At 37.4% G+C, this 105,820-nt stretch overlaps 1 protein-coding gene across 2 annotated transcripts; it reads right to left on the bottom strand.

Annotated features, from left to right (window-relative positions):
- Positions 1-7,139: 7,139 nt before the first annotated feature.
- LOC585064 (ataxin-1) lies at positions 7,140-40,427 on the bottom strand. Of its 2 annotated transcripts, XM_030975906.1 has the most exons (6): positions 40,314-40,427; positions 35,214-35,280; positions 28,066-29,395; positions 25,793-26,336; positions 14,011-14,447; positions 7,140-13,342 (listed from the first exon to the last, which is right to left on the bottom strand). In XM_030975906.1, the coding sequence occupies exons 3-6, from the start codon at positions 29,221-29,223 to the stop codon at positions 12,704-12,706; spliced, it is 2,778 nt and encodes a 925-aa protein (XP_030831766.1). In that variant the 5' UTR covers positions 29,224-29,395; positions 35,214-35,280; positions 40,314-40,427; the 3' UTR covers positions 7,140-12,703. The 2 variants fall into 2 exon arrangements, with proteins under 2 accessions (XP_030831766.1, XP_789998.3); XM_784905.5 differs by lacking the exon at positions 35,214-35,280.
- Positions 40,428-105,820: the final 65,393 nt, after the last annotated feature.

The raw sequence follows: 105,820 nt of genomic DNA, 5'->3' as shown, positions 1-105,820 counted from the left end.
AAAATTATGGTTAAAGACAAAGACAATCACATCTTATCTTTTGGATCTAGAATTGAAGTCTTCCTATCAACCAAAGATTGGTCGAGTACATTCCACTCTTGCAAGCCCCCTCCATCAAAGTGACCCTCCTCCCTCCATCTTTTCACTTACAAAAATGTTCATTCATTTTTTTAGAAACACAGCAGAAACATTCACATATTACATTTGTTGGTCTCTAAATATAAGACCACTCTCCCATTCTCTATATCCTCTCTCTCTCTCACACTCACTCTCAATCGTTTTCATCTGAATCGAAGAATATAATATATATCATATAGAAAATATATTTACATTGAATTCCGACCATATCTCCATTTTTGCTCTCACTATGTACTATGTTCAACTATACAAATCTCTATAATACACCCTCTATATCTTTCAAAAAGTGGAAACTAGAAAAAGAAAAAAGAAAGAAAAGGAAATACAAATCATTAAAAAAATCTAACATTCCTCCTGATATAAAATGATATGAATGATATGAAAAAATGAGGATTGTTTTCTCCAAAAAGGAAAAGGTTTGACTTCTATTGCTATCTAGTAACACCTGAGCTTAGGCCATGCAGTAGGTCCATGCTTAGACCAAGTCTTCCAGTATTTTCGCGCACTACAATTATCAGTGATAGAGCTAGAACTATAACCGCCATTCAGGAACCAGGACATTGTTTAACAAAAGTAAATGCCCTTTTGGATGCTGTTTCACAAAACCATCATAAGTACAAGTTGGCCCTCATCATCCCATCGATTCAGATGTATTAACATTAACATGCATTGCAGTGTCGGCGAACTTGTACTTGAAGTTTTAGTGAAACAGTACCCATAAGGGCATTAACTCTGTGTCTAAGTCTATGACATAATGCCCTTCTGGCTCTCAGCAGACTTTACCATACCTTGTGAGCTTTGATAAATATACTACAATCAAACAGAACTAGGCACATCCTAAAGTACATGTTCAATTCGTAGCAGGCTCAACCATGTCAGGCATGCATTTTTTGCGCCGAGAGTCAGAATGGCTTCAACTCTTTTACGTTTACATAGCATTCATGCCCTTCCGAGCTTTGATAAATACACTACAACCGAACAGAACTAGGCACATCCTACAGAACACATTCAATTTGTAGTAGGCTTAACCATGTCAGGCTTGCATTTTGTGAGCTGAGAGTCAAAAGGACGTTAACTCATTTCCTTTTAAATAGCATTCATGCCCTTCAGAGCTTTGATAAATATACCGGTACTACAATCAAACAGAACTAGGCACATCCTACAGTACATGTTCAATTTGTAGCAGGCTCAGCCCGGCATTTTGTAAGCTGAGAGCCAAAAGGCCATTAACTCACTTACTTTTACATAGAACTAATGACTGTCTGAGCTTTGATAAATACACTACAAGCGAACAGAACTAGGCACATCCTACAGAACATGTTCAATTTGTAGCATGCTCAACCATGTCAGGCTGGCATTGTATGAGCTGAGTGCCAAAAGGCTGTTAACTCACTTACTTTAACATAGCATTAATGCCCTTCCGAGCTTTGATGAATACACTACAACCGAACAGAACTCGGCACATCCTACAGAACATGTTCAATTCGTAGCAGGCTCAACCATGTCAGGCCGGCATTGTATGAGCTGAGAGCCAAAAGGCTGTTAACTCACTTACTTTTACATAGCACTAATGCCTGTCTGAGCTTTGATAAACACACTACAAGCGAACAGAACTAGGCACATCCTACAGAACATGTTCAATTTGTAGCAGGCTTAACCGTGTCAGGCATGCATTTTTTGCGCCGAGAGTCAGAATGGCGTTAACTCTTTTACGTTTACATAGCATTCATGATCTTCTGAGCTTTGATAAATACACTACGACCGAACAGAACTAGGCACATCCTACAGAACATGTTCAATTCATAGCACGCTCAACCATGTCAGGCTTGCATTTTGTGAGCTGAGTGCCAAAAGGCTGTTAACTCACTTACTAACCGAACAGAACTAGGCACATCCTACAGAACATGTTCAATTTGTAGCATGCTCAACCATGTCAGGCTTGCATTTTGTGAGCTGAGTGTCAAAAGGCTGTTAACTCACTAACTTTAACATAGCATTAATACCCTTCTGGCCCTTATTCATGTTACTATCACATACATGCCTTAGATCAGAGTCTTAAGATGAGTTATTAAACAATTTTACTTTATCAACTGCAGCAACTAGAATTTTAAACATGATTGGACTTCTCTCTGATTCAAATATTTCAATAGTTGATGTGATGTTGATGCCTACGTTATACCTTACATTCTGTAAGTTTCTCAACTTCATTGACAACCATGTCTGATGTTAGCTTACAGATGCTATGAGACATTTTGAATCTTGATGAATTATGAGCAAGAAATTGATTGCCTGACTGATGATGCACAACAATTGATCACTGTATAAACCCAACGTTTAAAAAACTTTACAGGCCACCATACCAGAAAAGTATTTTGTATTCCTCTCAAACATAGAAATTAATGAACTATCACTGAAATGACAACTCCCATCTTGGGTCATGATGGCAGAGACTAAATGGACGACATAATTTTGACACCAGGTGCATTGCAGAAACTCTGCAGGATAAAAAGGAAAGAAATTTGACAGAAAAAAATATAACTGGCAGCATTTCAGTGCATTTCTTTCCACGATTCATGGCCAAGCGCAGATGTTTTGTAACGTCACATTCAATTCATGTAAACATGACTTCAAACGGCTTCCTTGCCAAATAGACTTTGACAAGTCAAAACTCAACCTGGCACCTCTCGCAGTTGGCAGCAAGGAGGTATTAAACCGCAACACCTCTAATTTGCATAATTTCCTGCCAATAAAAAGGACAGGAAATCCTCTCTCTTCTCCGACAAGAGCTGTCATTTTAGTGATACACCTACAAATATAACTTCATCTGAATTCCTCTGCTTGGAGTGATGTAACCAAATAACATGGCACAGTTGTGTCTTAAAGACCATCCAACACCTTCAATCTAACTGTGACAAGACTTTGGACAAAATTTATGCAAATAAAAAAAGTATTAGAGAAGTAAAGATAAGCCTCATGTGTGACAACTTCTTGATTGAGATGCTAGTTTACATTTATAAACCAAAATTGTAGTTTTGTAACTTTTTTGTCTGAGAAATTAAGAGTCGGTTCTAAATCAGTTAATATCGGACTAAAGATAATCACACATCTGTATTCAGATTTACAGCTGACTGGGCCTTTTCCAGGACACCAAGTCTTACAATACCCACATTTGTTATGTCTTAATTAAAGAACATCAATAAGGTGCATTGAGAAAAAAAAATCATTATGAAATGTTGACAATTGGAAATTGGAAAAAAATTATCCCCCAAAAATGCAATTTCCCCAAAATCTTGTCATAGTTAGCATGGAAGGCATCGGGTAGTCTGTGTATAAAATACATCCTGATTAAACATTATTCAATCTTTAACCTTTACCCAACTACAAATACGACTACAAGTTCTAAAGAGGTAGTATCTTGTTGCTACTATTACTTTTCTTCCTCCACGATAGAAATAACAGCATTTTTAGCTTTCACAATCACATTTACTGGAACAACAGACATGGCACATCATAAGTAAACCTTGAATCACAACCAGAAAAAAAAGTATATCCAAAACACATTTTTACCCTTTTTTGTAAATATCTAGGCAAGATGAAAAAAGACCATATAATGGTATCTAAACTTTTCTTTAAAGATAAAAGAAAGAAAAAATCTCATTCATCAATTTTCTTTGCTTCCAGAAAGATTCAGGAATTTTCAAATAAGTTTACTCAGCTAAAAATGGTATTGATATAATCTATTAAAATTTAATCTAGAAGCTTTGGAAACAATGCATGTAAAACATGAATAAATTCATTTCTGGAAGATAATACAAGCAAAAGATATAACCCGATTCCTGAAAAAGGTATGGTGAAGAAGAAAATAAATCAATGTAATACCAATGAAGACAGAAAGTAACACATATACCCTTCTAGACTGATTGATTCAAAGAAAACTAGCATATTAGAAGAGAAATAGCTATTTCACTATAAAAGGATTCAAAGAAGGTTCAAAGAAAGCCAAATCTATAACTTGATTCTCCAATTACTTTCCGAAAAGATCTAGAAGATATAATTTAAATGTATATGAGCCAGAATATTACTAGACATTCACCTAATCGTTATGGCTTAAATCTAATTACTGTTTTTTAATCATTGCAATCATATCTCTTGTCTCAATGCCTGCATTAAAGAATATCATCATGATTAAACTAGACTTGAAGTTACGTTATATTAACAAATATCACCTCAACTGCACAAAGCATGAAAACAGCACAACAGTATACAGTTCATCAGAAAGTCAAAATCAGAAACGGCAAAAAACAAGTACTTGGATGAAGAAAAAAAAAAGCATATAAATACATCATTTTTTTAAAAGCACAAGCTCAATAAGACAGCTTTTCACAACCTCACATTTTAAAAATGAGCTTCACATGTAAAAGGGCACAAGTCCGCATTTCAATGACGATCATCTTTGCATGATACAACGTACATACAACCCTCTAGCTCTGAATATCGCAGGCATATGCACTCTCCCCCTCCTTCCCCCAAATCACAACACAAACCACTTCCTCTCATCTGCACTTTATCACACAATATGTCACTAACATCACCTTATACCCACCCTAAATCTACCCCATGAAAATGAAGTTATATCCAATTTTACACAAAAGTACAAGAACACCTAGATAATTACAATATGACAGAAGATGTAGAAAGAAACATCTGAAATCTGAAACATTCTTTGATCAAACTGCAGCAATATCGGAACTCTTGAAATGGCACTGTCAGTGGAAGCATCATCTTTTCACAGAATGTACTAGAAAAAAAATATTGTTATCGTCTTCTCAGATCCATAAAGACATTAGCTCATATTATCTTGTACAGAGTTAATGCCCTTCTGGCTCCAAATTGAGGCTTTATTATCTGTTCAGAGTTAAAAGGGCATTAAATGATATTTTTTAGCATAAATTCGTTGTGTGCTCTTAACCAACAATATGACCACACACTTCATATTCTGTTACATCATACAGATGATGAAAGCTACAAAGCTCTATGCAACGGATATGAGTTAACGTCCTTCTGCATGGCACTCAATAGATGGATACCCTTTCCAATAAATAAGTAAATTTATTTCACATACCCATACTTCACTACACTTGTTTTGGCAGTCCCATAAGTTGACTGAGATGACTGTTGCCTGATGTTGCCTGACATTGCAACAACTACAGACATCGAGTTTTGACTACTGGGACCCTGAAATTCCCTATACCATGAATCTTGGAAAGAGGCCTCCCAAATAAAGAATCTCATATTTGAAATATCTGTCCATGAAAATGTTAGGTTATTCAAAAGCAATTATATCCACAAGATTTCTTTTTAGCGCAATTATGGCTAAAAGTTCTCAGAAATGTAAACTCATTTGTCTAAATTACCCTTTCAAAATTTGAATCTCTGGCAATTATTTAAATGACTAACAAAATTTCTCAGGGCCTTTCTGTAAAATCCATACAGAAATGGTTTTCTGCATCATCCAAAACAAAATAATAAAAGTAGAAATTTGTATTGTTAATGACATTTTGAAACATCTGTTCAGCATTACTGGGTAGTAATACAACTGTATTATTGGCAACTTAAAACTGTAGCGCAAATTATTTCATTCTCATTTCCAAGTTCATGTATATGTATATACCTTTGCCTTTGATACCCACTTTTAAGCTTCTTACAGCAATCTAGACGGTGCTTTTCTGTGATTTTTTTTCTAGTACATTCGGATCACATTCCAGTACAAACACGTACTGATATACATATCTCTTCTCTTGCATTGATAATTGATAAAATCACACCTTTGTATTTTGAAATTACAAGACATCAAAAGTAGCTAATACTAGTCACGTACATGATTATCAATAATTTTTGTTAAAATTCATTACAACTACTTATTGTGATTATTACGTGAAGCACATCTCCTTAATCCTCTCAGAATAATATGGTCAATTTGTCATGAGATAGTCTATAGTCCCACATGTAAGCTGTCTTGTAGGGAAAGGGGCAAAATTTACAGGTTCCAAGAAGAACACATTGTGTTGTTTACGTTTTGTAGCACATGTTTGGCGAAATGAAATCCAAAGAACGAATTGTCCGTTCAGAGCCAGAACGGCATTGGCTCCTTGTCGTAGACCCCGTTCTCACTCACTTTGAAAGTGGTCTTAGTTAGACCGCTCCAGAGGAACGGGTCTTGAGGAACGGTTTGCGAGCGTTCACACTCCGAGCAGTTTTTTATGGCTCAAACCACTCCATGAGTCAAAGTGGTCTTGTTGCTATGGCAGCTCAGTTCAGCAGCTCAATTTTTTTCGCGCGCGGAATACCAACCGTATGTACCGTACTACATGTTTCGCACGGAACGTCACTAGCTCACTTCCGCTCAAAGTACGCTTCCGTTCACATTGCACGTTCCTCAAGACCACGTCCGGAGGTGGTCTTCTGGAGCGGTCCAGAAGTCCACTTCCTGGACCACTTTGACCGTTCTCACTCACCTAAGAACCGCTCCTGAGGAACGGGTCTAAGTTAGACCGCTCCAACGAAGTGAATGAGAACGGGGTCATAGTATACAAGGTAACGCCCCTCTGGCTCCAAACAGACAAAATATACTCGGCCCCCTGATATCAAATGAGAGTCTATTCATTGGGAGTGTTTTTACACTTTTTTCCCCTACCACTCTCTATCCAGTGGAATATAATTACGAGGGAAACAAACTCTCTTTCAAGATAATTTGGAGGAGCCAGACCATTTACGATGTCTGCTTGAAAAACAAGGAAGTCATTTCACCGAGTCCTTTCCGATGAATATGTATTTACCATGATGAGAGGCTTACAGAACTTAATCCGTATAAAAAATAAAAAATAAAAAGTTCAGGAAATTCACCAAGGAGAGGAATAAATAGGGGCACATCCCCTGTACAACATGTTTCCACAGGGATACAAACTACTGATAAAACCTATGTCTTTCCTTTTCTTTTTTCAATGTATGCACATGTATAGAAATATGCCACAAAACATTTATGTTGTCACCAGTACACAGTTTATGGGACCTATATCCAGAGGTGAAACATTCATTTTTCCCGGTTTCTGAACTTTTTTTTTATTTTGGAAAGAAAGATAAATTCAAGTTTTATAAGGTCTCCTGTGAAAACACGCGGATTAAGTTACAAGCATAAACAGCTTCTCTGATAATCAACCATAAAATAATCATTCCAAATCTTGTCTTGAACTGACACTTTAAAAGCATGCATTCACATTCGCATTCACATTTTCTACTTCATTATTTGTCCTACTTCTTTCCAAGCAGTCTCCACAAATCATTTCCCTATGCTTGAAAGCACACGTTGCTCCTGTTAAACTGTTACCAGGGCAACCACAAACATTACATTTCTCAGCATCCCCTTTTTTAATATAACAATAGACAACCATTGATTTTTTTTTAAAATACACAAATGCACACACATGCAATGTCGATATAGTATTTACACACATAATTTTACAGTTTGTACTAGCAATATATTCATAAGTTTATATTTATATAATATAAGCATTATATATATAGTCACAGTGTTACTCATAAAACATGCAAACACAGGAATACCAGGTTTGTGTTCTCTTATTTACAGTGCAAGAACTCTCTCTCTCTCTATCAACAAGTTTAAACCAGGGTCGCGTCTTATGAAGAGTTACGATCGATCCATATCAATCGCAAGCCCTCTCAACAATCGCAAGTTTGTAGTCCCCTATCTCTTTCATATGTACATATTTGCGATTTATTTAAATCGCAAATAAGTTGCTATTAATCGCAACTGTTATAAAACGGGGCCCAGAACAATTTGTCGTATAAAGCATCTAATCATTAACCGGCATTACCTGATGTCTATACCTACTCTGTGAGTAGCAATATCCCTAACATTTTTCAACACAATCATAATTTTGATAATATTCTATATATATGTACACATTACATTGTTTTACCCAAACAACATTTCCATTTGTAAGTTTTGACAAAACCATAATTTTCTAGATGGCAGATCCTTAGGATAAGCTCTTTATCCTACGCCTTTAACTTTGTGCCAGATACATATTCAAATGCAAGAAGAAGAAAAATCATATTCTAAAAGAATAGCCATAGATATTATAGAAATTTGAAATAAATACCATCATAGACTCCACCACAACTTAAAGAGTGATTCTTAATGTACAATATACATTGACATCCACTTTCATAAAAGCATAACATGTATCACAAAACTCCATTTAGGCTTTTTTTTCGTACAACTTTCAACAATAATGCTCCAAAACAGAGGTTGTCCCTCCAGAAACGAAACATTTTTTGTGTAGTTCATATTCATTTCTGAAACAGTTCATTGGTAGAAAATGAGATATCTTATAGTGCTGATGAGATATATAGTATAAGTAGGAAAACAGTCTTTTTTTCAGATAAAAACTCCATTTTGCATATCATAATCACACACTTGCCCCTTAGTTAAGTCATCACACTTTTTATTGAAAACACCACATCGCCCGAGCTGAGGTAACTGTCGTAAGTTTGAACAGCAAGAGGCCAATAAGGTCACTTCTCAATTTTTTCCGAACCCGTCATCGACATCGATTATTCATTCTTTTTTTTTTTTATCCAACAAAACATTCACGATTAGATTCTGATATGGCCTGGACCCAACACTAGCAGCGTTTGTTCGAGCTTTCCGCGTCGCTTGAGATATCTGATCTCCAATTGTCTTTTTAACAACAGAACAGAGCAAGGGAAACGTGAATAGATAGAGCTAATTTGACGATTATTGACAGAAGGAACACAAGCCCTAATTTTTCTACATGTGTACCTGTGCCTTCATACGGTGCTAAAGTCACCATGATGAAAAATGTTGTTTGGTTTCTCAGAAAGGTGGTCTGCATTGGCAAACAGCCTGAAGGTCCTATCAGAGGGACCTTGGTAATAGATTAGCTAGTGTAATTATGTACTGCTAAAGCAAACCAATTAAGTGTTTAGAACAACAAAGGATCATCTAATGGTAGTCCAAAGACCACTACTACCCTACCCTTTCAGTAACCCATTGCTTTATACCAGTTTGCAACGGAAATGCATTCCATATACACCTCTATCTATTCCTACAGCCTGAAATTTGTTTCCACAACTACATACCAGAGTATTTCCATATTACTCCTCTCTGTCACACCCCTCCAATAAACTCCTGAGCCCACAGGCAAGCCTTCCTTCCCGCACCACTAGCTGGAGATAAAAATATTACTTCTGTATTACCCCCAAATTGACTTTTGTAAAAGTAGCTATCATCGTAGGGAGGAAAATGTAAATAGCTTTAAGGTGGTATTGGTACAAAGTCACAGTTTCACAGATTTTTTTCGAGGGGGAGAGACTGGTTTGGCAATAAGGGAGGGGCGTTTCTGAAAACAGTTTAAACACCTGGTACATTGGAACTAACAACTAGTCCCAGAGGTGTTTCCCCATGTCTGTTTTGAAGCCAATTATCCCTACTCCCAGGCCAATTGGGCGTACATATCTGGCATGAAAAAGAAAAAAAATCCATATTGTATATTTTGGATCAGACCCAAAATTATTTCTTTTTATAGTATGGGAGTAAAGTCAAAGGAGAGAATGATAGGCTGTTAGCAAAACCTGGTATGAATCTTTAAGATTTTAGATATTGGACAAAATAAAAGATATATGGTACCAGTTTCCTTTGTTGCCACTGTTGTCAATATCATCTTCATTTCTTATATCCCCATTATAATCAATTATCTATGTTTATGAACAGAAATAGCAAGTGCCTTCTTTCATTAAGTTTTGTTGGCACAGTTAAATACTTTTCCTGCAGAAATGTTTACACTACATGGCAAATAAATCAGAATTTTAGCCGCTCTGCTTTAAACTAAAAACCCTGCTTAAAATCTCTGTAACTGTAAATGGACCAAAAAACAAACAAAATTTAATGTTGGGGATAGGGTGGGTTAGCATATGAAAATAAAGTTTGTTACCCCCATGTGTTGCATAAAATGCAATAAAAGGAAGGGCGATTTATATACCATATGGAAGTTTCCAATGCCTCCTCCTCCTTTATCTGTCACTCTATCTCCCTCCTCACAAGTCATTATATATATCTAGCAACGATTTCCTACTGGTGTTGGGTCCAGGTTTGTGTTTAATAAAAATGAGTAATATACATAATAAACTGATATATTGATATCATTTGATTGATTGTTTTCTGCTGTTCATCGTCTCCCACTCGTCTAAGATGTAATACACAATCACGCCTGAAGCTCAGTATAAAAATCCTCTCATTTACAATCTCCAATACATCTGTATTAAAACACTTTGCATAAGTGACCCTGGGCCTAGAAAATATACCCCAGTAAGGCGTCAGGATCACACACATCTGTCGTTCGACTTGCATCTCATTATCAATTCTTTGGAAGAATTAGATAAACATTCGTAAAAAGTCATCCTTCCTGTGCATGTATGCTTCTCCTTCATTGAAAAAATGCACAAGAAGGATGAATTTTCAACTTGACTTTTGCCAATACGTTCTACATTCCTGAATCTGTTATTGTAGAATATAGAATACAGCCTAACAATAATTGTATTTGAAATGTTTTAATTTACTTATGCAGCATTGCGTGAGTATTAATTTTCCCGTCTCATACGTTACAAGTTCCTTTACGTTTGTTTTTTCGATTGATGAATCCTCGGTTAGTTTCCCATGTGTCACATTTTATTCTTTTCTTTCTTGGTGATGTTCCTACTTCTCCCTCCAGTTACATAACTCTCAAAAACTTGGGCTCAAAGAGATGGGCTATCGATATAAAGATCATTCCAGAAATTCAAAAATTTGAGGATGAAGAGAAAAAGTTATTTAAAAATCTGCCGATCCAGTACTTGTAAGATATATCAAATGAATATGAATAAATTTTTCTTCATGATTTTCCTTCTTACAAAACTTTTGAAATGCTATTTCTATTGTGCTGATAGACTTTTCCCCACCAACATCTATCTCTTTGATATTTTGTTTAAAATTTCAACAAGATGCCATAAAATGGAAAAAGTATATTCTAGATTGTACCTTTTCGCTTTTTTACATCTTTTTCCATGTACATGTATGACAAAAGAAGGGCATGTAAATTGACAAATTAGAAAAAGCTCCATTTCTTATTTGACTTGTGAAAGAGAAAAATTTGAGGAAAGAAGTCTTTTTCATACGAGTCCTCGAGTCTCATTACCTCTCATAGAATAATTCAATCATTTCATCTCTCTATGTAAATCGCTTTCTTTGAAGAAAAAAATTAAATTCCATGTTTTGTAAAGATGTCATATTGTTTGGTGTAAATGAAATTTTGATTATTCACCTTTCTTCCAACTAAACACCAATAACGGTACTAAGAAAGGGCTTTTTCCATTGCATGTTTGTCACTATTTTGTGCTTAGTGTATTGTCTAAGCAAAACTCTAAATTTAGCCCATTTGAGATAGTACCATTATAGCTTCATACACATTTTCAAATGGGTAAGATTTTTGTGTAACCAGTTTCCAACTTCAAAACTAAGATGAGGAATGAACCGACGGATAGATATTTTCTGCTTGGGCTATCGAATGGCCAACATTATTTGTTAGCCCGAGCCCATAAGGCAAGTGCTTGACTGTTTAAGGAACCCTGCATTGTACAAAAGAATACATCCTTGAAAATAGAAACCCAGTATGGAATGAATTATAAAAGACACTACATGAAGCTACTTTCCGATTCGTATAAAACATTGTTTGTATAAACCCAACTTTACATCCACGTCATTCTTCACTTCCCTTCCACTTTTCGACCAGCTTGGGTTCTCCGACCAAAGGAAAAGTGGTACAGGAAGATACTGAAAACCTCAAAAATACACAAAAAACTTGGAATGAACTCTTGTCAATCACACATTCTGTTACATGTAAACACACCAAATATTGGAGTCACATCCATGCTTCCCTATTCCAGCCACCTCACTCTTGCACATATTTCCCCCAACTTGAAAAAAAAAAGCTTGTTGAACTCCTTGACCGAAGGATGCCTCTGATGCCATCGTTTCCATGTAGATGCTTGCAGATACCCCTGTTGACATGGTGATGATGATGATGATGATGATGCTGTAAAGCCCCGCCCCTTTGTGAAGATAAGATGGGATAATGGAATGACGTCTCACCATCGAGGTATCTTTCCTGATGAAGCCGTTAAAATGTTGAACAGCTATCTATTGAAGAAACCTGCTGACAGACAGGGAAAGATTGGAATGAACAGAAACCAGGACACTTTCTAGAGCATTTAACATTTAACCATCACCTTGCCTACCACCTGCTGCTGTGGACACTAGTTATTCCTGGAGCTCTGCATCTGGGTAAGCTTTGGATGACGGATGACACAATCTCACAGCATCTGCTCTTGCTGCCTGACCTTGACAGCAATCTGTACTAGCCTCTTGTGTTAAGCCGACTTGGTTGCAAGCAGAAACTCAAGGAATGAAATGACAGTTCCTACAAAGTGTCTACTGCGGCTGTTGCTGCTGCACTTTCCCTAAGGTTTCTGGTGCCACAGGATGCTGCTGACCATGATGCTTCTCCGCTGCTGCTGCCGCTGCTGCTGCAGCTGCTGCTTCTTGGTTGGCCTTGATAGGGTCCGACCACCGCCTCTTGGGTGGTCGCATCAGCTTCATATGGGGCATCTCTAAGGGCTTGTCAGGGACGATGTTGGAGTTCTTGTCGATACCATGATCAGGGACCTCGTAGGGACCCCCACCAGGGTGGACTTGGTGTTCCATCTGCTGCTGTTGACCGGGAGAGGGAGAGGAGTGACTGCTGCCACTGGGTGTGAGGCCTTGCACAGGAGGAGGTGCATGGTGGTGATGGTCTCCAGGCTTCTGGAGCTTCTCTTCCATCCGCCTACGCTTCATCTCAGGACTGGACATGCCCTGGACCTGCATCCTGGCGTGATGCTTCTCTGCCTCTGAGTCCTCTTTAAGTCCCTGCTTACCATTCTCTATGACAGTCAATGATACGCACACATCTCCAACCGCAAGGGTGTGGCATTGCAAGCCGTAGCATTTTAGTGATAGCTCTGGCCTGACTGAAGACCAGCCTTGACCGAAAACAAAAAATGGGTGCTCGTAGGGTGCTTCCACAGTTACCTACAAGTAACAAGAGATAAAATATTGAACCACTTCATATCAAACTTTACACATTAATACAATTTTAACAATCAGTAACCCCTCATATTGATAAAAAACATTTTGATTTTAACAGTATTCCCTAGTCTAATGAACCAAAGTTTTATAAATTTGCAATAGTCCCAAACATTTTGTAAAGAATGCTTATTACATGGTGAAACTAGTCAGTATCAGGTTTTGAGATGTACATGTAAATACTTATCTAGTGCATCCTGGCTCATGAATGCTTTGAAAATTAAATCTACAAGTAATTTGCAACTAATTGTGACTGCTAATGTGAAAGGACCCAAAGAACTAAGTCCTATGCCAGGTATTTGATGATTGATGATTAAGGCCTTAAGATCTAAGGGAATTGATGCACCACTTCAATTTCAAACACAAGAACTTTCCGTTCCACAAGAAACTGCTCTATCCACAGATTCTCTATTGCAGTGTACCTCAGGGATGCCAGTCAAAATTGATTATAGGGCTTTAAAATCACTTAGAATGAGCTATTTTGTACACAAAAAAAAACCTAAACTATGGTCTGAAAATAACACGCCAGGGCCTGAATTAAGGCTATTGCCTGAAAACTGGCATCCCCGGTACCTAGCTTTTGATGCCGTCGGGAATTTTCCAAATGAACCTACCTGAGCTTTGTGTTCACCAACCAGGAAGCCAATGAGCGCCAGACCCCGGTGCGGCTCCTCGTCTATCCTCAGAACCGTACTGGAGTCAATCTTGAGGCCCTCGGTGCTCCCGGCACTCTGCACAAAGTCATCTGTGGTCAGGTCCTCCACCCGCTTCAGCACCGAGTTAGCCAGCTGGATGATGGAACCGCGGGTGAAGTAAGATGGCAGGGTGTTCGTGGGTTGGTGAAGGGGAGGAGGACCTGAAACGGGGGAAGCAGTGGGTGCGGGGTTACCCCCCTTGGGGTGGCGCTGATGGTGGTGGTGATGAGGGTGGTGGTGGTGGTGGGGGTGGTGGGGATGCAGCTGATGGGGAGAGGGGTGGTGCTGGGTGCTAGGGGAAGTCCTAGTGGTCTCTGCGTGCCCGGGAGGATGGTGGTGATGAACATCAGTAGCTCCTGGTATAAATGAAAATAATATAGAGACCAGATTCTTGTATTAAACCCGATGGGAAATATCAGATAATTTAGTAATCAAGAGCTACAGTCGAAAGCAATAACATTTAAGTAGTAACTTGTGCAACATGTCCAAAACCATTAACCATGCCTTTCTCCAAACTTGGCTTACGTACAAGCAGTTCAAAATAGATACAAAGAACAGCAGATCATGAAATGTTGTCATCATTATCTGACTAATATTGTTAAAGCTTTGAGGGAGTTACCTCTTACAAGATACCCATTGACTACAATTGGTCAAATATTAACTACAATGGCAGATTCATTCAACAGCCAAATAAATCAAGTGTCCATGGAAGTTACCATTAAAGGTAATACAAAGTTTTGGTATGGGGTCATGATTTTTGTTCAAATGAACATATTGGAAGCATATGCGATCCTAATTTTATCAAAATCTACCGGGAGCACCGGTAAATTTTGATATTTCATTTTTCTCGAAAGCAGAAGTGTTTTAGGGGCTAAATTTTCTGGTGCTTATAATACATCCACAGGGATATTCAATTATTTGAAAATTGTAAAGAATAATTATCCACCAAATTTTCAAAATTTCCCAAAACTTTGTATTACCTTTAATGGTAAAGTATTATCAATGGTTTTTTGTTTTTTGCAACGGGGCCCTGGATTAAATGACTAACCAATATCACCACTTACAAAAATTATGAAAAAATGAAAAGAAAAATACCATGTAGCATGTGAAAAGATTACACATAGAGTCATATTCATCTTGTATCCATATGATCGTATCACACTGAATTTACAATATATGCGTATTTTATTTCCGGGTACATTGATATGCAGTGAGATGGTATCATCTGCCAAAAGCACTTAAATTGAGATTTTCAACAATGAAAAAGAGAGGAAAATGTCTAACTATGACTATTTCATGCCCGTCCATTTTGATTGTAAATCACTAATGTCTGTTTTTTAGAATACAAAGTATGTAGATTCACTGACATTTCTACAAGTACCTTAATATACATGTACATGGTCAGTACCTGAATTTAGATTGTTGGCTACGTAGTACTAGTAGGCCTGCAATCAATGTATTGCTAATGTACATTACCAAATAAATGGAGAGAGAGAGAGAGAGAGAGAGAAAGAAAAAAGAAAGAAAAAGAGAGACATAGAGAGAGAGAGAGAGAGATAGAGAGAGACAGAGACAGAGACAGAGACAAATACAGAATCAGAGAGAGATAGAAATGCAAAAAAATGCAAAGAGGATTATTTTTCGGAGTACAATACATGTATGTCATGATGACAAATAATGAAACAGAAAAGGTCACTTTTGCTTCATTCAAACTACATTAGGGGATGAACAAATTGGCTTCAAACCCTTTCTCATCTAATCAAGACAAATACTAACATTAATACAGAATAAGCAGCCCTCACATGAAGACTGACTTCGAGAAAGAAAGAGTAAAAGAGAGAGAGACAGAGAGACAGAGAGAGACAGAGAAAGAGAGAAAGAGAGATAGATAGATAGAGGGGGTGGGGGAGGGTGAGGGGCCAATTAATTCATCAATGTCAAAATATTGTCTAAACTTGAAATGTGTTAATTGAACGGTAAACACTTACATATCTGAGGTGAATTCTACTCTGTGAACACACGCTAAACATCATTACTGTAAATTGTATTTCTTTTGTACCTGACAACCACGAAACCTACAGCTCTAAGTCCTAAATGAGAGACTTTGTAACTGAGGATCACTGCTTTAATTTTTAATGGGCACTCGTGCATGGTATTGAACCCGGATCTTCCTGGTTACAGAATCACAGGGTTATTATGCCTCCTTTATGAGACTAAAGCATTTTAAAAAACCTCTTTACATGTTGACAATAATGGCTCATTGCTTGAATAAATTGGAAAAGATACAGAGTACTTGTAAGGCCCTTATAACTCAATATTGATATTTCGCCCGCATTTGAGATAAAAAATCTGAAAATAATTCATTATTTTGAAAAATTCCATAAAAAAATTGTTTGTTAAATATAAAAAATTATGAATATATTAACATCAAGAGATCTTGCAAATATTAAATAGTGAAATAGTTGAAATAGTGCCTTATTATGAGCTGAGAAAATGTGACGGGAAACTCGCAATTCAGTTTCTTTGGCCTAATCTCAATAAAAAACATCTTTGGAATATTCAACATTTATCTCTACACTACGGTACTCCTATGAAGTGAAACACTGAACAAAACCAACCAACCGCAGCATCCTGCTGCGTGGGAATTAACCAAAAGTATCGGACTGACCTCGTCATTCTTAACAATTCAATTCAATTCAATTCAATTCTGGTTTATTGTAAATAAAAACATACTGAATAAAAAGTCCAGAGACTCATACACTTCATTTTACAAATTATAAATACATACAAGAATAAAAGAAATCAATATTTTTAGTAATCTTTATATTAATTACTGATTCTAATGAACTAAACACAACTAATATCAAATAATCGTGAAATAATACATGATGTAATTATGCGGTTATCACATTTAAATAGTAAAATATAGTGTCACCATTTTCTAAATGTCATATTCAATTTTGTCATACACTTTCAAATTAATAAGTAATCTTTTTTACTAGTTAACATTTCTTTTAGAAAAATATTTCTATATAGATGATTATCCAATCAAACACGATATTTCATAATTTTTCTTTACAGTATTCATACCAAGAGACACATGAAACAAACAAAACCGCAGCCTCCTGCTGCGTGGGAATTAACCAACAGTTTCGGACTGACCTCGTGATTCTGAACGATCAAAACACGATACCATTCACAACATCCTTTTTCTTTGAAATAAGAAAGAAAGAAAAAGTCCCGCTCACTCATAAAAAATTGTTGGCACGACTATTCTTTCAATTAAAGTACTACACCCTGTAGTTACTAATTATGTTGAACAATACTTTTATACAGTGGTATTACACAAAGCAATCATGGTTTCTGTCTTTGGGAGGTCCTAGGATGTTTAAGTAACCTTGGACATCTTTCAATTAAAAACTTTAAGCAGAGGTGTCATGGTCTAGTGGATAGGTTGCCAGACTTTTAATCACATGGTTCACAGTTCAAGTCTGGCTGCTGCACTAATACCTTTTGGGGAGATATTAATCTACATTTGACACTCTCAACCCAGGTGTAGTAATTGGTTACCCCTTACCCGGTCTAAGAAATTCCTTGAAACTTGAGCACCTTATCATGGTAGCTTGGCTAATGTCAGGGTAATAATATGACTGCAAAGTCAGAACAGTATCAATACTGATCAGGCTATACCCTGGGTAAACAAGACATATTATAACTATAATTATTATTGCTATAAAAGTATCTGAACCTTACATAAATCTATTGTAACATTTATGAAAAACATAAAAGATTATTGCAATGTAAAATGATTCATATAGCATGTTAAATGTGTAATTTACCTCTTTGATTTTGTATGTTTTCCTAGAAACAAATGCCGTGATTAAACTTAATCATAAACTTCTTTGCACACAATTCATTTGGGGAAAAAGTATTTGCCACTGTAAAGTTCAATGGATTTTGTGTCATGGCAATAAACTTACGGTATATAACTACCCGGTAGTACTTTTGAATCCCTGCATGTCTATTTCCAATCCCTTTCTAATTGCCTCAGTAACTTCTATCTCACATCTCCCCCTCTCCCTCCCTCTCTCTCCCTCTCCCTCTCTCTCTCTCTCTCTGTCTCTCTTCTCCTCTCTCTCTCTTCTCTTTATCTCTCTCTTTTTTCCCCTCTCTCTCTCTCTCTCTTTAATTGCCTTTATTGGGCCGTATTCAATTCAGTTTGTGGATTAAGCTTGTATTTTACTTGGCTCAGAAATATGTCTTTTAAACTAGTATTTAGATCACATCCGAGCAAGCCTACTTTAAGGTTAAATACTTAGTGATAAGCATTGTGACGTCACATTGTCAATCTAAAATAATGAGCAATTAATGTGCCGCAATAAGTAAAATTGTGAACGGCTCCATGATGAAGGCGTATGAAAACTGTGTCTGCCAATCAAGGCCTAAAAAAAAAGGTTCAAGTCTGTTAGGGAGATGTCTTAAACTCAGGGTGAAAAAACTTAGCCAGAAGCTTTTACTGAATACCAAAGTTGGTTAATTATTTTACCCAAGCCAAAAACTGAGTAAAATACAAATAGCGGTATTTCTGACATGAGTATTTAAATGAATACCGGCCCGAGCATACACCTTTCATATTAATCCCATTGAGCCCTTAAAAAAAGGTTCAAGTCTGTTTATAATAGGGAGATGTCTTAAACTTAGGTTAAAAAAACTAAGCCAGAAGCTTTAACTGAATACCAAAGTTGGTTAAGTATTTCACCTACCATAAGCCAAAAACTGGGTAAAATACAAAAAGCGTTATTTCTGACATGAGTATTTACCGAGCGTATATACCTTTCATATTAATCACATTGAGCCCCCCCCCCCTCTCCCCCACCCCCCTCATTCCAGATCCCAGCACATCTTTAACATGTTCAATACTAAAGGTCAATTCAATATCATCCCATCATTCTATTTTGATCAAAACATACAAGTACAAGCTAGCAACTGGAGAGCTTTTCCGGTACCAGTAGAATTGGCTGAAAGGAGTAAACTTAGCCTGCCTCTCATACAAATCCTAAGGTCTCGGTATCACAGTAGTGTGCAATAAGGCAATGGTCTGTTATTTTTGTAACAGGCAATATCCATTAAAAGCTTGTAGTCTACTACAAAAATAAACCTGACACTGGGTTTAGGTTTGTGTTCGAATCAGGGTTTAACAAAAGAAGTTAGTCTATGGTCTAAGTTTTCTTTTCGTTAAACATGATTTAAGGCCCCGGACAGGGTTTACCTAAATAGCACTATACAAACATGGGTTCCACAAGTAAAAAGTTGAAATTTTCAAACTGACATGTACTGCTGTTTCTTTTGCACAGTATACAATTTATCCATAGATGTTCAAATAATTTCTGCTGAATATTCAAAAATTTGCAAAAAGTAATTTCATGCAAACTAGAAATGCTGTTATCCTATAAATCAATGTATTAAATATACTGGAAAGGATGTGATAATTTGTTTTAAAATCTGATAGCTAACATGTACATGTACAACGGTACAATGCTCAAGACACAAAAAGACACCTTTTTGGACTTCAATTCATGCTTCTTTCCTCCAACGTTTCTGTGAACGCAAGTCCACTTAGGATATGACATGGATCCAACCAAAGAAACTTTATGCATCTCTTGGGTAACAGGCAATTCCTGTCATCTTTACTTGACGCTGACAAAAACTCATTAACAGGAGGGCTTTACGAAGAATCAGCATTTTCGAGGCACGAATCTGTCCACTGGCATTTCAGAGATAACTTTATCAATGTTTATACACCACAAACTGACCTGGGAAATTTATCCTTGTTTCTTTATTGCGACGGTCACGTAAAAGTCCTTGGAGTGTTCAAAGTAGGATTCTCTCAATCCCTTATAAACTCTAATGCATCGGAAACAATATTGAAAAGGATTTGGGCAGCATAGAGTCTGCTGGAATAATAAAATAGGCAATTGGTTTGGGATCTCGCTATCAAACAAGACTTCACTTAAAGTTAGGAATAATAACTAGAATGACATATCCGGGATACCCCATCATTTTTATTGCTCTAATAAAACACCAAAGCTACTGTCTTTCAGAAGTTTATTCATTGGGTAATTACATCATCATCCCCATTCAAAATCTTCAATCAGCAAAATTTAGAATTTCAAGATTTGCTGGCAAATCCCCCAAATCGACGACTGTTTTTTCCTTGTTGGAAAATTGTCAGCAGAATTTGGTTTGTCAACTGCCTAGTGCCTAGACAATCTCAGGTAGTGGTGAATTACCTTGTTAAGCGTTTTCATCTACAAAACATCTTAACCAGTTGAGTACCAAGTCTGAGATAAGGAAGAATAAAATCATTAATCTGAATAATAAAAATAATTTTCATTAATGATAACATCAATAATAATAATAATAATAATAATAATAATAATAATAATAATAATAACTATAACATAATACTACTACTACTACTACTACTACTACTAACAATAATGATGATACAAATAAAACAATAATGATAATAGTACCAGTAATATAATAAACAATTTAATAACGAATATGAATGCCTTGTATTGGAAATGTAAGAATCCACAATACACTATGTTTATATGACTGATTATGGTCGATATCCCACACCATAGCATACTGAGAGAGATAGTTGTGACGGGCACACAGAGCTCCAAATAATTCGCTCCCATAGAGCTTGTACAAGTATGTGGAGGGAACTTTGAACGTGTATGTCGGCTAAGAGTGTCACAATTATCTCTTTCAAGTCCTACACTAACCAAATCTTTAACTTCAACCTCATACCAAAATGTAGACCCGTAAACATTTTACCTAAGCCTAACCCTAATCCTAACACTAACCCTTACTCTAACATTAACTTAAGTCAATCACAACCTGAATGCTAACCCTCTATCTATGACGAAATAAAGCCTAAAGCAATATTTCGGAGCATCAGCAGTACAACACTCCTTTAAATGTGTATGAACTCTGCAGCACCTCATTCTACAATTAAAAGGATTTGTTGGTGCTGATTCTGCTAAAATATTCATAAGTAACTGGCATGGGATTTCCCACTCCTGCAGCTTTCCACAAAATGTTATAAATTATTGAACTATTTCTGATAAATCTCCTTTACACACTTTCTCCTCGTACAATCTTCTTTCAAGATTCCATTCATCACGTGATGATTATAAGATTTGTTTTTCAAGAAACAGGGCGATTAATCTTAGTCATACATGTACTAGTAAGGCGATTGTGTTTGGACCTGAATAATTTAGTTATACTTCGTAAAAAACATTCAGAAGTTTCTCCATTTACAATCCTGTTAAATACTCTTCAGAAATATCTTTTTCTTTTTAAAGACATTAGAAGTCACTTTATCATAGGATATCATTATCTATTCCCATTGATACATGTATGAAAATACTTTTTTGCAAGTGCAACATTCAACATACTCATTCATGTACAATGTAGTTCTCCTCTGAGCTACAATGTAATACAGTCAAATTAAGGCTACCTGTCTATTAAAGGTACTATGTCCCATTTGCAGGCCAAAAACTGAAAAAGTTAAATTCCAACTGCATTTGAAAGATAACACTAATTAAGAACTTCCTTAAAAAGGTGGGGCTTGAAAATGTCTTCAAGTGGGAAAATAACGACTATTAGTTGTCAAATCGACTTTAGGGCTATAGAGCCCAAAAGTAATAGTCTTGATTTTCAGACAATTGTACCGAATGGTCATACGTTTTATGCTGCGCAAAGATTCAATCAGTTTAATCTTGGCCATCACAAGAAGTGGGTTATTGATGTAGACAAATGCTCATGTACCCTTTACAACTCTTTTCATGTATGTTATTACCAAAGAAGAAAAAAAGCCAGTCAGTCACTCAACAGTGTCTGACAGTGAAGTCTAGCAAGTAAACAGGTTTCCTTGCATAATTTGAATATGAGGACACTGCTAACATTTAAATTTCACAGATAGGACATACATGACATATTCATAATTCCTGCAAAGTTCTACAGAATTTGATGTTGGCTGCAAAAGGGACATAGTACCTTTAAATAGTGGTCACCTACATGTACATTGCCTCGATCTAGGAGGGAACATGTGGTGCAAAACCTGTCTAGAAAGGTCACCTGTGCATTGTGGCCATATCTTTGTGTTTCCTTTGGGTGGCCTTACTAGACAGGTTTGGTTTGTAGTACAGCAGAAGGCCATCAAACATAAAATTGCTCAAAATGGAAAATGTTGCATTATTATCATCAGGATGTACCGGTATATAACGATGGAATATGGCATACTGGTACTTGAACATATCAAATTTAAATTGTATACACATTGCCTTTATACTGTAAGCAATGAATAGTTGTAATGCATGTATAGTGTAAACCCTTCAATAACATTTATAAAATGTCTTTATTAAAATGAAATATCAAAATACCTTGACAAACATGATAAATGTATGCAATAGTAATGCAGGATACCATAGAATATCACATATACACTTAAAGTGTAAATATAATAAGAATGCAAAACTACATTCGTGTATTATACTGTCCACTGCTTCTTCAGCTACTAGATTTCGGTCACTGCAACACTGTTGCGTCTATTTTGAAACTATTACATCATCTCTTTCCGAGCAATGCGAGCTACGACAGATGACAGATTCATGGCTGTATGTTTAATGCTGAACCGTAACTAGATGATAGATGCAGGTACATTACAGCAGATGAGTCAGTCAGAATAAATGTAGAGGTGTCATAGCCGAGTGGTTTAAAGGCCAAGTCCACTCCAAAAATAACTTACTTATAATAGAAGCAGAAAAATCATACAAACCAATCAAAAAAGTTTGACCAAATCGGATAACTAATAAAAAAGATATGAATTTTTTATGACATGAAGAACTTGCTTTTCAAGTTGACGTTTTTCTGTTTCTATTGAAAGTGATTTTTTTCTGGAGTGGACTTGGCCTTTAAGCATGTGACTTGAAATGCAAAGGTCACTAATGTCCTTCGGCAAGGCATTAATCTACATTTGCCACTCCATACCCAAGAGAGAAATGGGGATCTGGTAGGACAACTTTTGTATCAGTAATTGCCATATATGCACTAAACGGTGACCTCACGGTAAGGAATACTCCCAGAGAGTGGAGATGGTGTACATTGTGCATGAATAAATCTGATGACCGGGGTAATAAGATCTGTAAACTGCTTAAAGATGGTATTTTGTATAAAAGCGCTATATAAATCCAGATTTTTAAAATCCCATCTGTTCTTCAAACTGTTGAGAGCCAGAAGTATGCTCAGTCTGTGTAAAAGTACCTGGTTAAAGGTTTAAAGACCTTTCTTGTGATACAATCTATTTCAGGTGGCAGCATCAACTGTCAGAATAAGATGATACTAATTTGGACCAAATGAAATAAAGCTCCAATGAGTATCTTGATCAATTGGTGAATGCTACAGCATACAGGGTAGTTTACCAAAGGTCAAAACAATTGACAGCCTATGAGACTAACAATTTGATCATGTGAAACTCCTTCTTTTCCAGAGAATTTACGAGACCTACACGAGAGCACAAGACTGAATTAAATTTGTGGTCTAAGAAGAACAGCTTCCAACTATCTTCGCTTTGTGTAATTTCAGTCCTGTGAACCTTACGTCAACTTGGATGTCTGTTGGTGACCGTCATGAATCATTGTTGATTGTGAGACATACGGAAGGATGATACAGGGAGAGCTTGATGAGCCACACAAGGAGATCACCATGACCAGGGCTTCATACTAACTTTTTTTCCTGGAGTCCAGATTGACATTTATACAGTCAAACCTGCTTTAGTGACCACCTGTCTACAAAGACCACCGGTCTATAAAGGCCACATTTGTTGTTTCCCTTCAAAATGGTTTCTCATTGAATCATGTACTATAGGAACCTGTCTACAAAGACCACCTGTCTACAAAGGCCACTTTTTATGTTTCCCTTGGGTGGTCTCTATAGACAGGTTTGACAGTACATGCATTGGCCCTTGTTGTAACTTTTGAAAAATTATGTTTGGGTGTATGAGGGAGGGGGGTGTGCACTAGACCACAAATCAATAACACTAACAAATGAATGTCCCATTACCCAGAGGGAAAACCCCTATATTCATGTCTCTTTATTTCTTATATGACTAACAATGTGAAAGGATCATGTGACCTGTTAGCTCACCTGTCACTGGAAAGGTGATAGTACTCAACAGGTTGTGATGTATGTAATCAGCATTATTCCTCACCTTCTTTCCATATAACAAATATTTTGTTTCCATTTAAACCTCAAGAAAGAGTTGTGATTTATTGTTTCACATTGCTATTGTAGGTATTAAATTGAATAACATATCCCCGATTCTACATCTAATGTACATGTAAATCAAGGCTTTATTTGATCTATTTATATTTTTCCCAGGTACACTACAAGCTTCCCATATCCTGATGACTAGCAATTAAATGACCCCCCCCCCCCCCCCTCTTACAAAAAATAAACCCTGGACAACTAATGTACATATACATAATATATTCCTTAGGAAAATTAAACCATGGACAATCATATCTATCCCCTCAACAGCCACACTGTACCTTACCTATAGATTAAAATGACAGTTATGAAATCATAAACACACGTACATGTATGTATCTTGAATCGTTAAAGAAAGAAGAAAAAAAAACACTTAATAGTGCATGTATGATTAAAGAGCACCAAACACACCATACTACAATGAAGCTACTAGGAATATGACAAACTACAAACATCATCAGGGATTGATTGCAATATCCCAGCACAATACATTAATTGCCCAATACGACCAGCTGTATTAGTCATTGACAGACAGTGCAACGGTCCCAAGATACATACCACAGGTATACTCAACAGGTCACATACAATATGTCCATGTACGTCACCAAGTGAGACATCACGGTTAGAACAGAACAATAACCCCCATGTAGGACATTTAATCTGGTGATTTAATGGGACATCCACGCAAGCAACAACGGCACCAGGCCAGCCACCGACCGAATATTGGCAGACTCCCAATAAACCTAGCTTCCCCTCCTGGGCTGCCCTCTGCCAAGTCATGTGGCAATGTGCAAGTATTGACTAGATGGAACTGGTCGCCGGCCAACAACTCTGAGCTGGCTGGCGAGTCAGGCAGCGCCGCTCCTGGGAATTTCGCAAGCCAACATGCAAGCCAAATTTTGTCAGATTTTGGCATGTGCATTTTGGGTCACGAGCTAAATGTATGTTAATTATGCTACTAGTACAAGGCTATCTTCAGTACATTCTTATCCATAATATCCAAAAACATGTCTTGCCTACATAACATTCACTGAATATCTTCTGACAGTAATATGAACATGTCATGGCACGTACCCTTGTACAAGAAACCGTCAAGCGACCCCAATAAACTTTAAAAAAAGTTAAGTTCTAATTTTAGGATAAGTGCCTATCATTCTAAGCTAATATAGGCCTCTAATTTGTTGTTATTATACAAAGGTATTGCACCTACCTAGTACATGTACAATGTAGATGTTTTAAAAACAAACTCACAAGTGCTTGAGTTTTATAGAAGACATAAATGGTTGATAAAGTTAGTATTAAAATGGAGATTGCAATAAGGTTAGCATTTAGAAAATATGATCTGAATTTTAAATCTCACCTGACATAGGTTGATCTCCATCTTGGTGTGGCCCTGCTACCATGCCGGGACTGTGGCTTGGACTCTGGAACCTGACCGATGGCGTCGGGCGCACCTGCGGGGTGAGGTGCCATGACTGTAGGCCTGCCACCGTGGCGGAGTATGTGGGTGAATGGTGCCTGGAGGAGGTTGCCGCCTGGTAGGGCACCGCCGTTGGCGCTGCGGCAATGGTGGAGGGCATACTGGTCAGCGGTGGAAGGCCACCGCTGCTACCAGGGAAGGTGAAGATGCTGCCTCCGCTGTTGGACGATGTGATGGGTAACGATGACATGGGGATGCCAGGGTTGGGCATCGGCTGCCCGTGTTTGGGGCCAATGTTTATTCCGACGGTTGGCGGTGGAAGCTCCACGCGGATGGTACCCTCTGTGGTAGCCACCATGGCCTGTCCCGGTACCGAGCCACAGTAGAAGGTGTTTGGAAGCAGAGCCAGCTGCACCTGCCGGGAAGAGTCCACGTCACCGCCTCCTAGAACTTGCTTGGGGGTTGAACAGTGAAGCATCACATCCTAGAATCAAACAAGTCGGTCAAAGCAATAAAACCGTTTTCTTTCACTGTCAATCATGCTAAAACATGTTATCACAAACAATGTCATGAAAAGAATAATCTATAGCCGTATGTAACTAAAAGCCAGAAAGGTACAGGCCTTAAATTAATCCAAGGCCACCAAGGCCATGGCCTTGGATGCCCCCTTTGATTGGTTTCAATGCCCCTCTCATTGGCCTTGGAGATTTTTTTGTGCCCTTTCCAATTCTTCCCATTAGTGCTGTAATATAGGAATGTGCCCTACAGAAAAGTGGCCTTGCCCTAAAAATGTTGAAATTTAAGGCCTGAAGGAATCTCCTTTTTCAACACCTTCACTGACAAACTGTGCACTTATTATACAATAGAGCATTACCCCCAAAGTACCACAACATACCGGTTCATGTAGAATATAAAGATGAGATAAATGTTCTTTTTTTTAATGTAAAACAAAAGTTGTGATATGTACATGTAAGTATGTCAATTCATTCACAAATAAACATGCTCATTCACAACATACTGTATCTTACAGCTTTTAACAGGTGTCAGAAAGAAAAAATAATATGACTGATGACAACAAAATTGCCCTACATCTGTAGAAAAAAGAAAAGAATAAACACAACTGTGATAATAAAACTGGACCCGGGTTGGTTTCCTGTTATGCAAAGTCAAGAATTTCAAAATAGAATAAAGTTTGAAAGACATTGAAAGGTCATAAGAAAGTAGATCATGCTGATATGACCTTAAAAAGTATAATCAAAGCAAAAAAAAATTGCACTTAAACAGCTGTCGTCTTCACTAACAAGATGCGGTTTAGTCAACGTACATGTATTGTAATCACGAACACAAAATAATCTTACAAGCATAAAAGTAAAATGGACACGATCATAATTTGGAGAGCATTATTAAAGAGGAAAGAAATAGATATGTCCTATTAAAATTGTCCATCATGTGAATCAATGCAGAACACGTACTCATAGTAATTTGTGCTTTACATGGCTTGGGCTGGTTATCGCATCTTTAGAATTACTCCCCATGTCGCAATGGGATGCGATATTGTTTACGACCTGCATTATAATGTACTTTCTAAAGCCTTCGGGGAGCATTCACCCCTGGTAGGTATGTTCAATAATATATAATTTCTTCCACTTCCACTGTGTGTACATGTTTCCTTCCAGGTTACACTCCAATGTTTATATTGTGCCTTGTACACAAACGTTGGTAGATACAGGTGTATTTTCAATTTGCCATTTATAGTATAAAGGGAGATTTATAAAACAGATGATGGGAATAATGAAAATCAAGTGCAAACGTAGAGGTACACACAAATGCACGATAATGCAAAATGAATTGTAAGAGAGTGAGAGAGAGAGAGAGAGAGAGATAGAAGAGAAGAGAAAGAGAGAGAGAGAGAGAGAGAGAGAGAGAGAGAAAGAGAGAGAGAGAGAGAGAGAGAGAGAGAGAGAGAGAGAGAGATAGAGAAAGGGAGAGAGAGAGAGGGGGAGGGGGAAGTAGGAGTATACGAAAAGTGTTTGAATAATTATCTGCAAAATGTTATGTTCAATGTGTTGCAACTTAAGGACTATAAACAAAATATTTAGAAGACGTTAACATATCAAAACATTACTAAAAATGTAATAAGATTGCAGCAATCAAAGCTATTAGCTAATACAAGATGAGTAGTTAAGGATGTTTTAAATGACAAATTTCCATACCTTTGATGATGAAATGTGCACTGACTTAGCTTGGAGAGATCCTGGGCTGGATCCTTTTGACTCGAGTCGTTCAACTGCTTCTGGCATGGCCACTCTGTATGCTACGGGGGAGACCTGTTGAAAGGGCGACACTCTGGCCTCAGGGATGCTGCGATGCACCTGACTGCCGGGAGACAACTGCTGCATCTCAGCCAATCGTCTGCTCTCGAGGATCTGTTGCTCTCGTACTTCGAGGTACCTTGAGGATGCAGAGTAGTGCTCCTCGGGGCTGGACCTACCCCGATCCTCACCAGGAGCTTCCGGGTGCTGCCCTGTAGGAGGAGGAACCAGGTGGCCACTGGGAAGGATGCCTGTCAAGACGTGTGGACCTACTGCAGCTGGCAGGTAGCTCCCCTCAGGGAACATGCCCTTGGAGGCCGGTATCACCCCGGCCATCAGGGGCGATAGAGGGTTGTACTGTGCAGGGATGTAGCCACCCTGGAAGTAGGAAGGTGCTGGAATGAGGTGTCCCTGGAGATGCTGCTGCGCCTGACTGCCCATACTAGCAAGCATCGCTGAATAAGACTCTATGCCATGGTAAGGTCTGGGATTGGCTGCGCTGCTATGCAAGCCCGCCGTGTACACGGCTGCAGCGGGAGACGTGAATGCGCTTGGATAGGGTGCAAAGACGGCCGAGGAAGTGGGATTGATGGCCACCAAAGGTGGGGCCGACTGACCAGGGTACTGGAGCAGAGGTAACGATCCTGGGTTCATGCCACTGCCCGTTACAGCAGGGGAGGCCGATGCAGGAGGGTAGGGCCGACCTCCATTCGATGCTGCCAGAGGGTTGTACAGTCCATATGGTGAGGCTGACTCTCCCGAGCTACTTGAGGGCGCCCTTGTCTCTTCTCTGTGTCTTTCTTGTGCCAACTCTCGCTGGCGTTGTTCATCCTGCATCACCGCCTCACTCGATTTTGGGATCTGTTTTACTACCGGTGGCGGTGACGGGGATTTCTTTATTGAGTTCTTTGAGAGAGTCTCGTCCCCGTCGGTGTCCGAGGTGTCCTCGATTGTGAATGGATGCGAGTTGTTAAAATCAGTTTGCTTGGAAGTGGTCGTTGGTTGAACGCTGTGATCTTTCTCATCTGATGTGCTTGGTTTTGCATTGTAACTACCCATTAGATGACAGCGACACGTTTAATTAAGCAACGCATCCATTCAAATCTGGCAACATCTTTGCTCCCATCTTCCTTTATAGCATTCACTATACTTTGAAAAGAACTTTCAAAGCACCAATATGTCTCCAAGAACACCTCCTAAACAACCCTTGTTCCATTTATATCACAGGAGTCTGCAAAAATAATTGAGATGAAAAACATGAGAAAGTTATTATAGTTTATAAAACAACTGTAATTAAAGATTGCGAACATGCGAGCCAATCCTTTTTCATTTTTATCACAGGAGAATTGCACCATCAAGAGAAAACTACTTGTAGATAATTACCATCGTTTTCTTTTCAGTTTGTACTACTAACAATCCAATCCAACATTGCATTTGTGGTGAACAAAAGAGATAATTAAGAGTACAGATATGAATTTGAATAAAGAAAAGGGTACAGAGTACAGTGTAAATAGGAAAGTAGACAGAAAGAGCGAGAAAGAGAGAGAGAGAAAAAAAAAGACAACTTAATGACAGTGTTTTTCTTTATATATTTTTGTATTAACCATGCCAAAAAAAAAGAGCTTCACTTGTAAAATAATAACCTTCATGTTTATTGGTAAATACTTGGTAAATATATGTTATGGGGAAATTAAAGTAATATAGAAATAAGGAAACCTGGGGCCCTTTCTTTCTACATGTATCAAATGAAATGGAACTTCGATCCAATAAATCTATTATTGGCACTTTCAACCCGATTTGAACCTGTAATCTCATGGTTTAATACTACTCTAACCATCAAGCCTTAATGTCTACTCTGCCACCTTCTGTTTATAATTGTACTAGAACATGCTACATGTAACATGTGTACTTGCATTGATATGTACATACTGAAGCATTCTTTAAAAACACACAGCATGACCCTTATTTCAACAAACTATCATTAATCTAAAAATATTAAAAAAACATAGCACATCATGTACAACTGAATCATCACTTAGACGTCTATGCAATTTCAATAATTATTCTTTCATGACATTCCAAAATCAAATTCACCACACACTTTATTAGTGCATGTAAAACTGAAAATTTGAATTTTGATCTACCGAGAGTGTGCAGTGTGTACTTTATCAATTTTATATCTGAGAATGCCTGATACATGTATATGTAAATGTACGTACATTGTTCATGTAAATGTCGTTAACAAACAAAACAAAATTACAGTTTCATGTGCATGGTCTGTATACTATCACTACATCAGACATTTAAAAAAGAACACTCTACTTACATTTGTATTTGAAAAACAACTCTCGACTCTCTTGTTTAAATTGATGGACTGTACACCGTACTGCATTACAAACTGTACTACAAAATTAACGTTTCGATCAAAACGGTAACAGATCCATCAACAAACATCTTCATTTAAATAAATCACAGACCCTGTTTAAGTAGATTCGCATCATGAAATACCCCCACACACAGACAGGAGAAAGAAGAAACATAATCAACATGTAATGGATGCACATCTGTGGCACTCTGCCAATCATAATTGCTGGCAATTCCATTTGCTATTCCTTCCCTCCATAGACTGCAGCCATAAATATGAGATAACACGGATCCCAGGTGGAAATATAATGGGCTCAAGATGATGACAACAGTTTTATTAAATGCTACTGTTGAACGTTGTTTATAAAGGGACATTGGATTTGTAACTCGTATTTACTAAAATATATTGCTGAAGTACTCAAGCTCTCCTTGTCGAGGTTAAATAAATCCATCCTGGACGGGTTTATAAATTACTAAAATTGATTAATATAAATTTTATTTGTATTTCAATGACCATTTTTTAATCCAACTTTGTCCCAGATTTAGTTTATGCAGTTACATGTTTATATTTACAAGATATCTACGAATACAATGCAAGGAAGACAACAATTCTACAGGAGAACCCATGTTCCAAGAGGAAAGCGACAAGTTCTTCCTACTGATTAATATGGATTAATCTGGATTTGTTTTGGCCTTTCATGTAGCTTTTAAGGCTATTCAAAACTATGTAGTCAAGGAAATACATTTATGTATGATAAAAGTCTGAAGGCTTGCATGCATGCACCAAAAACAAAACAAAAAACAAAACAAAACAAAACAATCAAACAAACAAATAAAGAATAATTACATCAAATCCATGACCTTGAACAAAATGACACTGCGTTCTAGGAAGTTTTACCACTTTAAATTAACCACAATTTGTAGCAAAGGTAGAAATTAGTATTTCTACAGAAATCTTGCTGTTATCCCAGTTTGAAACAAATCAGAAGCAATCTCATACATACAGTGTATGTACATATTTTGCCTCCAAAGGTACCATGTCTGGTTGTATATGGATAGAACACAAAAATGTCACAATATAAAAATTGTTTCTATGAATAAATGTGTTGAATGGTTAAAATAAGTTTACAGACACCAATGTCTCCCAAATAAATCTTGCAAGTAAAATTTCTTACAATAGGATAAAAAATAATATTATTGCTGAAAAAAAGATCGATGCTAAAACACAAATAATGTAAATATGTATGTACCCTTTAACATTCACATAAAAAAGAACAATATCGCAAAGTGAAATAAATTTAAAAATCTAACTTTTCTCTTTTTTTTTTAAATTCTGCATTATAAACGACAAAAATATAACGGATACTTTTCATCCACCTGTACCTTGCACGCTTACTGTCAGCTACCCTACTTGCACATCAATAAGAAAGGTGACTTGAGAGGAATAAGAGTAAATAATTAAAATCCAAAGCCTCAGCTGCATTCTTGTGAAAAGCAATACCCAATATGCAGACTTCAAGTCCCAGACAAGCAGTAAAAGGTCATCACAAGTCTATATTCCGTATCCCAAGTTGTCTGCTTTTTCCGTCTTCGTCGATGTCTCCGCGAAAGGTTTACCTACAAGTACATGTTCATGTATACTGTGCAATGTTGTGAGTGCTTTGGTCCGTTGTGATGTAACTGGTAAGGCGCTTTACAAGAAACCGTTATCATTATAATGTTCTTTTCAGTAATAACATCCACTCGTCAATCATGTTACTGTGGCATTATAAAAGGTGTACAGATATTCGTTTTCACCCGCCCAATCAGACAACCTGATAATAATATTAACTAATAATAACTGTTTCTTCTGAAGTGCTTTCGTAACCGACCTGAGCGCTTACAGTATTATTACCCCGGTCACTGAATTCTATTAAAATTCTGAATTTTATAGTGCTGCACACTCTCCACTCCCTTGGGAGCATTATTATGGATTATACAGTCAAACCCGCTTTAGTGACCACCTGTATACAAAGACCACCTGTCTACAAAGACCAAATTTTTTGTTTCCTTTGAAAATGTTTTTTCATTGAAATATGTACTAAAGGAACCTGTACATGTACATAAAGACCACCTGCCTATGAATTGCACTGCCCTTCAATCGTGCCGATGATCATAAATTTATGTACACACAGCAGTCCCTTTGTTTTAGGCATGCCAGCCGAAGAAATGAATTTACATCCTGGCCCAGGAGGTAAATTATTTTGTGTAGAATTCCATTTCTCCATTCCGTATTTGTATGTTTTAAATGTTTTTATGAAGAGTGTTGAATAAACCTTGAATTGAATTGAATTTAAAGAAGAGCATAGAATTATAAATGCAAGTAAATTTATCAACCACATGCAGTGAGGCGTAGTGGGATTGTCGTCTGGCTCTCATGACTTTCTTCATGCACGTGGGTTCGAGTCCTGCACGAGCAGACAAAACAAACAAAACATGATTGTCGCAGCATTGTGTAAGCGCGTCCCTCCATTCTGTTCTAGATGCAGGCTCGGGTTCAAGGAAAACACTTTGTTTATCAAACAAAATGTTAACCAGTGTGTAGGATAGTAACACCTTGGGCATGTTAATATGCTACGCTTCTGACACAATACACAACTGGTAATCTCCCTAAAGATCTTTGTGATGGGCTGCAAAGCCCTTCGAAGATTAACAGAAGGAGAAAAAGAACATCAAATACTGCAAATCCAATTTAATTTAAGTAAACTTTACAAAACTTTCAGCTACAACTGCATCTCTAGCAAGAGGACAAGTTGGTTAGCATACCCTGACCTATTTTTAGATTAATATGTTGCAATGTGAGACCCTCCTTAGACAAACGTGCTATTTTTGTCCATGTTATCTGTAATTATGTTCTTTCAACTTTCATCATGCAATGGTCTAGTGAATTGATTATCTTCTGTGTCTTTTTCTTCCCTTTTTTCACTTTTTTACAATTTCACATCAAGCCTGCACTTCCACGTACATGTACTAGTTTGTTTATCAATAAACTGAAGGGAAAAAAAAGGGAAAAAAAAACCTCCCAACCCAAAAAGGGGGAATACGTTGTTGATCTGTAGGCTAGATACATGTATTTTTGTTACATGTATAAAACATGTATACATGACCTGAAGGGCATTTGAGTGATGTCTAAAACAGACTGCTCATAAATTTTGCATGATAGTCGCTCCAAGCTCCCAAGATAAAAATGTAATTCATGCAATTTAAATGTATCAAGTTTCATAAAATGTACACCAAGTGAAAATTGGGACAAATACTAACTGATGTATGAAGGGAAAGAGAATTAGGAAGTAGCCATCTTTATTTTTTCTTCTTATATTTCATTTTTATTTGTAATTTTGTCTTTGTGGAAAAAGTTAAAATGGAACACCACAATCCAATAAAATAAACATAAATTGGACATCTTGAATCATTTACCTTTTTTTTTTTTTTTTTTTTAATGGTAAACATCTGTTTAGTTCATTTAGATTTTTTTTATATAATTGTTTTTGTGCCTCCATAAATTTGATACAAGTGCCAAAAGCAAAGTAGTTGTAGTTCTGGTACAATAACTGCCAGAAAGGAGCTGAAGAAATATGCCAGGTTACTGTGTGAAAGTATAATTAACGCAATTCTGGCTTCTAACAGACGATACGTGGCTCATTAACGAAAATCACCAATATGACTGCCAGAGCTAAAGATGGAGTACTTTGTTTGGATACTACTATATTATGTACCTTTAATTTGAAGCTCCGCGGAAGGTGGTACATAGGCCTACTTAAGAGAAAATCCCAAATGAGTAAAGGCTTTACAAATTACCTTACCACATGCCTTGAATGAATCATCAATCAATACAATATATTGTAAGAAAAAACACCAGGGGTGCCTTTAGTGCATGCCCAGAATAATATCCTTATAAAATAGTTGAGAAACAGGCAATATTTATTATAAAAAAGAAAGAAAAAAAAGAATTGAATAATTGAAGAAGGCTAGTCATGTTTTGTTCAAGATTTTTCTCCATTACTTACGTTTGACAAGCATCTCTAAAGAGCTTCTCTAAAACATGACAACAATGATTTGTCTCCATTACATTATGGAAACAATCATAAAATGAATAATTCCATCCGTTTGTCAAGAGAGAGCATACATTGATAATTCAAAAACACAGAAAGCGAGGAGGAGAGAAAATATTGAATATCAGACTTGTACAAAACTTTAATAACAATGGAAAAATCTGTCTAATCCTCTTCAACCAAACAACCATTACTTTCTTTTTATTTTCTTCATTCTTTACTTTTTGTTTGTCTTTTCAACAATCTCATTTTTTCCATCTTTTTCATATTCTTCTCCTTCTCTTCCACTCAATTTAAAAAGAAACTTATTTACACCTTTTCTTCTTCTAATTTCTTTTCTTCATTCCCTCCTCCTTGTTGTTGTTTATCTTCTAAACCCTTTTTCGTTCTTACCCTCCTCTTTTGTTTTCATTTTCCTCCTCCTCCTCCTCCTCCTCCTCCTCCTCCTCCTCCTCCTCCTCCTCCTCCTCCTCCTCTGTCTTCCTCCTCTTTCCTCTTTCCTTTTTCTTCTCCTTCTTCCTCCTCCTTCCTTTCTTGTCTCTCAATCTTCATTTCTTCTATCTCTCTTTCTTTGACCTTTTACGAGTGCATTACCTTTAATGTTCTTCCTTCAACCCACATCAACATTCATGATCCAAAGATCCTTCCAGGCCAGGATATCCTTTTGTAATAATAGAGTGAAGAGCAAATCATGGATGGTTCATAGTTACACAGTGCCCTTTTCTAGCAATTTAAGCAACTTGATGTATGTAACAGAAATTTATGCTAAAAATATATGTAGAAACACCTGTCTATTAAAACTGCCTGATACATGTAAAAGCAGCGGTCTTTATATACAGGTTATCCATGACTTTAGTACAGGTTTTAATGTGAAACACTTTTGTTTGACCTTATAAGCTTATATACAGTGTACAGGTGGTTGATATGAAAGTAGATTAGTTCATGAACATAACTGTAGGACTACATTAACCCATACCTTGCAATCAAACTGGCTCTTTATAACAAAGTGCACGCCTTAAACCAAATATCCTCCTTTCAACAAATAATAATGTAATATTTTGTTTGCCCAAATGTTTCAGGGTAATTAGAATCTGTAGCAGCTTTCTGAGCACATTTTAATAATAATACTGGAACCTACATGTACATGTATACATTGTATGTATGTCATCACAGTACAATTTTTTTTCCTTCAAATGTACATAAAGCATAATTGCATACAGTACAACGGTGATTGATTTTCCAATTGTTCCATAGAAATAGATTGATGATATTGGTAATGATAATGGCTCACATTGTTTAAATTTTTTTTTTTTTTTTTAAATCGAAATTGAAAACGAAAGATCTTTGATTATGTTGTACTCTGAGTCATCATAAACTGAAGGCCAACATGCTATACATACAGATGTACAATTAATTTTAAAAGCAATCGACCTCATACAATGTGTGTGGCATTTACTTTGAACATTATGACCTTCTTGTAATGTCAGTTGCCACTTTATAAACTTTCAATTTATAATCTCAAATTTTGCACTACACGTACATGTTCTCCATAGCCTCATACGAAACTGCTCAAACTAGAGATTTGTTTTTAATAGAAATATTAGTAAAGAATTGAATGTGAGAAAAAAAACATATAATCATTATATTATCATTATTCAAATATGTTTCTTTAGTTCTTCTCACTTTTCCTTCCTTTTCCTTTCTTCTAGTGCTTAGAATCATTGTATTGAGCGCTTTATAAATGTAATGTATTATTATTATTATTTCATGAAAGTTATAACCTAAAGGCCTCAAATAATGCATGTACATGTATAAAATCATTTTTCAAATACTTACAGCTGGGGCAGTATTAATGCAAGTTGGGATCACTTTTGAAGATGGGGAAAATCTAGATTTTTGTAGATGGCTTGTCTTAAATATGATGTGAAGCTCAAAATATCAGAATTCTTGTGACACTTCTAACAAATAGAACTCTATGACCAAGTGAGACACTGGTACATGTACATTTTTGTACAGCAATTTCATCTTTTAAATGTTTGTTACATGTATAAAGGTACATGTATGGATTTCCATATTTTGAAGATTGCTACCAGTATATCGCTTAGGCTGTCTTGAATGGTATTCTGATATCCTTATTAACCTCTACTTTTCATTCCTAGGCAAATATCGAGATAGCATGAAAACTGAAAAGCAGGATTATGTTCCAATCTGCTATTTACACTTAGGGCCATTAAAATTATAACTAATTACTATTATAAATAATAATTTATGTTGAAATCATTTACTTAAAGTTCCCTAATGCGTGCAAAGTACATATAATGGTACATGAAATCATCTGTTTGGAGCCAGGCGCGCATTAACTCTCTCAAACACTCTTCTGGTTTGCTACAAGTATTTGTTTTGTCTGTTTTGAGACCCCCATTGTGAATTAGCACTGGATTTTTAGTGAATTCTTTATGCCTAAAAGATCATAAAAGATTTGTCCGTCCTCAAGCATGTCATCATTTTCATTATTATTAAGTACTGGCGTCACCTGTGCCTGAGAGGCTAAAAGCGAACTGAATCACTGATCACCCTTGGGTCTCTCCTCCCGGTATAACTGATTGGGGGTGTACAGGTGGACCACTACATCAGGGTTTGCCCCTACTGAGCCTACTCTTATACAAATAGAGCAGTGGGTTCTTGACGTACAAAGGTAGTGAATCTCCTCTATACGGGGCCTCCATTTAATGCCCTATCCAAGGGATGGAATGTTTTCTACTTAAAGATAAACTTGAGTTCTGGTAAAAAAAGAAAATGAATTCTCACAGAATCTAACGAAACTTACACTGAATGTTCAAGATTACAAATAAATGTCATGTGCCTAACAATTTTGGAAGAAAATGTATACTGGCTGAGTAATGAGCATAGAAAGATAAGGAAATCAGGGTAGTACTAGCCCCGACACCATGTGTGTTGTCCCATATACATCTTTCTGTGTAAGTGATTGTTACTTTACCAAAAGACTGTCAAATTTATGATGATTTTGATGACTCCAGAACCTTGCATTACTCACCATTACTTACATGCTATATGATCAACTTTTCTGATCCATTCCACACCTTTTCTTTCACAATGCAATCGCATTACCAGAACTCAAGTTTATCTTTAACATAGCCTGCATCTATGAAACAAGGGAGGGGCACGTTAACACACAATGCAGGATTCAGTCATCCGCCTGTGTTGGATTCGAACCCACAATCTTTGGTACGACAGGCAGATGCTATAACGACTAAGCCAACTTGCCTCCTCATTTGATTATAGAAAATCAAAGGCTTGCATTATAATACAGTGGATACTTGTCTACACATTAGAAAAATAGCAATGTACAGGTGTGTATTATGAATAGCGTGTTATCATGTTGTCTCTTTCAAATAATTCAAATTTGGGTTTGGTCTATAATTTTAAACACTAGATGATTTCAGGTAGCAATTTGCCTAAATTCCCCATATTTGTGCAGCAAGGCTAAAAATAACCCTCTTTTTGCAGGGAGGGGTTCGGATATATCTTATCTAAATGCGGTGTATTTCTGATTATGGAAATGAGACTTTTACAACAATAGAGGGGCATTTCTTTTTTCTCTATTTTCCTTGCTTGCTTCACTCGCTTGCAAAAGTCAGAAAAAACAAGTGACCTGAAAATGATCATATTCAGGTATCGAGGTGCCCAAATAGTTTTGTATTCAACACGATTGCAAAGAATTTTGTAAACTCAACCTAAGACCATCTCAATAGCTCCGTCCACACCCATCCAAGTGTGCAAACATTACGATGAAACATTACCGGTATACATGTATAGTCCAAGCACGGTGTCTATGGGTATACAAAAGGCTACTAATAAAATTGCCCTTACGGTATATTGATTTCTAAAAATCTTAAAATGCGATCATTGTTATACAGTCATGCATTCAAGCCTTTTCAGGGCAGGGAGGAGTCGAATATATTTTTGTCTTATCTGGTGTACACTAATAACGTGTCTTGTTTGCTTACTCGCTTCCCTCGCTTGCAGAATTTACAAACAGGATGGTTGCCGTTTGGGCAAGAGGCATTAACTCCCATTGCAAAAACGAGCATGTACACCCCCTGTACACCTGAGTTTACATAAATGTAACTTGACGAGTGCCAGAGAAAGATCTGCAAAACAAATCTCCTGTGATGAATTCGGGATAGGATCAAAGGGGTGACACAAAAATGTTCATATTTTCATACCCTTACCCGGTTTTGTAATTTTGTTTAAGTTGAATTGTCCCTATTTAGATTTCTTGAGAATGTGACATTTTAAAGCTTATATATCTAAAGTTTTAAAACAACGGCCCTAATTAACCAATCCACCTATCATTCTTGAGTTACGAAAAACACAAACATCAAATTTGCAACGGGAATGAATAACGTAGTTATTAATATTAAAATATTACAAGAAATAAATATTATAAGTGTGGACAGAGCATAAAAATACCCTGCCTACAGTATCTCTTGTGATACAAGAAGCAGAAGATAAAACGATATTTACTAAATTTCTTTCCAGTTTCCTTAAATTTTGCTATGTTACATTCTTCCTCAAGCTACAATGAATGCCTCTGATATGGCTACATGTACATATAAATTAACGATATGTACGGAAAACCTTAAATTAAATCAAGCACAGATGCAGCGACTGCATGTATGTTTTTTCTGCAGTATTAACTATTATCAAGACATGTATTATCTTTTAAAACTTGAAGTAATCAGTCCCCTGGCCCTGATTTGAAGTTTGCAACATATACCTGATTTACATTTACCACTGCCACACACTTGCAATTCATTCATCTGGTGTGTTTTAATTTTCTACATACCAATTTATTTTAATACACATTATTAGAAGTTCCATGTCTAGATAATGGTGTTACCTTGATCCATGTCATACATTGTCCTTATTGTTCTGTAGCAATACAGGAAACATGGAGGTTATTTGCATTGCATGCATTGGCAGGTTGAACTATTCAATTGTGACACCACGGCATTGCTTCAATACTTTTCTAATACTATAGAATAGTTACTAGACTACATGTAGGTCTAGGTCAAAGAATTTTAATTAGGCTAAGTACATTGAAAAGTAAAGTTATACTATTAAATGACATGCAACATGTCTGAAATAGATATAGAAAAAACTTTCCACTCAATACTACATAGATCTAGCATTGTAATTGTAAACAAGACCAACACATTTTAGAATCACGACGATCGACATTTCTCACTTGTCTCGGCGCCAATTTTCATGATTTTGAACAAGCGAAGTTGACAATAGATACCACATTAACATGATCCATACAAGTCTGTACAAAACCACACTTATGCCGATGAATACTACAACTTGCATGTGTAATACTATTACTGTGTAGGATCTAGTGACAAATGAATAAAGGGACCTTGCTCCCTTTTCTCTACTTCCCTGCACACAGCCCATTGAATATCGCTGCATTCATCCACAGTCCGTCCGTAGTAAAAACCATACCACAATCATTCATTGACTACACACAAAACGTATTGCAGGCGAGTAAAAAACGTAAATCGACCTTGGGATGTTACACGATTTCTCTGCACAGGGAAAAATCTAAGCCCCTATCTGCAAATAAAACTAATATCATGCACCTTTGATTAATACTTGTCCCATACTCACTCATTTCCAGTGTTGTCAAGACAGAATTTCCGCTAGTTTTATGGCCTGATCTAAGGGCTTCATTTCTGTCAGATGTCGTTCGCCGAGTTTCCCAGACTTCACAGATGACATGCCCTGAGAATGACCTCTAGTAATCCCTGGAGTAATTTGCATATTCATCACGATACGGCAGCGAGCCAGGACATACTACCGTAGCGTTGAAGAGGAAATTAAAATGGAAACTCCATTCCCACATGCCCTAGAACATTTTCTTGCCAATACAACAAAGACTATTCTAGAAACCGAAACGGTAGGTCTTCGAATGTTACACTTTGCAAGAATTTTTTTGTTTTGTTTCCTAAACCAGGTAATGAAATACCGATACTCAAAATATGCATGTAATGGGAAAAGGACAATGTTCCGGAGGGGAAATGATTCTCAAGAAAATACAATGGTAGGCCACAAATATTTGTTTTCATTTTTTTGTGTGAATGGGTGATATTATTCTGTATTTCTACTGCTTTCGATATGTTTTGATTGATGGGTATTTTTTTACTCTAGGGGTATGTAAGGCATACAAAAGTATATTATATGAACAAACAAACATTATTGTTATTCAACATACAGCGAGACCTAATTATAAATTTGATTTGAATCGATAGCTAGCGTTGGAAAACAAACTTCCTTAAAAATGTTCAACTGCAATAAGCTCTAACTACATAATTTTCTTTTGCCTTTTCCAAAATAAACGCGATTTTGCTTGAGCTAATTTCAATGTCCTAAATACATAAATACTTAATACATATAGGGATATAAATCGAATGAAAGATCCGAATAGGTTTGTCATTCATTTTAATAAATAATGAACAATTACGGATTATGCAAACTGGAAATTTACCAAAGGATCAGCAAAATACTTTGAAGCAGCGGGGATCAGGAAAATCTGAGAAATGTGATATACTATTAAACGTACCAAAGGTTGATTATATTGCCTATATTGCCTCATTAATATGTGCTGACGCAACTGATCGGGCAGTTCAGAGGAAATGAGTTCATGTCTTATGCAAAGAGAAAGATATATATAGAAGTATATAGGCTGAGAGGGAGGAAGGGGGAAGGAGAGGGGTTAAACTGGAAAATGGGAGATATAGGCGAAACGGACAGGTAAGAAACGGAGGAAAATGCAAGTCCCACGTTATGGACGCTGACAATTAATGAGTTAAAAGATTATACACACACATTGTTTCTACCCCCCCCCCCCCTCCTCTATCTCTCTTCATCTCCATTTCTTTATCTTTCTCTCTTTCTATCTCTCCGCTCTCTCTCTCTTTCTCTCTCTCTCCCTTTCTCTCTCCATCTCTCTCTCTTTTCTCTCTCTCTCTCTTTTCTCTCTCTCTCTCCCTCCCTTCCCTTCTCTTCTATATCCTCTTCTCTTTCTCATCCCCTCCCTCGATCCTCCTTGCCTCGCTATATTATCTTTATTTATCCTCCATCTGTACATGTGAAAGCTAAAACTGAATTTGACATTTCCATCATCCCCTTGAGGGATTTTTGTATTACGACTCTACATTTTTGTTACGACGCTTTATTATGATTTCAAATTACATTATTCTTATTCCCATGTAAACGTATTTTCTTTTCATCTTTCAGAACCTCCCTAATTCACACTTTTTAGGAGCGCATCAAGCATGATTTTACGAAAAGACGGGGGAGGGGTGATCGGCAAAAAAAAATAAAAATCGAGACCTTAATTTTTCCAACACGATTTTGAAAACCATGCCCATGATCTTGGACACGAATTAGAAAACTCTTTGACAAGAGAGAAAAAAAGGGCTCCTGATTTTATTTCTTCAGACACAGTCACTCCTTAAACGATTATACTGCACTTCCGACGTCCTTAATGGGGGAGGGGGCATTCTTATCATTATGAAACAATTATATTTTCATATTCTTTTTCTCAATATCCTTAAATTCCATTGTATTCACTTGCATAGAAGTTTTTCTTCTTTGACAAAAAACCCCTCTTCATCATGATTGTATTCAAAATAGAAATTACATCCATACTCAATAAGATGAATTTAGACAGTAATCGTTAAATGCAATGATTTGTTCTACTGAAATGTAACGTTATGATTATTACAAATCAAAATAGATAGATAACTAATTTTGTTCTCTTTGTATTTATTATCAATGATTTGTCAATTAGCGCGTTTCTTTATAGGGCTTATCGTGACAGATAAAACTTACAATCAATACAACAAAAATCTCTAAATAAAAAAAAAGGACATGGAAATGAATAAATAAACAGAATTATGATAATACCCTGGTACGTTAACTCAATTGATTTATCAATTTATCAATAAAAAAGATAACAAAATTCATGTGATGCTGGCAATAAGAATTAATCAATAAAAAAGGATATAATGTATTAAATGAAAAGTCTACCAGCTTTGAGGTAGAGTTGAGTAGGTCAACTGAAGATAATTCATGCAATGAACCTTGGCAATCAACCATTAAATCAATCAAACGATTAATCAAACAAAAAAAATCAATCAATTAACAATCAATACAAACCAATGAGCTGATCCACCAATCGACCAATCAATCACTGAATTCGATCAATTAATCAATTTTAAACTATAATCAGTCGAGTTTTCTTTCATTTTTCATGTAGGCTTTTATAAGTCAATTAATCAACAATAAGTCAAGCTATGTATAACAGTCTTTTCTCCTTATTAATCATAATTGATCAATATGGTCAAAAGGATTACCATTCTATTTCTTTAGTCTATCCAGTCTCCTTATATCAATCGTCAATGTTCATTAAATTGAGACATATTTTTCAGTCAATCAATTAGACAAATGAACAGGCAATTTGATTCTTTTAATTAATCAATCAATCAAAACTATCATGATTTCATTTATCTACTTCTGCTAATCCATTTCAACCATTAATAGTTCAAATTCGTTAATAATATTCTTTATTAAGTCGTTCTATCATGAGATAATATGCATAATTATTCATCAAACAATCGATAAAACTATAGCAAACGATCAATTATTTTTAGTTCAACAAAATAATCAGTCAATCAACCAATCATCCATCAAGCGTCCAATAAACATTCAACACATTCACAAGACTTAAGTATTCAAATTAAACTTCATTCACATCACATCAGTTTAATATCACAGTCATCTCCACATTTTTATTCCCTGCGCATGAAAGAAGCTATACGAAATCTCGAAGGGCCTTGCATCATGTAGCCTTTTTTCTTCGTCTCATATGCAGCATACAATCTATAAGCAGGCCCATGTAATGTATACATTTCTCCAGACGTCTAATAAGCATGACTCATCCCGGCGCATGTTTACATCATGAAACAGAGTTATTCATGGAGAGAGAAGAGAAAGTGAAAGAGAGACAGAGAGAGACAGAGAGAGACAGAGAAACAGAAAGAGAGAGACAGAGAGAGAGAGAGAGAGAGAGAAGGGAGAGAGATAGAAGGAGAGAAAGGGGGATAGCTAGAGAGAGAGTGAAAGAGATAGGGAAGGAGAGAGTAGAAAGAGATTTAGAGAGAGAGAGAGAGAGAGAGAGAGAACGATGAATTCGTCAATATATAGGTGTAATAACGTCAGGGTAAAATATATATTAAATAGGCCTACATGTATATACGATTACAAAAACTGAGCTTCATACAGTAACGTAGACAACAAAGTTGTATTTAATTTATTCATAAAATTCACTTTATAATAAAATTAGGAAGACTAAATTCGTAATAATTTACATTGAATTTCAATTTCCCCAAATCTAGCACAGTCAATAATAAATTATCGATTACAATTAAAATATTGAATGATTTAACGCTATGGGCCTATATACTTCACTTTCATTTGAATTTTGTTTTGAACAAATCTGAAATTCGATGAATTTTTAAAGCCTTAATTTCGTTTTCCTTTGATAAAAGAGATTTGTTTAGACAAAACAAATGTTTTTTTTAATCAACTCGATGGTCTAAAATGTTACCGTGGTATGTTGATTAAAAAGAGGATTAAAACGAATCTTAAGAGTAGTTACGTTATACTTTTTGTTTCGAATCATGAAAACCTTCTGAAATGACTCATAAATCATAAATCATATTATCAAAATGTTATGATTATCAATCACAGCTAAAGCAATTTTAGAAGCAAGGGAAGTAAAAATTCAATTATAAATTTTGAAACACAGACATATTCATATTCATCCTTAAAAATAGCCTGTAAAATAATAATTCGAAATACACTTTAAAATCACTTTATCTAGTCTTGTTGTTTTTATATAAGTTTATTCATTCATCTATATATTTATTTACTCATTCGTTCATTTAGGCATTCATTAGTTTATTATTTTATTTGTTTCGATTTATCGGGAGGGGGCTTGGGATTCCGATTTGTTATCATGGTACTTATCTTTATGGTGTGTTGATACTTTCCTATTATGCTGCTCAGGTTCATGTAAATGTTAGTTTGACATAAAAATCAACCCTTTCAAACAGCTTCAAGCATGACTGTGATTTACCGCCCTCCCATTACATGTAGATTCTATATTGAGCAATGACCCCTGTCTCACCCCCATCCCAATGTTTTATTTCAATTCTTGAATGTTTGAAGACAGTGAATGTCCTACGCCAATCTGTTGCTTTTCAGGAAGAACAATCATCCCGGTCATCTTCCCTTTATCATCATACCATCCATCCATCCACCAATCCCTCTATCTATCCCTTTATCTATCCATCAGTCCATCCATCCATCCATTCATCCATCCATCCATCCATCCCTCTATCCATCCCTCTATCCATCCATCCATCCATCCATCCACCCTCCCACCCATCCATCTATCCATCCATCCATCCACCCATCCCTCCATCCCTCCATCCACCCTCCCACCCATCCATCCATCCATCCCTCTATCCATCCATTCATCCATCCACCCATCCATCCATCCATCCATCCCTCCATCCATCTATCCCTCTATCCATCCATCCATCCATCCATCCATCCACCCTCCCACCCATCCATCCATCCATCTATCCCTCTATCCATCCATCCATCCATCCACCCTCCCACCCATCCATCCATCCATCCCTCTATCCATCCATTCATCCATCCACCCATCCATCCATCCATCCATCCCTCCATCCATCTATCCCTCTATCCATCCATCCATCCATCCATCCATCCACCCTCCCACCCATCCATCCATCCATCTATCCCTCTATCCATCCATCCATCCATCCACCCTCCCACCCATCCATCTATCCATCCATCCATCCATCCCTCCATCCCTCCATCCATCCCTCTATCTATCCATCCATCCATCCCTCTATCCATCCATCCATCCCTCTATCCATCCATTCATCTATCCACTTATCCATCCATCCATCCATCCATCCCTCCATCCATCCACCCATCCATCTATCCATCCATCCCTCCATCCCTCCATCCCTCCATCCATCCCTCTATCTATACATCCATCTATCCCTCCCTCCCTCCCTCCCTCCATCCATCCATTCATCCATCCATCCATCAATCCCTCTATCCATCCGTCCATCCATCAATCCATCCATCCACCCATCCATCCATCCATCAATCCATCCATCTATCCATCCATCCATCCCTCTATCCATCCATCCGTCGATCCCTCCATCCATCTTACCTACATACCAATCCGACAGTTCACCTCCATCCCGGTGACGTAAACTCGCTTTTTAAAAACCAAAATACCTTGCAGCCGAGCACACAGACATGAACGACAGGACAAGCTAGTATAGGCCCTTAAATCCAAGCATCTGCTTTCCTCCTCCTATATTATGTCTGCTCAGGGCATCTATATGCTTGGGCTCTCTAATTTATTACAAATAATAGGCAGAAGTCGTGCCGCTCCGCACAAGAAAATGTCAAATAAATTTTTGATGGAACTCGCAGACAAGTGCATCATGGTTATAGATATATCCCTTACCCCCTCGATTCTTTCTCTCCATCTCTCTCTCTCTCTCTCTCTCTCTCTCTCTCTCTCTCTCTCTCTCTCTCTCTCTCTCTCTCTCTCTCTCTCTCTCTCATCCCCTCACTCACTATCCGCTCTTTATTTGAGTTTTCATATTTGCGGAAGGACAAAGTAAACTAGATTTAACCGGGGGAAAAGGGTCGCAGACATTCTGAGGATCGACGAGGGGGGCAGACTTGGGGGTCTAGCTCCGAGAAAGATGATGCGATCCGGTCTCGGAGATGAAGAGGAAAACAGAGCAAAGGGGTGAAAAGAAGGTGAAACAGAAAGATGGCGTCCGAAGATACATTGGTAATGGGCTAAACCTTACACCTGATGAAAGGAGTTTGAGGTTTAGATTTCTCAGCATTTTCGGGAGAGATAAGTCAAGGAGCATTGCTAAAAGGTATGCGGGGGAGGGGGAGGCTGGGCTGTTTGGAGCCCTGGAGGTGGTCAGCGCAGTTACATAAAAACGACTTTTTTTCACTGGGGGAGTCGGCTATGAGGGGAGCCTTCATCTCAGGGGAGGTGGGGCATATATTGGTAATGTGGACTAAAGGTATGCCACTTTGGTTTCAAAAGTAGGGCATGGGTCAGTAGTGCCCCCACCCAACCCCTTACACCTCACATGTCGCTCATAGACCCTTACAGCCACCTTACGAAGCACTCCAGCACCGAGGGCCTTGGGTCGGGGGGGGGGGGGTGGAAAGGGGGCAGCAGAAGGTGGATGCCCGTCCGTCGATAAGCTACGGCCTCTCAATATTGAGCTTGATGGAATCTAATAAGAAGCACATGAATGTGCCTCCAGCTCGATGGAAGCAGGGGATGGACGGCGCAAGTAATCACTTTCCTTCCTGGCCTGCCGGACGAAACGAATTCTACCTCAGCGATCCAGTGTTAGAGGAAACGAAAATATTTTGATGACGTTTCCGAGCCCCCCAGACGAAGCATAATGGTCTGCAGAGAGACAAAAAGGCGGTAACCCATATGAAAGTATGTGTTAATGCCCTTTTGGCTCTAAATAATAAAAACAAATTTTATGTGGGCGTATTGTAACGATAATTATTAGAAAGATCAATTTGTTGATGCGGATCTTTGAGTGCTTTTTTCCCCTTTCAGTGTGGTATAATTTTTTTCAAAAGGGCACATGAGATTTCCTGTACAGCATCTGTCTAAAATTCCACAAAAAAAATGAAGAATCACTCTTAATAACCACTAATGATTACTAATCTTTCTTAAAGTGCTTCATAATATCCAAAATAAAAGTTTTCCATTTTTACTTAATCTATAATTATGATTAGTAGCCTTGGACTGTCTAAATGTCCATCTTTTGACATATTTTGAAAAGGAATCATCCACTTGATTAACCCTGTCATTATAATGGCAATGACCTTTATTCTAATTGTGGTATGAATAGAAGTGACGAAATATCAATCTAAATCTGAAAAGTTAATGAGGGATAAATATACACTGTTGCCTGTAAAGTTGAACATTGTTTTCCTACGTATTTTCATGAAATGATTGTGACAATATGGTTTATTCTTGACAGATAAAGTTTTTTTCTTCTACGAACTTTATTGAACAATCTCTTTGACTCTTTAGATTGGTCGATAAAGTTCTGGGAAGATATAAAACTTATTCTATCAAGAATAAAATTCATTTCATTAAAAGAAATAAGAAAAAATTATTCCAACTATCTGGGCAAAAGTGTATACATAAACCAACTTAAAACAGAGACAATCAAGTATCTCCTTTGCCAGTTCGATTGATTTTTCGTCTCGAGAATGTTTTATAATGCCCTCCGCTGACGTCTAGTCGTTGCTCTTGCTTCTATTTCCATTTTCTTTAGGCTCCTTTCCTTTTATTTCAAGGTCCCAGTGACCGAGCGATCTTCTTCCTCTCTTGGATAAGCCCTTTCATGGGAAAAATGATGCATCCGTATATCAGCAATGAAATTGTCTACTTCGGTATGACCGCTAAACATGAGGAGACCTTTACATCTGGGGCAGTCAGTCATAGATCTTACAAAAGCTTTGCATCGTTGTTTTTGTTTTTGTTTTTCTCTGATCTCGTATTCTTCAACCATACGCCGGACTAAAGATTCTCTTGAAATGTAGCGGGAACCTAGTGAATTGATTTTATATCTTAATCATCCTTGTTGACGCTCAAGAAATTTATTGTTATTATTGTGGTTGTTGTGTAACCTTTTTAATTATCTTTTCCTTTGATCCATCTTTGTTCCGTCCCCGGCATTCCCTTAAATTTGTCATACCCCTATTTCCCCTACAATTTTTTTATCCTTAGCATTGTACCCTTTCTTCCTCTATTCCTTATCATAACGTCTTCTTTTATAATCATCCTATACTTGTCACTTAAATTTGTCAAAACAAATTGAATAGTTCCTATTTTTCCTCTTTGTCTAGCCGTTTCCTCCCCAGTGCAATCAAACAATCGTGACAATTCCTCCCTTTATAATTAACGAAGCAGTCAGCTCATAACAAGAGAAAATCCATATGCTGTTAAAGTTCACCAATTTCAAAACACTTCTGAGTGTGCATGTTTTATAACGCGTGCAAATTTATTCGTCTCGCCCCCACATTTCGTTCTATTTCAAAGACCCCATTTATACTTTTTTTTCTTTTATTCGCATTTTTATTGTTCCCTCTATATTTTCTTCTGCATTAGTTCTGTTCTGTTTCTCTTGAATTCTTCACCCCTCCCCTATGTCTGTCTGTCTGTCTGCCTTCTTTTTTTCTTTCTCTCTCCATCTATATGTCTGTCTTTGCCTTGTAACCTTTGGAAAAGGCGCTATATAAATCCAATTGTTATTATTATTATTATTATCGACCTATCGATCTACATATTATGTTTCTCTCTGACTCTCTTTCTCTTCCTGTATTCTACCCCCTCTCTCTCTCTCTCTCTCTCTCTCTCTCTCTCTCTCTCTCTCTCTCTCTCTCTCTCTCTCTATATATATATATATATATATATATATATATATATACATATCTGTTTCCCTTATCCCCTTCTGTTTCTTACTCTCTCTAATCTATTATTTTCTTTCCCCTTCTCATTTTCTCTTTTTTTCCTCCTTCTCTTTATCTTCACCTCCTCTCCCCCTTCACCCACCCCCCTCTCTCTCTCTCTATCTCCCTCTCTCGACCCCCTTCACTCACCCTCCCTCTGATTGTTTTCCTTCCATTCCCCCCCCCCCTTCCCTCCCACCTCCCCCCCCCCTCCCCTCTCTCTCTCTCTCTCTCTCTCTCTCTCTCTCTCTATATATATAATGTCAGCTCTCCTCACTTCTCATCCAATCGTTTGTTTATTTCTCTTGCACATTCATCTCTCGAACATTAATCTGAAGCTTCTCTGATATCTTCTCCCGCGAGTAACCTTTCCATCAAAATATGTCTTATATCCAATGCAATAATCCTTATTCGCAACTCTTATTTTTAGCCTACCCTTTACACTCCTATCTATCACTTCCTTTTGTAATAATGACATTGGCCTTTTCTTTTCAGGGGCGTCGTTCGACTATTTTAGATGAGAGGGGAATGTCAGGCAAAATGCCCCCTTAGTTAGCCGGGAAAATCCAACTAGCAAATTACAAATCAAATTTCTGCCACGTCTGCATGCTCATTCAACATGTTCAAAGCATTTCTAACATTATAATGTACAGGTAATTCTCTACATAATGTATATGATTTTCATAATTTCGTTTCTTTCATCTGCGTATTTTCTTACAGTAATATTTTCGTACGTTCCTATTGTCATACATTTAGATTTATCATAACATATCCTTCAGTTAAAAGTTACATGAAATATCTGCCATCATTTTCACTATATAATTATGATTTGTTAAATCTATTCATTCGGGATTAAAAAGATCTTACGAGATACATTTATAAGGTTACATCTTTACATTTTGGTCCTAAGAACAAGAAAAAAACGGAATTTTTGTTTCCCACTTTTATCTATCCGGTCATTATCCTTCGACAATATTTGAGTAAGAAAACATCACATTATTTAGTCTGTAAGATTAAGATCAACCTACAGGCATTTAAGCATATCTGTCACTTTGTTGTTTCATTTTGATTAAATCAAATATCTAGCCTTGGGGTTGGGAAATAAATATGAATTCACGCCAACAAAAAAGATACAGATATAGGGAGGTAGAAAGGATTTGTGACACAATAATTGATATTGCATTTAATTCATGTAACAAGAGAACTAGAAACCAAGGCGGACACGTTGCCTTGTCTCATGTGAAGAAAAAGAAAAAATGAATAAAGAAGATATAAGAGTCGTTTTATATTCATTTGACCTTATTAAGAAGGTTTTTTTTTACAACCATCACTGTTGTCCGAACGTGCGTAATCTCTCGTTTTGAGAATCGTGTTGGTCATCAGTGGTGTAGCCAGGAATTGTTTAACACGGGGGCGGAATCCTGCCCCAACGGTGATTTGGGGTTATGAATCTGGGCAACCCCGTGTACTGATATACACATTGCAAGTTATTATTGATTTCTACATGGGCAGCCGGTGTTTCCTTCTGCTGGGTACGCCACTTGTTATCCAAACGGGACAACAACAAAATTCTCGAAAGAAAAACGGGAAAAGGGAAATGTCCCAATTTCTTTCGATCATCAAGAAGAATAACAAGATTATATTTCACCCTGGAGGTAAATTTTCAATTTCATTTCATGTGGAAATGAACATTTTGCTAGAATAATTTGAAAACCAAATAAATATACCTTTTTTCTTTATTGTTATTATTATTTAGTAACCAATCCATCAACTTCCGTGGTTTTGTTATGAAGGCACATTCTCTGTCTAATGAGTTATATATCTGTGTAGATATCTATTTGATGGTGTGTCTATGTATCTATTAAATTCTACTTTTTTTTAGCAGGGTAAAGCCCCTTGAGAATCCACGTTATTGGGCACATTCTATACGAAGTCTTACGTAACACATTGATATTTCCATAATAATTAATATTTGTGTAAGTGGAAATTCACGTTTAGATTACTTCACAGTAATGACATGAACGTAACTTTGCTTCGTATTCGCGATCACTCAAGCTCTCTTACGCTCATAATTATATCCTCATTGTGGGTTTAACGGGTACACAGCAAATTACTCATACATTAAATAAGAAATATGCTTAATTATCTTCTTTAAAATAAATATAAAGAAAACGTTACTATAAACAACCAACAATAAAATTTCGTGTATTATTTAGAAAAGAAGGTAAACGGCAGAGGAATACAGAATATCTGATTTTTGGCTCCTAAAAGAGCGATTTTATCTCGAGATTCTATCGATTTTTCTTCCCTTACCTATCCCCCATCACGTCTTGGGGATGGCGAATGATGTGGAAAGGGTGCATCCGTAGAATGAACTCCGGCTGAACCTGAACGTCGCTCTGGAAATTATCGAGACATGTTTGGCAATGTTAAGGGTCGTTATTCTGCTAGCGGGATTATTGGGCGGTAAATTGGGAGAGGAGGGAAAAGCGGGAGGATGGGAGAAGGAGAGATCGAGAGGGAGGACGGGAGACAGAATGAGACAGTGTGTATTAAGAACGATGATTTTATCGGCGGCGAGTAGCCAAAAGTCAGAAAAATACTTAAAATGTGATATAGATTTCGTAAATATAATCAAAAATTATCTTCAGTATCAAACATTTCAACTAATATGCCTATTCATTTGACCAAATAGACATAACAGTCATCAATATGTAGGCCTATACTGGCTATAAACAAAGTAGAACCGTAAGGAAAATATCTAAATATGATCAGAGACATACTGTCACATAGATAGAGCATGTGATGGAGAGAGGGAGAGAGAGAGATGAAGAGAAACGGTGACACAGAGAGAAAGAGAGAATGAACATTGGAGAGAGAGGGGGTTGATTTCGATTGGAATGAACTTTGCAGGATATTCTAAATGACAAAAAAAATGGCATGCATTTTACTGAATGTTTATCCGACGGTTGATGAATTCATTCTGGCAATCAACATGATCAAGGCGAGGATGTTTTGGCGTTTAAGGGCTTTTCCTTTCTCTTTCTCTCTCTCTCTCTCTCTCTCTCTCTCTCTCTTTCTCTCTCTCTCTCTCTCTCTCTCTCTATTACTTTCGCTTTCTCTTTCTTTCTTTCTCTCTCTCTCTCTCTTCTTTCTCTCTCTCTCTCTCTTTGTTTTATGTCTAATTCTCTCACCCATCTTTTTTCTTTCTCTCTCTCCCTCTCTTCCCTCTTTCTTTCTCCCACTCATTCTTTATCCTTATCTCCCTTTCCCTCTTTCTCTTTTCCTTTCATTCATGTTGGCTCTTTTCCTCTTCTGTCCAGTTCCATCTTTCTATTCCCCATATTCCGTTACAGTATTCTTTTGGTATCGGTGATATACAATTAGGCCGATAATTTTGTTGATGAATGAAATTGGCCGTTAAAGCATGCAGAATAGATGTCTAAATGAAATTAGCGAACTAAACTCCACGATAAATTCATTCAACCAAATTTATTGACAAACCTCGACAGATTTTATTACAAACACTTCAGAATGTTATTTATTGAAGTGATGTCGTTCCATCGGCTGATGGAAAAAATCTCATGCAATATTTATCCGGATAGGTCATCTGATTCTGAAGACATGAGTCAGTGGTTCCTTGTTGAACCCGCTCCAAATGAGGTTGAAGATCTGTTCTTTTCTTTTCTTTTCTTTTGCCAAATGCATCATCATCAGATGAGAATAATCTTGCACAAAATCTGCTTGTGATTATGTAACAAATCTCGTACTTCTTGGAAAAGTGTCGGAGGTGTTATTGCGATAATTGTGTTATATCATACATTTTAATGACATAGATTATGTGCCTAAGCAGGAAGCTAGTTGTCGGAGAAATGTAAAGTTCCTGATTTATGGCGACAGCCCAAGAAATAAAGAGGCATATTTATATTTGTGATGACTTATATGAAATAAATCTTTATACAATTTCAGATGTTAAGCACAATTTTATTCAACAAAATTCATGCAACTATGATCACAGAATTTTTATGATCGTTTACGGCTACATCGTGACTAATGAATGTTTCTGGATGTAATCATGCATTTCCTGCATATCAAATAGACAATACTTCAGACTGTGTAAGGTGTTCGATTTGTCACGTACATACCAGTAGGAATAACCATTCTCCTACATTTGAAATTAATATATTACTTTACTTATTACTGTGTATTTTGGGTGTGTGTGTGTGTGTGTGTGTGTGTGTGTGCGTGTGTGTGTGTGTGTGTACATTGTGGGATGATGTGAGATAGTGAGGGTGCAGAGTCTACTCTTTGACATTATTCAGTACATATTTAAAATGTAGTATGTTTTTGTTAGTGTGTGTTGGTGTGTGTGGGGGTGTGTATGTGGGTGTGTGTTTGTGCGGTGCGCGTGTGCGTTGTGCGTGTGGGGTGGTTGTGAGATCGTGAAGACCGGAACAGATTTTTCTTTTTGACACTGATATGAACATATTTTATATTCATTACGGAGTATCATGGGCGTTGGTGTGGGTGTGGTGTGGGTGCGGTTGTGTGTGTGGTAGTTTTGATTGTTTGTGAATATAGTGATGGCAAAGAATTTGCTCCATCATGTCTATGGCGCTGAAATTTTAGCATGACAGTGAAATATACATATTTCACAGTTGTTACGGTCTAAGGTGGGTGTGCGCGTGTGTGCGAGAGTGCGTGCGCATGTGTTGGTTGGCTGTGGGATAGTCACGGGAACAGAGTTCAATGTGGGACAGTGCACTCGTTTACCGATTAGCCGTCCCGCCGAAGGGCCGTAACATTCGCTAGTTGTTTTTAAATCGTGCATCGAATGTCTCACTACCACGATATGGACAAATTAATACGCCACTGGGGATGTTTTCATACGCGAGAAGCCTCGCTAAGATAGAATTCCGTAAATGAGAAGCTCGGAAATGAAACTTAAACATTACAACTCGGTGATGAAAATGACTGGTGATACTAGAAATAATTACAAAATGCTACTACGGGCACTGTTGATCATGGTGCTTTGTCTCTTAGGGTGATATGATACTGCATGGTATTAGCATCATTCATCAGTAAACAATTTTTGACCACTATCTATCTATCTGCTTAATTCTCTTTTTACCTTAGATAACTAAATGACGTGTATGCAAGAGGACATGATGATTGTTTATTAAAAAGAAGACGGATTTCGGAATGAATTGAAATGGACGAGGCAAGGAGTTCGTGTCTCTTCGGGGTAGATAATAGTAAATAATCAAGATGTGGTATGTATTGCATAAAGATACAACCATTGAAGAGGAAAATAACATTCCATTAATAATATATTAGTTTGACAAGTTATGGCTCTTACACTTTAAAGGTACTATGTCCCATTTGCAGGCCAAAAAATGAAAAAGTTAAATTCCAACCGCATTTGAAAGATAATACTTATTTAGAACTTCCCTAAAAAGGTATGGCTTGAAAATGTCTTCAAGTGGGAAAATAATGACTATTAGTTGTCTAATCGACTTTAGGGCTATAGAGCCCAAAAGTAATAGTCTTGATTTTCAGACAATTGTACCGAATGGTCATACGTTTTATGCTGCGCAAAGATTCAATCAGTTTAATCTTGGCCATCACAAGAAGTGGGTTATTGATGTAGACAGATGCTCATGTATCCTTTACAACTCTTTCCATGTATGTTATTACCAAAGAAGAAAAAAAGCCAGTCAGTCACTCAATAGTGTCTGACAGTGAAGTCTAGCAAGTAAACGGGTTTCCTTGCATAATTTGAATACGAGGACACTGCTAACGTTTAAATTTCACAGATAGGACATACATGACATATTCATAATTCCTGCAAAGTTCTACAGAATTTGAGGTTGGCTGCAAAAGGGACATAGTACCTTTAAGGTAGATGATTATAATAAGATAGCCGATAGGACGTTGACTGTAAAGATCTTTTCTTATGGGCTTACTATACGTTTATAAGATTCATAAACACAAGTAATACTTAACAAAAAACTCATATCAAATTTTCATGTTCAAAATGTCTAATGCGAGGAATTTGGTCTGGTTGTATATCGCAACATTGCTGATGCGCCGTGAAATAGAGACATAATTTGATAATTTTATTTCCTTCATTATAAGTAGCCTTTTCAATATAAGTGAACAAGTCTGTCAGTTTTCAACCAGAACATAGGTAAAACAACAGAATAAAAATTCAGTTTTAACTATTAAAAAGTTAAGATATAACCAAACAATTCGATTGAAAAATAATACATTTTTTGATATACAAAATAAATAAAGAAAATGTATGATATCGTAAACAGAAAACAAGGCATAATACACAATATTAATGAAAGAAATACTGTCTGAACTGGAAATACGTATAATTTTTTGTTTAAAGCAAGCTTCTTTTTTTTCATATCGTTACAATGATGTAACCTTTCTGGTCGTTAACAAAGGTAATATTGATTTCAGGTCACTGGATTTCTAACATTGAATGTCATATGAAAAAGCTCTTATTTCCAAAGAGCGACTAAAGAAGAAAAAAACACAGCTAACTTACGCCAACAAATGTAAAAAGCTTTTCTCATTATAAATAAAAGACTATTCCCGAACCGCTTTTCTGCTATACCGATACCCACGTCACGCCGTACGTCATAGATTGAGAAAGAACACGTGATTTTCTCATCCAATATGGCGCCTTCGCATGAATGTGATTCGATTGCGGCGTACAAAGAAACGACGCATTGCGGTCACGTGACAATGCTGTAGTTTCATAGGCTTATACATGTGTATGTAATATTAACTTAGCGAGTTTAACTGTAGTGAGGGAATGAACACTGCCCCCATGTGGAAAAGTACCCTTTGACTGATCGCACGCGAACGCGGAAGCTACGGGTGATCAGCACTCAAGTAAAATGGCGCCATCTCCCATAATGTTGCTGGGTATGGGGACAAAGTTTTACACTAAGCTACTTTTCTTGACTCCTACAAGAATCAAACTAAATTGGATTAGCTGTAAATCATGGACATGTCCCGATGATCAGGAAATCTCGTAAACATCTTAGATAGACCATAAAAACGTCGTTCATTATTTTGAAACATTACACAAGTTGAAGGAATTTATAACGAGGCAAACTATCCAATCTTTCATAGCTGATTCATTATTTATTAGAGAGAAAGAGAGATTGTGTGAGTACACAAACATTTTGATTACAAGATATTTCATGGGGGACAAAATGAAAATTTATTTTAAAAAAGGGGGTGAATCGAGTGTCGGATGAATTGTAGAACGACCAAGACAGTCTTAAGGAAGTGTAATATGTAACGCTCGAACAAAAGAGAAATATTTGAATTTTAAAGTGAGGTATTAACAGGCCCCACCCCCACCCCCACAAAAAAATATGATGATAAATGAATAGATATTCTTTTTTACCGTTAATTTTGCCGGAAAAAAAGAAAATTCAGAGTCAAAAAGTTAAGGCAGGTATGATGGGATGTTTGGCGTCACATGGAAAGGTGAACGTCTTGCATACCAACCACACCACCCAAGCAAATTTGTCGTGAGTAATGGCTCCCTTTGATAACGACACAAGACAGCCATGAAGGCTGCCTGTATGCCGCCATTTCAGAAGATGAAGAAGGAGAAGACAGGAGAAAGACAACCCATTAAAATGGGTTTTGGAAGAAAGAGAGAGGAACTGTCCCCCTACTCTTTATGAAAGGATGATTGGGCTTAAAGCAAGACGGATGAATGGCAGGATGTGTGGGAGTTCACGCCAGGGCCAGGGGTAAGACACGAGAGGTCGTCTGCATCCAGGAGTCTACCGGTGATGGGGTGGTGGTAGGGTGGTAGAGGAGGGGAATGCATCACACTTTGGGATGAGAAAGATGCTGGTATTCTTGGAGAGGTGAAATTATTCCACTCCTCCTTTACCATTAAAAAAGGGCCATTCTCGAATGCTGACAAGGATGGTCAAACCTAAAGTATTTCAACATATAATTATGAGCGATGAATGAAATAATAGTTTTCTTTACTTTTAAGATTAACGATATACATAAAATATGCACTCTTTATTTCTAGTCATATTGACGTTTCGGGTTTAAGATGATGTGTCGTTTACGATATTCATTTCATTAAAGGCTTAACATGCAGACTTAAACAAAATATATATTGTTCACTCTTTCTCTCTCTCTCTCTCTCTCTCTCTTTCTCTCTCTATTTTCATACTCCTTGTCTTACATTGATCGCATGAGATAAAAATACAAATTTGTTTTCAGAATCGGTTACAGTTTTCAGAGATAACAACTTTAATATGCCATTATTACAAGTCAAAATGACATTTATTATAAAAAAGGGCCTATACAATAATTTTCTGCTTTTAATATGCGGATAGTAGATTTAACCCCTCTTTTAAAACATACCTAGATTTTCATTTGTCCAACATTAACAAATATGAGTTAAAATAGCATTTCTTCAGACTTCTGGATGATTAATCTGTAAGCTTTGTGATCACTATTTTATGTGTTTACATTTGTCTGGTATACGTCACATAAAATATATACAACACAATCTATTACACCGAAGGGGTCTTTCTAGGATTGCAATATGATTCTCTCTTTCTGTGTTCGAACAAACCCTCTATTCAGCTCATTACAGAATGCTTCAGAGAATTGCAATGCATACCAATTTAGAGCTAAGCAAGACAGATGTTTTGATATGCTTTTTCTCTTTTTTTAAATCCTTATACCCTAAGGATAGTTAACGTAAACCCTCCTCTTATCACTTACATATATCATTTCCCTTAAGATCGTGAAAAACGCAATACCCACATTAATTAATAACGGGAAAAGACATCTATACCACGATAAGAAACTCAAATTCTTCCTCCAGGGTGTGAAATGGCTGGGGAAGTGGAAGTGTCTAACATTCCTCATCTCAAGGTGAGATTAATTTGCTTTTTGCAGCATCTCGCTATTTTTTTGCAGCATTGCATTTCAAACTTGTTTGATTCTATAGTTTTGCTTTTTTTTCAGCAGACGATTTTTTTTCTTCTCTCCTTTTGTTTGTATTTCGTTTTTGTTTTTATTTTAGTTTTAGTTTTTGCATTTTGCATGGGCTAACTTACAGGTTTTCTAATTCCAGGGTATTCCAGCAAGTCATTCTGAGTCAGTCGCCATTATAAGCTTAAGAATACTCATCCTGTTTTGTCTGTCCTTATGGTGAGGTTGAAGCCTGAGATTTAATCCGACGTGTCTGGTTTCCGAGGATGAGCAAAATGCAGTGTCAAGGAAATTAAAAACCGGCCAGTGTCCCGTCTGCAGCTCGGGGCATCCTCCAAGCGCGTGGTGATGAGGATAAAAGATGTTAGTGGGGGCATATTTTGGAGCTGGGCGGACGATGAGGATGATACTATTTTGGAGAAGGAAAAACGGGAAGAGATGTTCAGGAAGGTGAAGGATGAAGTGAGGGTGGTGAGACAGTTAAATAGTGTTGGGTGGTGGACACAGGAAGGATTGCACAGTATTAGATGGAATAAAAATGTGGTGAGGATAAGTATGGATAAATAGGAGCTTGGCAAAACGGATGTGAAGCAGTCAAGGGAAATATTTCAGATACGGGGAGGGGGTGGAGGATTTGTTATGAATAATTAACCTACGAAGGAAGAGACAAGAGATATCTTGAAAGAACTGAGAGAAAGCCATAAATATAATATGAGAGGGGTAAGAGATCAGAAAGTAATTGAAAGAAAAAAATTGAAAAGGAAAAGATTTATTATACGTTCTCACACATATAGGACTACACATAAATAAGCTTATAGTAGAATTACTAAAGTGTGTCGGAGTTTGATGGATGATTTGAAAAGAAGTTAGGATAAAGAAAAACAAGAAGAAGTAAATACATGTAGGGGAAAGGTAATCATCTTTGTTTAAAAAAATATAAAAAATAAACGTGATTTCCGTCTTCACTTTAGAGCAAACAACTTATATAAAGCATTGCTAAAATTATTTAGATGATATTATATCGTTAAGCACACGAAAAGGAAAGATTAGAAAAGGAAATTAGTTAAAGATGTAGAATATCATGTCTAATGTGAACGGCTAGTGAAAGGAGTAGGTTAGTGAACTATAGACACAGAAACAATAAACATTAACAACCACCAACAAAATTACATCAATAAAGAGGAGGGCAATCCAAAAGCGAACATCCGAAGCTATAATACATGGTTGAGGAAAAGAGAAAAGACAGGATCAACGACGGGCATTTCAAAGGAAATGGGTCGAGTAAATGAGATTTTGTCAAGGAAATAAAAACCTACCAACCCGCAGCTGCTCAAAGTACAAAAGGGGAGAAGAAAAATGAATACGCTTGATAGTGCAGGCACATGCCGACATGAGATGAGGTTGCTGAAGAGGAAAAAGATGAAGGTGTTTAAAGGCATTGTTTAACAATGTTTCCAGTTGAGATGCATGGCCCTACGTGTTATCTTAGTGTCTGTGATATGGTGTTATATTGAAGCCTTAACAGAATTGCGCTTCAAAATCATCATGAAGTGCCTCAAAAAAGTAAAAAATCTTTGAGTGACCGGTTTTACCATACTCGTTTTCACCAATAGACTTTAGTGTTATAAAAGCCGTTGGGAAAACGTTTTTTGAAATTTCGAATTCCAGTCATAAATATCTTGATAATCATACAGGTGATTGGCTTGCACAAGCCATGGAATTCCTGACTGATCTAAAGGTTTATAATAAGGATTGCAGCATGAGCTAAAGCTAGGATTTTGTTTAGAGTCTGAGGCAAAGATACCCAATCCCTTTAATATGGACGTGTTGGATATGGGATGTTTTGAGCGGAAGTAGGAGTTCGGCTCGAAGAGATATCATCTCACAAGATGAAAAATATATTGATAATAAATATTAAAACTATGATCATATTTAAAACATAATGAGAATAATATTACGGAAATATTTAGTGTAAACAACGAACAGAGTTTGAATAGTGACTGATATATGACTGTTTGACATATATCTCATATATTTCTGTTTATAGGAGCGCACTGTTAAAATTTGGTCTGAGTGAAGTTCTCTTTATTTTATAAAAATATTTCATTAAAATAAATCTTAGGCTGCGTCCGATGTTCATCACGTATTTTTCTATTTCATTCTTTAAAATCAAAGACTTTTTTTTAAAGCCTCCTGTAAAGTAATTTAATTTACTGTAATTCTAATTGGAAAAATTATATAACGATATACTTGTACATTTCAAATCGGAGAAAAGAATTTATAGTAGAGCTGTTTCATTAAATTTGATAATGTCAAGACTGCTGAGTGTGGTTATATTGTTATCAGGTTATTCATATTTGTTCAACGTTAATTGAGAATCCTCCCAGCATCGTTTTCTTGTGTGAGGTAATTAAAATCAAATTTGGCTTCATAATCAAATAATTGTGTTCTTAATTTTCCTTAGTAAAATGAAACATCATATCGGTTTGATTCTTACGAACTGAATATGATAAAGAAAGCATGACTTGACTATTATAACTGAATTTATCACGTATAAAGGTATGGCTATCACACACATTTAATTCTTTTTGATATACCTGGTTAACATATATATATATATATATACAAATGGAATGCAGGGGTTTTTTTTTCGTCTTTTTTTCTAATGACATGATAAGAAAGAAAGTAAATTTCATTTAATTATAATCATTTGATTTTAACTTTTATGGTACGGTCCCACTGATGCAGAACTAGACATGACAGGCAAATTACAGCTACTATAGGCAGCGGGCAGAAGGCAAGTATCAAGAGGAGGGGGAATGCTGTTTGAAAATTACAGGGTTATGCTGGGTAACAGCTTAAGTTCATGAATAAGCCACTTCGGAGATAAAAATTGTAAAAATGCCCCCCCCCAAAAAAAGGAGCATATTCACAGATCTTTCACGTATACTATGGAGTCGTCCCACTTTGTGCATTTTAGACAAAATACTGCCAAAATGATGGAGGTGCTTCATGAATACCTGTTGCATGTTTGTCCGCTAGAAAAGAACACTTCCATCTGTATATCATAATGTACCACCGATGCATAAATGGGTGAGGATTACGTAACTCGTATATGAACACGGTCGTATCCAGCAGTCGTCCCGATGAGTTTTACAATTTTGTACAAAATGATCTTTCTCTGCCCATGCGCAGATGGCATGTTGGCAGTGGCTTACCGGAAGACCCAACAAAAGTTTGAAATAATTCACGTCATCGTAACTTTCCTTAGCTCTGATCATTCCCAATTCTTTTCTTAGTCTGAAATGTTCCTTTTCTCGTTCTTACGCGATTTCCCTCTCGATGCTTAATACACTATTTCACGTTTGATAGGCCCTATATTAATCTGTCCTTCTTGCTCTGTCATCTTTCTTTGTTTTTCTCTCTATATATCTCTTTATCACATAATATCTTCGTCCCTTTTCCACCACCCTACACTTACCAATCATCTCTTAATCTTGCAATTCCAAATGTTGTAATTTAATATCCAGTAACATTCTGGGGTTTTCCCCTAAAAATACTTTACTGATGAGATCTGTATCAGCTTACATTTTATTACCACAGCCCGCTAAACTTATTTAATCCTCCTACATCCTTCCTCCTGTTCATTTGGGACAAAAACTTAATTATCAGAGCTGTAAAATAAATCTCTTAGATTTAATTCGAAAAAGGGTGCTACCCCCAATCAGAATGATTATTCTACAGGTGCATTAAATCTGTCCTATTTCGTGGTAAACCTAATGCTTCATGATCCGTAGAAAATGATAGGAAAAGCAAATCAAGTAAAATGTCATGTTTTAACTTAACCATGTTACGTCATTACATGCGTCAGCAGTATTGAACAGTCTGCAGTGGCGTATCCAACGAGATGTCGAGCCAGGGTATGCTCCCCCTCCCCTGTCAGAGTTCGAGAACGGATCTAGGATGGTCTTAATTGGGGAGGGGGATTTGTTAATCTCAAAAATACACGATAAAAGCGTCTAAGCGTCATCAACTCAGCTCTCAGTTAACATAAGAAAAATAGGATCATGGAGACCAATTCTGCACCGCTTAGGCATTGTTTTCTATATAGAGGGAGCAAGTAGCTACGTGTAGTACAGTGGGGATTTAATCAGAGACTTTTAGTACACATAATGATAACATGCCTTTCTGACAAATCCAAGACGCTTACATAAATAAGAGTTATGAGCGGATATGAAAATGCATAGTTAAAATTTGTCATCAACACCTGAAGTTTATATTAAGCGCAGTCCCCTTTTATAGACATGGATGAAATATTGGGAAGGAAGTATCTTTGAGATTTGATCTTGATGTCCTCATGGGAGTCATGGGCGAGCAGCAAGAGAGTGATTCTCGTAAAGAATCCTCAGAATATACAGTAGACATGTTTATCTTTCTCAGTTATCTTTATTTATTTTTGCAAAAATATGTAGAAGTGGAGACCAAATCTTGAATCCCGTAGCTTGCAGGCAGTCTGATGATAAACGCCAAGGACAAACTGCTTTTAGTTTTTAGTAAGATACTGACCGAAGGGCGGGGGGGGGGTAGAGAGGGGTAGAGGAAGAGAGGGGGTAGAGGGCACAGAAACATAAATGAATTCATCATGCAGGACTGAGTCAGAAAAGTAAAATATTCTGTTTATGTTAGACCTTACTCACGTATAGAGATGGATTTACCTCGTAGAACTCGAGAAGAGTCGTTTTCAAACAGTTTTGACTGCCACATTTCTTTGAAAAATATGACACAACACTAGCTTGTTGAATTGCAATACGGTTATTTCCATGTCATTTTTTTAATTCTTCGCATGATAAAAGATAAGACACTTAAACAAAAATATCTTTCATGCATTGTAAAAGTTCCCACTCATCACTCCTTTCCCCTTTTCTTTCTGTATCTGTCTGCTTAAAACGAAAATGAAACGCCCATACCCCGCCCCAAGAAAAATCGGTCGTTACAGTTGTGATCACTACGCGCAATCATTGTTACGTAGGCACTGCGCGCACAGTAATCTACACGCGCATCTCCATTGTTACGTCACACTCTTAACAACATTTTTTTTTTGTATAAACAATGCATGCATTGCTATTGTCAGATCACTGTTATCCTCTCTGAGCGTTAGCCGTTATCTTATCTTGCTGCCAAAATTTAATTGCTTTATGCTCTGAAAAAAAAAGAATCTTCGTCGAGAATATTCGCATTGGCAAACTAAAATGGTTTTCAGGAAATCAAGAAATTATACTCGGTAAGCTTTAGACACCATCCTGACTCTTTTATTCACCTATCTATATTTCTTTCTATTCATCTATCTATGTATTTATCTTAACATTTCAAAAGAAATACAATGAATTTTAACTGTATTTCCATCCATCAAAAAATCTTTGTTATCATTAAATCTATTTTGCCATTGTTGATGTTGTTGATGTGTTTCATAATCGAAGAAATAATCCCTAAAGAAGAAGAAGAAAAAAATGATATAAACAATCAATGTGTTTTCACAACCTCTTTACTGAATTTTCATGAAATGGCCTAAGACGAAAAATTCGTAGACTTTTTCGATGTTTCAATTATCAAAGGCTCCTTGAAAGCCTACACATGTAATAAAGTGATCAAATAAAGGAGAACTGAGCTACTTCGTCAGTAGACGATATAAAAATCGAACTAAAAATGTAGGGTATGCGTTTATTCTTTAATAATTGATGGGAGAAAATCAAAAGGAGCGGCAGAAGAGCTTAACATTATATCCTTCAAAATTTGTAAGAAAACAAAACCATTTGAATTAAGACGTCCATATGTAACTTATGAAAGTTATTTTGTTTTCAGATTTTCCATCTTTTATCAACGACAAATTTCCCTTCTTTAGTGCGCTTCCTACGTGTGAAATCGCAATTAAATTCATATCAATAAATTCTTCCTTTATAGCTAAGAAATTCTTCCCATTTATATATAATATCTCAATGAGGTGTTAAACCTAATTCATATTTTCACAGGATAGACGACGAAAGAGCCAATGAAAGAACACGAAAACGCACACGCACAATCATTTCAAAATGTTATTTGATTAAAAAGAATAGTGGATAACAGCTAAATGAGCTAATCTCTCTCCTATATTCTAAATTTTTTATTTATCTATCAATGTGGTATATTAGTGTGACGGTCACATTCCACTGGCCCTGGTCATTACTCGGAGGAGTCATAAAATCTCGGGAAACCGACTCGGGCAACCAGGATATCAAGCGTGAAATCAAATCTCGGGTAGCCGGCTCGGGCAACCAGGACAAGAAGCGTAACATCCAATCTCGGGAAACCGACTCGGGCAACCAGGATATCAAGCGTGAAATCAAAACTCGGTTAACCGACTCGGGCAACCAGAACAAGAAGCGTGACATAAAAACTCGGGCAACCGACTCGGGTAACCAAGACAAAATACGTGACATCCAATTTCGGGTAACCGACTCGGGCAACCAGGACAAGAAGCGTGACATAAAAACTCGGTTAACCGACTCTGACAACCAAGACAAGCGTGACATCAAATCTCGGGTAACCGACTCTGGCAACCAGATCAAAAACCGTGAAATGAAGGGCAAGCAAGCTGCCCAGAAAGTTGCCGGTTCCAGGAGGGCAAGGGCCTGGGTCCAGGAGGGGGCTGACAAAAAGAAACATGCATTCAAAGGTTAGAAAATATTAATTGATTTGAATAGTTTGAATTATTTTGAATATAATTTTATATTATTCATGTATTAGGTTCTCATAAGATTTTGTTTCCTTATCATATTCCGTGTCTTTAAACAATTCCAACAATGTTTTTACCTTTCAAGGTTGGATTCAAGATTGTAAGATGGGGATGGCAGAATGTTTGAAAACCCGCAAAGTTGTAGTTAGCTCAGTAGCATTACATAGAGCACCTATATAATTTTCTATTTCTATTTCTATTTGTGTGGATTCGACAACGGATTTACGTTATCGTTTTTATATTTTTAAGTCACTTTTTATCTATCTCATTTGGATACTATCTCTCTGTTTAGTTGACGGAAAAGGAAATAAAACCAAGGCAAGCAATACCAAAGCCGAAGGAAAACCTTTCGCAGACTCTCATCCAGTCCTTAAACGAATCAAGAGTCTCTTCCATCGGTCTACAAAACGCACACCAGTTCAATATCTTCAACAAGAGGCTGGTGAAGAAGTCTGGTACAGGAGACGACGAACCTCCATCACTCAACACATGGAGAAGATGCGTGAATCGTTGCGCAAAAGACCAAAACAGGTATAACAGAATATACCAAATAAACAACCAAACCAAATGGAAAGAAACTCCAGTCAGGAAGATAATTTTGTTGGTGGTCATGATTGTTTGAGAAGAATTCAAAGTTATTTTATGGAACACCTGAAAGTGCCTTTTTGGTTTGAAGAAAAGACAACCTATATTGAAATTTGAAGGCTGTCATATAAATGGAACTGGTCTTGATATGCGTATTCTATTTTGTTGTTCCACGTAGCGAATACTTGTGCAATTGTTATTGATTTTTTGTTGTTGGAACTTTGACCGTTTTTGTAACACATACAAAACAAGAAGAAATATGTAATGATAATTGCAAATAAAGATAATTACACTGATCATTACGATAATGTTGTACAATCCTTTGTTTTTCAGCCGGTCGACGAATTCAAAGGCATCCATGATCTTCTGCACATTGACGACGAACCCGAAGATGATTCCCTCTCCCAAACCTCGACGTCCCCTCCCTCAAGGTGTCCGTGGTGGATTGAAAAGTGGTGGAATCTGTATGAATCAGGCGATGCAGTGGTCGAGAAGTCCGCCGAAGACCTGGCTGATATGAATACCTTGACAGAGAGACTGAGATGCCTAAGACTACAGCATGGTCTGGCTGAAGAATGGATGCAGAAAGAGATTGATATCAGTGACGTCATCTCTGAGGAAGAGAGCCCTGTTAAAACATCGGTTAGTTTTCCAGGAAGAGAACTTCAACTCACGTTTTCTTGTAGAATTTGACATTTTTTCTTTCTAAACATACAACATATTATGCAATTATTGCGATAGCGTTATGTGTTTTATTGGAACTGCTCGTATAACATATCGCTTTTCTACCTTTCCACATATTTTGTAACTTTTTTTATATCTTCTTTACACTTACAAAAAATTATAAACCATCACCTTATTTTGATACACAGAATTGGACATAGTTTTGGAAAGAAGATTGACAAAGAAAGTATCCACCTATTTCATAGTCTGCATTTTGTTCTTTTAAACTTTACCAAAATGATTTCATTGTATTTGATTGCATGACACAATATTTAATGAAATACAAATAATAGCATTGTTTGTTATCAATTTTTCTGCAGGGCCCACCAGAAAATCCATGGGTCGCGATCTCCACCTTCTTCCGTGATCCGACATTAGCCCTGACCCAGAGCCCTTACACCAGCGATGAGAAAAACTCTCACTCCAGCTCCATGCTCAACGATACATCCTGGATGAATCAGATGAACGTCTTGAACCAACATGACGTGAGCCTTCCAGGAATGAGCGTGTGGTAGGGAGATGGGGGACTTCAGGAGGATGGGGGTAGAGGAGGAGGAGGAGGAGGAGGAGGAGGAGGAGGAGGAGGAGGAGGAGGAGGAGGAGGAGGACGATGAGGAGGACAGGAGGATGGGGTAGAGGAGAATAAGAATGAGGAGAAGAAGAGGAGGAGAAATAGAGAAGGACTGGAGGATGGGGTAAAGGAGCAGGAGAAGAAGGAGGAGGAGGAGAAGGAAAAGGGGAGGAGGAAAAGCAAAATGCAGAGGAAAAAGAGAAGGGGTAGGAGAAAGACAGGGTGGAGGTCTAGACATTTTTCAAAAATAGCATTTACTGTCGTCTTGCCTGGCATCCACAGCATGCTGCAAATGTAAAGTTAACTGAAATAAAATGCTGTATATATCCTTTAAAAAATAAGATTGTTGTCTCAAGCTGTGTTTCCTTGTCTCCATACATTTCATTTTAACACCCACTGACATAAGTCGGATGCACGTCCTGATTCTGACGTGATCCTTCCACGAAAAAGCGGGTAATGGAGTGATGGACGGGGGGAGGGGGGGGGGGGACTGGAGGAGTAGGTAGACGAGGCGGAGGAAATGGGGAGAAGGAGTATTGGAGGAGGGTAAACGGAGAAGGAGGAGAGGAATAGAAAGGAATAGAGGAAGAGGAAATAATATAAAAGAAGGCAAGGTAAGAGAGAAGGATTGAAATACTTAATATCGCGAGAATAGAAAGGAATAGGGGAAAGGGGAAAGAATATAGAAGAAGGATTGAAATACATAATAAAGCCATATTACATAGTTGATGACTATAAAACGTAACGTTCTTTGTGACGTACTGATTTATTGGCATACTAGTAGACACCATAGCCATGATAGCAAAGCCGAAAACTCTTTGATGATATGCTGACAAAGTGAGAATGAATTAGATCAACATTTGAATAACTAAAAACCAAAATACCTGAAAGTGGAAAGCAAAAGTCAGAAGGAGATAGACAAAGAGACAGACAGAAATGGGTATTCATAAACAAACAAACCATATTCAAAAGTCACAATAAGTCCCGAATAAAATGTAAGAAGCAATGAATGTATAACCACATCAGAACATTTATAACACCTCCTTGTCTCATTTTAGTCGATTATTGATCAATCACATAATACTATGAAAATCACTTCCAAACCTGATGGCAGGTGTTTTTCATCTGCGGTAAACCTAAAATTTATAGTATTATTTAGAGTCTTATTGAAGGACTTTTGATTGAAAGAAAAATTACTAGCATAATAAAACACACATGTACATCCCCCGGACATCAAACTACCCCCCCCCCCCCCTCAACAAAAAAAATGTGAGTACAATTGATAAGATATTGGCAATTACGATATAAAAAATATATACCCCGTGTCCTAGAATATTACAGTGAGATCACAAAAAAGACATATAAAGTTCGTCACCAAAAAAAAAAAATCATCCCCTAATATTGAGTGGTTCCTACAATGGCCAAATTATGTGCTTCGTGAATTTCCCTTCTTTAGTAGAGTAGACTGTCGCTCAAAATCACCAAGGGTGCCTGGCACTGGTCGCTGTCTTGCAGAGTATTTGGATCAGCTGCAGAAGTAGTCAAGCGCCCTCACACGGCAGTGTGTTCACATCTTCAGTAGAAAGTACGCTTCACTTTTGCGATAATAGCTACAAGCGACAAGACAAGTTTATGACATGAAAAAAAAGTTCTATATTACAATGAATGGTGAAACTGGGTCAGACGTTCCTTCATTCATAGATTATTTCCAAAATCATGTTCATCCGACTACTTGCGGATATTTGAGTTTGAAGGTAAAATGACTAAATCTAAGAGGAAAATGTTGCTTATAATACCAAAGCTAAACATATGCCCTAATCCGCACGATATGATAAGTTATATCTCATGTTTCAAGCATCTATAGACTAAAATGTGAAAATCAAATAATATACAAAGTTCTACGAAACCTTCAGCTTCTGTTCATTCGTCGTCCGTAATCTACATAGAGCAAAAAAAGGGGGGATTTAAACAACTAATAGCTCATCAAAACTTAAACAAAATGTTTTTTCGTCATCAATATTGAGGAGAAAATCCCAATATAAGGAATATAGATCACTGTGTCTCTCGCATCTATAAATTGTAAAAGTACTCAACAATCTGTATATCCAAAGAATAAGTCTATATTTAGATGAAGTTTCAACATGTCTATATCAAGGCCCTACTTGAGAAAGTTGCTGCACTGGAAGGAAAAACAAAGCTATACAAATCTACCCCTCTTTCCAAACTAGACAGCATTTATTGATCTATTCTGAGCCTTACATTCTCATGTTCTATTTCTTTGTCATTTCGTCAACATGTGATCCATAAAAAAACGGAGTTGGCAGACGTAAGAATTCTTACACCAAACTATTGATTGGAATGGTTGTAACTTATAGCACGCCCTCCAGCGGCAAACATGTCATCATCTACGCAAGTAGCCGGTCGACAGCTTCGAGCTCTGACGGGTGTAAAAACAAAAGAATTATGTTAAGACAATAAAAAGAAGAAATTTCTGGTGGGCGGGAATCTCGCTTATTATTGGACGTGCAGTGGCTTTAGGGCAAGCCTGTTTGATAGTCATAATTGCCCGAGTCAATTATGAATCGAGCGCAAGATCGGATGGCAATTAACATGCGAATTAGAAAGGAGGTGCCCGAGGGGTATTTTGAATAAATAATGGTGCAGTTGAAACTGCTCTAGTTTTCCACATATTTCCTTATTATGGCTATGATTATACTTGCAGTATTTTTCATTGCTTTTCCGCCCTCTTTTCTGTTATTGGAAAGTACTTTTTCATATAAAAGTGGAGAAAACAAGCGATGGTACTCGGTCGAATTCGAGATTTTTAAATAAAGAAACAACCCCAATTTTAAATGCTCTAGGCAGTAATCGAACTGTGAAAACATCAGCTGACTGAAATAATTCTCTCACAGATATAAACTGTCCTATATTACGTTTGCCAACGAATACTAAAAAGTAAATTAAACAAATAATACAAGATTTAAGCAACATTTTGAAGAGATTAGATAAATCTAGTTTTTCAATATTTTTTCTTCATGATTGTTTCCCAATACTTTTTTCTCAAATCATATAATTTAGGCCTATTTATGAACTACAGGAATAAACTAAACAGAAATGTTTTGTAAACCTGAGCTACATGTAATTAAAATCACAAAAGGGAAATTAAAATCCCTTTTAAATGAGTTTCTTTGATCCATCTTATGCTGAAGAAAACTGTGAATACCTCTCGTTCCCTATCTTTCTCTCGCTCTCTCTCTCTCTCTCTCTCTCTCTCTCTCTCTCTCTCTCTCCCTCTCTCTCTCTCTTTCTCTCTCTCTCTCTCTTCCTCTCTCTCCCTACCTCCCTCTTGTATATATCTTTATTTATCTATTTGTCTATTTATCTGTCTATCTATCACTTTCTTTTCCTTGCGTTCTCCCCCTTCCTCATGATTCGTCTTGCCTTTAAATTCCCACGTGATACGTCTCCCGTTCTCTCTAAGCCCTATGTACTGCACCATTTCGTTTAGCTTCTTGCTGGACGCATTTAGGATGATAATTGCTTGACACCATTTTCTCTGTCATTCGAAAGAAAACCCGTGAAAATTCCTCGGCATGCGCAACGCAGACGATCAAAACTAAATGGATTATGCATCGCCATTCTGTTCGGTCACGGTGAAAACCGTGGCGTCCAAAAGCGCGCCAAATTCGCCACGACCATAAATTCGTCCAATTAGTGGAACTGGACATGACGGAGTAAATGGATTGACAGGGGAGAGAAGATACGGGGTACAGGGGTTTTAATTGAATCTCCCTTTCTCTCTTCTTCTCTCACTCTCATGGAGAGTGGGGTGAATTCCTGGGGGATTGATGGGATTTTGAGATTGACCAGCTGCCACCGATCATCGATTTGTCGCACCTTATCCGTCTTCCACAAGGTGACATCTGCAAACACGACCTGATCGAGCGCGTCGTTGTCGATGTCATTTGTAAGTGTACCGAGGAGAAAGGACTTTGGCATCATTGCACCATGTCATTTGTACTTCCGTTAATCACGATGAACGTATAGGCCTACTTCCTTCTTTGTGATCTGTTTTGTGTTTGGTGTAATATTGAGCAGGTGCTTATCTAACGATTTTGTTTGTGTGCTTATGTGTATTTGTTTTTCAATATTCCCTGACCTTCACCTACTTCTAACCGTTCTGAAAGTATTAAACGTTTCTAAAGAATAATCAGTTCAATTCAAGCCTCGAACCCCCCCCCCCCCTTTTTTTTCTCGCTCTTTTTTTTATTGCTGTGTCTTTATTTCAATTCACTGACCTTCGCCTATTTCTAACCAGGAAGCTGTAACCGTTCTGAAAGTATTAAACGTTTCTAAAGAATAATCAGTTTAATTCAAGCCTCGAACCCCCCCCCCTTTTTTTTTCTCGCTCTTTTTATTGCTGTGTCTTTATTTCAATTCACTGACCTTCACCTACTTCTAATCGCTCTGAAAGTTGAATAAGTTGAATACACGTCTCCAAGGCTCCCTCTCTCACTCTCTTCCTCTCTCTCTCTCTCTCTTTCTCTCTCTCTCTCTCTTTCTCTATCTTTCTATCTCTCCCTCTCTCTCTGTCACTCTCTCTCTGTCACTCTCTTTCTACTTATCTCTTTCACTCTCTCTAGCTATTTCCCTTTGTCTCTCTCTCTACTTAGCTCTCTCTCTTCCTTCTCTCCTTCTCTCTCTCTTTCTTTCTCTCTTTATCTATATCTATCTCTCATCTCCATTTCTCTTCCTCTCCCACCATCCTCTCGCTCCTTCTTCCCCTCTCTATTTTCTCTTATCCGTCGACTGTCTGTATGAAGGCCGGAACAGATAATATTAATGACAGAAACGGCTTTCCTGCTGGCAGCCGACGGTATCCATTTCTTGACCTCTCCATATTAAAACTGTCTGTCAAACTAAAAATATTTCTGTTTGTATTCGCTACCTCCATAAATTTGTATCTGGAGCCTAATATATACTTCTAAAAAACGACTACACGAAACAGTTCATAAAACATGGCATACTTATCTTATGCACATTACAGGTCTAGGGACACAGAGTCTCCTTTCTCCTATATTGAAAGATCTCCCTCTATCAACAGGTTTTAGATAGCAATAGTACAATCTTTAAGTCGATGCTCCACCGTACCTCCCGTTTTAAATCTATTGGGTGCACGAAAATATATTAGTTTCCCTTAAATAAATCTTGGATAGAAACGGGACGACACATTGAATAATTTATTTCCATGCAAAGCGATGTTGACTGGTTTGGTTGCAGGGCAGGGGCGGATCCACGTAGCGATTTTTCCGGCCCGGCCCCCCCCCAGCCCCCCCAAAACGATAAAAAATAGGATAATAACGTAAAGTTAACCTTTATAAAACAAAAAACAAAAGCCCCCCCCCCCCCTCGCTTATTCGCCGGCCGGCTGAGACGGCACTAAATTTTGTATTAAGATTTGGCTACCCCCCCCCCCTTGACGCCGGCTGGATCCTCTGCAGGCGCGGATCTACGGGGGGGGGGGGGGGCGGGGGGCTGACGGGTCAAAAAAAGAATTTAAAAAAAATAATCACGAATTAGGTCCAAAAATAAATAAATAGTGGTCTCACCCCCCCCCCCCCCCCCCTCCCCCTGCTTATTCACCGGCTGACGGAGTCGGCGCAAAATATTTCCTGAAAATTGGACCAAAAAAAGGGCATCCTACCCCCCCCCGCTTATTCACCGACGGCTGAGTCGCAACTAATATTTTCTCACGGATTCCCCCCCCCCCCCTCTTCCCGCCGGCTGGATCCGCCACTGTTTGGTTGTATCATAAAAATTGAAACCATAAGGCTGGCAGATATGCAGTCAATTTCAGATTTTGGAGGACAAAACCTACATCGATGTTTCGGATATAACTCAGAAGCGGAGCTACCAAGATAATCATCAGAAAGGGAAAGAGAATAGGATCATAGGGGTACTTGATATAATTGATTTCTTTGCTATTCGTTAAAAACGGGTAATTATTAAAACACATTACACATCATACTCTCACACTACAATATTGTATGGGAACCTGTCAAATGAGAATGTGAAGAAGCTTAATAGAGCTAGGAAAGTCGCTCAGCGAATTACTCACACAGAGTTGCCCACAATTGGTGCTCTGTATGAAAAGAAGGTTCTACTGAAGATTCATAAAATAATGCAAGATTCATCCCATCCTCTACATGAGCTCTTTAAGTTCAACCGTTCAGGTATACGTCTAACAGTGCCTAAAACAATACGATGTAGATTCAGACAATCTTTTGTTCCAAATGCCATACACATTTTCAACAATTCTGTAAAACGATGATTTTCTAATTTGAGTGTATGTAATGTGTGGATGGTTTGGGTGCATGCGTGGAGCCAGGTCGTAATCTTTTCTCCTTTTCTGTCCTCTCTAACTTTACCTGAAGCATTGTTTTGGGTGTGCACCTATCATTCTACCACTTTCTTCTCTTCTTATTTATTTCCTTATCTATCTCCTTTCCTCTATCTCTATTGTATTCATGTACCTGACTTCACGCATGCCTGCACACACACATGCATACATGTAAATTATTATGTTATGCTCTGATCACAACTCTGGTTTTTTGCATGTCTTGTCATGTTAAGCAGAGTCATTTTCATGATAACCATTTTTCGAACAGTTGAGGTCTTTTGTCATGCTTTTTTGATCAAATTTTTAATCAATTTTTTAATCAATGTCAATATTTCAAATGTCAGTATTAAGTGCAATAATGTAACCTATAACAGTAAATGTCTTTCAACTCAACAAATATGTATATTTGAGAAGAACTGTCTTTTATGATAGTGTTAAAATGCCTTTCACTCTGTCCATAATGATGCGAAACAGTAATCTTTTAAACTTTTAATGAATGAACAACGTATCTCGAGTGCGTGCATGAGTGTCAGCTGCTATGTTCTTTCTCCCTCCCTCTTCCCTCCTTTCACTTGAAGCTTTGTTTTAGGTGTGCATTTCTCCCTTATCTACAACTTTTTCTTATTTCTCCCCTCTCTTCTACACTGCATCTCTTTGCATACATGTACCAGACTTCATGCATGCCCTCTCACATGTTTTTAGAATGTTATGGCCGCTGTCCCATGACACTTGTATATGTATATGTAAATGTGAAATGGCTAAGGCTAGGTTCCTTATTGAACACTTTTTTTATTCTAACCTTCTACTGCACAGGGTCTATCTCTAGCTTGCAGCTCTGAATTTTCGAATTTTTGAATGTTGACGACTCATTTGTCTTTTTAACCACGGGCAGTCACTGTTCTTGATATCCTGTACTCTACCTCTACCTCATCTCTTCCCTCCCAGAGCTCCTCGTTTTCTGTCACCTTCTCTTTTCTCCCTCCTTCTCTCTCTCTCCCTCACATTTCCTTTCTGTTCTACTCCATTCGACTCCTCTCTCTCTCTCTCTCTCTCTCTCATTTGTTCTTTTCTCTCTCTCCTCATACCCCTTTTCTGGGAGAGAAGGGGTGAATGTTTCAGAGCACTTTTAAATTCATTTATTCAATGCATTCTGTGCATTATCAAGATTCATTTTTAAATGCCAGTTTTCAAGTTTACATGTCAGCTTTGTTAATGCTATTATTGCTATTATTATTGTTATTATTATTATTATTGTATTTTCTTTGTATCCTCGAATGTATTTATATATTGTTTATGTTGTTTGTATATGTACGTCACTCGCCAGTGGAGGATGAATTTCTGTATTTTTTTAAATCAGACAATAAATTATCTTGAATCTTGAATCTTGAATCTTGAATATATAAGCAAATAAAACCCCTTGGGATAGCTATGTTCATTCTAAAATTCACCTCAGAAGTTTCCCCCAAAAATTATACTAGAGCAGTCAGAATTATAATCTTCCATGATTTCGTTTTGGTGTGTTGTTTTTTTCTGGATAACGTTATCTTCTTTTTATATTGATTTATAATTATCTTTATGCCAATTCAATGGTGAGTCTTTCTGAGGAATATTAGCAACTTTTATTGCACGTGCATGCTTTTTTTCTCATGCCCTGTTTGAAAATATGTACAACCCTCTGAATATGAGATGAGAACGAAAACATGGTAAATCCCAACGCTGTATAATGATGCCGCCAATGAGGTTTACCAAATTGAGGAAAAATAATAGTAAGAACTATCGACTTCGTGAGGATGTAAGTCAATCTTTTAAACAATACAGCCACTGAAGGCGAGATTTATTCAAGCAGAAGATGCAGCTTTCAACATTTTTCACGGAATTGCTCTGATCGACAAGCAAATTAATGGTGAGTGTGTCTGATGAATATCAGTGACTTTCACTGCACTTGTAGGTTTATGCTTTTGTTGAGTGTCTAACCTCTGAATATGAGATGAGAATGATAACATTATAAACCCTAAAGCTGTATAATGATGCCGCCAATGAAGTCCGTCACAACGGGAAAATAGTAATAACCATCGCCTTCATGAGGATGAAGTCTCAAAGTGAAAGTGTCCATGCCATTCTCCGGGTAAAAAACAGGAAAGCTCGAGTTGGTCTAGCGGTTATGTCCGTGGTAAACAGTCAGCTCTGTCTTCGCCTACAAACTGAACCAGCGTACCCCGGTTCGAGACTGGGTCACGTCTTTCGGATGGTGACGTTAAATGCATCGTTCAACAATGTTAAATCTGAGATACACGGCCCTACGTGTTATCAGTGTCTGTAATGTGGTATAATATTGAGGCCCAAAAAAAAATCGCGCTTCAAAATGATCAAGAAGTGCCTCAAAAAAGTAAAACTCTTTGAGTGACCGGTTTTACCATACTCATTTTCCCCAACGACTGTAGTGTTATGAAAACCGTTTGGCAAAGGCATTTTTTTTCTTTGATTTCCAATTAAAAAAAAAAAAAAAAAAAAAAAAAAATATCTTGATAATCAGACATGCGATTGGTTTGTAAAAGTCATGGGGTTCCTGACTGACCTAAAGGTTTATAATTATCATTGCAGCATGAGCTAAATCTAGGATTTTGTTTCAGAATCTGGGACAAAGTTACCGGATCCCTTTAAAGGTCGGTCCCCAGATAAAGAATCATTATGATTGATACACGTCTATAAAAACTCACTCCTAATTGAATCGAGTTGATTGTCGAGAATTTTTGTCTGATGTGCAATATTTTCACAGGTTAGCCTTTATTTTCACTCTCAAAGTTGCTTTGTGACATATGAAACGCATTACTTAAAACTAAGAAAGTACATATCGTTAAGTCAATTTAAAGTGACTAAAATGTGAATCGTATGGTTATCGTATTTTTGCGTTTAGAAGGAAACATTCTGTTACAATGACGAGTTGCTTTTTTTGCTTTCCAGGAGAGCATGCGCCCCGCGCCGCTCATAATAAAATTATTGTCACAAATTTCAAAAATTCAACACTTCTGCTCCTACCTTTTCGAAAGCTTTATCTTGTCAGGTTGTATTGGGGTTTTTTTATGCTAAAACCCCCCCGAAAATTCTTTCCCTGTCCTTTGATTTTCCTCAATTATAAATTAATCTCTTTGTTTAGTTTTATGTTTATGACGGCTGTTAGCAGAAGGAAGCTTCATGCTTACGCTGTGTATTAGTAACCCATCTGTATCTAATATAGTTATGCATTTACCATGGTTATTTCATTTCTTATACAAAATTATGAATTTATTGAAAATGCATAGCATAAAAAGTGGTATGGACGCCCCCTGTGCCTTCTCATTCAAAGAAAATCACTAAGAGCGCGGTTAATGTCCTTTCTCTGATTTCACGAGACAAGTGTTTTTACATGCTGTCTCAGCAAAATAATCCTGCTTATATTTGGTTTCTACGTTGTTGATCGAGGAAAGATAACAACGAATATCTATAATATTCAGTACTCAGAATATTATTGTAGCATTGCTCATATCGCGAATCAGGATTCGTTCAATTTTTTTCAGGTACAAGGTGTGTAAAAAAAAAGCTGTAAAAACAGTTGCGGTCTTCAGAGTTTTATGAGAGTATGGATATGGCTCTCACCACCCAAGTTACTCAATTTTGTTATTCTCTTCACCTTATCACAACCACAGCTTTGTTTTCCGATTGCATATACCGTAGTAATAAAACTGATATTGTTTTCTTTTCTATCTTTCTGTTTTGTTGTTATTGAGTTGCTGTTGTTGTTCGTTCATTTCTCTAGGATAACTGCTTATATTTTCTACCAAAAAAGGGTATTTAGAAAGGGCTCAAAATATCGAAGTAAAAATCAAATGATTCTAAATCTCAATCAGCTACTTCCATTTCTAAAGAAGTTTTGAAAAAGTCATATAATATTATGACGTATCGATTTGGTCGGACAACTTCAGATGTATTGATATATTCAAATGAATTACATGTTCTTATCAATGGGTTGTCAGCTGGAAAACGCTTTCCCTGTGTCAATTAGTATCTTCATTTAATTTGTTTGGGGTCAATTTTGGGTCGCAATGAGCCCTTGATATTTTTTCTTCAATCTTGTACATTTTAGACAACTTGCTTTCAGCGGTAGATGTGAACGTCGTACATCGTGTTTTTGATTTTAGCAGAAGTTTATTGAGAACTTGTGTCTCAAGGTCGTTTCATTGTCGCCCCAACGGCCTGTGGGACATAGATAGATATTATATATAAATAGATAGATAGATAGAGGCCTGTCCTAATACAGATAATTCGCTGAGAGCCAAACGAGTGCTAACTATGTGTTCAAGTATATTAGTTGGGGCCCTTTTAAATGTGAGCAAAAGTCAGGTATGAATTTATCTTTACAATATGATAGTGATGGTTATTTTACCTGACAGCTAAGAAAGCCTTAATGCTTTAGGTCCTCTCCGAAAGACCCTGTAATAATGATTAATGCCTTACCAGAGGGCACTAGCGCATCGCCTTTGTTTCGAAATAGCAAGAAACAACGTCTGTACAAGGTAAATGCAGTAAGGTCAATGAATGGAATTTTCGACACAAATGAAGTCTGTCGTCGCGTATGGGGTGCTTTTGCCAAACTTTTAAACTGTTTCCCCTTTTTTCATGTCACACCGTGGCGTTTTGCCGATAGCCACGTATTGATTGTAATTAAAAAGCCATCGTTTTCTTCGATCGCCAGGGGGATCGTTAAGCGATCGAAAGAGAAGGAAATTGTCTTTTCTCGCCCGCAGACATCACTAGACATCACTCCCTCAACGGCAGTGACGGGATCAGTGGCGTAGCGTGGGTTCAGACGTTGAGGGGGAGGGGGGGGGGGAGGGGTGTTGGCACAGGTCTGACTCTGTGGATGAAATGAATATTAACAAGGCAGTTGATATAGGGGAACGACGCGGAGGGGGTCAAACCGTCTTCTTTTTCGGCCATTTTCCACCTCTATCCTCTCTCTCTCTTCCCTCTCTCTCTCTCTCTCTCTCTCTCTTTCTCTCTTTCTCTCTCCCCTTTTTCCTCTCTTTCTTTCTTTTCCTTTTTCTTCTGGCTGCAGTTATTTTGATTGGGGGCACATTATCTCGCCCCTCTTAAATTCGCCTCTGTCTGAGAGTACTGTCTTTTCGACTGGGGGAGGGGGCTAAATGACATGATTCCTTTTGATAGTTGACAAATAACCCCCCTCACCCCTCCTCCATCCAACTCCTTTCCCAGAAGAAAAAAAATTCATCCACCTCCTGTACAAAGAAAATCTGACCTTTTTTTACGCGCATTAAACTTGTATGATATTCGAAAACTTTTAAGTAAGAATAATGGTATCCCTTTACACTCCATCCATCAACCCGTCGTAATCCAATCGCCCCCAAACGGAAGGAAGAGACAGGGCGATCTGTAATCCCTTCCAATTATTGTCAAGGGTGCCTCCAAAATCAAGTTTTGACATTGTCGAATTTTGATTTAAGACAAACAATCGACCGGTCGATCGCCAGCGGTGTATTTTTTCCCGCTCAAAAGAAGAAAAAAATGGCGCCCGAATATATTTCGTGTCTACCTTGTTCTCCTGTATGTAAATGCCCTCGGTGGAATTTTCATTTACCAGAGGTATGAAAATAAATCATTATGACAATGACTGAAGGAAAAAAAACGAGGCCCTTACAAATTTTGATATACATTCATTGACTGAGTCTGAATGTTGCCAATACATGAATTCAGGTACTTCTTCGTTACTTTCATCTTGAGCAATAATGGAGCAAAGGGGCGAGGATTTAAAAAAAATCATCATGAAAAGGGGAAAACCTTTGAAAAAGTGTGAATGATAACAATGACAAAGGCTATGTAATCATGATTATATGTGCGGGTTTATGAAGGAGCTATACCCGAAGCAAGCGAATGCAATGCAACATCACATGAAAGTTATAGAAGGTATATAATTATAAATTCCTCAATTCATATTCGAAAGGATATTCTTTTAGATGTTTAAAAAAAGTCAAGCTGCCCCGTAACGTATGCACAATCTCCACTACCGAGAGCAACATTCCTCACATAATGCACCATTTTTACATTTATGTAGGAATCTTACATCATTACCATTATCATTCCTCCCCTATTGTGATCCCATCCTCTAAGGTTTCCTGTTGCCATGGTAACTTCAGATCAATATCTTCGCTAAAAGCTTATGGGCACAGCTGAGACTTGAACCCCCAACCTTGTCGTATCGATTCCAGGGGTACTAACCGCAGAAGCGCAGAACCTACAAGTGCTGCCTGAAACATAATAGAGTGACTTCTGGTATTTTGTATAGAGAGTATTATTTTCATGAGCAGACATCCGATATTGTTATTTCCAATGGTGATTATTGCTGCTTGTCAATATAGACATTAGGGACTTTTAGATTCTGCACGACGAGAACGTGGACTGCCCTTTTAAGGCAATGTCACGTCCTTTTAAGGCACTGGCAGTGACGTCACATTGCCTTAAAAGGGCAGTCCACGTTCTCGTCGTGCAGAATCTAAAAGTCCCTACTATAGAATAGCGGTCAGTCCATCTGCAGTTTAGATGCGACGAGGATGATGGGTTCGAATCCTTACTTGTCGTCCCTTGTAACTTTGTCTAGGTTCGCCACAGGTATAGGCGTAACTTGGTAAAGGTTATAATAATAATAATACTCATCTTTTATATAGCGCAAATTACAATTAAATCCAAACTTGGAGAGTATTGCCCCGGCTTTTAATAGCTGTGCTGCCATTACGGCGCTCTAGCATTTCAAGGAATTGATTCCTGCCAGGTACCCATTTACATCACCTGGGTCGAGTGTGGCAAATGTAGATCAATGTCTTACCAAAGGATATTTGTTTTTGTAGAATAAGACATCTGATAGCGTGATAATTTGGATAACGTATCCTTTGGGAGATGTAGGGCAAAGTAAGAAAACACATTTTCTCTGCTCAATAAAGTGTTTAGATCTTGTATGGCTTTCCTTTGCATAATCAAGCATAAATAGAATCATGAAAATGTTTAAGGTGATAACAAAACGCTTTTCTCTTCCCCCTTCTTCTTCTTCAATATTTATGGTTTCATTGATCTAAATTTTTAACCCACGCCTGAAGCTGCCGTTTATCAAATGTCAATCAAATGAAGACCAAAAAAGGTAGGTTACAAAAACACGAAAGGTATAATTTCTCGTCAATCTTATTCTACGATAACAAAATTTGGGCTACGGGGCTGACATCCTGAAAAGGGCATATCAAAACCCACCTGTATGTCAGGTGTGATGTTATTCATTCACGCTTTCGTGCCGGTGATCGACGTCGGGCCTGAGGTATGGTGGGAAATCGAATTTAAGGATGACAGCACTTTAGGCATTATTGCGAAGTCAAAATGATGATAAATGGTGTCGTAAAACACAAGTTAGGTTAACAACATTTGATGGGATGGAAGTAATATTAGATAGGTTTGAATTCAGAAGAAAGTAATGCAAGTAAACAATGCGTTTGATTAAAAAAAAAGATAGAATGGTATAAATCGTTTGAACCTTTACTTTTTTAAAGTTCATTTTCACGGAACTCTCTGGGCAACAAAACGTCTCACAATTAAATTAATAAGATTGTGTAAAATATTTGTACGATGCCGTAATTTATCGTTCGAATATGAACTTAAAATTACATCGTGAGAAAATTATCTACGCCAATGCAGAATATCCAAAGGAATGTAAAAAAAAAAAAAAAAAAAAGGACTATTAGAAGTAACTTGTAAATAATTGTGCTTATTACTTACGAAACCCTAAATGGGTAGTGCGAGCCGAACAATATTATTGTCTCCTTTAGAAAACGCAAAGGAAGAAGTGATATCTATCAAAGCCACTCTATTAAGATACCGGAAATAAGATGATAGGTGAACACTCTTCAGTGCGTTCATCATTAAAGCCCATTTCATTTTCAGATCATTTTATGAAAGGCAGCAAATTGCGCCATTAGCTGAAACCGATACCAGGTATCGATACTTGCACAATAACGGATTCGCTTTCTAAATGCACTCTCGATGGTGCTTGAATAGGAAAACAGAGACAGTTGGAGTTGAAATCGATGGGGAGTGAGAATATTAACTTTCTCCGGGTGCGAAGGAATATTTTAAGAAGACGGCGATAAGTACGTCTGTCACTTTGGAAATTGTTCAATGGACGGCAAAGGGTGGAGGTCGAGGAGACATGGAAAGCGGAAGGACGAAATGTCTGTAGATATCCGACGATGACGAGAGAGAGAGAGAGGCAGAGAGGAAGGAGAGGGAAAGAGAGAGAGAGAGAGAGAGAGAAAAGAGAGAGAGAGAGAGAGAGAGAGAGAGAGAGGGAGGGAGGAAAACGCACATAGACAGGGAGATATATACAGAGTAGGAGAGAGGCAGAGATAAAAAGGGAAGAGAGCGGGGAGAAGTTATAGAGAAGGAGAAAGAGAGACAGACAAACGGTGAAGGAGAACGATTGAGAGAGGAAGAAAATAGAAATGGGGAAAAGAATGGAGAAAATTTGGTGATTTTTTAAACATAAAGATGAGAGAGAGAGAATGGGAGAAGATCTACAATTCCGGAATACACTACTTAGAGTGATTGATGAATTAATCTTTTCGCAATTGAATGAGCAGTGAAATAGAGTAGCAATCACTGATCCCTTGAAGAAAAAGATTAGAAATTCAAAGACATCAATATCTCGGCCAAAAAAAAGGAGAAAAAAAGGATGATATTTGTTCCTAACTTACAGGTGAATTTCAAGAGTGTTTCATTCAGGTCTGAAATCGTTGCGAAAATATCAATTCATCAATCACTCTAAGAAGTGTAATCCGGAATATTGTAGATCTTCTATCATTCTCTCTCTCTCCTCTCTCTCTCTCTCTCTCTCTCTCTCTCTCTCTCTCTCTCTCTCTCTCTCTTTTCTTCTTCTTCTTCTCTCGCTCTAATCTTCCTGTTCCACTCTTTCACATAATTTCACTTTTCTCCTTTTTCTTTCCAATTTCGCTCCCTCCCACTCTATCTCTGCTCTTCCTCTCCCCATACTGTTATCCTTTGCCGGTTGTCTTTTTATGTTTCTCTTCCTCTCTGTTCTCCACGCTCTCTTCCCTTTCTCCCTCTGCCCCTCTCCGTTTCTGTCTATATAATTATCTCCCTGTCTATGTGCGTTTCTCTCTCTCTCTCTCTCTCTCTCTCCTCCCTCTCTCTCTCTCTCTTCTTCGTCTCTGTCTCCCTCTAATCAGATGGATGGATTTGAGAGTCTTGTATTTTCAACAAAACCGCATCACTTTAACTCCACATGAAAAGAAAAAAAAACACATGAATACTTTATATTCATATGAAACTACCTGAACAACAACAAAAATGTAAATCGAAGCTTTCATTCACGCTTCGAATCGTAATCAAATGGATTGATGCGTCCATCTTCTTTATGTAGAGCGCCATATCACTATCCCTCCAAAACATGAATGAATGAGAACAAATTTTTGGCCACATGGGACCACCTAAACAAACATTCTCTCGTAATCATACATGAAATTCATTCAAGCTACGAAGTGTAATCAGTTGAATGTCCTTTGTACTGTCGAATATTATGTTGTTTTTTTTCTTCCCTTTTTGAGGAATTTTGTTTAGTTTTCATCCCAAACGTTTCTCACTAGACACGAGGATATTGAACTCATAATGATAATCGAGGACGAAAGCTATCTCCCACTTTCATTGGAAGGTCCATTAAGGATTTATAGAAGATATGATATTTGCATTGTATTTATTCATTCGTAAATGTATTTATTTGTTTATTTGTTTGTTTGTTTATTTATAAATATATTTATTTATGTATTTACTAACCAACGGCACGAGTAGAAAGCGTTAGTTTTCCAGGGAATCTCGACAAAATTACAACAAGTTCTATTCTTTTATGAATGCTCTCCCCCCCCCCCCCCCCCCCGACAAAAGATATCTAATCATACATGATAGATAAAATTAAATTTAAAAAATATAATGAAAATAAATAAATGAATAATTGAATAAATAGATAGGCCTATTTAAAAAAGATTTAAAGCAATGTCAAGTCTTCAAGTAAAGATAGAGAATCGTGATCGAAATACTTTTAGAGAGTAATTCAAATGCCATGTTCTTTTTATAATTCTTTACATTACCTTCGTTGAAAAGATCAAAGCGTAATGATCAAAATATAAAAACCGTAAGCTCTGAGCGTTATCAACTAGCTTCTTTCGTGCTTTTATTAGTTTACTTTAATTGAAATATATGGTGTTATCCTTAAAATTGTAGTCACAAAATACACAAGTTTCTTTACCATACATACAAAATACAAAGTTTACGCTTTGTGACCCTCTACCATCATCCCGCCACCTCATACTACACCCCTCCTATACATAATTACCCCCCTTTCGTTCCCCATCTCCGACACTCCCTAAGCTAAGATCCATCAGAGAGGCCTGTATATCCGTCAAAGGTAATGATATAACACCCGAGTCTTAAGGGTTTCCCTAAGGAGCTGAAAGCCAATAGGAGCTAGTTAATTTCTGGTGGGCCCCATTTATGAGTCCTCTTGTTTTTTTAAAGGCACTATTAATCGTTATTGAATGATTTATTTTTGTTGTTGATTTATACTTTGATCTTTTACAGATTAGTTAGAAAAGCATACAAAATGTCAAGGCAAAAGATTATCACCAGTTTAGTCCGTATTGCTTTCGTTTAAAGGCTGAAACCAAGTTTAGCCAAAAGTTGTTATGCCTTTGAAAGATTCTAAGTTAATTTTGTCTAATTTGTAGCAAATATATTTGGTTAAATAAATGTTATGTCTATGTTCTATATAATGCTATGCTAATGTCATCTGGGGATTTTGCTTTTTGTTTTTATTTTAATAATGATGACGGCATTCTTTAAATGGAAAAAGCTAGAATACATATATATATATATTTTTAATTGCTTCAAATACAATTAGTCATCAAAATGTAGTATTCACATATGGATATAATTCTTTATGATTAGATTATGGCAAGCCATGTAGTTTCGAAAATATGATTTAATGTACATGTCTTTTTGCAGAAGTAGGGGGTATTACATCATGTTGGCTATCAGGTTACTCCTGATACATACATGTACATTTAAGTGCTTTAGTAGATTTCAATAATACGCAATATGATTGGACATATTTCGTATAAAGGTATAATCCTCCAGTCACCACCTCGGTATATTTCCCTTAAGATTATTGTTGAATTATTCAATGGCCGTTCTTTGCTTCAAAGAATTATACGGCTCCCTCGACGACACTCAAGATAATGAAAAATGACCTTAGTAACAAGATAGAGAGCACAAGTCATACATCTACATCGCCACTTTAACAAAATGCTTTATATGGCTAGATACAAACTTTTAGTTTTCGTTTTCTCTCCATTTTCTCACCCTTTTGAACCTCTTCATCTCTTTCTCTATCTCTCCCTCCCTCTCTCTTTCTTTCTATTTATCTATCTAAACTTTATAATGGCTAGATACACATTTTTTGTTTTTACTTTCTTATTTTACGTTCGATACTTTCTTGTCCATCTAAATTATTTTATGTATCTCAAAGTTTTCCTACCCTCCATCTCTCTCTCTCTTTCTCTCTCTCAAGCAAACATAATCCGCGCACAGTCCCACCCCTCTCGCCCTCCCTCTCTATCTCTTCATCCAAATCCCTATTAATTTTTTGCTTCTCTCTCTCTTTCTCTCTCTCATCCGCATCCCTGTCCATTAACGTATATCTCTGTATCTATCGTTCGATTCCTTTATCAATATACTCCTCTCTCTCTCTCTCTCTCTCTCTCTCTCTCTCTCTCTTTCTCTCTCTCTCTTTTCCCCTCTCTCTTTCTCTCTCTCTCTCTTTATCTCTCTCTCCCTCTTTCTCTCTCTCTCTCTCTTTCTCTCTCTCACTCTCTTTCTCTCTCTCTCTCTCTCTCTCTCTCTCTTGTATCACTGTCTCTTTTCTATACCTACACCACTTTTTGTTTTATCTAACTGTTCTTATCTAGCCCATATTGCAATTTTCTTAATTAAAAATGACACTAAATACATTGAAATGAACATGCTTGTCTCGGAGTTATTTTAACAGAAAAAAGTGAGTTAGTACTTTATCATACATTTTCAATTTCACTGTAGTCTTTTCCATGTCACTCTCATAATTATGAACCCACCCCTTTTCAGCCAATTTCTTTTAAATTTCCTATTTGCCTTTGTAGATGAATTCAGTCCTTAGATAATCTGACATTATCCACGTAATGAATTCATGCCCACATGTCAATGGGAGATTAAGATTGAATTAGTTGAACTTGCGAACTGATGGTGGTGGTGGTGATTGGGTGAGAATCGTGACTTCGCGAGTATACCCCTCACTCACTGATCCCCTTGCCCCCCCCCCCCTCCCCCAACCTTCACACCTAAACAAGTAGCACCCTGTTACTAATCTACATAATTAACCGACCCTGCGGAACGATGATTCGGATGCGTTATTAACCCCCGAACGGTCCTCTTTTGCGCTCTTATAATATATATACGGTGATGAATTGCGAAAGGAAAGTGCCACTTTAAATTGACAAATTCAGCGCACGTACTAATTGGAGCCTGTTTAATCAACGTGGAAGAGATAAATCACCTTTGAACGAAACGCAGAAAGCGTGAGCGCCAATGTAATTTATGGCTGAAATAATGTCACCGTCTTTGGGGAGTTACACGTTTCTTTCATACTCCTCCTGACAGTCTAATTTGTCCACGTTGTTTTTGCCAGGGACCTGCATGCATGTATTCATGTGCACGGTACATAGACAAAGGATGTTCACAATGAAGTGGAGATGATGTATACACGTTACCAATCAATATTTTGTGGATGAAGCGGTTTAATTATTGTGATTGAGAAAGGGCTATTACAAAATTGACATTGCCTTGTTAACATTACTGTCTTTATTGATGCTGTTTAATCAATTACTTCTCGAAATGTCAGCTGAACAGCATAGAGTACATAGTTTGAGAAAATTGTCATTTTGTTTAATAATGTGATTGATTCTGATTTTCCCGAATTCACTTCATGCCTGTGCATAAACAAATGTTCATCTCTTATTTCTCCTGTTTTAAATCCTTCCATATGCTTCTCAATTATGAAACGAAGATAATGGAATGACCGGCCCCTGATAATGATCGATAGGACAAAGAATTCCACAAAAACACAAAATGGCTTCCCTTTTCTGACGATTTTTGCCATTTCAAAATTGTATTCACGCCGAGAAGGTCTAAACTATCAGCAGCACACATGACGGAGTTGTACATTCTGTGTTTTTGACTTTCGCTTTTGTCTGAAAAACACCCTATCCCACTCAGGGACCTTGATGATGTGTATTCGAATGAATTATGCCTCCTCGTAAAGCGGATCATTTTGCAAGAACATTCTGATTACTATGCTCAGTCACATTTACGAACGGTTCATCTTACCCGGGCATCTTACCCGACATCTTTGGAAATGTTTTCTTTTGAAGCGCAGATACTTAAACCATGGCAGAGGCAAGGAAGAGGAGGGAAGGATTATCTTCGTGTCTCGTGTATGACAAACATCCGGGAAACCCCGAAGCCGTAGTTCTAAAGTTACCCCCATCGAAGCAAAAACAAAGAGCTGCGTGTTTATAAGGTCATTGTCAGCAAAAAAAAAGAGGTGCCGTGACAAAACCCAAAATGATTGAACTGTGAATGCTCAAAATTAATCTACCCAGTTTATTATGTTTCTGTTATCAATTCAACGTCTCTGGAGGTAAACTAAGAAACTGCAGTAGGTCAGTCATTATGCACATTATTTTCTCTTTTAAAAGTCTTTTTACAAATTCCAGTAAACAGATATAAACAGTATTGATTTTACTGCTTGGGAAAGAGTGTGAAGATAACAATTTCTAAGGACAATTCAAAGTAAGACTCGCCCCACGACGCCAATATTGCACCATAAAAACTCCCAAAAAGATTTGAATATCTTGAATATGAAAAACATGACTTTGTAACTTAATGTTTCTCAACATGTAGGGATTTTCGTTATGAGGTTTCAATGCGCGTGTGAGTTCTTTGTTGTTGTAAATAACAACTTTTACCGTTACAAATGCTCTTCTACATTGAAATAGAACTTCAATTGAAATTTAAGTCTTCTTTCATTCTTTGAAATGGGTAGAGAGGGTTATAGCAAGGTAAGATATCGTCAACAAGTATCCCGTTTATCAGCTGGGAGCAGTAACCTGGAAAGGTGTTGTATAAACAAGAGTCCTCGATTAAAGCGCATTTTTCACTCTGTTCAAATTTTAATTATCAGAAGTTCAGAACCTCTATGTTGTTCATATTATTTCTAAGGTGGCACCTGGAAGTAAAAGGGTGATTCTTCAACTGGAAGTTCCTAGTTATTTTGTTACATTGTACGTAGGGGCTATATTTTAACATGAAATATTATTTCAAAGCTATTCCTAGTCGCATGAGAATTCTTTGCGATATACAACGAGCTGTAGGCCAATTTCAGAAGGGTAACCATATCAGGATAAAAGCTGGTATAGACACATCCTGAGTCTCGAACACTATAATCCATCCACCTATGGCCACAACCTGCCGTGCGTCTTTTTATACGTGCGTGTCGGCAGCGGCTGTCGGGTTGTAGGTCAAGCAATTCGCACACCTTCCGGCTTAATCAATGAATAAGTAACTAACGGTGACACGACAGGCAGCACCCAAGGATCAAGATAAAAATCTGGTATGGACATCCCCCTTGTTCTAGAATACATGACATTCCACCTTTAAGATTGCAAGAGACACGGAGGTCATGGGTAACTGTCGACACCGAGCGGCTTAATCAATGAGCAAGTGACAAACGGTGAATGACAGCGCGCAGACGGTACCGCCCACGGGTGCAGGGTTGAAACTTTTTGGCGCCATAATCTATCTGACGTATCACGTGGTGATGTGCATGTAGCATTTTCCGTGTGTTGGCGCGCTGTGCGGTGTTTATTCCACGGAGGGTTGTTTTGTTTGATGCATGGGAGTGTAGAGGTGCTGACTGACAAGTCTGGGACAGCAGACTGTTCCTTATAGAATTTACTATTGACAACCGTCTTCCCATGTTACGACTCACCCGCAAAATAAGTGGCCTCGGACCGTATTATCCAATGCGGACGATGTCTACCTGGACAAAAACCATGACCAACCATACACACTCATTACGCCTATGATTACAAAATGATCATTGAAAGGTTAATATCTACCGTAGATAAGAGGACTAGATATCGGCGTAAATGTATATGGGAAATATTAAGACCACCAATATTTTGTCCACCCGGAGAAAAACATGACGAATCATACACACCAATGAAACCTAAAATTACAAAATAATCCATTGAAAGGAGATCTTCAAAATTAATGTGGTTGCTGGATAACTGTCGAGATGGTTCTTCGACTGTACATCTCGAAACAATCACAATCAGTAGCATCACCTTTTTCTTAAAATGACGATGAAAGAAAATGATCCTATAATAGATAGATAGGCTAATGTAGGTCTCTGCGTGAAGCTCTTCCTTCAGTCTACATTAATGGTACAAAAAGGCGGATAATAAATTGTGAAACCTCACGTGACTCGTCGTATCTTACACATCAGAGGCCTATCACTTGGTTAATATCTACCGTAGATAGGAGGACTAGATATCGGCGTAAATGTATATAGGGGAAATATTAAGACGACGCTTAAACACTGCATCATCGAAAATGTGACACCCGAAACCTTCCTGTACCCTAATCGAATTCAGTGAGGTGTAATAATCTTAGGTTCACAATTTTGATAATGATCACCAAAATGATTGAAAAGCGTAAAATGATACCCCCTAGCCATCTGCTTAATCACAATGTATTTTCATTGTTTGTCAAGAGAGAGAGAGAGGGGGGGGGTGTTAGTTTTATGCTTGCACTTTTGAGCCTCCCCTCCTATTGGTGATTCGACTCCGTCCAAGATATCTTTTTGCCCTCCTCCTAAAGCATCGAATAAGCTGTGACTTCAAGAATGGACCGATGATGAGATGGCTTTTCAGCAGAGGTTTTCTGGTGCGCTCCGGTTAATCTTTTAAAAGTGGGATTAACATCATTCGTCATTCTCAACAAACATCTCTAAATCCTCAGAGATATCCCTTACACAATCTTCTTGATTACGTTCGTACAAAGGCTTGATTCACCAAACGCTGACCACTGTGCATAAGTTAAGGACTACAAGCCCAGGGCATGCGATTCAAAATGTCTTTTAAACAAGTTTGCATTATAATCAAGGACAGTTACGTTCTTGATGGCAGATCAAAGCGTGTGGCGATATTGACAAAGGGAGAGGTTAGGGTAGAGGATGGGGTTCGACTTGCACCCCAGGCGTACCCCCTTCAATCTTCCTTAATCCCCAAGTGTTCATGGTCGGTATACATACATCATCACAATGGCATCATGGTCTGGAGACATATTTCCCAAGCGGGACCAATTACCCAAATTACCATTCCACATGGCCGACACGATTTCTCTCTCTCTCTCTCTCTCTCTCTCTCTTCACTCGCGGGTCGCTCAGTGATACTTTATTCATGCACCATCGGATACACACTGTACTAGGCTTTTGCGCCAGACCCCTAACCTATCTTACCATTTGTGACTGCATATTAATGCACTACACTGACTAGCTTTGCTATGTCGTTTGTAAATTAAAAAAAAACTATACAAAATTGTGGACTGATATATACAATCGTTCTGTCTGCACTCGTGTTTCGCTCATAAGGCGTACGTTTATGCGCCATCACGCATTAGGCTTTAGCACCAGACTCTTGGGCAATCTTTCCACTGAAATTGCATAATCCACCACACCTGACTTTATAAATCATTCATAAAGTAAATACAGTGGATTAATGCAATCGCTCATCAGACATATTTGTGCGCCATCGGACACAGACTGGGCATTTAGATTAAGATATTTTCTCTAAGCGCAAAGATTAAACAAAAAGTTAATAATTTTATTTCTAAGAAGTTTATTGAATTCGGGCACCGAACATTCATGTCATATTAGCAATGCATATTGATCCATAACATTGTATACATTGTACTAAATTAATGATGAAAGATTGTAAATAAACTACTTGTTATGAATGTTCATTCGACATTATTACTCACAGAAGGTCAATTAGCTATGCATATGCACTTCTCTTAACTAATTATTCTTACACAGGCCCGGAAAATCTTGACGGGCATTTCAACTTAAAGGCCAATTGTTTCTGGTTTTACTTTCTATATGTTTCTTCTTTTATTTTGGTACATTTTTAAAGTCGATCAACGAGCTGATAGTTCCAAATGGGTAGCCGGCTTTTTCGATTTTTCTCGGTTATTCAGGATGTTCCTCTTTTACCCGCAAAAAATCAATAAAGAAATTTATAACAAAGTTTATTGAAGCCCTAATCAAAATGCTACACAATATTATTTGCTTCTTTTTTTGCTAGGAGAACAAAAGGCCAAGAAGTATTAATTACAAACAGGTATTCATCAGTTTGAGAAATGCATGGCAATATAACTTTTGGTTTAAAGAAGGGAATGGTATAACTTTTGGTCGAAAATGATACGTGGGAAAATTAAAGTAAAAAAAATAGAGAAAATCATGACGGAGCTACTTCAAGAAAGTTTGACTCGTTTTACTTTTTAAAGGAGGCAGGCGATACCTGTTGTTCCATATGCTATCTCTTGACAAGTGCCCTGTCAATCAATGTATTCACCATCGATCTAGATATCGATCACATAATCTTCAGCTCTATAAAACATGGATATCAGACCAATCAGACGACGAAAGCAGTTGTCGGCTGCGAATCGGAGCGGAAATAAGAGCCCTCTCATCGCGCATTAGACTTCTTTCTTCCATTTAGCAAATTGTTCGAGACACCATCTATTGTGTATTTGCGAAATCCATTAAGGACGGAGGCTGAAGAGGAGAGCAGGTCCATTTTCAACTTCGGTCCCACCTATAGAGTTCCGTGTGTCAACACGGTGGCTCACGCCAACGGACGAATGACGTCTTCCGCACGCCGTTTGGGGCAGGAACGGTAAACACTTTGGGCTTGGAAGCTTTAGCTCTATAGTCATCAAGTCCGCTTCTGCAACAAAGAAAGAATAAAAGGAATAAAGTGTAAGTAAAGGCTTAAGAGACTCATGCAGAATAAAAAGAGAAGAGACCAAATGCATTTTCGATTCAATTTCCTATTTTTTGTTGTCATATTTCGGATGAATTTTCTTATGGAGGAGAACGTGCTAAATGGGGGGAAATGAAATGTCATGGAAAGCGTGCGTGCTCTCGAGGTGCTAAAATTGAGAAGGGACGGATGGCGAGTAATAGAATTACAGAAAACGGGGGATTCCGGTGGGAAACCCAAGTAAAATTGTAACTGAGAATAAAGCACAATAGCTTCCATTTCAAAAGAAATTCCATTTTTTTTCTATCGAGTCGTAAGTGATTTTTATGATAGATCTAGGTAAAGTTGGAAAAATGTGGTTGGTGATTAAGTGGATAGCGGCAGTGCTTCCTGTAAGAGTACTGATGAAGCATTATAAAATCATTTGCAATTAGGATTTTTTTTCTTTCTTCAAATAGCAACTTCAATAATTGCAGAAAATGAAGAAAAAAAGTATTCGTTCACTTCACAACGCCCCCCCCCCCCGCTATGTCTTTGTCCTCAGCGTGCCCCCTTTTTTTACAACAGCAGTTGTGCAACAGTTACTGTTATTAATTTCAATATGTTACATATAGTTTTTAACAGTTATTCTTTAGAATGCAATTCAATTATACCAGTACATAACATTACCTTTTAAGCATAATAATAATAAATAATAGCTCGTTCTTATATAGCGCTTTTCAGGACCGAAGGCCCTCACAAAGCGCTTTACAGATAAGTATATTATTACCGCGGTCATTGGATTCAGGCTTACCCGCACACAATGTATGCACATTCTCCACTCCCTGGGGAGCATTCCAGCCAGGCGTCATTTTTACATGCGCACACTTGCTAATCTAACCACATTAGCTTTCGCATCCTACCGGGTACCCATTTAACACCTGGGTGGAGAGTGGCAAATGTAGATCAATGTCTTGCCAAAGGACATTAGTGCTGCGGCGGGACTTGAACCACGGACCTTGGGATCCACAGTCGGGTGACTTATCCACTCGTCCACAACACCTCTACAAATAGACTGTAATACATTCATATCTTACTTAGACAGTTAACGATGGCTAATGGGTGGATTATTATTGTTGTTTACAAAAAGTGATTTCATACCTGTAACTGTGAAAAATAGTTTAATTCATGATCCCAACCTTAATCCTAAACTTCCGGACAACTACTCCCGGACGAATACTCCCGGACAACTATCCACTTGGACCATTAACACCATTACATTTACCCTGGGCTATTACACCTGAAGAAACTCCTCAATTTGACAACTGTCGTCATGAAAGCTACCCCAAACTATTAACTTTTAGATAGATTATGCCCTTAGAAGTTTTCTGGATGTAATTGGGGGTAATTAATTTTTAGGCGTAGTTGTCCTATAAAGGAGTAGGTTTCAAGGACAGTTGTCCAGGAGGAAATGTCCGGGTGGTATATTTATTCGTGGTAGTTGCCCAGGGACAATTACCTGGGGATGATCCAGGCCATGGGTGGTTGTCCTGATAATCCTTCATGGCATCTTTAATAAAGCCATTGATCTTGCTTTTCAATTTCAAACATTTATGAAAGCACCTGTTTGAAACTTCAACGGGAGCCCAAGTTAATAAGTTAGCAACCGCAAAGAAAATCAAAACATTATCTTCTTTTATAAACAGCAAAATTATATTGTATGCCCACGTCCTTGGTCATGATTTCTTATCGACATACAAGTGTAAGGAGATATGGCTGACCACTGTTTCAACTCTATATCAGGTTCGTTATCAAACCACAGGCACTTTCTCACTATGAGAAATTTCGATGAAAAATCTTTGTACAAGTCATGTGGACGTTTTCAATGGCGTATCCGCACTGGTGCGTGCCTACCGTGCTTTGATAGCCAGTTTGTAGAATTTTTTTAGAATTCTAACATTTTTAAGTTTCTCCTCATTTTTGTTAGGAGGTGGTATACTTGTAACTAGCTTGAACCTTATATGGCCCTCGCAGATCCTTCCCTCTCTCCCGATTTAATCTCATTGTGTGAACGCATTCTTTGCGATAGAATGAAAAAATAGATGTGACATAAATTGATGATCCCCGCACACTTGGTTGAAACGCGTCTTCTATTAACATTAGGGTCGCCCCAATAGGTTCGTGATGAACTGGAAAAGTCATTGCAAAGTCAATGCGGAGTATTATCTTATGTTATTACTACACAGGCCGAGCTGTTTCGCGAACGTCTGCAAAATAGATCTCACGACTGAGTTGCTTCAAGATTTCCCTTGTTTCAGCACCATTATCGGTGTTTCTGAATTTGTACAGCTGTGTGAAAACATATGAATACAAAATGAGTGAACATGTGGTTTTTGAGGTATATGGCTGTGAACGCTTCTTGGAATTAATTTGTGTAATAATGACACAAACTGTAAGATGAGACAGAGTGAGAAGCAGAAGAACTTGCAAACGGACCGACGGTATACAATTATTTGCCACGAAAACCAATCGATATGAATTACACAAAAAAGTTACGAAACTCAACTCATATCGAAGATATCTCTAATTTTTCTCTTACACTACTTTGTATTTATTATCATATAAAAAAAAAACCTGGTTATATACCCCTTGGCAATGATTCTCATTTTTTTTTGTATATTAAGTAATTTGAAGGAGCACAGTTACAGCTTTGAGCTTCTTAATGATGGTGGAGGTCTTGCAAAGTGCGTAGCTTTATTTTCAAAGGCGCTTACACAACATATTTAGATGATGTTCTAAAAACAGATTAAAAGTTTATGTATTCCGATGTCAAAATAACTATGTCAAGGAATAAACTTCACCTTTCCACTATATAGCCTAACTGAGGAGGTGTTGTCGATTATACCTTCATTATACACCGAGAATACCCCTGACTTGTCCTTAAGTGTGACCTTATCATAAGCGAATAATGTTGCATATTCCATCAACTGTTTACCCCCATCTTCAAGATATTTTAAAAGCACCATGTCAGAAAAGTATGCCTCCTCTTCTTCAGGAGCGCTTGACCAAAACAAAAACAGAACAAAAACGATCAATAAAACAATGTAAGGTCGCATATGCTGCATTTCTCACAACTTTTCACCCAATTCTCGTGGCATTTTAACAGCACCAATTCAGATAATCTGACTCCCTCCCGTTTCGTTAGAGCTAACAACCAAAAACAAAATAAAAGAATTCATCGATTTTTGTTCTCATGTTGTGTCATTTGTCTTTATCTAAATATAACACAAAAACAGGTAAGGAGATGCTTAGGTTCTTATCGAATTCCATTCCCATGAGGAAGAAACATTCTTACTGTAGAAATATCCATTGTAAAGGATTTAACCCTAAAATGGCCGGGCTATTTGAGGTCTTAGTACGGCCGGGGGGGGGCCATTATGGCCCCCTTAAGATCTCGGCCGCGAAGCGGCCGATCGCCGCGAAAATTTGTCAAGTGAAGTGTATAGAGTAATATGATAATTTCAATTTTTGGAAAAATTCACTCATTTGCATATTTATGGTAATTTATGCAAATAAAGTCATAAAAATCACATTTTTACCCATAAATCGTATATTATTCATATTTAAGCATTCTTTTTCACTACATATATCCATTAGGCCATTCTGAATAATAATACGACAACAAAATTTGGAAGAGCAAGCTTATTCCTTATGTTATCCCTTGTTTTGATAATTTCTTATGTATTTCATTGTTTTTTAACTTATGTATTTCATTGTTTTTGTTGTTTGTTTGTTTTTGTTGTGGGCATAATGCCCCCCCCCCCCCCCCCTCGGCCTTATTAGGGTTAACCCGCATTCAATTTAAAAGAAAATTGAAGATGCCCTGTAGAATGATTAGAACTTAATGTTTAAAAAGATTCCTCCATGGTCAAAAAATTGAAAGGTCCAAGGACATTCATGAGATTTCTTAATATTGTTGAATTGTGTCAACATCCCAATTCTGCTTAATGTATCTCAATGTACCCCCCTTTTTCACCCCCGCCCTTTCTCTCTCTCTCTCTCTCTCTCTCTCACTCTTTTCATGTCCTATGTCTGGACATTTATCACGGACCACATCATGTGACCACTGCCACGGTGTTCATAATGGACATGTATATGTTTCTGTCTTTCTCTAACACACACATGCCAACACCCCACGCACGCATAACATAGGCTCATTCCCTCTCTTTCTCACGTTATCCTTCTCTCTCTCTCTCTCTCTCTCTCCTTTCCCCCTTCCTCTTAATTCCCTCCTCTTCCTCATTCCCTCCCCTCTCTCTCCGTTAAGAAGTACATTATAAGAAAGTCGCATCACCGATGTATTGACTTGCTGGTAATCAGGCTGAAATACGATCTGAATTTCAGTTATTCGTGGTTTGTTTTTGTCTCCGTTTTAGTTTCTTTGTATACGTTTCCCCAATTTCGTAATTCTTGCAATATTTCATACTTTTCCTGTGTACACACCTTCATCATCCACATTTTCTCTCTTTATTTATTCTTTCTTTTCTGTGCCAAGGACGAATATTACGTCAATGCCCAAAGCCTACAAAATATTTCAAACAAATAATCATCGCTCGGTTCTTAGTTTTTTTTTTTCTAGCTCCCATTCTCAGCCTTTGCTTCATCTACAGGCCTCATCCACGATCAATTTTCTTTTATTCTATTTCTAATCTCATCGTTTTCATTGTTCTGCCCAAATAGATGTTTCCGTTATTTTCAAACATCAATATCATGCACATTGATGTTCGGAAGAATCTAATTGCAATCAAAATCGAAGCTCCAGCGAGGTTTTCATTACTTCCTGTCAATTTGTTTTTCTTGATCAGAAAGACATGGTTTCCTTTTGAAAGATCGAATCAAAACCAATTTTAAAAGCCCATTATTGACTGTAATGTAGGTCACATTGCATGGGAAATTCCTGAGTAATGCATGACATCAACTCTGGGATTTGATTCAAGTATCAAATCATTTTTTCTTCTTACATTCTCATTCAATGATTCCCTATAATCGAAGTGAAAATCAGCTTGGGAAACAAACCCCAGTGTATAAACATGCAGAAGTTTTTTGCCATATTGAATATTTGATCTTGATATTTTTTTCAAAGCAACATCTCACATCTTATTCATTAAGAACAAACTTAATACTTATAAGCTTATGATAATATCAATAACAATATTGTTTACCAAGGGAAACGTCATAACCATCAGTGTTGTTTTTCCTGACGGCACTGATTATTATTACTCCACCAATCGCCAGGTACCCTTATGCACCTGGATGGAGAGTGGATAGATATCTTGCCAAAGGACGTTAGTGTCGAGAGGGGATTTGAACCCTCAACCTTTGGATTGAGAGTCAAGTGACACTTTACCACTATACCTTCACTCAATTCTCGCGGCTTAATACTCTGATCGAGTATTTCTACCATGAATATTTAGTATGTTCCCTTAGAAAAAATACTTTTAAAGTATATTTACACCTTTCTTTCAAACACAACACGCACACGCACACACGCAAACATACAAAAGAGAACGGTCTGGTAGTAACAAAATGTTTGGTCTATAACTCACTTTTGCTAAATTAATGGAGTTGAGCCTTTCTACCTCTCATTAAGCAATTATTCATGCAGGTAGAGCACTAGAGCCTAAGTACCTCTTTATTCAAAGCAGGACGGGACATGCTTTACTAATTATCCAACGATGATTCCCCATCGTTAAATAAATACTTGGGCGATTATTATGCTCAAATCTGGCTTGAAATTCGCCTCACGTAACCACCTTGTTTTCGGTGAGTGACGCCATAATTGGAATCAGACGTGAACGTAATCAAAGCCGCTTAATGGCGAATGAATACAAATATGGCTCACGCAAGGTTGATAATTTGTTACGCATCAGTGTATGACTACCTGCCGAGATCCAAAAGGGCGCTAACTCTGTGTTTAAATGTGAGTTAACGCCCTTCTGGCTCTCAGCAGGCGCATCGCTAGCTCGTGTTGTGGATACAACATCGATGTTTCTTGCTAATGGGACACCACCGTCCAATGTGTACGAGAAAATACTTGGATCTAATATGCAGGCATACTGAAGTAGCTTAAAAATGACCTTCACCATGATTAAGAAACAGTGCCTTTGACAAACGACAACAACAACAATAAAAACAGCAAAACATAACAAAAGATAAATCAACAACAACAAAGACGAAATTAAGAAAAATGAAAAACAATAAGAAAATTTCGTAAACTCTTTCGGATAGCATAATCGAATTTATAAAACGTAATCAAATAAGATTTGAAAGAGAATGTCATGAACAAATTCTAAAAAGAATGATAATATACATGGCTATGATTGGTTATTGAAAAATTACAATAATAATTAGAGATTGATGCGAAATGATAAGAAAAGTTCGTAAACTCTTTCGGATAGCATAATCAAATTTATAGAACGTAATCATGTGAGATTTGAAAGAGAATTTCATGAACAAATTCTAAACAGAATAATAATAAATATGGCTATGATTGGAAATTGAAAATTACAATAATAATTAGATATTGATGCGAAATTAAATCTCCTTATCTTTACGGAGATACATGTCTTTCACTTTGGAAATGATGACACCTTAATCTCAAAAGTCAGGGCTTTCTCCCGAGAAATCTATAGTAAATAGAAAAAAAATGCAAATCCTAAAGGCCAACCAATTATTATGCTGAATATAAATTGCTAATTATCTTTGAAAAATATTTTCTTAAATTATCTAAACCGACATTTGTTTTTCTTGTTTTTATTATTTCATTTCATAAGTTATTAATGGACTGAGATTTGTTACGTCTCAATCAAAACTTTTTGACGACTGACACAAGTTGTTTACTGAATAAGCGATGTGATGAATTTAGCCTTTAAATGCAAATAAGCCTGTCTTAGGACATTGGGGAGAACTATGAGGATAACTCTTTGTAAAGGCATTTGTCCCCCAGTCCTCGTTGAAGATACAGAATGATCTAGTTTCATTAAGACAAATTTAACAACTCTTTTCCAAGTAAGGTTTGATACTATAGTTCTGAAGAATAGTTTTTTGAAAGAATATGCCTCTTCTAACGCTATAGCAGGGCTGAACTGAATTTCCACACAACGATTTATAGCAAGCCGACATAATTCATTTTTCTTTTAAATTGACATGGCTAATTGATTTTAACAGAAAATCCTCGCAGTCATAAAAACTAAATTGTGACCTTTGTACAAAAGCAGAGATCGCAAGAAAAAGAGACATATAAGTTGTACATGTAAATAAAGGATTGATTTTCAATGTAATTTTGAATTGATTTAGATCAAGGTAGAAATTAAAAATGCAATATGAGAGTCTTTAGATAACTTAAATTGCTATGGGTATTCCTGTCAAAACCGCCAATGCGATTCAAGGTAGAATTAAGTTAACCAATTGCCTCCTGGAACCTGGTGGCCCCTGTATTAAGCATATGGCAATTAATAAATTCAGTAGTCAACGGGTTAAAGTGAAAATAGAACATCTCGTAGGGACTTAAATCTAAAATTCTTAATCGTCCACATAGCATTCAGATCCAGTTTGCCTATTATTATTAATATTATTGCTGTGTCATATATTTCTAAATGTACTATGGAACCTTTGTAAACTGTTCTGTATAAACGTTATGCTTTTTTATGTTAATATGTTCATGTTCATTCAGGGCCACATGGAAGACCACTACTTATTGGTGAATGGGCTACCCTGACAAAATATGATGAATAAATAAATAAATGAATAGACGCTAATGAAAGAAACAAAATCATGTTTAATGATATAAATTTCATCATTACCTGTTGAATTATAAAAAGACCAGTTACATGTAAAATCATTACATGATTATATTTCAAGGTTAGCTGTGAGAGAAAAAAAAGTTGATTAATTGTCACCGACTATTTTCCAGGCCTCTGATTGGTCAAATTTAGTCAGTGCTCACTAAATTGTCGGTGAAAATGATATCAGTCGGTGAAAAACACCGACTAATTGTTTCATGAAACGCCCCCAGTTCCTCCTTCAGTTCCTATCCTACAATCCAATGAGAGAAAAAATAGCTATGAAGTATAAAAGGAATGTACTTCCAATCAGTCAATGTGGTATTGATTACTCAACGAAATCAAACGGGGAAAAGGGTTTAATATAAATCCAACTATGCCAACAGAGACGAAGCTACCCGACCGAGCATATTCTCAAAATACTAATTTTACGAGAGATTCTGGGAAATCGGGTAAAAAATCTCCTATTTACAAAAACTTGGTTTGTAAGAGGAAACCACTTTATACAATTGTGCAATGAATTAACGAACTGTCAACAAGGACATACTAGGTGTTCTCAAATGAGTTCGCTGTCCTCCATTTTGGTGATGAGAGGGGGGGGGGGGGGTAGTTGTTGAAGAGAGAATGATTGACCATCAGACTACGTCACTAAAGTTCGCCTGACCGTGGGTTATTTCTCCAGAGAATCTGATCGGACGAAAACGTTTTTTTTCCCCCTTTCTTCTTTCTCTTTTAAGAGAGAGATTCTTGGGAGATTTCAAAAGAGGAAGGCGCCAATCAAACAGAGCGAAAAGACAAGAGGAAGGATTAAATTTTCTTTCCGAGAAGGGCTTTAAATGTACTGCAATAAATCATTGTAACCCGATAATAATAATTAATCTTGAGTCTCCTGTTGGACAGTGACGACTCCATGAACATAATTATGCTACAGTTGATTTGATACAGAATTTCGCAAATATTTATGTTTCTTTCTATTGTATTTGCTTGTACTTCCATATGTTTCCCTTTTCTTTGTCCTGCTTTAATCTGGCCATAGCTGTTATCTTTTTTGTTGTCGAGACTACACAACAAAAGAAGCCTTCTTCCTCCTCTCCTCTCGTCTTAATCCCGGTGCTGCTTTGCCAAATTGTGCTCATCCCGTTGTTCATTTGTCTCTAGACGATACCGTACCACTTCCACAACTCACAAAATTGAGAGATATAACACGTGCCGTAAAGTAATTTGGCGACAATAGTCAAATCACTGACTAATCGCCAATAACTCAAAACACAACAACAACAACAACAACTCGCCATATTCATGTAATTCGTTATAATGCAAAACATAAATCATGAATTGTTAAGACTTCATCTTCTCCTATCTCATCGTCACACTATCTCTCTCCAACCAACCAGTAAATCAATTGGCATAGAAAGCTAAGTACTTACAACTATAAAATATTCGAATTTCGGAAGGCACTTAATAAAATGTATACGGCACGTAGCCCCATGAGAAATCTTTCTTGCAGCCGATCAGCCGACGTAATCAGCTTTTTGATGCACACGGATGTTCCCGCCAAATATAAAGAAAAGGGAAGCTCGTATTTCATTCGCAGCGGGCACGCCACAAAACCAAAGTAAGAGTATTTCTTTTTTCCCCTATTTTTCTTTAAAAACTCGGGTCTCCTGGTGATATATTTTACTGAAATGTAAGCAACCTCTACAAAAGCAGATTGCCTGAATGGATAATGTTTATCCAGATGTTCATCGCTCTCTTGAGTGCTGTATCTATCTGTGATTTATTTATCGGAAGTTATGCAGCTTACAATCCATAAGAGAAATGCTGTAGTAGAAAGTAGAAATGGAGGCGGAAAGAAAATAAGATGACGGGGAATGCATCACACAGACACCTCTAAATCTCTAGGGTGTCCGCAAATCGTAACATCATTCATAACATCAGGATGTGGTAGCTTTAATGATTCAGCCGACGCTAACATGATCGAGTCGTCTTTTGTTTCTCCAATGTGACTGTTTCTAACAAAAATTGCATCCTCTTTCTCCCTCAGTCATCTTAGTTTTATAAACTCAAATACAAAGCGTTTGGGTCCACCGCGATAAAAAAAAAAAAACACGTGAAGCAAAAGAAAAGAAAAAGAAAAACGAGACAAGACAACAAAATACATAAATGAAGACAGAAAATGTCTGTCTCGAGGGAAGTCGGTCTTAAGAACCCTTCTAAGAAGTTGTCAAAATGTTTGCGAGGTTCAACATTGTTGGTCTCCTAGCTGTAGTCGAAAAGAAATTTCGCATTAGTATAGGCCTAGGTATAGACACGAAACAAAACTTCTTTTTCACCAACATTTCTTGTTCTCTGCTCTGCAATATCTTTGTCGATCATCATTACCTGAGACAGCATAGTTACCCCTCCCCCTCTGAAATTCAGTTTTCTGAAATGTCAATTCTGTCCCCATGAGTAGAGGAGATTAAAATGATGATCACTCTAGGGAGCAAGGGCGGTACATTGTCAAAGATACCCTGCATAGCGATGAAGTTTTTAAGTACACACAGTCTCCTGCACTTTCTTACATTGTGAGACGCATCCCCACGAAGGCGTTATATCACAGCAAATCACGGTGAGCAACACTGCAATTTTGTTTTAGGTAGTTGACATCTATGCGATTAAAGTGTGTATAAGCCACATCATTTCTCGGTTCGTGCAGTAACGGACTATGCATTCCTGAAACGGAAAGTGCGATGTGAAAAGGCGCCTTTAGAGTTCACGGTCACTCTATACACATTGCTTATTATACAGCAGTAGACTTGTTGCATCTCATAATCCCCGATGTGAAATGATCTCTAATCACCAAATTGTAGATCTTTGCTGATTTATTCATCAATGCATTCGACCACAAAATCTATAGAGGATAATGAGTAAAAATTCATTTTTAAAATATTTCCAAACGACTGGAATTAGTTGCCCATCCGGAAATTTAGAGGAGGAATACAGTTTCGGCAACACATCAACACATCAAAGAAAAATATACGAGGAGAAAACAGGAAAATGTGCTCTCGAAAATTTTGAGCGTTGATGTTGACCTTTCTTACTATCGTAAGGTAAATTGAAAAATGGGTGTGCAATATTGCACGAGGAAGCACGAAAAGGCCCAGCAATTACTCTTTATCAAGGAGAAGTGGTATGTTTATATTCAAGAGGTGGGGCATGGTCGAGACGAGCCCTGCAGATGCCAGGCCAGGATTCTTTTATTCCATCGTCGTGGAAACTAACATGAAAATACGGATACATTTCATCTAATTCCCCCCCCCCCCCACCCCCCGAAATGTGAATATTTTAAAACTCGATTTGGAGATTTGCGGCCTGACTTCCATTTATAGATAAGATGAAATGATAGCTGCTTTTTGAAGATTTTCATCAATTTCATATCATCGTCGTCTTCTCATTATCATTATAACCATCATCGTCATCATCATCATCATCATTTTCATCATCATTATCACAACCACCACCAACATCAAAAGACTTTGAATACTTTCAATAAGTATTTTACTTCTCCTCCTTTTGAATCTTCTTCTTATCATGCTCATTCTCATTCCTTGTTCTTCCCTTTCCCATCTTCCTCCTCTTCACAGACCCCTTTCTTGATTTTCTTCTTATTAATGTTGTTATTTCACTTTCATCTACATGTTCCCGTACTTCCAAACTATTCCATCATACCCAGCATAACTTTGAAGATCCTTTTGACCCAATTTTCAAATCATCACGAATGAAAAATTAAAGCTGTAATAGGCCAATCTTTCCCAGAAAGCTTAGCGAACTATAATGCCATTTCGCGGTACATAGTACCGGTACGTTAATCCTCGCATCGTACTTCTATCGAAATGTCAAATTCTTATCCGTTTCCGACTTTTCTGATGAAAATGATAGCAACATTATACACATCTATCCCTTATATGGGATATCAATCATTTCAAATCTTCATCTCTCTCTCTCTCTCTCTCTCTCTCTCTCTCTCTCTCTCTCTCTCTCTCTTCTCTCTCTCTCTCTCTCCCTCCCTCCCCCTCTCTCTCTCTTTGGCTAATATAAACTAGTTTCTCGAATCTAGATCAGGATCTGGGTCTCTATTATGAGCAGGCATAATCCCCGGATGTATCAAATAACAGCTATTACGCACCTTGACTAAGTTCCCCCCTCAGGCATCGTACTAGATGCGATTTTTCTTTTCTTTATATACTTAGTATTTATGACAATTCTGATTCTGATTCTGATTAGTTCGTGATACTTTTTAGATAATACCATGGATATTTCTTCTTTAAATTCTGATTAGCTTTTTATACTTTCCTAGATAATATCATGGATATTTCTTCTTCAAATTCTGATTAGTTTGTAATACTTTCCTAGATACTATCATGGATATGGCTCTGTTTGGATTTCATACATGTATTTCATTTGTTTACTAAGGAGTGACGTCCAATTGACTCCACAGTCACACCGACGAGACCGGCAATAGACCGAACAAACAATATGACATCACCCCCGAATGTCCAATAATTGGTCGGTTTGGAGTCGGTGTTGAGTCAGGTTTTGGCGGTGTGACTGATGTGTAAGGCAGGGTATCTGTATTATTGTCACAACAAGGTCACATTAGATTATAAAATCATAAAAACACAACAATAGAAACAATATGAATTCACGTTAAATAATAAAATACCTGTGACAATGGCGGTCGTAAGTTTGAATTAAATAAACCCCCCTTCACCTGCGAGTAATCTCTCATGCGGTTCGTAACATATTCTCTAGTACATGAATATAATTCATTTTAAATTTCTCTGACATCAAACGAGCTTAGTTTCAAATTTCATACTAGAGTTCAAAACCCTGTTGGTATGGCTACAACCCACGAGACCGACAATTTCGGTCTCGCGGGACCACTGACATATTATTTTCCTGAGGGTCACGAGACTGACTTAGTCGGTTTGGTGATCTGAAGGTCTTCTGGGATGTCTCGAACTAGAATATTAGGCTATAGTTCAATTTCAACGATAACATTTGTCATGTATCTAGTTTAAACATCAATCCAAACTCAATCCTAATCTGTACTCCGATCTCGATCACAGTCCAAATCTTTACACCGCTTCGTTATTCTTCCCCATGCACTCTCATACAAAATAAGGCGCCACAATGTCAACGTGACAAACATGACAATATAATCAGTAGTAGTCTAATACATCGGTCACACCTACTCTATATATTGACTGATTCTTGGCCTTTCGTATTAATAAAGTTTGTGGAGTCGGTCTATTTTCGGTTTGACGTCGGTCCTGTCGGTGTGACAAATGTAATATACTAACTATGATCATTACAGAAGCTAATACAATTAAGTCGAAAGCACATAACTGCAAAATGCGTTTTAGAAACACATCCACTAGTAATTGGTTCTCGCTTACCTGGACGAGTTTTTAACATAAAACTCAAAACGCTTTTATGTCTCAATCATGTATTCGGTGTAATCATCATTGACAAATCGATGCTTTTAGCGCTCGATAATGGATATATACAAAGGCAGGAACATGATGCTTTTCGCTTATGGCTATTTAGACGGGCAATTATATGAGTCATTCATTACAAGCTTATGATTAGAATGTTTAGGTACGGCGTATGGGCAACATGGCAGTATAATTGTGGTGGTTAGACTGCTAATGAAATGCGACACTGATGTATAAACTAAATCCATACACTGATCCACCCTGTCACAACAAAGCGACTCTGTAATCATCTTTTACAATAATGACAGTCTTTGTTGTATCCCATTAACCTTTTACGATATTCAAACGTTAAAGCTACAATCTTTATTTCGCATTGGTGTACAATGCAAAAATAGGTGTACACTCATAAAGCATAGCTTGAAAAGATTAGTGTCAGCGTAACTGCAACGAATCATGAATTATTGTTTGAATAAACCTTGAATAAACTGAAAATGCGAAATGAATAACTTCAAAATACTGGACCCCGTCTTATAAAGAGTTGCGATTGATCCGAATCAATCGAAAGTCCTCCAATTAATCGCAAGTTTACAGTCTCCTATCTCTTATGTACATAGTTGCGATTGATAGCAATTGTAAATAACTTGCGATTAATCGCAACTCTTTATGAGACAGGGCCCGGCATCGAATTAAGCTATTGGGAGATTTCACCAGACCCAATGAAAAAAGACGCTGAAATTCGATATTTTACTCTTAAAGAAAATCTCATGACATTAACAAATCTCATTTGCGATCGATAATGTTATACACATGAATTTCCATTCCACCTGCGCGTTTTCGGTGCCTTCTGAATCACGCGCGTTATTGATGGTATTATTCGTCTACCTAAGATGACAAGTTAT

This window comes from Strongylocentrotus purpuratus, unplaced genomic scaffold (assembly GCF_000002235.5).
Source record: "Strongylocentrotus purpuratus isolate Spur 01 unplaced genomic scaffold, Spur_5.0 spur5_scaffold_8, whole genome shotgun sequence".
Lineage (NCBI taxonomy): Eukaryota > Metazoa > Echinodermata > Echinoidea > Camarodonta > Strongylocentrotidae > Strongylocentrotus > Strongylocentrotus purpuratus.
This window is presented reverse-complemented; position numbering and strand designations above follow the sequence as displayed.

What these genes read in the sequence shown, in the direction of transcription:
- LOC585064 (XM_030975906.1), bottom strand. Translation starts at nt 29,223, where the DNA reads ATGGGTAGTTACAATGCAAAACCAAGCACATCAGATGAGAAAGATCAC. An exon ending in TGCACATTTCATCATCAAAG is followed by an intron (nt 26,337 to 28,065) that starts GTATGGAAATTT and finishes GTTTGATTCTAG; the next exon opens with GATGTGATGCTTCACTGTTC. An exon ending in TTGGTGAACACAAAGCTCAG is followed by an intron (nt 13,343 to 14,010) that starts GTAGGTTCATTT and finishes TGTTACTTGTAG; the next exon opens with GTAACTGTGGAAGCACCCTA.